This window comes from Carcharhinus amblyrhynchos, chromosome 12, assembly GCF_965287045.1.
Source record: "Carcharhinus amblyrhynchos chromosome 12, sCarAmb.v2.hapA, whole genome shotgun sequence".
Lineage (NCBI taxonomy): Eukaryota > Metazoa > Chordata > Chondrichthyes > Carcharhiniformes > Carcharhinidae > Carcharhinus > Carcharhinus amblyrhynchos.
In genome coordinates, this window is record NC_137335.1 from 28851333 (window position 1) to 28995511 (window position 144179).

The 144179-nt window shown below is 43.7% G+C and overlaps 1 protein-coding gene, 1 long non-coding RNA gene and 2 other non-coding genes across 5 annotated transcripts; 1 reads left to right on the plus strand and 3 right to left on the minus strand.

Moving 5' to 3' along the window:
• Positions 1-17538: 17538 nt before the first annotated feature.
• Positions 17539-23614, minus strand: LOC145350879 (uncharacterized). Of its 2 annotated transcripts, none has more exons than XR_013888257.1 (5): positions 23551-23614; positions 21772-21865; positions 20038-20101; positions 19364-19442; positions 17539-17660 (listed from the first exon to the last, which is right to left on the minus strand). It is a non-coding gene; the product is annotated as an uncharacterized LOC145350879 (long non-coding RNA). The 2 variants fall into 2 exon arrangements; XR_013888256.1 differs by lacking the exon at positions 23551-23614 and adding an exon at positions 23093-23540.
• Positions 19034-19101, minus strand: LOC145351244 (small nucleolar RNA SNORD50). The gene has a single exon (XR_013888361.1). It is a non-coding gene; the product is annotated as a small nucleolar RNA SNORD50 (small nucleolar RNA).
• On the minus strand, positions 20306-20371 carry LOC145351243 (small nucleolar RNA SNORD50). The gene has a single exon (XR_013888360.1). It is a non-coding gene; the product is annotated as a small nucleolar RNA SNORD50 (small nucleolar RNA).
• An 11071-nt stretch (positions 23615-34685) lies between the features above and the next one.
• LOC145350571 (cobalamin binding intrinsic factor-like) lies at positions 34686-62663 on the plus strand. Its single transcript, XM_080199770.1, has 8 exons — positions 34686-34772; positions 38231-38336; positions 40527-40712; positions 41473-41622; positions 47050-47205; positions 52272-52444; positions 59078-59261; positions 61752-62663. Exons 2-8 carry the CDS (start codon positions 38270-38272, stop codon positions 61763-61765), a joined length of 930 nt encoding a protein of 309 aa, XP_080055896.1. The 5' UTR covers positions 34686-34772; positions 38231-38269; the 3' UTR covers positions 61766-62663.
• Positions 62664-144179: the final 81516 nt, after the last annotated feature.

A 144179-nucleotide genomic window follows, 5' to 3' on the forward strand; every position in this document is an offset into this window, starting at 1 on the left:
GAATGAAAATGGTAAAATCAGGCCCCAAGTGCTGACTCTGGGCGCAATTCAGATCCGACTTGGAAATCTGCTTTCAGGCGCCCCCATACACACTTAACCTAAAAAGAAACGTGAGTCTGAATCATGCTGTGAGCAGGGCTCAGCACGCCTGAAATGACTGGAGCTCAAACGCACATGCGCAGTTAGAAAAAAATTTGAAAAAGCGCACCGGTGTCAAATTGTTCCTGAGCTGTAGAAAGCAGAGAAAGTGACCTAGGAGCAAAAAGCAGAAGTGATGACCCCCACAGACATCACTGTTCCCCTTATCCACCCCCACCCCGCTACCCATACCGATCGCGACCCCTTGCCCCCTTCCCCCACCACTGATCACCCGCAGAATGGCAGTGGACCCCCCTGCCCTGCCCCCACAGAGATACATCTTACCCGCCTCCCCCTTCTCCCCAGAGAATGATCTGGCCTCACAGCCTCCCAACCACCCCCCCAGGTACATCTCACCTGCCTCTTTCTCCCTCACCCCCCCAACCAGACAACGATCTGCCCTCCCCCCACCCCCACCCTCCTCCCCGCCCCCATGCACCCACCCCGCCACCCTCCCCACCTCCCCTCGTCCTCTGGATGAAAAACCTTTTCCTCAGATCCCCACTAAGCCACTTACTTCTCACCTTAAACCTATGTCCTCTAGTCTTAGACATCTCTGCCATGGGGAAAAGATCTAATCTATCTGTGCCTTTCATAATATTGTATACCTCTATCAGATTCCCCTATCAGCTTCCAGTGCTCCAAGGAAAATAAATCCAGCCTATCCAGTCTCTCCTCATAGCTGAAACTTGCCATCCCAGGCAATATACTGGTGAATTGCCTCTGCATCTTCTTCAGTGGAATCATATCCTTCCAATATTGTGGTAACCAAAACTCACACAATATTCTGTGACCTAACCAGTGTTTTATAAAGTTGTATCAAGACATCCCTGCTTCTATTTTCTATGCCTTAGCTAATGAAGGCAAGCATTCCTATCTACTTGTGCTGCCGCCTTTAGTATCTATGGACTTGTACACCAAGGTCCTTTTGTTCTTCCATACTCCCTAGGAAGCTATTGTTCATTGTGCATATCCTATCCCTACTCAAACTCCCATAATGCATCACCTTACACTTATCAGGATTAAATTCCATCTGCCATTGTTCTGCCCAATTTATCAGCGAATCAATGTCAGTCTGTAGCCTAAGGCCAACCACCTATCAACAACACCACCATTTTTTATATCATCTGCAGACTTACTAATTATACCTTTTATATTCACACCCAAGTCATTTATCCACATTATATTGCATTTTCCAAGTATTTGCCCACTCAGTCAGCCTGTCCAAGTCACTCTACATCCTCCTAGCATCCTCCTCACAGCACACACCCAACCAGCCTACTGTCTTCTGCAAATTTGGAGATATTGCATTCATTAATCATCCAAATCATTAGTGTATTGTGAAAGCTGGGGTCCCAGCACTGAATCCTGCACTACCCGCCTCTCTGAAAAGCAGTGGTTTATTCCCACTCTCTGCTTCCTTTCCAAGGAGTTGGAATCCCTGAAAGATGAAAAAGTTCCCACCTGGCAGACAGATCAAAAAAAAAGTAAAAGCCCATGGATTACAAGATAATGCAGCAAACTGGATCCAAAGTTGGCTTAGTATCAGAAAACAAAGGGGAATGGTCAATGGCTGCCCTTGCGAATGGAAATCTATTTCGAGTGGTGTTCTACAGGGCTCACTGCCAACCATTTCTCCCCTCACTCGCACCCTTTCTCTCCTCTCCATTTCCTTCCCTCTGCAGCAAGTCTTCCATACTTCTTCCCTCTAAATCCTCCCTCATTATCCCATTCTTCCCCGTCTTACTCCTCTGCCACCTACGTTCTTTCTCTTCCTTCGTGTGGCATTATTCCCTCTGTAATTGCCTCCCTCACCCTCCACTTTATTAAATTTCAGTTAATGTTGTCCATTCCAACAGCCTGTCTATATTCTGTTGGAGACTATCACTACCATAGAATCATAGGATCCCTACTGTGCAGAAAGTTGCCTTTCAGCCCATTGAGTTTACACCGACTACCAGAGTATCTTATCCAAACCCACCCCCAACTCTATTCCTGTAACCCTGTACATATCAGCACCCCTTTCATATACTAGTCCTTCTTTTCTATAGCAACTCTCAGTTCTCATCCTCAGTATCAGTTCTTCTTTTTCCTCTGCTTCCACTCCTCTCCTCTAATTGGCCCACTTATCCGATATCAACCTTCATCTCTTATACTTGCCCTCCTCTCCCATTCTGGACCTTCTCTCCTGTATATGTCCACCTCCTGTATCAGTCACCCTTTGTGTTCCAAGAATGGCCCTAGAAACTAATTATAATTCTTGTTCTAATTTAATTGACCTGCCTGCCCTATGCAAAGCTGCTTAATATCAGTATTCATATTGAGAGACAAGTGTGTAGAGCTCATTCTGAATGAGACAATGCTGCATCTAGTTGAAAATATAAAACTATGTTTTATATGCTGTCTATAATCTGGAAAAACACAACCAACTCCAGTGGGACATAATGGTTCAGGTGCTTGGATTGTTTATTAACCAGAATATAAAGTGAGACAGTATTCACCCCAGGGAATTAGAGCATTTTAGGTGATGAAAAGCTCATGCTTGATGAGGAAGAATAACAAGGCTCAGAAAAGCATTACCTCATTTAAGATCTTCTCAAACTTTGTGTTAGGTGTCCCAAGAGGGTGAGATCCAAAGGAAGAACTATCACCTCACTGTGACTCTTTTCCCTCTTTACCTTGTTTCTGTAGATATTCCAAATCAATGCAGAGATCCATGAGCAGAAAACAATACAAAATCCAATACCATAATTTTCGATTTCAACACAATCCTACAGCGAGAGCCACAAAAATGGATCTCTAGTCATCCCTGGTGTTTGAGAGTGGTGTCAATGGTGGGTGCTCTGGTCAACTTCAATGAAAACTGCCTTTACACGGAGTTGGAATTACAACAATTAAAAGACATTTGGACAGGTACATGGATGGGAAAGGTTTACAGGGATCTGGACCAAATGCAGACAAATGTTTAGTTTAGGAAAGCCAATTTATATGGACGATTTGGGCCATAGGGCCTGTTTCCGTGCTGTATATTTCTATGACTCTACGACGACAATTCACAACCCACTAATTTGGCCATTGGAAACCTGACTGAATGAACATAATTATGCAAATTCCTGGAGCCTGCCTATTAAATGGTCTCCATTGTCTGATTTGAGACACCATCGTCGGAACTCTATGGTCCTGCCTGCCACAGGAATTGGAGCAGGCAAGGGGTGGAAAATGGAAAGGTCCATTGGCCTCAGGCTGGATTTTCCATTCTCAGATTGAACGAGGCCATAAAATCCCACCCCACGGTTTGCAAAATGAGCTTCTGTACTAACCTTTATTGTCAGATTTTCTACTTCAAAGGAATTATAATTATAACAGGAAATATTCTCCGTTCACTTCAATCAGATTAACTTCCTTTTCTTCAGAGGCCTGCACCACATTTTGTGCTTCTTTGCTGGAAGAATTTTGCCGTATCACTTGGAGATTAATACATTTTAATGTTTAATTCATCAGCAACCAATCAGTGCCTTCATTGTCTTAACATTTCAGAGGGCCTGCTTCATGTATTCTTCTAATAGCAATATAATAATTCAGATCATATTGTATATCAATCAATCCTGTATGCTGGCCTATCTTTTATAAATCTAGGATAGCACTTTCCCACTCGTCTCAAGTTAACCTTTGCTCAGATTTCCAGGCAATCTAGTAGCTGAATTATGATCATTCTGTGATCAGCATAACTTCCTTGTCAAATTCTTTCAGGAAGGTGGATTACCTCAATGTCTAACATAAGCTTTGACATCTCATCACTAAAAGCCAGGGCTGGGATTCTCCCAAAACAAAACTAAGTGTCCAACGAGTGGGAAAACAGAAATATTTTCTATCCATTTTTTTGAACATACTTACCAGAACAAATCTCCAACACGCTGTGCAGTGCACAGAATCCTCAGCGTGATTCCCTCTGGTAAGAAGGGAGTGGAACCTATTCCTGTCCGAGAGGCCAGCAGCATAGTGCTGAGCGAGCCACTGCACATGCGCCAAGCTGTCAGTGCAGAGATTGGTGCATACACACTGGCCCCCACATCGCCGACCTCCCATTGATGGCCAGCCCCCAAAACCCCCTAATCACCTGCCTTTCCGACCGCAGTTCCCCCCCCCCACCCAAATTGCTGGCCTACCGGACCTCCCCAGGCCAGCTCCCATGTCCACCCCTACCAGCCCTGATCTCCCCCCACCACCTGCAGCCAGCTCTGATAAGGACATAAGAACAGGAGTAGGCCATCTGGCCCCTTGAGCTTGCACCACCATTCAATAAGATCATGGTTGATCTTTTCATGGACTCAGCTCCACTTACCTGCCTGCTCACATCACCCCTAATTCCTTTACTGTTCAAAAATTTATCTATCCTTGCCTTAAAAACATTCAATGAGGTAGCATCAACTGCTTCACTGGGCAGGGAATTCCAGATTCAAACCCTTTGAAGAAGTTCCTCCTCAACTCAGTCCTAAATCTGCTTCTCCTTATTTTGAGGCCATATCCCCTAGTTCTAGTTTCACCTGCCATTGGAAACAACTTCTTTGCTTCTATCTTATCTATTCCCTTCATAATCTTGTTTCTATAAGATCTCCCCTCATTCTTCTGAATTCCAGTGAGTATAGCCCCAGTCTACTCAGTCTCTCCTCATAAGCCAACCCTTGCAACTGCGGAATCAACCTAGTGAATTTCCTCTGCACCTCATCCAGTGCCAGTATATCCCTTCTCAAGTAAGGAGACCAAAACTGTACACAGTACTCCAGACATGATTTTACCAGCACCTTATACAGCTGCTACATAACCTTACTGTTTTTAAACTCCATCCCTCTAGCAATGAAGGACAAAATTCCATTGCCTTCTTAATGACCTGCTGCATCTGCAAACCAACTCCTTGTGATTCTTGCACAGACACCCAGGTCTCTCTACACAACAGCATGCTGCAATTTTTTCCATTTAAATAATAGTCTATTTTGCTGTTATTCCTACCAAAACGGATGACCTCACATTTACCAACATTGTACTCCATCTGCCAGACCCTCATCCACTCACTTAGACTATCTATATTCCTTTGCAGACTTTCAGCATCCTCTACACTTTGCTCTGCCACCTATCTTAGTGTCATCCGCAAATTTTGACACACATTTGGTCCCCAACTCCAAATCACCTATGTAAATCATAAAAAATTGCAGTCCCAACACTGATCCCTGAGGCACACTACTAGTCACTGATTGTTTTTCTGGTTGACACTCATTTACCTCCACTCTGCTTTCTATTAGTTAACCAATCCTCTATCCATGCTAATACATAATCGTGGAACTGAACCAGTATCAGATCAGCCACGATCACATTGAATGGCAGGGCAGGCTCGAGGGGCGAGATGGCCCACTCCTGCTCCTATTTCTTAAGTTCTTATTAGCATGGATAGAGGCTAATACATTAACCATAACACCTTTATCGTATGTAGCAGTCTTTGGTGCGACAACTTGTCAAATGCCTTCTGAAAATCCAGATCTACAGCTTCCCCATTGTCCACTGCACATGTAATGTTCTGAAAAGAATTCCATCAACTTAGTCAAACATGAGCTTCCCTTCATGAACCCATGCTGCATCTTACCAATGGGACAATTTATATCCAGATGTCTCGCTATTTCTTCCTTGATGATAGATTCAAGCCTTTTCCCTACTACAGGAGTTAAGCTAACCAGCCTATAGTTACCCACCTTTTGTCTACTTCCTTTTTTAAACAGTGGCTTCACATTTGCTGTTTTCCAATCTGCGGGAATCATCCCAGAATCCAGCAAATTTTGGTAAATTACCATAAATGCATCTCCACCCACCCCCCCCCCCCACCTTCCCGATGGCCAGCCCTGATCCACCCCTACCCAAATAGCCAGCCTCGATCCACCCCTACTCCGATGGCCAGCCCCGATTCACTCCTACCCCGATTCACCCCTACCCCAATGGCTAGCCCCAATTCCCCCCATCCTGATGACCAGGCTGATCGCCCTCCCTCTCTCTCACGATGCTCCAGGTGCAGCATGGTAGTGGGTCCTCCCCAATAGTGGAACTACTTCTGACAGAGGTGGGGGAGGCACTAGTGGGCCCAGAGAATACCATCCAAAGGGCCCTTGCTGGTGTCTCCCAGTCCAGGCGTTAAGTACCTTTTCCTTTGAGATGCTCTTTAAAACTTACCTCTGTGACCAAATGTGTAGTGATCTATATATATAACATGTGACTGTATATAGCTCAATGTCAAATTTTGTCCAGCTACATTCTTGAGAAGCATATTGTGATATTATGTTAAAGTTGCTATATAAATGCAAGTTACTGCATCAGGAAGGAACAGCTTACTTTTTATAGGCTTCAAATTGCTAATTTTGTGGATGTAACATCTTTTTGTTCAATTGCACACTGTTTATTTAGCTGCAGTGACACAAAGGTGGTGAGCTGGAGGTGGGACGTGGTAAGCAGCACTGAGGAGCTGGGTGTATGAGACACTTCTGATTTATAGGGCTGCCACTAGGCTCTACCCCTGCTCGGAACTGGGCAAAATAAGTTATATAAAAAAAATGCATGCAATCCATGTTTATACGCTGACAGGTCCCAGTGGGACTATGATCAGGGTTCCCACAGAGTGGATTCTTGTGAACTGGGAGTTTGGGGTTCTAGCACAAGTTTGTTCTTCAGAATTTCCAATTCTATTGCAAATCACAATAGCACTGAATGTTTAAATCACTCACTGCCAGCGGGATTAGAAGATCTGGGCCACTATTTGACAATCCAAGGAACCTTTCCGAACTACCCAACACAATCAGCTATATCTGCTCTTCTCCAATAAGAACTCACCAAGCGCTGTTCCACCATCTTCAAATGGTAATCTGTTTACAGTTCTTATCATCCTATTACCAAAGAACTGGAGACTAAATGCAATAGTTTCCATGCCATCTTTAACTTTAGCCAGAGTCTCATGAACCTTAAAGTTCTGTGTACCATTCTAAAATCATGTTTTGTGAATTTGGAACTTCTAACTGGCAGGAAGTTATGATATCACTCTCCCTAAACTTATATTGTTACTCCTTTCAGTGTAATTTTTAACTTATGAAAAGCTCACACCATAGAATCCCTACAGTGCAGAAGGGGGCTATTCGGCTCAGCAGGTCTGCATTGACTCAGAGAATCAATCCCAAACCCGTAACCTTTTGCATTTACATGGCTAATCCGTCTAACCTACACATCTTGGGACACTAAGAAACAATTCAAAATGGCCAATCTACCTAACCTACACATCTTTGCTCTGTGGGGGAAAACTGGAGCATCCAGGGTAAACCCATGCAGACACAGGAAGAACACGTAAACTCCACACAGACAGCCACCCAAGGCCAGAATTGAACCCGAGTCCCTGGCCTCGTGAAGCAGCAGCGTTAACCACTGTACCACCAATGTTGATTTCTAGATTTTTGAGATCCTGCATTCTCTGCTTTTCCGCTGAGCCAGACCTATTTAAAATTTTCAGGACATTTTCAACTCATGTTACTCTGGCTACTAATGCTAAATCAGAAATTCCCTAGCCTATCAAGGTACTTTCTCTGCAGCAAGGCCTTTGAACATGATCAATACATTAAATCAAAGTGTTTTATTGTTATCTATGATTCAAATACAGTTTAACAGAAAGAATGTGTTTATAAATGATGTTAATGGAATGACTATAGACATTGAGCACTGCTGTATGATTGTTCCTGTCACTGAGGTGAATGTGACTTGGCAAATGACCAAAACGAAAATGTTCTGGCAATAGCTGAAGAAAACATCCATGAAAATCAAAGGCAGGCAATTACCCCCAGAGCCCAAAACACATGTCCGTGTACCCCTTTCTCCATCTCCACATGGTGTTTGATACAGCCAGCTAGGACAGCTCAAGTAGGGGTGCCTTCCAAGCTTCATCTTTCTCCAGTGCACAAAAGCCAGGAAGATCAAGTCAAACAGACTGGAGCTCTCATGTAGCTTCCCCATCTCCAATGATGTTAAGTAAGGGTGTGTTCTGGCACTGATTCTTTTCTCTATTTTCTTTAGTACGATGCTTCATGAGGCAAAAGCAGTCTTGACAAAGGGCTGGTACATCAGTTTCCTAACAGATAGCAGTCTCTTCAAAATGTGACAGCTATTGGCACATAAAACCACAGAACGGCTCGTTGTGGAGTTTCTGATTGCTGTTGATTGCTCTTTCATTGTAAATATGGAAGCGACAGTGCAGCTCATTGTAAGCTGTTTCCCTTTAGTCTTGCTAATAGTTTGAAGAGAGCTGAAGTGTAGTACCAAGCACGACCATGAGGAAATGACAATCCATTACACATCAACATTGACAGCAGCATTATAAGAACTATAGAATCCCTACAGTGCAGAAAGAGGCCACTTTATCCATCAAGCCTGCACTGACAATCCCACCCAAGCTCTAACTCTAACCCCACATATTTACCCCATTAATCCCCCTGACACTAACAGGCAATTTAACATGGCTAATCAATCTAACCCACAGATCTTTGAAACTAAAAACAGTAAACTGTTCTCCTAGCTGGGTAGCATTATCTCAAATGATGCCATTCTCATCAAGGACATGGATAATTGACTGTCCAAAAACTCCTTTGATCACTTCTGGAAGTGTACCTGGTGAAACCATTCACAACACACTTTTACCAAAACTCAAGCCTACAGAATGGTTATCATTTTCCTGTATATATCAGAATCATGGGTTCTGTGCAGAAAACAAATGAGCTAGCTGAAGCATCTCCATTAGTGCTGTCTTTTAATTAATCATGAACATTAGCGAGCAGGTCTGTATCATAGTAAAGTCCTCAAGAGTTGATCTGCCCAACATTGAATGTCTTCTCTTGCAATGTCAGTTACACTGGGCACATGTATCATTAATGGAGGATTCCAGAAAGCTAAAAGCTTTATGGTGATCTGTGCTCTAGCAAGTGACATCAAGGTGAACCTTGCAAATAACAACTGGAAAGACAGCTTTTGGCTAATATTGATCAATGCGTTTGCGAGCATGAGGCAACTGGCACAACTAGGAAAGCAACCTACAAGTTTGAAGATGCAAGCTGGTGAAAAAAGGCAGAGAACAGGAGCTATTTATACCAGAGCCATTCCAAACCAGAAGTTCCTATGATTCAACTGCTGAAGAGTTTGCAGATTGCTCACCATCAGGCCAATTATCACACAGGCAAACCTTCCCACCATCTTCACCTGTGAAGAGTGCAACATCATCATCAATACTAAAAAGTCAATCTTTCCTCAAATGTACATGTAGTCTTATCAGAAATTGAAAATCTATGAGGAATATTGTGTCAAATCTTGCTGCAGTGTACACCATTAAATTTTTTTGTACCCTTTGAATATATGATCATTTATGACAACTTGCTAGGGTACTGGAATGAATGGCATCTTGGAATAAAAATGGAATCAAAAAATCTATTTCCTCAATCAATGCAATTTGAAGATTGAGAAATATAAAAGACAACAGAGACTGAATATGAATTAAGAGTTGGTGAATCAAAGGTTAAAAGAGAAAAGATCATATTGAGAGAAGAAACAAAAAAATTACTACGTGCTTAAATAGTTTAAGAATGGTTCTGATGAAAACATCATGGTCTGAAATGTTAACATTCCACAAACGTGACTAAACTTGAATATTTCCAACATGTTGTAATTATTTCACCAGTTTAATTGATCCTTTTCCAGACTGGAGGTTGATTGGCTTTGCATTAACAATGATTGTATCATAAGTAAGTACTTTGCAAAGTTAGTATGAGAGGATTAGGTCCATGTTATTCATATGTAATTTGTGGAAGGTTTATGGATTAAAAATATTAACAGGGGGAGAGGGCGGGAATGTGGAACTGAGCCACGACAGATCAGCCATGATCTTATTGAATGGCGGGGCAGGCTTGAAGGGCCAGATGGCCTACTCCTGCTCCTATTTCTTATGTTCTTATGAATCAAAAATAATGAAAATACCCATCGAATTCTGGCCTCTATATCGAGGACAAAAATCCAAGAGGGTGGAAGTCATGGTTCAGCAATACAAAGTGCTGATTTGATCACACCTGTGTTTTCACTGTGGTCTTTCAAAGATCTTGCAATTTTTTGTACTTCTGCACACTCATCTCATTCAGATGTCTTACTATTTTCCTTCTTGGGAATATGTCTCTTGTTAGAATTAAACTACTTTTTAATCTTTCACCCATTGGGATAGAGTTTGATTCATTGTTTAATACAGAACAAACAGTACAGCACAGGCCCTTCAGCTTTGTCCAAAACCAAGATCAAGCTATCCCACTCCTAATCATTCTGGTGTGCTCCATGTGCCAATAACTGCTTGGAAGTTCCTAAAGCAGGCAGTCCATTCCACACCCCAACCAGAGTAAAGAGCCTAACTTGGACATCCCTCCTGTATCTCCCACCATGAACCTTATAGTTATGCCCCCTAATAAAGCGAGGAAAGTCGCAAACATTTAAAATGCCACTTTTAAAACTACCTCTAATCACCACTGTTGATTACCATGGTACTGTTATTGGTCATTATTACTGATACCAACACTGCATCATGTTGTCTTTATTTTAGAAGATCCACATATACCAACCATCTTGAAATTATGGTGCATGGTGATATCTCAACGATGAGCATATTAAGACTACGTTCAAATATGAACCATTTATGGCTAGTTTCCAACTATTCACACATCCAAGGTACGGTCATGCATGGTGCTATTTCCATGAATGGATTGTTGACAGTGTCTTAACATATGACTCTACACCTCATACAGCGGGCAGTGCTGTTCTCCAGTCTCACATTAATCCTTACCCTGCTCAGCACTTTCACATTACATGACATATAGGTACAAAGGGGTGCTAAGGGACAGGATTTTCTGGCTGCACTCACTCCAACACTGGAAAACCCCACTTGAGGTCAATGGCCCTTTTCATGGTCCTATCCACTACAGTTCCCATGGTTAGTAGGACAGGAAAATTACACCAAAGAATCTAGTGTTACTGGAAAAGAGACCTCCAAGAATGCAAAACTTACAATCAGCTGTCCTCCTTTTCTGGTATAGTTGTAGGAGCAATAACTTATTTTGAATGTCAATTACTTCCATCTTCCACTAAACATTGAGGTACTTCACTCAAAAACATCCTCTCAGTGACTAGTAATCCCCATGCTGACAATTGTAGATAGAATCTGGTGTGAGAAGTTTTTTGGGGATGGAAAGTCTGCCAAAATCCATGTTGGAGTCTTTGGGTCTGAACACTATTAGCAAAGAAGCACTTGAGGAAATAGGATATCTGCCTTGACATTAGCATTTCATACTTCTCATCATTCCCATCAATTTCCATTTTACGTTCAAGCTTCATAATCTGGACCTTCATCAGACCCACCGAATTTGCTTCTTAAAAACAGTGCAGCAAAGAAGGAATATTTTCAAAGGTCTGCCTGCCTTCTCAGGGGACATAAAAGCCAACAGCACTATTTGGCAGGGTAGCCCAGTTTCCTGCTCATTTAGATACCAAAGATTTTTCCGGCCATTCATTTTCCATGGTACTGTGTGCACATTAGTTGCTGTACGTTCCTTCAAATTAATGCTTCAAGTGCATGTTCAAAATGCAAGTTACTTCTTTCTTGATTCTGATCTCTCCCAGTGAGAAGTCTCTACCCACCACATCCATGCTTAACATCCAGATTCCATTTCTTCTTATTCATGGAATGAGGGTATCAGTGGCAAGGTCAGCACATTAACAGGGCACATTCAAATCCCATACCAGTGGAGGTTATTTATAAAGACCCACCTCAAATCTCCCCCCACTTGCCTGAAAAGCAGTGATTCTCAGGTTAATCACATCAGCTATCTCCCTCAAAAGGAGAAAGCAGTCTATGGTCATCTGGGTCTATGCAACTTTACCTTTATTCCATTTACAATTTCCTTTGCTCATCTTACCCGTTCACAGCTTCTCCCACCTCACTATGCCTTCACAGATCAGTGTGCACCATCTACGAGACAAACTACAGCAGTTCAATTCACAATTTCAGATGTGAAAGCTACCCATAACAAGATATAAACAGACTTGGGCTTAGATAGACAGATAATATTTGCATTGAGTGCCAGGTACTGACCATCTTCCACAAATCTCAATACTGCTGCTTGATATTCGATATGAACGTTTGAAGTCCCCACTGTCAATGGTCAGAGGATTCCCACAGACTGGCAAAGACAAATAGTGACAACAAAAGCTGGTGACTCATCTGACTCCATTTTCCACTACCTCCAGGGCACATGAAAGAACATGCTCCAGTTGCTTGTACAAGTGCCACTCCAAGGCAACATACCTGTTTTATCCTATATCTAGAGTGCTTTTATATATTAATACGAAAAAGGATAAGGGGAACAGGTAGGGAAGTGAATTTGAGACTAGGGAGAAATCAGCCATGATCTGATTGAATGGTTAATTTGCCCATGTCAGCTCCCAATTCCAATGTAAATAAAGAATACTCAGGTAAGGACCCATTTCTAGTTACCATTTTAGGGCAATTACCTGAAATACTTGTTAGGCAACAGCTGCAGTGGTGTATAGAATTTACTTATTCTATTATGGGAAGCAGCTGTATTAGAATGGGTACAGGTTACCAGGATTATATAGCATCAAGGAAACATTAGGTAAGCTAGGACCATTTTCTTCAGGAAGAATTGCTGTGTGAATATCTAGGTAGCTTTACCATTCCAGACAGAAGGGAACTTCAAATCATTTTTCAATAGGTACAGAAGCACACAACACCTGGGCATGTTCTTCAGTCATAACCCAACAAGAATAAGTCTTGCTGCTCTCAGCTAGCATTTCCATCATGGATCTCCACAAAGTTACTCCTCAATTCTCCAGAAGAGGAATTTTAGTCAGTATATCCCTAGATGTGCTTTTAAAAAATTGCCTCAATAACCTTTGAAAGATACATCCAAATAACATGGTCCCCAAAAGCAAAATACTAGGTTTGGAAAATACTCAACCAAATCTGTAAAGACAGATGAACTTTCATCAGACCCCTTTCTACTGTCATCCTGTTTCCTCAAAGGTGTACCAGCCAGGAGGACAGAATTGGCCAAGGCTAAATTATGAATTATACTAGCCATAAATAAAGTGGAGAACATTTGAAAGGAACAATTCAACAGTGGTTAGCACTGCTGCCTCACAGTACCAAGGACCCAGGTTCAATTACAGTCAGTGTAGAGTTTGCACATTGTGTCTGCATGGGTTTCCTCTGGGTGCTCCAGTTTCCTGGAGGAGTTCTTGGAATGCTGCCAGGATAGTTTCCTTGAACAGCGTGTGTTGGAACCGACGAGGGAGCGAGCAATATTGGATCTGGTGTTATGTAATGAGGCGGGTAGAACTAAGGACCTTGTGGTGAAGGATCCTCTTGGGGAGAGTGATCATTGTATGGTGGAGTTTCTGGTGCAGATGGAGGAGAAAGTGGGTTCCCGGACACACGTCCTTTGTTTGAACAGAGGGGAGTACGCTAGGATGAGAGAAGAATTGGCGAATGTTGACTGGGGGAGCGCATTGGAAGGTAGGTCTGCTGAGGAGCAGTGGAGGATCTTTAAGGAGATCTTTCTTGGTGCTCAGCAGAAATTTATTCCGATGGTTAAAAAGGACCGTAGGAGGAGAGGTATTAAGCCGTGGATAACGAAGGAGGTGAAGGAAAGTGTTAAATTAAAAGCGTTTAGAGTAGCTAAGAGTAGTGGGCGAGAAGAAGATTGGGAGAGGTTTAAATGTCAACAAAGATTGACAAAGAAGTTGATAAAGAAGGGTAGGAGAAACTATGAAGCTGGGCTAGCGCTTAATATAAAAAATAGCAAGAGTTTTTATAAATATAAATAAAAAGGAAGAGGCTGGCTAGGGTGAACGTTGGACCCTTAGAGGATGAGAGGGGGGACTTAGTGGTAGGGGTTGGGGAAATGGCTGAGGTCTTGAATAACTTTTTTGTTTCGGTCTTCATGGAGGACGTGAATAATTTGCCAGGTGTTAGCGATGGAAAGGTGGTAGGACTGGAGGGTCTCAATGACATTATTGTTACTAGAGAGGCAGTGCTCGACAGACTGGAGGGACTGATTGTGGACAAGTCCCCAGGACCAGATGGAATGCATCCGAGGGTTCTGAAAGAAATGGCGGAGGTGATAGTGGATGCCTTGGTGATTATTTTCCAAATGTCGCTGGATTCCAGGGAAGTGCCAGAAGATTGGAAAACAGCTAATGTTACGCCGTTGTTTAAGAAGGGTGGCAGGCAAAAGGCGGGGAATTATAGGCTGGTTAGTTTAACGTCTGTTGTAGGTAAAATGTTAGAATCTGTCATCAAGGAGGAAATAGCGAGGCATCTTGAGGAGAATTGCCTGATAGAGCAGACGCAGCACGGTTTTGTTAAGAACATAAGAAATAGGAGCAGGAGTAGGCCATCTGGCCCTTCGAGCCTGCCCCGCCATTCAATAAGATCATGGCTGATCTGTCGTGGCTCAGTTCCACTTTCCCGCCCTCTCCCCATAACCCTTAATCCCCTCTCTTATCAAAAACCCATCAACCCGCTTCTTAAAAATATTTAGCGAGGCAGCCTCCACCACTTCAACGGGCAGAGAATTCCAGAGATTCACCACCCTTTGAGTGAAGAAGTTCCTCCTCAACTCCGTTCTGAACCGCCCCCCCTTTATCTTGAGGCTGTGCCCCCTAGTCCTACTGTCTTTTTTGAGCGGGAAGAGTCTTTCCACCTCTATCCTATCCATCCCATTCATCATCTTATACGTCTCAATGAGATCTCCCCTCATTCTTCTAAACTCTAACGAGTACAAGCCTAGTTTATTCAGCCTCTCCTCATAGCTCAACCCCCTCAACTCCGGTATCAGCCTAGTAAACCTCCTCTGCACTCCCTCCAAGGCCAAAATATCCTTGCGCAGGTGCGGCGCCCAAAACTGCACACAGTACTCCAGCTGCGGCCTCACCAGTGCCCTATACAGCTGCAGCAAGACCTCCCTACTTTTATATTCAATCCCCCTCGCTATGAAGGCCAGCATCCCATTCGCCTTCCTGACCACCTGCTGCACCTGCAGGCTGGGTTTTTGCGACTCATGCACAAGGACCCCGAGGAAGTCGTGTCTGACAAATTTATTGGAGTTCTATGAGGATGTGTCTAGGGCGGTGGATAGAGGAGAGCCAGTGGATGTGGTCTTTCTTGATTTTCAGAAGGTGTTTGATAAGGTACCTCACAAGAGGTTATTGCAGAAGGTAAGGGGGCATGGAGTTGGGGGTAGGGTGTTAGCGTGGATAGAGGACTGGTTGTCAAATAGGAGGCAGAGAGTGGGGGTTAATGGGTGCTATTCGGATTGGCAGATGGTGACTAGTGGAGTGCCCCAGGGGTCGGTGCTGGGGCCTCAGCTATTCACCATTTATATAGATGATCTGGAGGAGGGAACCAAGTATATGGTGTCAAAATTTGCTGATGACACTAAGATTGGTGGAATGGCAAATTGCGCAGAGAGTGTGGAGAGTCTGCAGAAGGATCTAGATAGGCTGGGCAAGTGGGCCAGGAAATGGCAAATGGAATTTAATGTTGGCAAGTGCAAGGTGGTCCACTTTGGTAGGAATAATGGTAGGAAGGACTATTACTTACGTGGCGAAAAACTGCAGCAGGCGACGGTGCAGAGGGACCTTGGGGTCCTTGTGCATGAGTCACAAAAACCCAGCCTGCAGGTACAGCAGGTGGTCAGGAAGGCTAATGGGATGCTGGCCTTCATAGCGAGGGGGATTGAATATAAAAGTAGGGAGGTCTTGCTCCAGCTGTATCAGGCATTGGTGAGGCCGCAGCCGGAGTACTGTGTGCAGTTTTGGTCGCTGCACTTATGCAAGGATATTTTGGCCTTGGAGGGAGTGCAGAGGAGGTTTACTAGGCTGATGCCGGAGTTGAGCTATGAGGAGAGGCTGAATAAACTAGGCTTGTACTCGTTAGAGTTTAGAAGATTGAGGGGAGATCTCATTGAGACATACAAGATGATGAATGGGATGGATAGAATAGAGGTGGAGAGACTCTTCCCGCTCAGGAAGGACAGTAGGACTAGGGGGCACAGCCTCAAGGGGGGGGGTTTAGAATGGAGTTGAGGAGGAACTTCTTCACTCAAAGGGTGGTGAATCTCTGGAATTCTCTGCCCATTGAAGTGGTGGAGGCTGCCTCGCTAAATATTTTTAAGACGTGGGTTGATGGGTTTTTGATAAGCAAGGGGATTAAAGGTTATGGGGAGAGGGCGGGAATGTGGAACTGAGCCACGACAGATCAGCCATGATCTTACTGAATGGTGGGGCAGGCTCGAAGGGCTAGATGGCCTACTCCTGCTCCTATTTCTTATGTTCCTCCCACACTCCAAAAATGTGCAGGTGAGCTTGATTGACTATGCTGTACTGTCCATTGGTGTCAGGCTGACTAGCAGAGCAAATACATGGGAGCTACTGGGATCAGGCCTGGATGGGATTATGGTCCCTGTAGACTTAATAGGTCCAATTCTATGAACCCCACAAGGTGAATCTGTGCCCTTTGTAAAGTTTAAGGAAATAGCAGCAAATTTGAGGATTGGGAGTGTTACAACTGAACAAGATGCAAACCAACTAAGCCAAAAACAGAAAAGCAGATTACAAGAGCTTTTACAAATCTGTAAAGATCATAAATTACCATGGTACCAAACACTGCTGCCTTGGCTCCAGAGACTTGGGTTCAACACCAGACCCTATTCCCATGCATTCACCCCAAACAGTTCTTCAACACTAAGGGGCAATTTAGCATTACCAATCCATCTAACCTGCACATCTTTGGACTGGGAGGAAGTCCAGTCAAACATGGAGAACATGCAAACCACAGTGACCCATGATGGGAACTGAACCCAGATCTCCAGTGCTGTGAGGCAGCAATGCTAACCACTGTGCCACCATACCATCCCAAACTTTGGTTATTACCATATGACTTTGGCTGCACAAAGCAGAATATTTTAAAGGTGTGAAACCTATTAATGTTGACATTTAAAAGGAACTTGAATGTGCATACACCAGAAAGTTACACTAGCATACGAGCAATTAGGAAAGCAATGGCATGTTGGCCTCAATGGGAAAAACCACAGCAAAGGTGTACTAGATTAGAGCCCAAGATTGTCTCACTTATCTAATTGCAACTATTCTAAATGTCATCTCAATAACCACCCACCCCCCAATGTGTTATCCAATCTAGACAGTCCAAATCATTTACAAACTGCAGATCCCTCTGGAACATCAGTTCCCACAGTTTGCCAGTTGAAAATGAAAGCAATGTAACTTTTTAAACTCTTTATTAACTTCTTGTAAACAGGCTACACATTAGTTCAAGAACATGGACAAGGACAGCAAGATGAAACTACATATTTGTTGGGGATGCCTTCAGAACATGATGACACCTGCAAAACAAAACAAGGGAACTTAGTACAGAAGCTACAGCAAGGACTTGAACACTGCTAGCATTACATGGCACACTATAAAGCCCCAAGCAGGCTTCAAATACTGTCAATGCAGCCTTTGAAACCATTTATACCCAATACCATTTTCTCAAGCTATTCTGCATCCCAACTACAAATAGCAAGAAGCATTAAAATTATGACAACTGTCAACTTCATTTTAACATTCAATTTTGTGGGATGTGAGCATCGTTAACAAGACCAGCATTTACTCAAGTAAAACTCAAGGAGTTTCTTCCCTGCTGTTGTCAAACTTTTGACTGGACTTACCTTGCATTAAGTTGATCTTTCTCTACACCCTAACTATGACTGTAATACCACATTCTGCATTCTTATTTTCTCTATGAACGAGACGTTTTGTCCATGTAGTACACAAGAAACAATACTTCTTGCTGTATGCTGATACATGTGACAATAAATTAAATTTAAAAAGTGCTGTGTCTGTGTGGGTTTCCTCCAGGTGCTCCAGTTTCTTTCCACTCTCCAAAGATATGGATGTTAGGTTGACTGGTCATGCTAAATTGCCCTGTCAGGGAGATTATTATGGTAAATATGCAGGGTTACAGGGCTAGGGCCTGGGTGGATTGTGGTCAGTGCAGACTTGATGGGCCCAAATGGAGTCCCTACAGTGCAGAAGGAGGCCATGATTCTCTATGGGCAAAGCCCTTTTGTACATCTTGTATATTACACACTTCAGTATTAAGATAGAGCAAATGCTTAAAGAATGAACAGGGCACCAATGAGATAATGTGCTTTGCCATTGGTGTTGAGCTTCAGCAATTTCAGAGCCACATACCTGGGAAAACAATTTGTGCTTTGTAGAGGGTAAGACAGGCACTTGCATTCCAAAGTTTTGTTTCATGCAGTTAAGATTACATCAGTATTTAAAGAATTGCAAACAGTATTGAACACTGCAGCCATTAGCAACATTTTCACATCTTGCCTTTGGATGGAGGGAATGTCATTGATGAAGTAACTTAAGTTCAATGCAGCTTAGGACACTACCTTGGAGGAACTCCAGTCTTGGGGCATTGCTGAAGATCAGTTTCCAGCCAGCATTTTTTGTTGTGCTGGTCATGACTCAAACCAACAAACAGCTTTCCCCTTGATGCCATACTATAAAAGCTCCGTGATCAATGGCAGTATCCTAATGGTTTAGCAAGCCAGCCACTCAAGTTGTATCCAACTGCTATTGACTTAATCTATTTAAAAAAGGATGATTTATATGGATATGCTAGTGGGCTTCACAACTGAATAACCAGAGCATAAATGCACAGAAATGTCGTAAAAACAAACCAACAGAAATGAAATGTCTAATCTCAGCAGTCAGATCCGTTTGAGTTTCATCAGGGGTGTCAGGGTTGGGATAGTGACATCACTGATTAGACCATTTTGGGAAGTGATATTGAATGGAAGGGTATTTTCACTTATCCTTGATCCATGGCAGAATACTTCTATTACCTCAGCACTGTGGCGAAAATGAAAAACCCTTACAGGATTACAATGCAAATCAAAACCCTCGAGGCACTGATCAAATTTCAACAAGTAGTTCGATAAGGGCACACTTGTGTAACAAAAGATCAAATCTATTCCAAAGTGTTGGAATTTCCACAATTAAGTATTTCAATTGATAATACTCAACTTACTTTCAGCGACTGCAGTAAATATCAGATTTGGTCAATTTAGAGCTTCTCTTCATCATAACTCATGCATAGTTGAGGACACCTAAAAAGTAGCATCAGCAGACTGTCACATTTCAAAGATGATATGACACATCAAGACAATTGGAAGCTATTGCCACAATTGTACCCTTGTCAATTAGAATTTCAGCTTTGGAAACTTTTGCCAACAACCAAGATAGGAACAGATTATGCTAAAAAGACCCTTGGAATGGCCTAACTGGCAACAGGGTTGTTAGCTTGGACAATCATTCCAAAGTGAGTCAGGAATTGGGAAATCATACTGAGTTTTGAAAGAAAATCTTAACCTCTTGGGCTGATTTACAGTCATTGAAGTTCAAGTTGCAATCTCTTGCTGCAATAATCGCTCAGCACGTGTATGGCCTTGAGGTGCTTTTAATTACAGACAAGGGTTGCAATGTTGCCCAGAAGCGGTAAAAGGCTACTGCAGACCAGTAATTAAGTAAAGCCAGGCATGTAATTAAGCTTTGCAGAAAAGATTCTCAGCACGACCTCTCGTTACCAACAAACAGCAAAGGCACACTACATCCATCCCCACATGCACTAAAAAGATAAATCTCACTTCAGACAAAATTACATTCCCAGAAATTATACATGAGCAAAACATTAAAACCAGTTACCTGCGACCATCACTAAAAGGATCAAACTTCTGGAAGGTCATCCATTATGTGGGGATGACTGTACCTTTAGATACATAAAGACAGAGAGGAGAGCATGGTTAGACCATTTCGCAATAGATATAATAACTCATGAGCAGATCTGGAAATATCCAAGGTGAGAAACAAAACTACAAATCAATGCCTTTCTCCTCCTGCAATCTCAAGTTTCTCCACAGATGCATTTTCAGCACCTAGTGCATTTCATTTCTGTATTAAGCAAGTTGGTCAAATCTCAGGAGTCAGATCCGCATTTTTTCATCAGAAACATCAGGTTCTGGATTTTTCATCATTGATAAGACCAAGAATCAAATGAAAATAAGCATGCACAATAGCTGCACCACAAGCCCACCCTTACTTGCTAAGTCTAACTCACATTTCATAAAAAACATAGTACACAAGCATTAAAGCTGACAGAGGGATAAAGGGGACCAAAAAGACAGGCCAAGAACTAATTGGAATTGGAGTAACGCAGCAGCACAGCCTCTCAAGCAATCAATGTGAAGTACTGAGGGGATTGTCCAAAATACAATTATTAAAGTGCAAGAACACCATGCCACAACTTGGTCAAGATAGAATTATGCCCTGATACAGTGGCAGGAATAGTTTTAACTTTGCAGATAAAAGGGAACAAGGAAAGTTTGAGTGAAACGTAACTCCAGAGCAGGGGCTTTCCATGCATCCTCAAATGAACATACTGTTGTTGAGTGACCAAAAAATTTCGTAAAAATCACTATAATGCAGGTCATGTGACCCGAGTCTGCACTGACTAATTGGACACAATTCATTTAAATTGGGACTTGGCTGTACAGTTGGCTGGAGCATGTGCAAGAGGGTGGTGAGTGAGTGGAATCAGCTGCCATCGGTGGAGGTGGAGATGTGTTAGGGTTTAAGAGACTTCTGGACAAGTACGTGGGGCTCAATAGGATTGAGTGTTATAGGTAAGCCTAGTAGGTAGAGTTACGATCGGTGCAACTTGTGGACCAAAGGGCCCGTTTGTGCTGTAGTTTTTCTATGATTCTAAGTAACTACTATAGTTACAGTGGACATACACGGGACAAGAATTTAGGAAAGATGGCAACACAGTAATGCCACTGGACTTGTAACCCAGATGCCTGGATTCTGGGACAAGGGTGCATATCCAACATCAAACTGGTCTGATTTTATCTGGTCTGTAATAGTGACCAGGAGACTTGTCAATTATATCAAACCCATCTGGTTAACTAATGACCTTGAGGGGAAGGAATCTTCCAACCATAGTTTGACCTACATACAACTGCAGACCTATAGCAGTGTGGTTGACTCTTAAATGACTTCTGAAATTGTCTTGCAAGCCATTCAGCTCAAGGGCAACTATGGGTGGGTATTATACACCACACTCACCACTAATATCCAAACCTCATGAAACCAAGATAAAAAGGACAATTAATGTCACTCTGCATCAGCTAGGACACACTGAAGTTACTAAAAATGATTTTCCTCCTACAGACGGCAGGAATACCTGCAATTACGTGCATCTACCACTGGACACGCTGACTTGCTTTGCAGCTACTTCATACATTCTAACTGAGCTACGGCCAACAGGGATAGGAAAATGCCAACAATTAACTACTATAAAAACATCAAGTTTCATCTATCCCAAATAGTTCAGCAATTATTTGAGGAAATAAAAAGAAATCAAGAATAATTCCCACATACCTACATTTAAAGGACTTGACTCTGAAGAAGTCATACATGAACTAATTCTTTCCACGAGATGCTTCTGAACATGGAGTTTTAAGCATTTTCCATCCTACAAAAAAGTCAAATTTCACAAATCTGAACCACAAGTTTTTGCATTAGACTACTATGTTAAGGATATTTTGATGATTAATATTCCACATTGTTATAACAAAGGAGCAGTCCCTACAGCCTAGTCCACCGTTCCATACAATCACAGCTAACCTTGTCTCAACCTCAACTACTCTTTCCTGCTCATTCTCAATCCTTCAAACCATTACTACCACCTCCTTAAATTTACACAATGTCCTGACATCCACCACTCGGGGTAGCAAATTCCAGATTCACCACTGAGAAGTAGTCTCTCCATACCGCTCATTTTAAACCTGCTATCCCTTGTTCAGATTTAAAACACGACCTCTTGTTCTACTGGAAAAAACACCCGCAATATGTCTACTCTACCAATACCTGCAAATAATACAAGCCTCTTTCAGATCTCCCCTCCTTTTAAACGCCAGAGAACATAGCTTAAACAGCTCAAATTCTTGAACCCCTCATCTCTCTGGCTTCTTAATCATCTCTAACCCCACTAGATCTGTGCTCAAATAAGGGGTCCAAAAATTTATATTTTATTCCATTTGCTTTCGTTGTTACCTGGTGCACCCACATTAAACTCCATTTACTACATTTTGGCCAATTCACCTATCTACATTAATCCCTATTTTTATTTCCTCATTACTATTCCACCCATTAGTATTTATAAGTTTTTAAAAATATTCTAAACCTTCTGTCCCTGTCTCCAAGTCATTTAGAGATGACAAATAGTTGGTGTCCCAAACCTTGTGGCATCACACTAGTTACATTTTGCCAACCAGAAAAAGATCTATTTATCCCAACATTCTGCTTTCTGTTGTTTAGTCAGTCTTCAACCAAAGTTAATAAATTAGTCCTAATACCAAGCAATCTTAATCTTCTATGCAATATCTCAACTACAGAATCCCCATTATGCACTTGGCTTGTTATATTTTATACAAAGAACTTTCATTAAACTATGCCAACTCTAATAGGCATCGCTTTTCAGCTTTTGGAAAGCTGAAACAGAATTCATTACTTGCTTAGTAATGGATTCTAACTTCACAATAAGACATTAAACTGGTTTTAGCTGACAAAAAGACGATCTAGACTCAAAGCGTTGGCTGTTTTCTCTCCACTGATATCACATCTACTCAGATCTTGTTTTTGTTTCAGATTACAACATTCTCAGCATTTTACTTTTACATTATGACCAATAGGTTCCTACCTTCTGCCTCTTCTCTTGAAAAGGGCATTGCAATAGCATTTTCCAAATTCATTAAAATCTTTCCCACATGTAAGGAATTTTGGAATACAAGTGGATCCACCTCTCTACTACCACTTCTCTGTTCAATACTCTTATTGATATTTAATAACTTAACAGTCCGAGAAGTGAATTTCCCAGCACAGATCTCCCACATCCCTCTCTCCATTCTCGAGGGTGGAAGCCTGTGAGGAACTAGGCGTCGCCACGTGGCGGCCATCGTAGCTCAGGGCTATAAATTCGCTCATTTTTATTACAACTGAACGACAGCGTCTATCCACGGACTATAAACATTATAAGCAGACGGAATTCCGGGGAAGGGCGAGAACAATTTGAGGCACGGTCCTACAGCCACCCACTCATCCGAACTTTTCAACACGCCTGTCCCGAGCACAAAGAGAGCAGGCGTAATGGCCGCTCACCTTATAAAGGCCAACTCCGCGGCGCTCCATGTGACGTCATCAATATGCGCGCGCAGGAATTCCGCATTCACTCTGGATGGGGAGGTCGTCCACACGGCAGACGTGCACGCGCATGCTCCGTGCTTCTGCCCTGGAGCAAGGCCCAGAGAGAATCAGCAAATCTAGCTGGGAGTTTGACTCTGCAGGAGATTCAGTTGGTGCTTTCCACATCCTAACAACTCACTGTTTGGACATATTTTTCATCTCTGTGCCAATCGGCTTAAATTTGACTGTTTGGGAGAGTAAATACATAAATGTTCTAAATAATCTTTTTATTGTTCCAACGAAACTCTCATCATTTATAACATCTTTTCGGCTTGCCCTTAGTCTCTGCAAGGAGAACTAAGACTGTCTCATTTTTTCCAATCTCCTCACATATCTGAATTCTCTCATTCCTGGTATCATCCTGGTGAACATAACTCTCAAATTTGAAATCATGCAGGAGGGGGCCATTTGGCCCATCGCATCTGCACCAGCTCAATGCAAAAACAGAAAATGATGGTAAAACTCAGCAGGCGTGGCAGCATCTGCATTGAGAGGGAGAGAGAGAACCAGAGTTAACATTTCAAGTCTGTAACAGGGAATTACAGACTGGTCAGAGGGAACCACACCATGCCTAGGCACTGGGTTCCAACCAGTGGGGAGGCTCTATGCTGGCTGGTGTCTGTGGGAATTAAATCCAGTTTACTTAGTGGCAACATTCAGGACAGAGGCAACACAGAGAAATGAAACAAAAACAGAAAATGTTGGAAAATCTCAGCAGGCCTGACAGCATCTGTGGAGAGACAATAGAACCAACCTTTTGAGTCTGGATGACCCTTCATCACAGAGAACTGGTCTATCTGACTGGGGCCTTTTCCTGACATTGGGAACTTGTGCAGAGTTTGAGTTCATCTTAGAGCCTGATCTCCTGTCCAGATAAACCCTTCAAACCATATCGCTGAATAAAATAAAGTTGGTTATTTTCGAAGGCTGTTTGTGAGAACTTGTGTAAATTGCTTGCAGCATTTCAAATACAGTAATGAATGTGTTTGTAAAACCGCTCGGAGGTAAAGCTATTCCTGGACATAGTGATATATGAGTTGATTAAATGGGTCACACATTTCCATGTAACTGCAACATTATGAAGTTCAGAGTTGAATTTCCTGGAAATAGCTCCCTCCCTCTCTCTTTGACAGTTTCCCCTAACACTTTTCCTTGCTCTCACTTTCTCTATGTTTCTCATTATCCAGTGTGCCCATTATCCACCACATTTTAACTCAGTCCGTTTTGACCAATTGATTTACTATCAACTTAATCGGAGTTAAATTCCTTCTTCAGATTAATTTGGGTGGGGATAATTGACAAATCTTCCCCAGCAATCAGCTGGAGCTGCAATTTGTTTTTATCTGGTCTAGAATTAGCGGAGGTGCAGTTTAATGTTCCATTGGCCTGCAGCCTTATAAACCACAACAAACAATATATGCCGAATCTTACAACACATCAGGACTTTCAGGTTGTGATCTTGTGGTATTTGTCCCCTTTATTGGGTGATATGTTGAGAGGATCACATTACCTGGGCAACCAATCAGGGATCAAGGTGGGAACAACCTGAACAAGCATGGACTTCAGTATCAGTTTAATCCTGGAAGTTGATTGACTATGAGGCTGCAAGCCTCTATTATATTTATATGGAAATAGACATTGCAGTTGTTATTCACCTAGTAATAGGAATCATTACATTGGCGATGAAGATAAAAGAAAAAAAAAGCAGCCCCCAGATCATGAGTATAAAGTCACATTAAAATTCAGTTCAAGTTCAGAAACAGAAGAGTGCTTGCCTCATTCAGATGGATAAATCCTTTTGATGCTGATGTGGAGGATTGGACACTTTCCCAAAAGACTTACCTGCTGCACCACAACCCCCCTGCCCGATCCGCCTTCCCCAAACAGTATCTCCCCTTTCCCCCAGACACTACCGTCCTTTCTCTGGAAACTCTCTCCCACCACTTTACCAGGGCAATCTCCCTGCTTCTCCAGAATAAAATTCCCCCCTTTCCCCAGACAACTTCCCCCATCCCCAGACTCTCCCCCCACTTTCCCCAGACACTCTGCCCTCACTTTCCCCGACACTCTCCCCTCACTTTTCCCAGACACTATCTCCCCCACTTTCCCCAGACACTCTCCCTCTACTTTATTCAGACACTTTCCCCCCACTTTCCCCAGACAGTTTTGAACAGCTTTCCCCTAATACCCTACACCCTCTTTCCCCTGACACACTCCCCCATTTTCCTGAGACACTTTCACCTAATTTCCCCAGATGTTCTTCCATCCCCGTACCTTTCCCAGTCACTCTCCTCTCCGGCTTTCCCCAGACACTCCCGCCACTTTCTCTAGACACTTTCCCATCATTTTTGCCAGTCACACTCTCTCTACTTTCACTACTCTCAACTTTACCCAGACACTCTCCCACCATTTTCCTTAGACTCTCCCCTCCACTTTCACCAGACACTCCTCCCCCCGCTTTCCCCAAGGACTCGCCCCCACTTTCTCCAGACACTTCCCCTCCACTGTGCCCAGACACTCTCCCTCCACTTTCCCCATTATGCCCCATATTCCTGAACAATCTCTCCACACTTCCCCCACGAGCCTGCCTCTCCCGTCCAGTGTCTGTTCCACCCAACCTCCTTCCCGCCTTCAGCTTTCCCCGCAGTCCAGCTTTAGTGCAACCATTGCTAATGGCGCTCGAATTAGCTGAGATCCCCAAGAGGAGGAAGCAGCATTTACTGATCTCAAAGTCCTGGGGGCGGTGAAGCTTGCCAGATGCACGTCACTGGTATATAATTGTAAAACTGAATGCTCTAAATTCTCGCTGGTGGGGAATTTAATTTGGCGTATGAACTTAATTTCAATGAGGTCATCTGTTTATAAGTGTTATCAGACAACAAATTTTATGAAATTGGGTACACAATATGGAAGCAGACTAAAGCTGCACTCAGAGCCTCCCCACTAAAGGTCACAAGGGAACAGACACAGACTAGCAGGCAAGGACATGCTTTTAGAATGCAAATGAGGGCTAGCACACAAAGGGAACCAGACAGGATGGCACCTACAGGAAGTAAATTAAAAAGTACACCCCCATCCAACCAAATCAGCACCTCTGATCTAATCAAGCAACCATCTATGGATGGTTAGCATAACCAAGATTAACGTAACCAAGGAAGCATCCCTGGCCCCACAAACTAGTCAAACACCCATTGTTCAAACCCTGGAGATTCTAGACCATTAATAAACCCATCAGACAGAAACGATTAACACACACTTAAAAACGTCGTTACAATACTTGAAGACATCGAAACAGGATGGTCAGAGTCGAATACTGTAAACAAAACATTAGCATCCAAATTGAACAATGTATCGAAGTTCAGGTATAACTGTAACCCATTGCGGTGGGTCTTTAGAGTGCTTTCGGGACAGTTCGGTTTGTATGTTCTGACTGCACCTCCGTCGACGAAAAAATAAAGCTGTACCACTGTTGAACCTGACCCTGAGTCCGTAGTGGTTGTGTTCGCCCACTCGCGCTAACATTAAGCAAGCCTGAGATGCGAATGCACGCAAATGGGGTTGCTGACATTGTTTGTCAGGAAGCTTGACCTGCCTTAATGCCGCCTCAAAAGTTGGGGTAACAAAATCCTTTTCTTTAAATCATTCATAGGAGGGAGTGGGGGTGGGGGGGCATCACTGATTAAGCCAGCATTTATTGCCCATCACTAATCTTTTAAAAATTCATTGATAGGGCGTGGGTGTCGCTTGTTGGGCCAGTATTTATTGTCCATCCCTGAAAGCATTTAACAGTCAACCACATTGCTCTACGTCTGGGGTCACACGGAGGGCGGACCAGGTAAGAGCGACAGATTTCCTTCCCTAAAGGACATTAGTGATCCAGATGGGTTTTTCCAACAGTTTCACAATCTGTCATGGTGGGGTTTTGAACCTGGGTCCCCAGAGCATTACCCAGGGACTCTGAATTGCTACTCCAGCCATACTGCAACTCCACTGCATTTGGGAAGGTGATTTCCTTGGTAGTTTCGGAGGACATTTAGGACTCAAACGCACTGTTGTGGATTTGGTGATGCATGTAACCCGACACTGTTAACGATAGCAGATTTCCTTCCCTAAAGAACATCAATGAACCAGGTGGGTTTCTGTGACAATTGACAATAGTTTCATGTTCATCATTAGACATTTAATTCCAGACTTTTGTTGATTGAATTCAAATCCCACCATCTGCCAACAGTTTATTCCACTGATGGGAGAGGGATATTTTGTCTCCTGCCAAATTTGTTCTCTTGCTTGCCATGATTCCTACTGACAGTGGAAAATTCTGCCCAAATTCAATTTTATTCCTCTTGACTCCCTCTAGTGGCATACATGTGTATGGTAACTTTAAGTGAATTCATTGCACAATGCAATTTTCAATACACCGCAGGAATTCTCCAGCTGGGACCAGAGAATCCCAGTAAGAAGTCCCACAACACCAGGTTTAAGTCCAACCAGTTTATTTGATAGTAATCCCACAAGCTTTCGGAAATGGTGTTCCTTCGTCACGTGCGTGGAAGGTTCTGATCAGGGAAAGGCATATAAAGACACACACAGTTTACAGAATACTGATTAGAATGCAAGTCTTTGCAGCTCCGGAGTCTTCAACACATCATTGACGAAGACGAACATTTCGCCAGGGCTATCCCTACACCCCCACTTCTTGCCTTCAAACAACCGCACAACTTCAAACAGACCGTTGTTCGCAGCAAACTACCCAGCCCTCGGGAGAACAGTGACCACAACACCACACAACCCTGCCACAGCAACCTCTGTAAGACATGCCGGATCATCGACATGGATGACGTCATTTCCCGTGAGAACACCATCCACTAGGTACACGGGACACACTATTGCAACTCGGCCAACGTTGCCTACCTAATACGTTGCAGGAAAGGATGTCCCGAAGCATGGTACATTGGGGAGACCACGCAGACGCTACGACAACGGATGAATGAACATCACTCGACAATCACCAGGCAAGACTGTTCCCTTCCTGTTGGCGAACACTTCAGCGGTCACGGGCATTCAGCCTCTGACCTTCGGGTAAGCATTCTTCAAGGCGGTCTTCACGACACACGACAGCACAGGGTCGCTGAGCAGAGACTGATAGACAAGCTCCGCACACATGAGGATGGCCTCAACCAGGATCTTGGGTTCATGTCGCATTATCTGTAACCCCCGTGACTTGCCTGGGTTTGTAAAATCTCACTTACTGTACTGTCTGGAGACAATACACGTCTCTTTAACCTATAGTAATACTATCTCCACTCACATTGTCTGCATCTTTAAGACTTGAATATCAGGTTAGCTGTAAAGACTTGCATTCTAATCAGTATTCTGTAAACTGTGTGTGACTTTATGTGCCCTTCTCTGATCAGAACCTTCACCTGACGAAGGGACTAACCCCGAAAGCTAGTCAGTTTACTATCAAATAAATCGGTTGTACTTAAACCTGGTGTTGTCAGACTTTTTACTGTCAGAACCTTCCACACATCATTAATCTATTAATCCAGAAACTTGGCTGATGTTCTGGGGACTAGGCTCAAATACCACCATGGCAGATGATGGAATTTGAATTCAAAAAAAGAAAATAAAATCTGGAATTAAGAATCTACTGATGGTCGTGAAACCATTGTTGATTGTCGGAAACGCTCATTGGTTCGCTAGTGTCCTTTAAGGAGGGAAATCTGCTGTCCTTACCTGGCCTGGTCTAGATATGACACAAGAGACACAGCAATGTGGTTGACTCTCAATTGCCCTCTGAAATGGCCCAGCAAGCTATTTAGTTTCAAGGGCATCTAGGAATGGGCAATAAATGCTGGCCAGTCAGCAATGCCCATGTTCCACAAATGAATAATAAAAAGAACAATAATAATCAGGCTCCTGTTCCATTCGTCATTGGATCCTAACACAATAACGTCCAGGATGCGCCCACCATCAGCCTAAAGTACATTAATATTCTGGTGCCTGTTGTATCATCAATTCAAATATCATTGTATAAATAATCACCATCCTAACATTAGTTACACAGTTCATATTATTGCCTATTCCTTCAATAATCAGGAAATTATTGTGTCAATAGTCAGGATGCTTATACATTATCCCAATTAATGAGTCAAATAATAAAAAAGCTGAAGTCTCCCTGACCCTCACGCACACTGACAGCTCTCATACTTCATTGACATCACACCAGGGAGATGGACCTGGATTGGCAGTGAGAGTGACTCACTGGACAGGCAGGAGGGTGAGAGAAGCTTTGATGCTCCTCATGATCTGCTTATGTCCGGCCCCCCCATCTGTCATTTGACTGCACACTGACTCTAATAGAACATAGAACATTACAGCGCAGTACAGGCCCTTTGGCCCTTGATGTTGCGCCGACCAGTGGAACCAATCTAATGACCCTCTAACCTAAACTATTCCAATGTTATCCATATGCCTATCCACTGACCATTTGAACGCCCTTAAAGTTGGCAAGTCCACAACTGCTGCAGGCAGGGCATTCCACGCCCTTTGAGTAAAGAACCTACCTCCGATATCCGTCCTATAATTACCACCCCTTAATTTAGAGCTATGTCCCCTCATGTTAGCCATCACCATCGGAGGAAAAAGGCTCTCACTATCCACCCTATCTAACCCTCTGATCACCTTGTACGTCTCAACTAAGTCACCTCTCAACCTTCTTCTTTCTAATGAAAACAACCTCAAGTCCCTCAGCCTTTCCTCATAAGACCTTCCCACCATACCAGGCAACATCCTGGTAAACCTCCTCTGCACCCTTTCCAATGCCTCCACATCCTTCTTATAATGTGGCGATCAGAACTGTACACAATACTCCAAGTGCGGCTGCACCAGAGTTTTGTACAGTTGCAACATGACCTCATGGCTCCAAAATTCAATCCCTCTACCAATAAAAGCTAACACACCGTACACCTTCTTAACAACCTTATCAACCCGGGTGCCAACTTTCAGGGATCTATGCACATGCACACCGAGATCTCTCTGCTCGTCGACACTACCAAGAGTCCTTCCATTAGCCCTATATTCTGTACTCCTGTTACTCTTACCAAAGTGAATCACCTCACACTTTTTCACATTGAACTCCATTTGCCATCTCTCAGCCCAGCTCTGCAGCTTATCTATGTCCCTCTGCAAACTGTAACATCCACCCTCACTGTCTACAACTCTTCCGACTTTAGTGTCGTCAGCAAATTTACCAACCCCTCCTTCTACACCCTCATCTGGGTCATTTATAAAAATGACAAACAGCAGTGGCCCCAAAACAGATCCCTGACGTACACCACTTGTAACTGAACTCCAGGTTGAATATTTCCCATCAACCACCACCCTCTGTCTTCTATCAGCTAGCCAATTCCTGATCCAAACTGCTAAATCACCCTCAATCCCATGCACCTGTATTTTCTGCAGTAGCCTACCATGGGAACCTTATCAAACGCTTTGCTAAAATCCATATACACCACATCAACTGCCTTACCCTTATCCATCTCTTTGGTCACCTTTTCAAAAAACTCGATAAGGTTTGTGAGGCACGACCTACCCTTCACAAAACCATGTTGACTATCCCTAATCAATTTATTTCTCTCTAGATGATTATAAATCCTATCCCTTATAATTCTTTCCAAAACTTTGCCCACAACAGAAGTGAGGCTCACTGGTCTATAATTCCCAGGATGGTCTCTACTCCCCTTCTTGAACAAGGGGACAACATTTGCTATCCTCCAGTCTTCCGGCACTATACCCGTAGCCAGGTATATATCCTCATTCTAAGGCTCTCGTCCGAGTGAGGATCGTGGGCTGTATGATTTGTCCTATTGATTTAAAGGTCAAAAAGGAACAAGGCTGAAGGTTCAGTCAGTGATGACGTAGTGATTCCAGGCTGCCTGTCACTGTGCGCCTCATGGGGTCTATCTGCTGGGATTGTTTGGGAACCCAGTAGGAGGAGCTGAGTTCGGATGAGGAGATAAACCTTTCCAGTAGAATAAGGGTCAAAGACAGAATTGTTGCAGCTTGGAGGTGAAAAATTATTTAAAATGGTAATCCTTCAGCGTGAGTGTATAATAGCTACTCCTTAACCTAAAGTGCCTGACTTCACCCATGTCCACTCTGTGATCCTACCTTTTACAATGCAGTTTTCAATACACCATAGCCGGAATTCTCTGGCCCTTCATGCCAGCAGGACCAGAGAAACCCGATGGCAGTCCATTCCCTGGTAGGGTTTTCCAGTGGTGCGGGGTGGTTTCAATTGAAATTCTATTGGCAGCACTGGGACCAGAAGATCCCGCTGTCAGCGAACAGTATGCTGGCTCCCAACACCAAGAAAAATGCTGACGGGAAAGTCAGGGAATCTTGCCCCACAATCTGTATGTATCTTTTTCAGTTTTTAATCTTCCTTTTGGCCACATATTTTTACCACTTTATATTTTGAGTCACTCTGTACAGTTTATATTTTTCCCAATGAGAAATAAAAATGTCCCAGTGAGGTGGCACTACAATGGTTTCACTGGGCCTAATACAAAATGGCTGTCAAACAACTCACTCAAAATTGCTGCCTTAGCATTTGATAGAGAGGGTCTAAGCTTGAAACAGATACAGAAAGGAATAAGGCTAATGAGATGAAAAATAGCATTTCAAACAGTACTGCAAACTGGCCCAAGCAGGAAATTAATCAGGAAATTATTGTGTCAATAGTCAGGATGCTAATACATTTTCCCAATTAATGAGTCAAATAATCAAAAAGCTGAAGCCTCCCTGACCCTCACACACACTGACAATTCTCATACTTCACTGACACCACGCCAGGGTGATGGACCTGGGTTAGTGAGAGTGAATCGCTAGACCGGTAGGAGGGTGCAAGAAACTTTGATGCTCCTCAGGATCTGCTTCTGTCCAGCTCCGATCTGTTTGCTGACTGCACACTGTCTGGCAGGCTCATGTCTGAGCGAGGGCCGGGAGCTGTATGATTTGTCCCACTGATTTAAAGATCAAGAAGACCAAGGCTAAGTGTTCAGTCAGGGATGAAGTAGTGATTCCAGGATTCTCACCTGTGCATTACCTGGCACTGCCAGTCTTGGAAGCCTGTCATTGTCTCCATCAAGGTTTGCGAGTCTCAGCCAAAGCCCTTGGTGTTTGGATGATGCTCTTTTGGCCCTCAGCAATGTTCCATCACCCATGGCACAGGCATCCTGCCCAGGCGGTCGCCACCCTTGCAATGTTGACCTGGTTTCAAGCTATGCTGGCACTATCTCCTGTGATTAAAGGTTCTGTTCTGGAGAGGTGTTTCCAGTGGCCCAGCATCTGATTGGGAGCCAGCTGTTTCCAGACCTCTTCCTACCCAATCCTTTGGACAATCCTGCCTCCACCCGATGTGCATCAGCAGCTGTGTGGTACTCACCAGAAAGTGACCCCAAAACCTGTCTACTAATTCTGTCCACCCAGGTGTGTGTCTCTGTGCTGGTGGACAGCGTGAGTGATATCTGTGACCACTGGTCAGTGGTTTCCTTGGAGCTTTCCTCTGAGTTGCTGGTGGGGGCTCCAGCGGGTGGGGATGAGGAGGAAGGGGTGTAGGTGGGTGCCGAATCCTGAGAGCCAGGCCTTTTCAGGTGATGATCCTGCAAGACAAGACACATGGTTCAGTGCCAAGGAGGGACAAGTTTCTGGGCAACTTGGAACTCACTTGAGAGAAGTGATATGGATGAAGGTTCTGTGGATGCTCACTTCTGTTGCACATGGCAGCCTCACAGGGACTCACAGCTCACCGGGTGTGCCTCACCTGAGATCTCCATCACTCGTTCCTCAGAGGGGTAAGGAGAGCTCAGGCAACCCCGCCTATTTTCTCCCTCTCCTTTTTATTATGGGCTATCTTCTTCTATGGGGACACAAAGAGGAAGCCAGATGGGGATTAAGGAAGATGCTAGGGCGTTGGATGTTGGGAGATCACGGGTCATGGAGTGGTGGATTGTTTTGGACATTGCAGGTGTGACAGATGGGACTGATGCCAGGATGGGACAGATGGACATTCCTCCTTACCAGCCCGAATGAGATCATTCACTTTTTTGCAATATTGGACATTGGTCCTCGGGACAGGCCGTGGGCACTGACTGCCTCAGCAACCCCATCTTAAACGGGTTTAGCTTCACTACTTCTGGGTTGTCTACTCACTCAGGGATGCAGGTGCCCACCCTCTCCTCCACTGCGAATAGAAATCTGGTCAAGTTGTCCTTCAAGAATCGAGGAGGTGGTCTCTGAGCTGCCATTCTCCTGATGTGACTGGCTGTGTGTGCAGAGGGAATGTTTAAGCACAGCTTCCCTTTGTGCACAGTTGAGGCCCAGTTGAGATTAATCAGATCCCTGAGGGCTCCATACCAGCGTGATTCACATGGGAATCAACTTATTGCACTCAGTGTGGGAGGTTTATGATCAGCTTTGCGTCTTCGTACCGGGTTTCGTGCCTAAGACGACACTTTGTCAGTTTTTGGGAAAATTCCATTCATGGTGTCCAGAACTGATACAATCTCTTAGCGGAGGATGAGCCAGTGTTTTACATAAGTTTATTATTCCTGCCTTTTGTACTCTATGTCCCTAGCTGTAAAGCCCAGGTTTGTGTTTTTTTTAATCTTGCTCTCAACCTGTGCTGCCTCCTTCAATGATTTCTGCACATATACACCCAGGTCCCGGTGCCTTGCGTTCCTTTAGAATTGATTCCAGAGGATTAATCTATAATGCCAGTACCTTTAGAACAACCTTAGAGAGTTGCTAACTCTACTGTATTAAAATCAGGAAATACTGGAAGTGCTCAGTGGGTTTCACAGCATTTGTGGAGTGAAGAATGTTTCAGCTTGATGACTTTCCCATTACGTTTGATTGATCCAGTTCCACAGGATACAGGGATAAGCCTGAGGGAAATTCTAACTGACACTGAGCAAATACAGGTACGTCTGCGAAACTGGGAGTATCGGATTCCAGAATCATTTAAATAACCTTCGTCAAGCCTTCAAGTCACAACGAGGAAGTACCTGCCAAGACAAGAAGCAGCGAAAGCCTGTTCGATTCACTTCAATCGTGAGTTTGACAATTTGACAAAAGTAAGTGACTTGTGAGAGAAATACCTTCATGTAACCGTAATCAAAATATGCTGTAATCAATATCTCAATTTGATTACAATCTGATGGTGTTATTGCCAAGCCAAGGAGCGGAGAGGCTGACAAGGCAGGATTTCATGGCCTTGCTTGAACGAGACTGGAAAATCCCACTGGAGGTCAATGGACCTTCCCATTGCCCTCCCCTCACCCACTCCGATTCCATGGCAGGCAGGGCGGTACAATTCCGGTGACAGTCTTATCATCAATTAGTCAAGGATAAGGTCGTCAGGGAAGAGATACAAGGAGAGAAGGTATCATAAAGGATAGAGGGAGAGATCGGGGTGGAAGGAGGCAGTAAAGGGTGTAGAGAGGCGGGGGGGGTGTGTAGGGAGGCAGAGGAGGGCACGTAGAGAGACAAAGAGGGATGTGTAGAGAGGCAGAGGGGGGTGTGGAGGGGCAGAGAGGGGTGTAGAGAGAGGCAGAGGGGGTGTGTAGAGAGACAAAGAGGGATGTGTAGAGAGGCAGAGAGGGGTGTAGAGAGAGGCAGAGGGGACGTGTAGAGAGACAGAGATGGGTATAGAGAGGCGAAGAGGGATGTGTAGAGAGGCAGAGGCGGGTGTAGAGGGGCAGAGAGGGGTTTAGAGAAGCAAAGGGAGGTGTGTAGAGAGACAGAGGGGAAGTATAGAGAGGCAGAGGGGAGGTGTAGAGAGACAGAGGCAGGTGTAGAGAGGCAGAGGGAGGTGTAGAGGGGCAAGGGGGGTTTGGGAGGACAACTCTGGGCGACACTCCTGAGTTGTCCTCCTTCGATAAGCATGTGAAAATTCCAATGCAGCATTATTTGACAAATCAGCAGACCAAAACAGGGAAGCAAGAAGCACTGACGAAAAGAAAGTGGGCAATGACAATATAACATAGTGACAGAGTCACACAATTTCAAAAATAGTATCCAATTGCAGAATATCCAGAGAGGCAGCAGTTAATGGAAAGGTGTCTTGATAAGGAGTGATCTGACTAGATACTGACAGGCCCAGCCTGCATTGTGTCAAATTTTAACTTTGGTGATATATAGAATGAAATAATATTCAGAAGAAGGACATTTGATCCATCATACCTGTGCTGGCTCTCTTGTAGAGCTATCTAGCTAGACTTGTATCTTATTCTTATCCCAAAAACTGTCACTCTCCCCATCACTCCTCACAGAATATTCATCTAATTCCCTTTTGAAAGGTGTCATTTATCATAACCACTCACTGTGTAAAAAATATTTTCTCATGTTACATTTGGTTCTTTTCCCAATCATCTTAAATTTCAATGCTCTGCTCACCAACGCTTCTGCCAGGAGAAAATTTTCCATAATTGCCATATCAAAACTGTTTATGCTTTTGATAATAGTATTTGCCAAATGGCGAGGGGGGTAGGGGATGGATATTATGGTTATTTATTTATTTATTAATTAGCGTCAGAATTATAAAGAGTTATAGAATCCCTATAGTACAGAAGAATGTTATTCAGCCATTCGGGTCTGCACTGACCACAACCCCACCAAGGCCCTATCCCCATAACCCATGCATTTACCCTAACTAGTCCCCCTGACACTAAGGAGCAATTTGTCATGACTATTTTTATATATATATATATAAAGAAAAGTATATATATAAAAAAAGTAAGGTCTGAGATACCTGAAGTTATAATCCAATGGAAAATAATGGCCAATCCACTTAACCCACGCATCTTTGGACTGTGGGAGGAAACTGGAGCACCTGAAGGAAACCCACGCAAATACGGGAGGAATGTGCAACCTCCACACAGTGACCCAAGCTGGGAATCGAACCTGGGTCCCTGGCGCAGTGAGGCAGCGGTGCTAACAACTGTGCCACCCTCCCTATTTCTACCCAGTCTAGTGCATGTCACTGGAGTAATCCTGGGATGACTAGCTTTGAGGTCTTTTAACTTCTCCCTAGCTTCTAAAAACCTTGACCTTAGGACCTCAGTACCTGCTCTCTGTGTTTCATTGGTTTCAATCTGTACCACATCTTCCCATTCACTAACATTCTCCTCAAAAATTGTCTCCACCCTCTCTATGAAGTCCTTTATTCTGGCACCAAGGAGGCAACATATCTTGTGGAACTCATGGTGACTGCACTCCTTCAGGTTATTGTCAATGCCGGTATTCTCCAATACAGGGTACCTGTTTAAGAGTGAAGGTTTAACTGACAGATCTGCATTAACCCTATCACCACCTCAACTAGAGTACTGCATTCACTTTTGGGCATCACGCTATTGGAAGGAGCTATTGACCTTGGAAGGGTGCACTGTTCACCAGACGGCACCGCTCCCCACCACCCCCCCGCCCCCCAACCCCATAACCCAGCCCTGCACTGTTCACCAGACACCTTCCCACTGCACTGTCCTTCCAACACCCCCCCAACCGTTCGTCCAATCCCTGCACAATTCACCTGAAACCCCCCCTGCACTGTTCACCGCCCCCTCTGCACTGTCCACTCCATGCCCGCACTGATAATTCGACCCTCTATCATTGTCCACCCAACCCCTTGCCACTATTCATGTGACCAGCCCCCACTGAACATCCAAACTCCTGCTACTGTTCATGTGATGTAGAGATGCTGGCACTGGACTGGGGTAAGCACAGTAAGAAATCTCACAACACCAGGTTAAAGTCCAAGAGATTTGTTTGGCACTAGCTTTCGGAATCTCAGGCTCCTTCATCAGGTGAGTGAGGACTTGCATTCACAAATAGATCATATACAGACACAATCTCAATTTACAAGATAATGGTTGGAATGTGAGTCACTGTCAGTGTGGAGGTTGAATGTTCTCTGGTGTCTGCGTGGGTTTCCTTCGGGTGCTCCAGCTTCCTCCCACAGTCTAAAAGATGTGCTGGTTAGATGCATTGACCTGAACAGGTGCTGGAACGTGGCAATAGGGAAATTTCACAGTAAATTCATTGCAGTATTAATATAAGCCTTACTTGTGACTAATAAGTAAACTTTAAAGTTCTACGGGGAATTGAACCTGTTGTCCAAACCCAGGCTGACCCTGAATATAACTCCAGTTCCAAACCAAATTGTCTTTAAAAAGCTTAGCCAGCCATTCATTTGTATCAAAGCTGCTTTCTAATGGTTCAAGCTGAAGGCACACCACCAACTAGTGGTGGTTAAAAATTGCCAACATTGTCCACACACTGGGAATGAAAAATAAATGGGAGGGACATAGGCATTTTGTGCCATTACTCAGAGTTAAGTTATCTTCATTGGGAATCTTTCGAAAACAGACTAAGTACTAACACAGTTTCCAAAACTGAGCTGCCTACACCCAACAAACAGTGGGCATATTCAGGCCAACACCCAGTAAATGTGCATAATCTGAAAATCAGTTTGTTGATGACTCCAATCTAAAGGAAGATGTTGTAAAATTCACCTTGTGACTGTTTTTCTGTTCAGCAGCATATAGATTACAGAACAAGAAGCTTCTGTCTGACAATGTCTATTTGTAGAGTAATTGTCTTCCAATTTCTCATTACCATTGGACATTCCACTAAAGAATGCTGTAAGTAATTGAATTCTATTGGATCTGTCTTTGTTGATTTATGTGAGAGTTTCTCCTTCTTTCTTTCTTGCACAAGGTGCAGAACGTAAATATAATGAACTTAACGAAGCCCTTGTGGTTGTCTCCTTGGCGTATGAGCTCCCTGAATGAGATAATGATTGCCTGCCCGAACAGGGAGTCTCAACTGTATTTATATTGAGTGGTGTCAAGCCTACTGATATTCCAGATTCTGCCCTTGTACCTGAAGCACCCTTAGGAGTGGAATTGAATTTGTAAATAAACAAAATCTAGTGAAGGGACACTGGCCTCTGAGGAGTTATTTCAATAAACATGGAAAACTTGTATTTCAGTTGGTGATCCTCCTTTCACCCTCTACTCCCACTTCTCTCTGCCCTGGTGCCTTTTCCCTGTACTGTTATGTTGGCAAGGAGGCTAATATTGGGAGTGGGGTATAAAACTGGCACTTCCACAAATTGCATGGGATCCTACCTGGCAATTTTGGTTAAACTGACTGTAGTAATCAGCTCCACAGGCAGTCCAGTCCCCAAATTTATCCCATTGTGATGTGTAGATATATGGACAGACAGTGCAACAGAGGTTGTGTAACTTCCCAAGTGACCTACGCAAGGGGTAATAAACACTAAACAAAACATCGTAAATGATGAATAAACCTTGTATAATGACTGCTAATTGCATTCCCTGTTGAAATTTTTATTTATTTTAAACTGAGAAGTATTGATGTACAGGAACACACAGCAGCCTGGTTCATTCCCTCCATCTTTGAGTTGTAAAGCAATGCTTCCGATAACACTGGGCACAGATTGTTTTGTTGGTGTCGGGGAGGGGTAGGGTGTGTTGGTTAAAGTGTTTGGGGATGGGCGTTCACTGGGATGGTACTGGAGCTAAAGTGTTAAACTGTGAGGTTAGGTTCTTTGAATATACATTGTATATATCTAAATGATATGCTTAAGATGATGAAAGAATTCAATGGGGTAAATGGAATCCATTTTATTCTGGTAGGAATAAACAAACATCCATGAAATTAAAGCTAGGCTGTTCAGGGATGATATGAGGAATCACTTCTTCACATTATTGGGGAGGCAGTGGTATAGTGGCATTGTTACTGGACTAGCAATCGTGAGAGCCAGTGTAATACCCTGGAGACCTGGTTTGAATCTCATCACGGGCAGCTGGTGAAATTAGAATTCATTTTTAAGAATCTGGTATTAAAAGTCTGATGATTACCATGAAGTAAGTGTCGTAAAAAGGCATCTGGTTCACGAGTATCCTTTAGGGAAGGAGTCCTTACCTCGCCTGGCCAACATGCGATCCCAGGTCCACAGCAATGTGGTTGCCTCTGAAATGGCCTATCAAGCCTCTCAGCAATGGGAATAAGTGCTGGCCCAGCCAGCGATGCCCATATCCACTGAATGAAATAAAAAAAACAAATGGTAATGGAAATTTGGAACTCTCCTCTCCAAAGCATTGTTGAAACTCGGTCAATTTAATATTTCCAAACAGACTTTTATTAGTCAAAGGGATTAAGTGTCATTGAACCAAGGTGGGGTGCCTGGGGTTAAAATACAGAGTGACCACGAACGGTGAAGCAATATCAAAGGGTTGATTGGTCCTTTCTTCTTAAGTGTATTTTACTTTTCTGTCATCACATTCAAAACGATTTCAAACCTTTTCTCTTCTGCGACCGTATATGTCTTTTCAATGCCAGTTGTTTTATTTCTCTCAACATTTGTAAGCTACAGATCTGTTTGAACTGTGAAGTAAAATTAGAGGTAGAATGGGAAAGGCCAAAGATGGTTTCATTAGAGCAAGATCCCTGTGGCACACTATTGGTCACAGGCCTCCTGTCTGAAAAACAACCCTCTACCACTACCCTCTGTCTCCTACCAGCCTGAGGATTTGAATGGTCAATATTTGTTCCTCTGTTTGCGGATTATCCAGGGTGGTTACTGAAATGTCAGCAAAGTGTGCAACATAAATAGCTTCCAGGGACAGTTGGAAACATTTCTCTGGAGAACATCCTTGAAATGATAGTCTGAGAAGCTAACCAGACTAATTCATTAGGAGACCTTGAATATGTTGCCTAATGGCCATGAGCCATTAGCCCAAATTCTTGTGGTGAATGTTCACAGCTAAAGAAAGTAATCATTAAGTATGTCTTGTGTTTGGCAGACCTTGCTGAGAACGAAAGGCATCTGGTTAACTCACTCCTCAGCACATTGCTGCAGAGTGCAAAGAATAGCGACCCTGATCCCGCTGCCTTCCTCACTCTGCGGCTGGCCAACCAACACAACCTGAAAGAGGAGAGGTGGATTCGACAACATCTGGCTGAGGCTGCTGTCAAAAAAATGAAGGAAGGTAAATGTTTGTCATTTGAAGAGACTGCTGGGAGTGAAATTTGACACAAGACGTGTTGAATTGCAACAACTGATTGTAATATGACTGCTCCATATTCGACATTATTAAAGCATGGAACTGAATATTGGGTGGGATGTATTACAGATGTCTGATGTATTACCGTCTGCTTTATCTCCAAACCCAATTCAAACTCCAACCCTGACAGCGCTGATTGTATTTGATATCATTTACATGATCATGACTAGCATATTGCTATTGATTATTGATTTGTTGATTGGTAGTAAATGGAATGATAAATGGAATAGTATCCCTATGGTGCAGAAAGAAGCCATTTGATCCATCGAGTCTACACCAACTCCCCGAAAAAGCATCTTATCCAGGTCCACCTGTCCTCCCTGCACTATCCCCACATAACCCCGTGCATTTATTATGGCCAACCCACCTAACTAACACATCTTTGAATACTAAGGGACAATGTAACAGTAATAGTAACAAAATGGAGGGTGGGATTTTCCAACCGCGCTCACCACAAGACCACAAAATTCCAGCCGAGGTCAATGGACATTTGCATGGACTTGTCCTGCCTGCTACCAATCTTGTGATGGGTGGGATGGGAAAATTCTGCCCAGAGACTGTGAAAGCCTTTAAAAGACTCACACAGGAGAATCTGAACAAAATAAGCTATTACAAGTTGTAATAAAGTTTGCTGTTGTAGATGTGGATGATATTCCTGATTGTGCTTCTCCTCCTTTTCCTGAAGGTGAAGATCTCTCCAGTGGCCTTACTGCACTCTACACGTTAGCTTTCAGATCTGCCTGCCTGGACCCAGCTGATATATCAGATGGACACAGCCGGATTGACCTAGTGAAACATCTCAATGACCGGTTAAAGCAGGAGACCCAAAGCCTAGGCATGTAGTGGAAACATAAGAGGGTTCAGTTGCAATTTTGACTGATGGAAGAAGACATTACATGAGAGAGTTGGCTCTAACCACAATGGGATTTAAGTATTTTTCAGAAATTTCTATAATGAAGCATAAGATTTTTGTAACCAAATAATTCCCTTCTCCATCAAGAGAGCCTCTTCAGTCTAAGTTTTAAAACACTGGCCCAGATTTTTCATCCTTGAGGCAGGAATTATAAAAATTCCTGGCTTGGCCCAACAGCCTCATGATCCTGCAAAGGTGGGATCTTCATGGCTGTTGGGGGATAGGCAGTGGGGGTTGGGGGGAGTGAGTTTGGGGTGGGATGGGCTGGTCAAGGATAGGATACATGCTGGAGTTGGGCTAGTCGACCCAGGAAAAGATTTGGAAGTAGCCAGCTGCAGAGGTGGTCTGTTCAAAAGGCACACCTCAATGCTGCAGCATTTTGTCCCAGTTAAAATAACAACACAAATGCCCGCCAGTCCTCAATCATCATACCCTCTCAAATTCCAAACCTTTCATATGCCCATGAATGCCACCTCATGCCCTCTACTTATCCTCTTTGTCTCCTCAAGCCCTCTATGCCCAAGTTCTATCCTTCCATCCACCCTCATAGTCTATCATGTCCTCAACATTGAAACATCATTCCTCCCACCTATTATGTTCTTTCGTGTTCCCCATGCCAAGTTATGGTACCTCTATGCCCACTCACCCACTATACACTGAGCAGAATGAGTGAACCTTATAGTGACAATGGGTTGGAAAAAAGTAGCTTTAAAAAATAATTCATTCATATCATTGTCTGAAATTGAAGAGGTCATTTTACTAGAAGCTATTCGGATTGGCGGGTAGTGACTAGTGGAGTGCCCCAGGAGTCGGTGCTGGGGCCTCAGCTTTTTACCATTTATGTAGATGATCTGGAGGAGGGAACCGAGTGTAGGGTGTCGAAATTTGCTGATGACACCAAGATTGGGGGAATGGCAAATTGTGCGGAGGGTGTGGAGAGTCTGCAGAAGGATCTAGATAGGCTGGGCGAATGGGCCAGGAAATGGCAAATGGAATTTAATGTTGGCAAGTGTGAGGTGGTCCACTTTGGTAGGAATAATGGTAGGAAGGACTATTACTTACGTGGCGAAAAACTGCAGCAGGCGACGGTGCAGAGGGACCTCGGGGTCCTTATGCATGAGTCGCAAAAACCCAGCTTGCAGGTGCAGCATGTGGTCAGGAAGGCGAATGGGATGCTGGCCTTCATAGCGAGGGGGATTGAATATAAAAGTAGGGAGGTCTTGCTGCAGCTGTATAGGGCATTGGTGAGGCCGCAGCTGGAGTGCTGTGTGCAGTTTTGGGCGCCGCACCTGCGCAAAGATATTTTGGCCTTGGAGGGAGTGCAGAGGAGGTTTCCTAGGCTGATACCGGAGTTGAGGGGGTTGAGCAATGAGGAGAGGCTGAATAAACTAGGCTTGTACTTGTTAGAGTTTAGAAGAATGAGGGGAGATCTCATTGAGACGTATAAGATGATGAATGGGATGGATAGGATAGAGGTGGAGAGACTCTTCCCGCTCAAAGAAGACAGTAGGACTAGGGGGCACAGCCTCAAGATAAAGGCGGGGCGGTTTAGAACAGAGTTGAGGAGGAACTTCTTCACTCAAAGGGTGGTGAATCTCTGGAATTCTCTGCCCGTTGAAGTGGTGGAGGCTGCCTCGCTAAATATTTTTAAGACGCGGGTTGATGGGTTTTTGATAAGAGAGGGGATTAAGGGTTATGGGGAGAGGGCGGGAAAGTGGAACTGAGCCACGACAGATCAGCCATGATCTTATTGAATGGCGGGGCAGGCTCGAAGGGCTAGATGGCCTACTCCTGCTCCTATTTCTTATGTTCTAATCAAAATGATAATTATCCAGCACCTTTAAAGTGCCAATAACAAAACCACAAACCCTGAAACCTTACCCTTGTGTAAACAAACATTGTGGGCAGATTTAATGTCCAAAGTTCGGATGCATGCCGGATCTGGAAGTGTACAAAATGGAATGAGAAGATATCAGACACGCATCCTGATGTCAATGCAGAGTTACATGATATTTCAGTTGGCAGATACGAGCATGAGTTGGACACGCACCTGCTGACAATTATGAAGTGATTTAAATGATTTAAACACCAGTTAACCTGGATTTTACATTGCCTAAGCAATTTTTATGTTGACGCGTGAGCAGCACTGCCTGGCAGCCAACCCGTTTTTGCCATTTTGTCATCCAAGAGTGGGATGAAAGGAGGCAGGAACAAAGGCAGGCTGAGTTGGGAGGGGTTGGCCTCTGTCAAAGCCTTCTTGGTGAGGTGGCACGGCCTCCTTTTGTTGTTCCTTGGCATGAATGAGAGTGTCCCCCCTGCTGTCACTGCCTCCACAAGAATGCAGGGCAGTCATCTGAGAAATTGGAGGCTTTTTTTTGATACTTTCATGGGATGTGGGTATCACTAGCTGGCCAGCATTTATTGCCCATTCCTAATTGCCCTTGAAGGGGTATTTTAAGAGTCAACCACATTGGTTTGAAGTCACATATAGGGCAGGCTAGATAAGGACAGCAGATTTCCTTTCCCAAAAGGTATTAGTGAACCAGATGGGTGTTTACAACAATTGACAATGGTTTCATGGTCATCATTAAACTTTTAATTCCAGATTGTTATTCGACTCAAATTTTACCATCTGCCACGGCAGTGTTTGAGACCAGGTCCCACAGCTTTACCCTTTGTCTCAGGAATACTAGTCTAAGGACGATATCACTAGGCTACTGCCCTCCTGATTTGATTTATTATTGAGACAAGTATTAACATACAGTGAAAAATATTATTTCTTGTGGGCTATACAGATAAAACATACCGTTCATAGAGAAGGAAACAAGAGAGTGCAGAATGTAGTGTTACAGTCATAGATAGGGTGCAGAAGTAAAGATCAACTTAATGCAAGGTAGGTCCATTCAAAAGTCTGAAGGCAGCAGGGAAGAACTTGTTCTTGGGTCATCGGTATGTGACCTCAGACTTTTGTATCTTTTTCCTGACAGAAGAAGATGGAAGAGAGAATGGCTGGAGTGCGTGGGGTCCTTAATTATGCTGGTAACTTTGCTGAGGCAGCAGGAAGTGTAGACAGTGTCAATGGATGGGAGACTGGTTTGCGTAATGGATTGGGCTACATTCATGACCTTTTGTAGTTTTTTGCGCTCCTGGGCAGAGCAGGAGTTATACCAAGCTGTGATACAACCAGGAAGAATGCTTTCTATGGTGCATCTGTAAAAGTTGGTGAGAGTTGTAGCTGACATGCCAAATTTCCTTAGCCTTCTGAGAAAGTAGAGGCGTTAATGAGCTTTCTTAACTATAGTGTTGGCATGGGGGTACCAAGACAGGTTGTTGGTGATCTGGTCACCTAAAATGTTGAAGCTCTCGACCCTTTCTACTTCATCCCTGATGATGTAGACAGGAGCATGATCTCCTCTATGCTTCCTGAAGTTGATGACAATCTCCTCATTTTGTTGACATTGAGAGAGAGATTATTGTCATGGCACCAGTTGACCAGATTCTCTATCTCATTCCTGTACTCTGACTCATTGTTTCATCATAGCCAGGGACTTCAATGGCCAGGGACTCCTGATGTGCCGTCTTGCCTGGAATGTCTGCCAGGTGCTATTGCCATGATGCAGATCTCCCTCTGCCTCCTCAGATGCCTTCAAAGGTTGCGGGCAGCCACCTTTAAAGTCCTGCCAGGTCACCATTGAACCTGGCGCCTGCCACAGTCTTACCACTGTCAGCCTCACAGACTACCCAGACACATTTCACACTGGCAGGCAGTTAATTGGCCAGCCAGTGTAATATTACGTTATTTCCAGTAATGTGGCCACTTTCCTCTCCTGTCCCCCATGTGTGTAGTCATACCTAAAATTCTTTGAAATTGATAGCAGTCATTGGAGTGACTGAGCAGTTAATCAGGCAACCTTTCCCTGGGGTGCAGCTGTTCAACAAGCCTGCTGGATGTTTGGCCTAACAGCCAAGCCTTGGCTGAAAGTCCAGACAATTATTACTCTACTAGCTAAGTATTAAAGAGTGTTTCAAAGGGTTGCAGGACTGTAGGAGCTTACAAAGATAATATGATACAAGGCTACAAAGGGACTTGTAAACAAGGCTGAGAGTTGTAAAATTGTTTCCGGGGGTTTGCTGTGAGTAAGGACATGGCAATTATTTTAGATACCTTCACATTTAAATTAGATTCTCCTTCGATCAAGAAGGTGCACAATCTGCTTTATGGTAAGGAAAACAGTATAATGCACCAGGAGCTAATAATTATGTTGGATTGATTGTCTTTTTTTTTATTTCGTTCTTTGCTTTTAACATTTTCTTTTCCCACCTTTTCTTTACTTTTTTTCCATTTCTTTCTGTTCTTCATCTTTATATCTTTCTTTCTCTATCATTTTTCTTCTTTCCTTCCTTCTCTCTTTCATCTCTTTAGCCCTCGCCTTTCTCATTTATGTGCTCCGCATTAGTTTCTTTTTCTCTCATACACTGGGTGGGACTTTATGGCCTCACTTGTCCCGAAACTGTAAAATTCTGTCCGGGGTTAATGGACATGGTCTGCACCTTGCCTGCTTTGATTCCCATAGTGGGCAAGATGGTAAAATTCTGGCCACTATCTCTCTAGCATCGGAATAGCTCTGTTTCAGTCTGTTATTTCTATCTACATTCTCACATCGCATGTCTTGTTGATTCCAGAGATGAGGCGGTTAGCTTATGAGGAGAGGTTGAGTAGATTGGGTCTGTACTCATTGAAGTTTAGAAGGCTGAGGGGAGATCTTATGGAGACATATAAGATAATGAAGGGGCTAGACAGGGTAGAAGTAGAGAGATTATTTCCACTTAGAAAGGAAAAAAGAACTAGAGGGCACAGCCTCAAAACAAAGGGGGATCAATTTAGAACAGAGTTGAGGAGGAACTTCTTCTCCCAGAGAGTAGTGAATTTTTGGAATTCTCTGCCCATTGAAGCAATGGAGGCTACCTCATAAATGTGTTTAAGTCACAGGTAGATAGATTTCTGATCAATAAGTGAATTATGGGTTGTGGGGAGCAGGCGGGTAAGTGGAACTGAATCAGCCACGATCTTATTGAATGGCGGGGCAGACTCAAGGGGCTAGATGGCCTAGTCCTGCTCCTATTTCTTATGTTCTTATGTTCTGTCTTGAGTTTTGTTTTGTAACTTTATTAGTTTAATTTCAACATTTCAAAAATATCTTTCACAAACTGCAGCAATTATATGTTTATATTGTTTACTTTTTCCTTTCAAATGTACTTTTAATATTGTTGAAAGCTCATTCTGCTCAATGATTATTAGCTTGACTTGACTGTTATGCTGCAATTAAACATCTTGCTTCAATCTTACAGAATTGAATCAACAGCCTCAGACAAATTACTACCAACTTACCTTAGCAATTCTAGCACTCTGCATAGAAAAACAGCCTGTCTCTGATTACGTTGTGGATGATCTCATTAAAAGAATTATGAATTTCAAAGCTCCGTTTATAAAGGTTTATTCTGTTGGTAAGTATGATTCACTGTAACTGTCATATAATAATATCTGATAGGTACTTTAAAATTTAATCATGGCCGTTTCTCAGATGTTGATGGACTTGTTCCTGTTCTTAATCCCAGTGACCAGTAATCTCTCTTCAATGTTATTTGATTCCTGTGGTATCTTCCATTTTTTAGATTTAGCTAGCTTCACCCCACATACTATTCTTGGGATACAAAGGGGAAGGAATGAAGCCTCCATTGTACAGAACTTTGGTTAGTTAAATTCATGCTCTTTTCCCTTGTCCACAAAGAAAGTTTTCTAACAATCACCCGCTATAAACAAGCTGTACTCCCAAAATTAACATCTGTAGAATTCAAGGGAACTGAATATCAAGCAGGGCATGTAATGGGCAACTAAAGTGATATTGTGGTTTTGCACCCAGTGCATGTCCAATTTTACCCTACTGTATGTGCAGTCAGCTCCCAATCTTTAGGCTTCAACATCATCACGCTTTATATAAAGCACGCTTTATATGCTCTGTCTGAGGCCAGAACTCTCCATTCACCTGACGAAGAGGGTAACCCCTCGAAAGCTTGTGAGAATATTATCAAATAAATAGGTTGGACTAAAACCTGGTGTTGTCAGACTTTTTACTGTGTTTACGCCAGTCCAACGCCGGCATACCCACATCAGTGGAAGAAGCCAGAGAGTGGTTGTGGAGGATTGCTTCTCTGAGTGGAGGTCTGTGACGAGTGGTATGCCGCAGGGGTTGATGTTGGGTCCATTGTTGTTTGTCATCTATATCAATGATCTGGATGATAATGTGGTAAATTGGATCAGCAAATTTGCTGATGATATAAAGATTGGAGGTGTAGTGGACAGTGAGGAAGGTTTTCAAAGCTTGCAGAGGGATTTGGACCAACTAGAAAAATGGCAAATGGAATTTAACGCAGACAAGTGTAAGGTATTGCACTTTGGAAGGACAAATCAAAGTAGAACGTACAGGCTAAATGGTAGGACTCTGAAGAGTGCAATTGAACAGAGGGATCTGGGAATACAGGTACAGAATTCCCTAAAAGTGACGTCACAGGTGGATAAGGCTCGTAAAGAGTGCTTTTGGTACATTGGCCTTTATAAATCGGAGTATCGAGTATAAAAGTTGGAGTGTTATGGTAAGGTTGTATAAGGCATTGGTGAGGCCGAATTTAGAGTATTGTGTACAGTTTTGGTCACCTAGTTACAGGAAAGATGTAAATAAGGTTGAAAGAGTGCAGAGAAGGTTCACAAGGATGTTGCCGGGACTTGAGAAGCTGAGTTACAGAGAGAGATTGAATAGGTTAGGACTTTATTCCCTGGAGTGTAGAAGAATGAGGGGAGATTTGATAGAGGTGTATAAGATTTTGATGGGTATAGATAGAGTGAATGCAAGCAGGCTTTTTCCACTGAGACTAGGGAAGAAAAAAACTAGAGGAGATGGGTTAAGGGTGAAAGGAGAAAAGTTTAAAGGGAATATTAAAGGGGGGGTTTCTTCACACAGAGAGTGGTGAGAGTTGAATGAGCTGCCGGATAAAGTGGTAAATGTGGGGTCATTTTTAACATTTAAGAAAAACTTGGATGGGTTCATGGATGAGAGGGGTGTGGAGGGATATGGTCCAAGTGCAGATCAGTGGGACTAGGCAAACAATGGTTCAGCACAGACAAGAAGGACCAAAAGGCCTGTTTCTGTGCCGTAATTTTCTATGGTTTTCTATGGTTCATGGTTAATGACTTGTACATAAAATCATAAAAAATGTGTAATTGTAAAATGTAAAACATAATTTTTTTATTATAAGTTATATTACCAGCCCTACTAATATATGTGTTGATTATTTGCTTCTTCCTTCATTGTCTCACTATTAAAGGTCTTTATTTGACCAATCTGGCTGATTTCCAATAATGCAGTAATTGATTTAGCTCTTGAAATAGCTTCTTATCTATCAGCTTCTTATCAGTGTTAACATAAGATGGCTTCATTACAATGACTACAACTTAAAATAAGCTGAAAGGTGAAATTACACTAAAACTATTGATTTTGAAACTGCCAACACCAGAGCTATTTGGTTTCCCACGACACAATCTGTTATTGATGTGATTCTGACCCCCCAGGCAGTATCCATTATTGGGATGCAGTGACATTGTGATGTTAGAAGGTGGGCCTCTGACCATCCAACATCCACCTACTTTCTTACTCAAACAGTTCGCAATGTTCACCTTGCAATGTTGAGGGGTATTTCTATAGCTTATGGTGTCAAACATACATAAGTAGCTCAACGGGAATAAAATGTTGGGCGTGGTTTATATTGGGCAGAGAATCCAGCACTCAGCTACTTCAACCTCTTCCATCATTCAGTTAAATAACCGTTCATCTATACCTCAACACTGTTTTAACTGCCTTAGCGTCATATCTCTTTGAGAGCTTCACCAGCAAAAATCCATTGATTCTTTGAAGTTTTAATTGAGTCAGAATTCCTAGATTCCTCATTTACTTCCAAGAGACTACAGGCAGAATTCTCCCATCCTGATCACCTTGGGTTTGGTGGTGGTGGGAACAAAGAATCTAGTGGGAGCCAAAAAGTCGGAAACATGAAATCGCGTTGCAGTTCTCCCAATGGTGGGTTGGTCTTCCCGCTTGTTTATTGGGTGATCAGCATTTGCATTAACTTGCATTTCAGAATCACAGAATCCTACAGTGCAGAAAAGGCCCTTCGGCCCATTGAGTCTGCACTAATGCATGAAAGGTCCTGACATGCATACCTAATCCAGCTTGCAAGCACTTGGCCCATAACCTTGAATGTTATGTCGTGTCAACTACTCATCCAGGTACTTTTTAAACGATGTGAGGCATCCTGGCTCCATCCTTTCCCAGGCAGTGCATTCCAGATCATCACCACCATCTCAGTAAAAATGTTTTTCCTCAAATCCCCCAGCCAAACCTCCCACCCCTCACTTTCAACTTGTGTCCCCTCATAACTGACTCTTCAACTAAGGGGATCAGCTGCTCCCTATCCACCCTGTCCATGCCCTTCACAATTTTGAACACCTCAAGCAGGTTGCCACGTCTGGGGTTGGAAAACTATTGGAGAAGATTTTGAAGCAGAGAATCTGTGCCCCTGACTATGGAGTTCCCTATGACTATTGCTGTTCTACACTTTAATCCTCCTTGCTGAAAAAGAGAGCCAGTCATGGTACCACTGCACTAGCCGCTGTTGTGTTTTCCTGCCGTAGAGGGCATTTTCTCCCAACAGTATCCAAAGCAATATACCTATTAGAGAGGGGGACAGCCATCTCATGAATGCTCATTAAAACATCTGGCATCCCATCAAGCCTTTCAATCTTGCCAGGCTAGTCGGTGTCAAACCTGATTGTTAATGAGTGGCGAATACAAGGTTCTCAGTTCATTACAGACGTTGGAGTGAGTGCAACAACTTTCTGACACTGTGCTACGCTGCTTCTGATGTGCTATTTAGCACTCTGCTGGGGCTGACTGGTTCCTGCCTCCATCTGCATGCCAAGCTGGTCTTCATAGACAGCATTATACTGCTGGACCCAAGAACCCTCATGTGTTACTGAGTCCGGAGTTGGGGAATACAGGGGTTTCCTTGCCCCTGGTACCACAGCAGTGTTTATCTGGACTGCGCTGTGGGACTCATGATGTTAATGCAACAATAGTGTGAGGTTTAACTGGGATGGAATGTGAGGTGGGGCTAGGTGTGTTGGCCTGATGAAAACAAGGAGGCTGTAGAAGAAGGGGGGAAGGGCAAGGGCTCATGATGGCACACAGAGAAGCAAGGAGGTGGAAGAAGATGAATAATGGGATACAGAGGGAAGATTGAGGAGAGAGAAACTGGACCCTGACATGGCTGCATGAAAAACGCACAAACACGGGGATCAAAGGGATAACGCATTCTTTACTGGAAGGGGGTAGGTGAAGACTCCAGATACAGTGAGTAGAGATGCAAGTGGAGCATAGGTACCAGGCAAGCGATGGGCATGAGGGAGGGTATTTGAATTGAGCACCAGACTTTGTAAGGCTGATGGCCTTTTCCCTCTGGGTTGCTGGCATGGTTTTGTGAAGACAGGTGGGCTGGAGTGGGTGATATAAATGTGCTGGACTGGTGTTTAAATGTGGCGTTGGAATTTCAAACATGTCAGCTGATGGCAGCTGCACAAATCAGCTTCTGGCCCACTGGGAGAGGCGGAGAGGAACTTGCCTCTGTTTAATGAATGAGGTTCCAAGCACAGAATCTGGTGTGAGTTGTTGAGTTTCTGGCCAGTGGGATTAGCGCTGCCACAGCTGTCCACCACTGCACTTAGTCTCAAAAATGGAGAATTCCACCTACACCTTTGGGCCTGAGAGATACTTAAGCGCAGGTTTGGGTTCATACTTGTCGAAAACATCATGAACAGCCACAACTACCTGCACATGCATTGTATTTGAAGGCACTGGTTAATCAATATAAATATTATTGTAACTCCTGTTGCTGGCGTCAACCTCAGCTCATCAAAGTCTGGGACTGTTTAAAGTAATGAGGATGTAAGCTCTGCTTACTGTTGCTGAATGATTTCTTCACTATAAGGATTCTATGATTTTACGACTATGATACAGTTTTTGCAAGCTGGTGTCTTACAACTCTGTTGTTTACATTTCTAATTCATTGACATAAAGCATTTTAAAGCATCTCACTTTGAGCAGTCACTGGTCTGACAAACTGAGATTGACACTGCATTTACCCATGCTCAGCAAGTCCTTCCCCTGGTGTTGTGGCACTAATGGTACAGCCTTTAAATCTGTAGGGCGGGACTTTAACTTTGAGCGATACTATAAAATGCACCATCTTTTATACGCCCCATCCAATTGTGCTATCCTTTGAAGTAATTGGAAGAGGATATGGGATGTGATGTACAATGGATGGCTAATTCAGTTCCACCTGCTTTATACCATTGAAGTTATTTCCATTGGATCTGACAACTTTTGAAATGCATCTTCAAAACAAAAAGATGTAATAAGAACTGTTTGAGATTAGTAAGTGAGTTAATTCTTTATATGTTGTAGACACAGCCTCCATGTCTGTACTTGCTCTAAGCTGTTTACATCGCTCCCTGATCAATAAAATCGCAAAACTTGAAATTGAGAAACCCATCGTGCAACTTCTGAGGGAACTCCTTGGGAATAAGCAAGATGATGGTACCATTGGAAATATCTACAGTACAGGCCTCGCTGTTCAGGTTAGTTCAAGTGGAAAAATATATCTAAAACATAATTAACCATGAAAGTTTATTTGAATGGCAGTAATATGCAGCCATTGTTTGGAACAGGAGAACACGCGGCACAAACTTGGCTATATTTAGGATCCGTGGACCAGGGTGAGAGAGTGGGTAGTTCTGACAGGCAATGATAAAATGGGCAGCGTAAATTAGCTGTTCATCATACACCCTGCTCAATTTCCCCTTCCATTGACTTTAATAAATGGAGCTGGCTATATAACGGAGGGCTAATTCCACATCTCTCATTCCTCACCAATAATTGGGGTTAAAGTTAATTATCTGAAGTCTAATTGCTTCAAATGACCCATCTTTCAGTAATCTCTCGACAGTTCTTTCAGAGTACAAGGCAACTATCATGACTATATGATATAAACAAGTACATGAAACTTAGAAGGATACTTGCGCAACAGATTACGTTAAGCATTGAAGAGATCTTGGCCTAGTGATGTCCTTTTTAATTGGTTGTCTCTGTCTTGCTATCCTCGCAGATTATTTATTCCCATTTTCTCTCCAAGGCTCGTATAGTGCATATTTCAGCTGATGTACCCCAATTTCCTCAGTTACCTTCCCACGTACTATATTCTGCATCTGTACTGTTTACTATGTGAAGCAGTTGACTACAAGTGGGTCATTTGAGCAATCAGCAATGTCACTTCATTAAACATTCCAAAAAAATTGATCTTACTGTCTCACTGTAGGCACACATTTTCTGTTGTATTAAATATTTTTACAATTTTCTTATAAAATGCAACTGCTCATTGTGCTAAAACACTGTGGGAAGTTAAACTGGCCAAAGGTTGAAAACAGGTACCAAATGGCTGCAGTGGATTTCTTACAGTTTTTGTCCTCACTGCCGATTTACCAGAATTTTAACTTTTCTTGAGCAGCTCAGAAAACAGGCACCTTGAGGATTAGCAGTGCTGATTAGATGCAGTTTTGTGGATCATTACATGTAGATTTCATACACTCACTTTCCGCAGGGTGGGGAGTATGTTGGTTGGTACATTGCAGCACATTGTACGGCAGCTCAGGGACTGAGGTAGAGCACTGGAAATCCTGGTGGAGGGGATTTTGAGAAGGAGGGAAGTGCTGTATGTTTAGGGAGATGGATGCCTGCTTGCCATCCATGTCCACTCTCTCTCTCTCCTGCAGTAGCTGGTTTTACCCTGCTTGATCTCACGTCCTCTTTCACTATTTGTCCAGACCAATGGGATCTCCTAACATGATGCCCATGTCCACACATTTGTTTTCCTCTAATGATTCCTATAAGGTGCTTGGTAAGTAAAATCCTCAGAGAATTTCCAAAGTAAATGTTCCAAAATACTGATAAATTTTGATAAAGTGTCTAAGAAAATCTCCAGATTTGTTTCAGAGAATCTTTTCATATCTGGGAATTTGGCCAGAGGCCTTAAAATCAATTTTACTGTCACGCATTTCCACCAGAGCTTCCGGCGGTGACTGCCATGGTGAATCATGGCGTAAAAATGATTTGCATCCTGCTAATTAGATGCAGATAAAAATTTGACCGCGTTCTTCCTCCCAAGCCCGATTCTCCGTTACACCAGCAGGAAAACACACCGGTGCAAAACATTTCCGGAACAATGTGGTTGCAAAAGTCTGGACCCTGCTTTATAGGCCCTGCTCAGATCATGGGACATCCCAAGAGAGGTTTTTTTGGAGGCCTACAGCTCCAGACCCTGGAGAAACACATCATGCAGCGAAGAATGGGCTCTTCATGATTTTGGTGTCAACACGAAGCAGCCCTCGGGATGTGGGGGATGGGGGCGTTCCCCATGTAGCAAGCTCCTCTTTCCATGATGTCAGAGTGGCTTTGAAACAGCTGCACTTCCAACACCTGCCATGATCTTTGCCACCTTCGCTAACATCAGTTAGAAAATCAGTGCTCGCCAATCTCAGGTAAGTTAGTGTTGAATATGGGGGCGGATGAGGCAGGGAAGGATTGGGTGGGGACAGAAGGTCTTAGAGTGGAGAACAAACAAGGGGCTGGAAGCTGTGGAAATTAAGGGGAGCTGAAGGTGGGGGTGGGATGGGGTGGGCTGAAGATGTTAGTGACGGTGAAGCTGCCAGGGTGATGAAGATGTTAGTGAGGATGAGGATAGGGTGATGAAGATGTTAGTGAGTGTGAGGCTGAATGATGAAGATGTAATAAGGATGCGAATTGGGGTGATGAAGGTGTTAGTGAGGATGAGGATGGAATGACAAAGATGTTAGTGAGGGTGAGGATGATGAAGATGTGAGGTTTTTTTAAGTTTATTAGTGTTACAAATAAGCTTACATTAACGCTGCAATGAAGGTATTGTGAAAATCCGTTAATCGCTACACTCCTGTGCAGGTACACTAAGGGGTAATTTCAGCTTCCCATCCATTAATTCTGTTTACACCTCAGACATTCTCGCTTCCACCTTCTTCTGTTAGGAAAAAGATACAAAAGTCCACAGTCACGTACCAACTGACTCAAGAAAAACTTCTCCCCTAGACCTACCTTGCATTAAGTTGACCTTTCTCTACATCCTAGCTATGAATGTAACACCACATTCTGCACTTTCTCATTTCCTTCTCTATGAAAGGTATGCTCTGTCTGTATAGCGTGCAAGAAACAATACTTTTCACTGTATGCTAATACATGTGACAATAATAAATCAAATCAAATAATTTAGCATGGCCAATACACCTAACGACTTCAGACTGGGAGGAAACTGGAGTACCTGGGGGAATACCACACAGACACTTGGGGAATGTGCATAGTCCACACAGACAGTGACCCAAGTCGGGATTTGAATCTGGTCTCTGATGCTGTGGCGTTAACCATATGCGGATGAGAATGTGGTTAATAAAGATGTTACAGTCATAGAATCCCTGTGTGCAGATGGAGACCATTCACCTCATCAAGTCTACACTGACAGAGTTGCTTACTCAGGCCCTCTTCCCCCCACTGGCCTCCCAGCCCTGCAACCCTGCATTTTCACCATGGCTGGTTCATCTAACCATATCTTTGGACTATGGGAGGAAAGTGGAGCATCCAGAGGAAAGCCACACAGACATGGAGAGGACATGCAAACTCCACACAGTCATGCAAGATCAGAATCAAATGTGGGTCCCTGGCACTGTGAGACAGCAGTGCTAATAACTGTGCCATTGTGCCACCCATGCGTTAGTGAGGGTAAGGCTGGGAGGGTGATGAAGATATTAGTGATGGTGGTGAAGATATTAGTGAGGGTGACCTTGATGCACGCACATGTTTTGAACATAACATCGGAGAGCAGGCAGATGAACTGTTCCAACTCGCATGCCACTTTGTGATGGCATCTAACAGCTCTTCCTGAGGCTCCGCTGCCTTCTGTTGATGCTCCGCATATGTTGGAAGGTTGATTCCAGAGACTCATCATCCAACTGCGACCTCACAGATGCTTCTTCCCTAGATGTCCTCTGAGAACCGGGAAGCTCGGTTGAAACTGCCCCCTCATGATGCTGACAGGGTGACCACCAGATTGTGAGGCTCCTCTCGAACTAGCTTTAAAACCTACTGAAGTGTGTGTACTTAGCTGGTGGAGAGTGCGAGTAAGCACTGTGATGCCTGTAACATGTAGAGTTTTTCTCTTCCACACCCTCTATGCTCCTTTCCTGGGTGGACTGGGAATGGAGACCTCTTCCTTTGAACTTAGTGTCTTCCTGGAGGTGCCTACATGCAATAAAGGAAAGTGCAAGTCACAGCGTTAGTTGGAGGCACATTTGACCCTCAGGTTTCAATTGAATGGAGGAATCCTTACTAGGTGGATGACTAAGGCCAATCTCCCCATTGCCAATGGCTCTGTCCTGCTCAATGCCTGGAATCTTCAAGGCTCTTTCCTCAAATTCAGTGAGGGACTTGAGGCTTGATAGACAGCCTCGGGCCTTCCCTCACTTGCTACAATTGTCTCTCTTAATCAAAGAAAATGCTGTTGCATGCTACATAGGTTGGACAATTGCATTTCTCAACAGTCCTAAGATAGCCCACCTTCCGTGTCGCAAGTCATCACTTGTGCGAAATGGGCAGAGATTGTGGACCAGTTTCCTCCATGGAGACTTTGAGGTTGTCTCTACAATGTTTCCTTTGGCCCTAAAATGAATCGGCTCTTGGGCATTACTCTGAGAAGAGCACCTGTTTGGATCAGTTTTGAATCATGCATTCTGACTACATGCCCCATTCATTTCAGCTGACGTGAGGTTATCATTATCTCTATACCTGGCAGCTCTGTGTCTTGTAGAGCTTGTTCTTGTACCTCCATTTGATTCACAAGATCCTTCTAAGAGAGCACTGATCATCTTCTTCCAGTACCTTTGCTTTGGCATCCATAAGTTGTCCTTTGACAGGTCAGAAACCTGAAATTTTCTGTGTATGTGTTGTGACTGTTGTTTCGTTTCTGGAGCTGTCACAAACAAATCCAACATCCAACATCCACCTGACTTAACTATAGAATATGTACTGTGCACATCTTTCCAACCCCTATTCCTAACTATCATGAGCCTATCAGGGACAAGTACTTTGATCTTGCATGGTACCAGGTTGCCTTGAAATGTGATTTTGATGGGGAGGCGTATTAGTTAGCACATGATCATTTTCAGTGCACAGGATGAGGAAGTGTATGTTTTCAGGATCAAACTTTCCAACTCTATGCTTTTCAATGATATTTGGCCAAAATCATTAAGAAGTATCATCTTTGTTGGAACAGCTACCAGAGTTGTACCTAGATTGGAATAGGTTTCTTCACATGGACCCTTCATCTCCATGTCACTGTGTTATGAAGGTTTATGGAGGCACCACCTGTAATTTGGATCCATGCCGATTGGAGAAGTTAAAACCAAGATACATCTGCTTCCTTTGCTGGAGAGTTTCCTGACTTAGTTCAGACTCAACATTACTCGAATGCCCCCAGTGTCCCAGCCATCCTCATTTACACATGTACAAATATGTGTAACAATGTAACTGCCATTAAACCTTAACAATGTAATTAAAAAGGCATTGACACCAACCTCAACTTCATCCCACACAAAACATCTTAACACTGTGTTGCCTGACTGCTTCTTTGTCAGGTGTTATGCCTGTATGGGCATGAGGATTACAAATTTTTAAAAACTATATTTGAAGGTTGCATTTAAAAACATTGAACCGATTTGAAAAAGACTGAATGTCAAAATGACTCCAAACTACCAGACAGGTTTGTGGATTAGAATAGGCTTATCTTTCAGCAGGGTACAGACAATCTTGAATTTAATTATGGCTCATTGTGGCCTTATCCAGGAGAAAACAAAGCTCTTTATCATCTCATTGTAAAACCACAAATGAAAAAGATGTCAGCATGCTAATTTAAATAATTGCAATGTCTTATTTGAAAGATGACTTGGCACTTAGAACATAGAACGTTAGAACATTATAGCGCAGTACAGGCCCTTCGGCCCTCGATGTTGTGCCGACCTGTGAAACTAATCAAAAGCCCATCTAACCTACACTATTCCAATATCATCCATATGTTTATCCAATGACCATTTAAACGCTCTTAATGTTGGCGAGTCCACTACTGTTGCAGGCAGGGCATTCCACGCCCTTACTACTCTCTGAGTAAAGAAATTTGTACAGGATCACATGAGACAATGGCCATCTTTACTCCTGTTAAGACATAGCAAACTGCTCCAAACTAAGTCAGATCTTCTGTATAGGACCCCAACTCAAAACTTCATCAAGTCTGGGAATGAAGGGCCAACAAGCACAGTTATCAAACTGCTGTAATCTCCCAGGCTAAAGAAAGGGCAACCTACCATTCCATAAAGATAAAATCGTCTCTCCTAGTTACCTGGTTCCATCTTCAAGCTTACTTGTGAAACCAGTCTCTGGCAGGACAACTAAAGGAGTCAGCATAACTGCTGAGACATCTCTGCAGTTTCAAAGCCTTCATTTCCAACAACATAAAAATACAACTATGAAATAACAGCTTACATCAAAACAGATTGAAATCCATTAAGTTTTTATAAGTATTATTTGTATGTCTTTACTTGTACATAATTTTGTGGTGTGTGTGTGTGTGTGTGTGTGTGTGTGTGTGTGTGTGTGTGTGTGTGTGTGTGTGTGTGTGTGTGATATGGGCAAGAGAGTGAGTGATAGCTGCTTTGTTTAATAGCATATAGTGCAAGTGGGCTTGAAATATAAACTAATCTTTTCCTTTTTAAAGACAAAATGTTTATTGTGGGGTTATTTGAATTGATTCACTTACATCAAGGTTAAGAAATGCACATGTATCACATACAAAATAAATGATCGCAGGCAATAAAAGATAGCACCTTAAAATTGTCCATGGTGATCTGCTTATTTTGTAGATAGCCTCCACATCTGGAGGTTGTTGCCACTATTTGTAACCTGTCGATGCAATTGATAACTGTAGCTCACCCAAACCCAGCTCTATTTAAAGACTGTGGGAATTTTATCCCCTGTCAAATTCATTCACATTGGGTCTTTGACTTACTGAATTATTTTGAGTGTCTTATCATATTTTAATGTTATGATGGTTTGTTATTTTCAGTGTTGTTTGTTTTATATTTCAGGCTTTGATTGCAAACCCGGAATTGACATTTCTGCAATTCAAATGTTCAGATTATTTGGAAAGATTGATCAGTGAAATTCCTAAGGGAACATTTGATAATGTGCAGAGAATTTCCCATGTCGTACCAGCTTTGGAAGGCCACACATATTTGGATGTCCAAAGCCTTGATTGTGCATCTGATCGTGGTGAGTTTGCAAAATCATAACTTAAAACTACAGAAAGCAGCTATGAAAATGATTTTCAGAAATTCAGAAATGGCTGAAGACAATGGACACAGCAAAATCCATGTAGCTCATAGCACCCCTGCTGTAGCACTGAATACTTAGAACATAGAAAAACTACAGCACAAACAGGCCCTTCGGCCCACAAGTTGCGCAGATGATATCTCTACCTACTAGGCTTACCTATAACCCTCAATTCTGTTAAGTTCCATGTACTCATTCAGGAGTCTCTTGAAAGACCCTATCGAATTTGCCTCCACCACCACCGATGGTAGCCGACTCCACTCACCCACCACCCTCTAAGTGAAAAACTCATCCCTGATATCTCCTCTGCACCTACTCCCCAGCACCTTAAACTTGTGTCCTCTCATAGCAACCATTCCAGCCCTTGGAAAAAGCCGAGAATCCACCTGATCTATACCTCTCAACGTCTTATACACTTCTATCAGGTCACCTCTCATCCTTTGTCTCTCTAAGGAGAAAAGATGGAGCTTCCTCAACCTATCCTCATAAGGACTGGCAACCAATCCAGGCAACATCCTTGTAAATCTCCTCTGCACCCTTTCAATAGCTTCCACATCCTTCCTGTAATGAGGCGACCAGAACTGAGAACAGTATTCCAAGAGAGGTCTGACTAGGGTCTTATAAAGCTGCAACATTACCTCCCGACTCCTAAACTCAATCCCTCGGTTGATGAAGGCCAGTACACCATACGCCTTATATTTATATTTATTTATGTCTTATACTTATATTTCAGAATTAGTTATGCCCTTAGGCAAAACTGCTCCAGTAGAGCTCTGACAATTTGACAATGTGGAAAATTGCCCAGATCTGTTTTGTGCACAATAAAACCCCAAGAAATAAGATAAGACATTATGGACGGTACTATTAAGTGGTATTTATTCGGCAATAACCTGCTGACTAATGCTCAGTTTGGGGTCCTCTTGGGCCACTTGGTTCCAGATCTTTTTCCAGCCTTGTTCAAAATGGACAAAAGATTTGCATTTAAGAGGCAAGGTGCAAGTGACTGTTCTTGACCTCAAGGCAGCATTTGATTGAATTCGGCATTAAGAAATCCCAGCAAAGAGGCATCTCTTTTGGTCAGCAGTAAGTGGCAGCAGGATGTGACTGTGAATGAGGCAGGTAAAGGGACCAAGTGGTGGTCCACAGACTTTGCAATTTTCAAACAGGTTTAGGTGCTCACACCTTATGTGGACGAAGGTCTGCAGTGTGGATGAGCAAACTGGTCATAGCACCTTGGTAAAGGAAGCGGTTCATGCATGAGGGGAACAAATGGGAATGTAGGGGTAGTTGGGACACAATCATGAGGGGGATTGACACTGTTCTCTGCAGCAAAAAAAACAACCACTAGCTTTCAGAGCACTGCTCCAAAAGCTAGTAGCTTGTGCTACCAAATAAACCTGTTAGGCTTTAACCTGGTGTTGTGAGACTTCTTACTGTATTTACCCCAGTCCAACACTGGCATCTCTGCATCATGGCAAAAAAACAAGACAGCTATGTTGCCTGCTTGGTGCCATCAGATTGGAAAAGAGCAAAAAATATCCTCAATTCAAGTTGGAAATGAGTCAAAAAACAGGAAAGTATAAGGCAATTAGCTTGATGACTGTCATGGGAAATCATAGAATCCCTACAGTGCAGAGGGATCTGCAACAATCACTTTATCAAATTTGCCTTCTGCAAATTCAAGTGCAGCATGTCCACAGGCTCTCCTTTATCACATTAATCCTTCAAATTAATTCCCCTCCAAGCTACACATCATCCTGATTTGGAACTATATCACCAATACTTCACTGTCATTGGGTCAAATATTTAGAATTCCCTTCCGAAAGGCACTGTGGTTGAAGTGATGGTCACATCCCATGAATGCAAAAAAGGAAAAGAACCTAGGTGTCAGGTGCCAGTTCTCTCACATCTGAGTCAAAAAGTTCTGGGTTCATAGTCTACCTTGAACATAAAATCTGAAGTGATATTTCAATGTAGTACTGACAGAGCACTGTGCTATTGGAGGTGCTGTTTTTTGAAAGAAACATCACTCAGTGGTGGGTATAACAAATGCCATACCACTATTTTAATGAAGGGCAGGACTCATCCCTCAACCAGCACCAAAAACATGTGATCAATTTATCATCTCATTGCTGCTTTTGGGAGTTAGCTGTGTGAAAATTGGTTATTATATTTCCTACATTGCAATAGTGACTATACTTCAAAAGTACTTCAGAAATTGTAAAGTGTTTTGAGATGTCCTTAGAGCTTTAAAGCCGCTTTATAAATGAAAATCTTTCTTTTCTTTCTTTTATCCATAGTAGATTGTGATTATGCTTTAAAATAACTCACTGCAGTTAATTAAGTTTTCATTACCTAAGGCCTGACATATTGGAAGCTTATTAACATATAAATTATGAATTGAAAACAATATTTTTTTTCCTCTCTCAGATAATCTGCTTTAGGAAAATAAAGGCTAAATGGACATAGCCCAGGAGCTGGAAAACTGATCAACGTTATCACAAAATGTGTAATTGTGCTTTCTAATCCAATTAAATACTTCCTTAGAAAAATACTTCACAGGCCAGGCTCACAAAATCTCTTCTATATGTTATTAAATCTCCGTCTTGATTTGCAGTAACTTCACTATTAATTTAAGTATTGAAGAGTCTCTGCAGTGATGGTTAGGAATTTGGGGAGCTACTGAGATTAACAGTTAAATGAAAACAAAATAACAAACAAATAACAAGATTAGCTGGCGTCTAGAGGAATAATGAGATGTGATTTGCCCAATAACAAGATTAGCGGGCATCTGGAGAAATTGAGGTGTGAATTTCCATACCAGAAAAACTGTCTACCAAAGATCAATGGGGCTATACAAACGATAACTTCTAAAGGCAAGGAGTTTGAGAAATGTAGACAGCCAAATCCACAGTGTCAAATATCAAAGAAACTGAGCAATATAACTCCTAGCATCCTCACTGTGGAAGTGCCCGTTTTCTAGCCAACAGACAGAGACCTGTTCCATCTCACATTTAGACACCCCGGCAAATTGCAGATCTTCTCCTCCAAAAGACGCAGTCTTGTGCCTTTGCTCAACCAAGAAAAGACGTTTGTCCAGACGTGGTCATCTAAGCTGTGTTGTGTGATAACTATTAGCTGGATTTGACTAAACTGGATGCTGTTTGGGAGAAGTGGTGTCTCAGTGAGTTCAGGGAAAGTGAGTTTATTTTGAGAACAAGAGGGAATTTCAGATAAAATGGTGTGTTTAGTTATTAATATACTTAGGCATCACCATGTATTTTACTCTTTTTTGTCATGTGTTTTTCTTTTTTGTTACGTTAATAAATATTCTTTATGAAGCATAAACACAGCACGAATATGGCCTATTTTTATGTTGTATATTCAATGTAATTCTATGGCACACCACAGCGTATGGAATACCACTCGTAAAGAGAACAACAATTGATATCGCAAAAGGGCTGATTGATTGGCAAGTGAACTCTGATTTGTAAATATATTGCCATGGAGAATGCACTAGGGAGCAGTTAACTGCCAAGCCTTTATTTAAATTCAAACCCGGAATTTTTGGTCAAGGCATTACCATGGTTCATTCCCTGTTTTGCCCCCTTTGGTAAAGCCCTTCGGATAATTCTCAACTTTTGTTGGTGTAGATTTAATTTGTGAGGCTACAATTGTTGTCTAAATATCAGGCACCGGCCTGAGTAAAAACTTTCCTAGGGTTGGTTTCCATTCAGAAGTAAAACGTGACAGGAAGCTTGTAAAATGCAAGCAGGTAAGAAATAGTCATGGGCAGTCTTGCTAAATGGGTGATATCACATTGTTACGTACCTTGTCCAATACTCAATTCTGTATGATAACAGTCTGTGAGTTCGAAGCACTAAGTGAAGTGAATATTATACTCAGCACATAACAAATAGGAATCTGCTTTGATGTCAGTCAGTTAGAATGACCAACAGGACTGTCAAAGCAACCAGGTAGTGAATGGAGAAATTGAATTTCTACTGAACCAGACTCCCAATTATCGTTATCACAACTGGAAAGAAAGAGGAATCACAGACATCAAAGAGGCTGAGAACAAAATTAACAGATTAAAGCACTTCTCAATGAAACTGTCATCCTATACTGGGAGCTAATAATGTTACCTTTAATGGGAGTGATGCCAAGTGACTAGATTAACATTAAAAGTAATCAGCGATAGTTTGAGAAATAATAAATGAATGGGATAAAATAGAGTGTTGCAGATAGTAAAGAAGAAAATTATTAATAATAAAATCAGAATTATGCCCAGGCAACAAAAGCAATTTCCAAAGCTGTGTAAAGTGTCTACAATGAAATGGAATGTCTCAGATCCAGTTCTTAGTTGTACCTGGCTCAGAATGGCCTTGGTGTTAGTATGGAATTAAACAAAATATCACAGCCAAGGCTCCTGCTGCTGATTATTGTAGAGTGAGCCCTGCAGGATTATATTAATGCAAATAAGATTCAAAAATGGTTGGTCCAATAAAATGCCTCACACAATGTAAGATTCACTTGGTAATACATGGTCATGGGTTTAAGCCTCAACTCCAGAGAATACAATGCATAATCTAATTGACATTCACCAACACCAACAATTTTCTCTCATGTCAATAATGTTGGAAAATATGCCAATGTGTTTCACAGGAGCATTATCAGGCAAGCTTTGACATTGAGGCGGATAAATAGATATTACTGCTCTTGACCAAAAATTAAATTAAAGCGTGTTAAGGACATTCTTGAAGGAGGAATCAAAGACAGAGAGACAGAAAGGCTTAGAGAGGGAATTCCAATGCATAGGGTCGAGGCAGCTGAGGGCACAGTTACCAATAATGGAAGAATTAAAATTAAGGATGTACAAGGGACTAGAATTAGAGCAGTGCAAAGTTATGGAGGGATACAAGAGATGGAGGATGTTGCGTAGACAGAGAAGGTCAATAGAAAAATTTGTAAGCAAGGATGACAGTTTTAGAATTGAAGTAATGCGGGACCTGGAGCCAGTTTGGTGAACAAACACAGGAATGGTGGGTGAATGGGGCTTGATATAAGTTATGATAAGGGCAGTAGAGTTTAGGATGAACTCATGGACTTTATGCAAGGCCTTTGACAAGATACTGCATAGTAGGTTGTTGCATAGGAATAAATCTCACGGAATCCAGGGTGAGGTATCTAAATGCTTACAAAATTGGCTTTTTGACAGATGCCAGAGGGTGGTTGTAGAGAGTTGTTTTTCAAACTGGAGGCCTGTAACCAGCCATGTGCCTCAGGGATCAGTGCTGGGTCCACTGTTATTTGTCATTTATATTAATGATTTGGATAAGAATATAGTTGGCATGGTTAGTAAGTTTGCAGATGACATTAAGATTGGTAGCATAGTGGATAGTGAATACAGTTATCTCCAATTGCAACAGGGCTGACGAATGGCAGATGGAGTTTAATTTAGACAAATGCGAGGTAATGCATTTTGGTAGATTGAACCAGGGTAGGATTTATTCAATTCATGGTAGGGCATTAGGGAGAATTACAGAACAAAGAGATCTAGGGGTACATATTCATAGCTCCTTGAAATTGGGGTCACAGAATGGTGAAGAAGTCATTCAGTTTGCTTGGTTTCATCCGTCAGAACATTGAATACAGGAGTTGGAATGTCTTGTTGAAGTTATACAAGACATTGGTAAGGCCACACTTGGAATACTGTGTGCAATGCTGGTCACCCTATTATGGAAAGAATATTATTTCACTAGAAAGAGTGCATTTACTGGGATGTACCAGGACTTGATGGATTAAGTTATAAGGAGAGGTTGGATGGACTGGCACTACTTTCTCTGAGCGTGGGAGGCTGAGGGGTGATCTTATAGAGGTGTATAAAATAATGAGGGGCACAGATCAGCTAGATTGTCAATATCTTTTCCCAAAGGTAGGGGAGTCTAAAACTAGATGGCATAGGTTTAAGGTGAGAGGGGAGAGATACAGAAGTGTCCACAAGGGCAATTTTTTCATGCAAAGTGGTGAGTGTCTGGAACAAGCTGCCAGAGGTAGTAGTAGAGGCGGTACAATTTTGTCTTTTAAAAAGCATTTAGATAGTTACACGGGTAATATGGGTATAGAGGGAAATGGGCCAAATGCAGGCAACTGGGATTAGCTCAGCGGTTTAAAAAAAAGGGCGGCATGGACAAATTTGACCCAAGGGCCCGTTTCCATGCTGTAAACCTCTATGACTCTATAATTCAAGCTCAAGTAAGGTGGAGGATGACCAGAACAGCATTTGACTAGTCAAGTCTAGAGGAATAATTAAATGGATGACGGTTTTAGCAGCAGACGAGTTGAAATGGGGCAGATTTGAGCAAAGTTATGAAGATGGAGGGAACTGGTCTTGGTGTGGATGGATATGCAATGAGAAACCCAGCTGAGTCAAGTATGAATGTGAATGTAATGATAAAGCCTAAGGCAGTTGCCACAGAGCGAAATCGACTTGGTAGCTAGGGGATGAAATTAGTGGTGGGATTGAAGGCAATGGTTTCAGCTTTCGGAAGATTTATTAAGAGGAAATTTCTGCTTACTTGGTATTGGATGCTGGCTAAGCAGTCTGTCAAAGATTGGAGGAGATAAGAGAAATAGTGGTGAGACAGAGCTGGGTCCTGTCTGTGTACCTGTGGAACCTGGCTCTGTTTCTTTCAGATGATATTTGTGGAGGGGCAACATGCAGGTGAGAAATCGGAAGGGACCAAGAAAAGATCCTTGAGGTAACAGTACTAGGACTGGAAGGAGATTATTTTCTAACTCCAACTGGGTAAATAAGAATGGAGATGGGTGAGTGTAGTCCCACCCAGCCAGATGACAGAATTGAAGCATTGTATCAACTCAGTCAAAGGCTCGTGGCGGGAGAGAGGAGATAAGTGGAATTAAAAATGTTATAAATGGGTAAGCAAGATGCAAAAACATTCTGCCTCTCCTGACTGGACAAAAATAAATGTGATAGTGCTTGGGTTATGTTTAAGGGATCTCCAGGACTGCTAGAAACTATATAAGGCTGATACAAATATCATATCCCAAAATTACAATCAAGGTCCTAAGTTCAGAATATGCTGGAAAATCTCAGCAGATCTGACAGCATCGGTGGAGAGAGAATAGAGTCAACATTTTGAGTCTGGATGATCTTTCATCAGAGTCTGGGAAAAGGTCTAATTTAGATCTGGAAAAATTTATCAATTTTGCTTCCAATTTTATCCCTCTAAAAACTCCACACGGTCCATCTCTACACTTCTCCGCCCTTCCTTGACCTCTCCATTTCTGGTGATAAACTGTCCACCACACAAAAATGCCTCTGATGAAGGGTCATTTAAACTTGAAACATTGGCTCTATTCTCTCTCCACAGGTGCTGGTCAGGCCTGCTGAGATTTTCCAGCATTTTCTGTTTTTTGTTTCAGATTTCGGCATCTGCGGTATTTTACTTGTATTAAGATTTTAAGTGCGTTGTATTATTCTGAAGCCCTGACACCACAGATGTGGCCTTTCTCTTGAAACAAGTAGGCTCTCTAGTTGCCTGCCCGACAGAAGACGGCAGCAGTTGGAGACCATTGTTACTAGGGAGATAGGTGATCTCATCCCATGTTCAGCTTTCTCTAACTTTACTTACACTGGGCAGGGGTAGCTGACAATGACCCCTTTGTTATGATTATTCCATGTTAATATCCATTTTGTGTGGACTTGGGACACTATTACGAATCAATTAGCTCTGCTGAGAAAATGTGAACATGTTACCTTTAATTTCTGGTATAAATAATTCTACTGCAGTATATTCTGGTTTTCTGCTTCTGTTAAAAAGAAATAAAGAGCTGTCCTTACAATGCTGAATCAATAGATGGCAATCTTACACACATTAACTCCAAATATAAGTGTAAAGGACAGGCTTTCTTTGATGTTGACTCTGAGTGAAATTAAGACTATAAGACCTAACACATCGGAGCAGAATTAGGCCACTCAGCATATCAAATCTGCTCCGCCATGGCTGATATTTGTCTATCCCCATTCTCCGGCCTTTTCCCATTATTACTATATTACTGACACAATGTACAGGACTACAGCTGCTTAGCAGCTTTCAAATGGTTGCTTTTATTTTAATCCTATTGCCAGAATTTCTGGAGGGAGGAATATAAGCAGTCGAGCTGTCTGACTAGCATTAATATTAGGTTTGTTTCCAGCATTGTTCACGCTTTGAAACTCTGCTTTCATTCTCAGTCACTGTAAGTGAAAACCTCAATGAAAACAGCTCTACTAGGATTTGAATGATCACTGTAATGGTTTATGTACTTCTTGTAAAAATCCTGATGCTCTGTAAAGCGGGTCTTGGTCATAAGCGGAATATTTGTACAGTCTTCTCATGGGAGGTGATTGAAGTTAAATCTCAGCAGATCTGACAGCATCTGTGGAGAGAATAGAGTCAACATTTCGATTCTGGATGAGCTTTCCTCACAGCCTGGGAGAAGGTTTAATTTGGATCTGGAAAAATTTATCAATTTTGCTTCCAATTTCCTCTTCAGCCGATCACTCTGCCATCTCTGCATTCATCTTCTTGTGCATCCCCGATTTTAATCTCTCTACTGTTACCAGCTATGCCTTTAGCTGCCAAGTCCCTGAGCTAGAGCCTTCTTAAATCTCTGTACCCTTCTCTTCCTTTAAAATGCTCCTTAAGGCATACTTTTTTGATACAAGTGTCAAGTAACATTTGTGCACACTTGCCTTCATTGGTCAGAGCATTGAGTACAGGAGTGGGACGTTATGTTACTACTGCACAAGTCATTGGTCACATTTGGAGTACTGCATACAATTCTGGTTGCCCTGCTGTGGAAGGTTGCTAGTAAACTGGAAAGCATGAAAAAAAGATTTACTAGGATGTTACTGGGACTGGAAGGTTTGAATTATAAGGAGACGCTGAATAGGCTGGGACTTTTTCGCTGGAGCGTTGGAGGATGAAGCGTGACCTTATAGAGGTTTATTAAATCACGAGGGGCATAGATGAGGTGAATAGCCAAGGTATTTTCCTCAGGATAGAGGGGTCCAAAACTAGAGGGCATAGGTTTAAATTGAGAGGGGTAAGATTTGAAAGGAACCTGAGGGACAGCTTTTTAACACAGAGATGATGACTATAAATGGAATGAGCTGCCAAAGGGGGTGGTAGAGGCGGGTACAACTACAACATTCAAAATACATTTGGACAGGTACATGGATTGGAAACGTTTACAGGGAAATGGGCCAAATGGGACTAGTTCAGTTTAGGAAATGTAGTTGGCATAGATAAGTTGGGCCAAAGGGCCTGTTTCCATTGTCTATGCCTCAATGACTTTATGACACGCAAGTGCCAGGCAATGACCACCTCCAACAAAGGAACAATCCAAACATCTACCCTTAACATTCAATGGCATTATCATTGCTGAATCCCCACTATCAACAACCTGCAGGTTACAATTGACCAGAAACTGATCTTGACTAGTCATATAAATACTGTCACTAGAAGATCAGGTCAGAAACTAGGAATCCTGTGGAGAGTAATTCACTTCATGTTTTGTCCATGACACCTGAACGAACAAAACCCTCAGCTCCACGGTTCAGCAAGGTGTCTCTGAAGATTGGTCCACCATCTACAAGACACAAGTCAAGAGTGTGATGGAATATTCACCATTTGCCTGAATGAGTCTAGCTGCAATAATATTCAAGAAGCTCAACGCCATCCAGGACAAAGAAACCCACTTCATTGACACCCCTTTCATAAACATTTACTTCTTCCACCGCTGATGAACAGTAGCAGTTGTGAGTATCTTCTACACTGCACTGTCACACCTTCCAAAACCCTACTAGCAAGGACAAGGGCAGCATTACATGGGAACACCACCATTTGGAAGTCCCCTTTCAAGTCTCTCATAATCCTGACTTGGAAATATATCACTGTTCCTTCACTGTCGCTGGGTCAAAATCCTGGAACTCCCATTCTAACAGTACTGTGCGTGTACCTACACCATATGGACTTCAGCAGTTCTGAAGGCAGCTCACCCTCATCTTTTCAAGGGCAATTAGGAATGGGCAATAAATGCTGGCCTCGCCAGTGAAACCCACATCCCATGAATAAATTTTAAAAATTAAGTTAACAATTGCAGAGTCAGATATTTAGATGTTACCGTTGCCATAGTAGCCACTCATTTCCAGTCAAAAGGCTTGCCTGTGGAAAATTCAGTTATATCCAAGTGGCAAGCAGGAATAGAGGAAACAGTAATCTTTCAGGTCACAGTTAGGCTGCAGTCAAGGATCAGTCGAGGTCCTGGTGTGAGTTGGAATTGACCTGAAACACTGGCTCCACTTCTCACTCCATAGATGCTGCCAGACCTGCTGAGTCATTCTGGCAATTTCTGTTTTGAGTTCAGATTTCCAGCATCTGTAGTATTTTACCATTATTTGTGCTAATGAAGTTGGTTAACTGAATTGGCTGGACAGTTGCTTTGTGATGCAGAACAATACCAACAGTGCAGGTTCAATTCCTGTAGATTTTCAGTTTGTGTTTTCATAGAAAAATAATTGGCTTGGTTTCCTCGAGTATTTGCAACCTTTCATGATAATAAAGAAACGGCTACTAATTAGAAAGGAAACAATTATTCAATGAGATATTTTGTCCAGCACTCAAAACAACTGGCATAGCTACAGTTCATTTCACATTGATTTAATGCTGCATGTTTAGTACCTCCTGAGAATATATGTTTTTCACAACAGTGAGATTTACAGCTCAACTAGCAATACTACCTTACAATTAATCTTTGTAACTTTCTGTTCTCCCTCAACTACCAGTTAGTGTATTGGGGATTTAGCGATAAAAATGTAAATCTCTGAATGATAAATAGCTGGTGGGACTCCATGAATAATGTTCAGTGTAGACCAAAATGACAAAAACTGAATGGAAATAAGAAACTCTATTGTGACAAGAATGCAAAGAGATTTTGGGTGGGATATTCAATTTTGGAAGCTAAGTGCAGCCGTACATGAGAAATCGGCCTGATTCAACCCAACTTTCCAATTTTCAACTCACTAATCATACATCAAGGAGGAGCTCGTCAAACCTCATGGCGAGGCAGGCAGGATTCATCTGCCCCACCGTTATCTTTGGGGTTGAAGGTCCTGGGTGCCATATTTAAACGGCACCCACACAGACATTCACTAACTGGAGGCCAGGGATGGTGTAAAGTTCTGCTGCCCATGACACCTGAACGAACAAAACCCTCAGCTCCACGGTTCAGCAAGGTGTCTCTGAAGATTTGTCTCTAGGCCATCAGGAAAGATTGGAGGTCCTCTTTCCAAGGGATAGGCGCAGGATGTCCTCCCTCTTTATACAGTAAATGACAGAACCCTTAAGAGTATTGATAGGCAGATGGATACACAGGTTGCTGAAAGTGGCAACATAGCTGGAGAAGTTAGTCAAGAAGGCATACAGCATGCTTGCCTTCATTGGCCGGGGCACCGAGTTTAAAAACTGGCATTCACGTTGCAGTTTTATAGAACCTTAGTTAGGCCGCACTTGGAATACAGTGTTCAATTCTGGTTGCCACACTACCAGAAGGATGTGGAGGTTTTGGAGAGGGTACAGAAAATATTTACTGGAACAACAGAGGTTGAACGGCAATCTGATAGAAATCTACAAGATTATGAGGGGAATGGACAAAGTGGGTAGTCAGAAGCTTTTTCCCAGGGTTGAAGAGTCAATTACTAGAGGACATAGGTTTAAGGTGCGGGGGGCAAGATTTAAAGGAGAAGTACGAGGCAAATTTTTTACCCAGAGGGTGGTGGGTGCCTGGAACTCACCTTTGGGGGAGATAGTGGAAGAAAATATGGTAGTGACATTTAAGGGGCATCTTGACAAATATATTAATAGGATGGGAATGGTGGGATATGGTCCCCGGAAGGGTAGGGGGTTTTAGTTCAGTCAGGCAGCATGGTTGGTGTAGGGTTGGAGGGCTGAAGGGCCTGTCCCTGTGCTGTAATTTTTTTGGTTCTTTGCTCCTGACCATAGCAGCCTGGGAGGAGGTTGCCAGGGAGGTCAGTGTCCATGGCCAATGGAAAAGGACTGCACCATAGTGGGAGAGAAGAATGAATGACCTGATGCACTCTGCCAGGGTAAGTGAAACATGTACTTACTCCAAACTCTCAGTTTTACAAAAGCATCAGACAGTTTGAGGATTAGAGTCCTAAGGGAGGTCACACTTGACCAACAGACGGAACAATAACACTGCATGTCTGCCAGCCACTTAAATCTCATCATCTCATGTAGGACATAATCCCTTACTGCGGAGGGCTCAGCACGCAGAGGCATGCATACATCTGAACTGTTTTTTCACCCATAGTGCGCACAGTCAATCTATCTGTGATGCAGAATAAGATCCTCCAAAACAAACAGAAGTACACGAAGACTGGATGTTAGATCCCAGAGCTGAGGACACTCTCCTCCCACAGGGGAACTTGCCAGAGAAGACAGAGATCATTCCGTCATAGAGGGTGAGACCGATCTCCCCCAACAATCTAGTGAGGGTCCATCCAGTATACATCGAGACATGGGGACAATGACTGTGAGTGGCCATAATGTTAGTGCCTCTCTAGTCAGTTGTTGATTATTTATTCTGTCTATTGCAGGCACCAGCAAGAAAAGGTGGACAAAGACAACATGCAAGCACCTTAGCCCCTGACCGCAAAGATCCTCAGATGAGATGGCAGAGGAAACATGCAATCAAGATCAAAATCTGAAGATGCAAGGTTGTGGGATAAAGTGGGAGAGTAGGACTAGATAGAATGCTCTTTCAGGGAGCAAGTTGTGATTCAATGGGCTGGATGGCCTATTTCTGCACTGTAAAGATTCTGTGAAGAGCCATCACTGCATTCACCTGCACTGTCCATCACTCACAACTTCTAGAATAGACTTGGGTCCACAATCCAGCCTCACAGAGGCAGTGACAGCTGAGGACTGTAATATTTGGAGGATTGCTGGAGACCAGGTCCCTGCAAAGTCTGAGTCTGATGATGAGCCTTTGAAATTGGCCATGAGAAATGTTGGAAAAGCAGAGGCAGACAGGGGAAGAGCAGACAGAATTGTCAGTGGTGTCACCAGACTGGAATGAAGAATGGAGGCGTCCATCCCCCTGGGTCTCATGTCAAGGTTCTGGAGGACGTCAAAGCCCTATTTATTTACTTTTTTTATTAGTCACAAGTAGACTTACGTTAGCACTGCCATCAAGTCACTGTGAAAATCCCCTAGTCTCCACACTCCAGCACCTGTTTGGGTACATTGAGGGAGAATTTAGTATGGCCAATGCACCGAACCACCACATCTTTTGAACAGTGGGAGGAAACCGGAGCACCTGGAGGAAACCCGTGCAGACATGGGGTGAACATACAGACTCCGTACAGACAGTGCCCCGAGCCAGGAATCAAATCCGGGTCCCTGGCACTGTGAGGCAGCACTATGCCACCATGCCACCCCATTGGAAGGATGGCGGCTGCTTTGGAGACCTTGGTGCAGCAGTTTCTGCCGGATTTGGGTTTGGACCTGCACACAATCGCTTGAGCCTTGGGTGCATTCCAGCAGTGGCTACATGCGAAAGGGATGGGGTGCCTTGACTTCCTGCCAGGTATTCCTTATCCTCAAAGTGCTAGGTAGGGCCTTCAGGCACCCAAAGGGAGGAGGGAACTTTGGCCAGACGTCCCAGGATCATCCACCCAGAACATTCCAAATGTGCCCATCTGTTCCAAATTCACTCTGCCTGTGACCCCCCATCAGGTCAGGCCAAGGAGGGAGCAGGAGACCCTCAGCTCACCAGGGCTATCCAGGCCTCGGGCCTCCAGTGAACACCCAAAAAAAGTATCTCAGACAACAGAGCAGAGCAGTCAGCAAACTGGCTCTATTCTACTGCAAATGGCTAGGCTGCACCTAGGCATTGTGGTAGGGTTAAAAAAATTAAGAAGTTTTGAATGCATAATTGTCACATGGGTGTTCATTCATTATATATACAACTGCACTATTGTAAATATGTTTCACATTTACCCTCTCCAGGTTTCAGGTTTTGAATGGTAATTGGTGCAATAAAAAGCCCCACATTCCTTCAAAGAGACAAAATGACCCCTCTCCTAAACTACCTCCCATCTGGTCTATCAGTTCCGTTAAGTCTCACTCAATCTCATCACAGTGAATCTCCTTTATTTCCGTAACAATGACTTGATCACAGGCTCTTCATGTGTGAAAGTGATGGCTGGACAACACGCCCGTCAGCCTTGGGTCTTGGGTAGGTATTATTTGGCCTCCTGAGAATTGGTCATCGAGGTTAGTGATTGTCCTGATGAGGTTGCACTGAAGTCTGGGGTTTGTGGATGTTCACATGGAATTGTCATGACAAACATTAGAATCTTTTATCCCAACTGGACTTTGCAATGGTGTTTATTTTACTACTGTGACTTTCTGGGAAAAGTAGTGTTCAGCCTTGAGTACTATGGCCTTTCATGTTTCCATGCAGTCTGCTTTTCTCTCTGAACGTTATTCCATTCTTAATTCCCACTCTACCCATGCATGATGGAAGTTGATTCTGCTCGGTGACCTTGGAGTTGTCTGCTACAGAGAATGAGTGTGTGATATCAGAGGTACGTCCTCATCCTGACGATGAGGATTTTATTTTGATCCTGAATGGCTGCCTTGCGGTGCTTTACAGAATCTCTCTGTGAAGTCACAGTACGCAAATTGACATGGAATTCATTCCATGACCCTGCATACATTGACTTAGGGTGGATAGGAAGGATTGGCCTTTGTAGGATGAACAGTGTTGAGGACTATAATGCTATGAAAGCAATATTCTGGTACATTCCCAGCAGGATCTGAAAAAGGAAAAATTATCATTGAGTGCTGTGCCACATCTTTCCCAAGTACCAAGGCAATTCAGGAGATAGGCTGGGCAGGCTTCCCATGAGTGTAGGGTAATGAGTGCTTACGGATAATCAAATCGTGGTCCTGCTGAACCATTCTCTGTGAGAACAATGTAAATATAACTCACAGCTTTGAGTATTTGCTGTCGAGTAACAGATCACTGCTTTCTCATATCCATTGGTTCAGTAGCAAAATGTGGCCTCTGCATTGTTCTAGCATGAAAACTGATGGTTAGAGATGGTGCTATCTAAATGTTGCTCCCTCTTGGGATGGTCAAACACTAATTATTGACAAATGTTTTTTCAGTTGGCACAGTTTTGCTAAGCTGCTGTTGTCCTGCTGAACACATCTATATGGGCAATGGCATTTCAGCACTTAGAACATAGAACATAGAACACTACAGCACAAACAGACCCTTCGCCCACAAGTTGCGCCGATCACATCCCTACCTACCGGGCCTATCTATAACCCTCAATCCCATTAAATCCCATGTATTCATCCAGAAGTCTCTTAAAAGACCCCAGCGAGTTCGCCTCCACCACCACCAACGGCAGCCGATTCCACCAGAAACTCAGCTAATATTCTGGGGACCCAGGTTCGAATTCCACCACGGCAGATGGTGGAATTTGAATTCAATGAAAAATATCTGGAATTAAGAATCTACAGTGACCACGAAACCATTATCGATTGTCGTAAAAACCCACCTGGTTCATTAATGTCCTTTAGGGAAGGAAATCTACCATCCTCACCTGGTCTGGTCTACATGTGACACCAGAGCCACAGCTATGTGGTTGACTCTCAACTGCCCTGTGAAATGGCCTAGCCACAGGCAATCAGGGATGAGAAATAAATGCTTGCCAGCCAGAGACACCCTTGTTCCACGAATGAATACAAAAAAACTCCCAAATACTTCTGATGATATCACTGCTTAATCATGTGACACACTGCACAGAGGTACATCGGTTTACAATATATCACATCCCTCCTCCTTTACTCCAGTTGGATGACAACAAACATAAACTATTACTCACAATGAACAATCATTATTTTGCCAGTGTCTTTATATACAGTTTTATGTAAACATAATCAGTACAAAAATCTTTTAGGTGGCCCTCGCTTCAGTTTAGGCTGAATCAGTTGTTTAGAAGACGCTCAGGATGTATACCATGGCTTCTAAGGTAATCCGTGAATTCCCTCAATGTGAACTGAGTTCCATTATTGCTAACTAATTGCTCTGGTTTGCCAAACCATGCAAATACTGCGCCTAGTTATTTGATTGTCTTCTGAGTAGCTATCAACCTCCATCATGATTTCGAGCCATTTGGAATCTACATTCAGTAGAATGAGAAACATAAACGGGTGGCACGGTAGCACAGTGGTTAGCACTGTTGCTTCACAGCTCCAGGGGTCCTGGGTTCAATTCCCGGCTCAGGTCACCGTCTGTATGGAGTTTGCACATTCTCCTCGTGTCTGCATGGGTTTCCTCTGGGTACTCTGGTCTCCCCCCACAGTCCAAAGATGTGCGGGTTAGGTTGATTGGCCATGCTAAGAAATTGCCCCTTAGAGTTCAGAGATGCATAGGCTAGAGGAATTAGTGGGTATAATATATGGGGGTAGGGGCTGGGTGGGATTGTGTTTGGTGCAGGCTTGATGGGCCGAGGGGCCTCTTTCTGCACTGTGGGGTTCTATGATTTTATGATAAATCTCTCAAGTGGTCCCAAAAAGTGAAAATGAACTCTTTGCCACGGTTGTCTCAGCCAATCCCATGGGAGAAGTGGTTGAAGAGATGGAGTATTTTGTATCCTAGCACAAGACTAACCACTATCCTACTCTTTCTTCAATCTGTAAGTCTAGTCCCAGTCACTAGGAATAAATCTTTGTGAATTCTTTCATAGATATGACTCCTGGACATCCTTCATGAAGTTGGTCCATTATATGACTTCTCAAACATGGAAGAATGATTACATTAATTCCCCACAGAGTAATACATTTTGTACCATTAACTCAAGTTCTCATGTTTATTTCGGCTTGAACTCTGGATTCATCTTCTCTTTATCCAATGATATTCTTTTCCAAATCATGTCAATGACCTTTCCCATCACTGGATCTGACCTGGTGCGTCTTTGCACTTGAGATGCTGTAATAGATACATTAGCAGCTTGGGAGAAGTACAAAATGTTCACATAGTTCTCCTGTGGTTCAGCTTTGTCCTGAATTGGCAGATGTGATAAAATATCGGTCTTCACATGTTGCTCAGATCTTCTGTATTTAATCTTATAATTATGCGCTGATAAAATGAGGGACAATCTCTTGCAGCTAGAGATGGTATTCATTTGTTAGGACCAAAGATTGCTGTTGAAGACCTGTGATCTGTTAATGAGGTAAAATGTCTTCCATATAGATAGTGATGTTCTTTCTTGATTCCAAAAACTATACTCAGGGCTTCCTATCCAATTGAGCATCATTTTGTTCAGCACTTGTTAATGGTCTCAAAGTGAAAGCTAGTCTTTCAACTCCATTTGGCATTATAAATGAGAGACAACTGCACCCACCCCATTAGGCGGTGTCACATGTGAGTTAGATTTTTAAATGAGGGTACAAATGAACAAAGTCTTTCGATTTTGTGAGCATATTTTTGACTTCAATATATGTCTTTTTGCAGTTTTTTTTTCCAAATCCATTATTGGTTCATACATAATAATGTAGTTTTAATTTGGTAGCAAGATTTGGAATAAATTTTCCATCATAATTGATGAATTCTAAAATAGATCTCAGTTGTGATATATTCTGCAGTCTAGGTGCATCTAAAATCACAGTCACCTGCTTAGCTTCCTTGTGAATCTATTCTCATCAATTACACGGCAAACATAGCTTATTGCTGATTTGAGACATTTGTCTTTTCTTTCTTCACTTGAAGATTGTACTTCTCTACACGCTCCTGTGTTTCTTCTAAATTCTGTAAATGTTCCTGTTCATCTTTCCCTGTGATTAAAATGTTGTCCAAATAACACTGGACAATGTTAAAGTCACTTAGGATTTGATCCATTGATTTTTGGAATAAGGCAGGCACCAATGTTATTCCGAACTGTGAACATTTATACTAAAACAACCCTCTGTGAGCAATGTCGGATTACCACCCGGACTCCTAGGCTGAGCTTTAGTAAGGCCCCCAACCTTGCCCCCTGTCCCACCCTTCGTTGAATAGAATAAAGTGACATTAAGTGACGTTAGATAACTTATATCATTGTACTATGTATACTGTATTACATGTATAATACCATAAAGTTATATGAATCAATTACAGCCCTTTTATTCATTTGTTTCACATCTTCTTTACATTTGTACTTTAAAAAGCTTCCGTGTTTTTCGGTTTACAGAAGTGTTGATAATAGTATGTAAATCAACAGATTGAAGCATGTCTGATTCAATGTGCAAGAGTGCCAGATGACTAAGTTTCTCATCGCTCATTGTTGAGTGCAGACAGATTTTGATCCTCTTCAGTGCCAAAAATGAACACTCACCTGAACAGTTAGCGATCATTAATCATAGAGTCATAGAACCCTACAGAGTAGAAAGAGGCCCTTTTGGCCCATCCAGTCTGCACTGAACACAATCCCAACCAGGCCCTACCCCCATAGCCCTACATATTATACCCTCTAATCCCTCTAACCTAAGCATCCCTGGGTACTAAACGGCAATTTCTTAGCATGACCAATCAACCTAACATTTTTGGACTGTGGGAGGAAACCGGAGTGCCTGGAGGAAACCCACACAGACACGAGGAGAATGTGCAAACTCCACACAGACAGTGACCCAAGCCAAGAATCGAACCCAGGACCCTGGAGCTGTGAAGCAGCAGTGCTAACCAGACAGATAAATTCTAAAGCAAATGTATGTATTTGGATACACCTCGTGCAGTCGATCTCTTCCGGAGCTCGATACATCCCAGTGACAGTGACATCATCATTGGATTGTCCTTGAAAGTATTTCTGAAAGTGGATGAGCTCTTCCTCAGAGGCCAAGTCAAAGTCATCCGGATAAACTTGTATGAGGGTATTCACTGCCTTTTTAAGTGCGTTGACATCAATATTGCAAATACAAGAAAGAAATCCAGATCAGTTGGACTCAGATCTGTATGCTTTTTAAGCTCTGCTGATAATTTATCTAAGATTGGTAAGTACACATTAATCTTGAAACTCTGGCGAGGTGAAAAATCCACTGCCTGTGCTTTGCAGTCATATCTTGTTATCCTGTTAACTTTTTGGTTGTTAACTTTTTATCTTGTTAACTTTTTGCTTCCTTTGCACATAGTACAAGTCTGGGGGTGAAGCTCCCCTATTTATAGGTATTTGTTATATTAATTCACCCACAGGGTATAGTTATGAAAATTTGTTCACCCTTAAAAGGGTTAAACCAATTTTTTTTTGCTCTTGGGCCCCCCCTCCCTTCTGGGCCCCTCGGCTTAAGCCTACTCAGCCTAATGGTTAATCTGCTACTGTCTGTGAGTAACAATCATTAGCATTGGTTGTGACCCATTTCCACCTGCATTTGGAGTACGTTTGGGAAAAATCTGTATTACTGAACTGCAGATTCCCAGACAATCCAGTGAATTAGCCCTCAATTAGTGGTGAGGGACACTGATCGACACACAGCATTGGATTTAATTTCGTTTTGAAATTCTAATAGAATTGCCTGATTTAATGACATGGATGATTGGAGTTTCCCAATCACTTGTGGTTACAAACTTGATCACTTCATCTTTTCAAGTTCCATTTCAACTTTGGGCTTGTTAGTGTAAGGCATAGTTCTTTCGGCATTTTGGGTTGCTCTTAGGTTTAATCTTAAATTGTGACACTACTCTTGTCATTTCCCCTAAAGCATCTTTCAAATACCTTCTTGTATTTTTCTAAGACTTTCTGTAATCAGTTCTTTCCATCAACGAATTGGTTAAATGCTTGCCAATTTAGTTTGATTTTGTTTAACCACGATCTTCTGTAAAGTGCAGGAAAATTTCCTTTCACAACATGTAATGGCCATTTTTCAGGTTGACCATTTTTTTCAACCTGCACCATGGTATAACTCATCACTGGAACCACTTTTTCCATGTAAGTTCTCAGGGTTGTATTAGACAGCTTTAATGGCACGATTGGTATTAATTGCATCACGGTGACTCAGTGATTGATATATTACTGAAGTCCTTCAGAGGGATGAGACAGCCATATTTCCTTTTCAATTTCAATCTGTCTATTTTCAGCTCACTGAGCTCTTAGCTTCTTCAGAGGTGCCAGCCTGTCTGCAACCTGAGACACTACCCTCCCTGCTCGCACTCGAGCTCCGGGGCTCCCAGCTCATAGCTGCTGAGGATTGCTAGGTTCACCACCCCACCATCAATGGCAAATTGCTCTGCAAATTTCCTCCTGTAAGTGTAGAGCTCCATTATATACTCAACTCTCCATCTCCAGCACCATACCATGCTACCTACATTAACCCCCATGAGGCATGTGGGTGTTTCCAAAGTCTTTGCACTCCTGACCCTTTGATGGACTCAGGGCTTCAGATCTTCTCTACAGCCTTAACACAAATGGGCAGAGGTGTGTTCTGAGACTCTGATTCCTACACCTACAATGCAACTAAGAATAGACACCCTTCCACCCTTCTCTATACTGGACAAGGCCAACTCAGAACTCCTCCTGCTGAGCATAGAAGATTAATTAAACTTTTATGACACTGGATCCATGTGTAGTGGACTAAGTCATGCCCACTAACTTCGACTGCTACCTCTGTTCAGGCCTTCTAGGTTAGGTGGGTGGCCTTTTCTTGGCATCCCGCAGCATCAGGATGTCCCTCCTGGTAGTCTTTGCTTCCTCAGATATCTTCAGTGGTCTCAAGCCTTTAATTGTCCCATCAGAAGTCCAGTGAACCCAGTACCCGCCACCCTATTGCCCCCGCCAGCCTCACAGACTCTATCTGGACACATTTCATGCTGCCCGGCACTTAATTGGCCATCCATGGTAATATTGTGTTCTTTCCAGGATGTCAGTACCAACCAGGAAACACGCCAACTTCCTGTCCCGCTGGCTGTGGATGTACATTGCATGTTAAGTTCTTGCGCATAGCTCAAGAATTATATGTTTATTTAAAAATTGGAAAGACGTATTACTTGGACGCTCTCCTGGGTTCCCTTTTAAAAGTTACAAGTTCACTTTGGTCTGTGAGCAATCTGCTTTTTCTAAGAAATCACATGACTCCAGCTAAATAGGGATTTAACAAGACACCTGGGGGGGATAAGAGTTATTTTGTTTAATTGAGTTAAAATGTAAAAAAAACTGCTGTTGCCAGCTTAAAACTACCAGGCCCTGGGAGAAGTTCTGGCTGTACATTTTTTTGAACTCAGTGTGTGTCTTGGGTGCAAACTGTGAAAGAAGATTGTTTCTCTCTCTAACTGCATTGCCTGCAATCCAGAAAATTCTCATCTCAATAGAAGTCATTTATTCAAACGCTAGCAGAAATGAAGGTAAACAATTGGCTACTTTGGTGAGTGAATTAAACAATTACACTAATAGTCCTGTGGAGTTGTGGGGCTAGTGATACTGCCATCCTGGTTGTAACACTGTACAGAAGGTCTTTAGGTATACGGCTGTCACCTATCCAGTGCAGATGTTGTTGGTTTATGAATGAGCGTGCACTGATGGAATTAACACGCTAGAAGTTTGATCCATGTATTTGCAAAGCATTGTTGTCATTTGAGAGTTGACTGTGAGTAGAGCCATAGAGGTTTACAGCACGGAAACAGGCCCTTTTGGCCCAACTTGTCCACGCCACCCTTTTTTTAAAGCCCCTAAGCTAATCCCAATTGCCTGCATTTGCCTCTATACCCATCGTACCCATGTAACTATCTGAATGCTTCTTAAAAGATAAAATTGTACCCGCTCTGGCAGCTTGTTCCAGACACTCACCATCTTCCGTGTGAAAAAATTGCTCCTCTGGACACTTCTGTATCTCTCCGCGCTCACCTTAAACCTATACCCTCTAGTTTTAGACTCCCCTACCTTTGGGAAAAGATATTGACAATCTACCTTGTCTATGCCCGTATTATTTTACAGACCTCTATAAGGCCACCCCTCAGCCTCCTACGCTTCAGAGAAAAAAGTCCCAGTCTATTCAGTCTCTCCTTATAACTCAATCCATCAAGTCTTGGTAGCATCCTAATAAATCTTTTCTGCACTCTTTCTAGTTTAATAATATCCTTTTTATAATAGGGTGACTAGAATTGCACACAGTATTCCAAGTGTGGCCTTACCAATGTCTTGTACAACTTTAACAAGACATCCCAACTCCTGTATTCAATGTTCTGACCAATGAAACCAAGCATGCCAAATGCCTTCTTCACCATCTGTCCACCTGTGCCTCCACTTTCAAAGAGCTGTGAACATGTACCCCTAGATCTCTTTGTTCTGTAACTCTTGCCTACGCCTTACCATTAACTAAGTAAGTCCTGCCTGGTTCAATCTACCAAAATGCATCACCTTGCACTTGATGATTAAACTCCATCTGCCATTCATCAGCCCACTGGCCCATTTGATCAAGATCCCATTGCAATTGGAGATAAATTTCTTCACTACCCACTGTGTCACCAATCTTGGTGTCATCTGCAAACTTACTAACCATGCCCCCTATATTCTCATCCAAATCATTAATATAAATGACAAGTAACAGAATGCCCAGCACTGATCCCTGAAGCGCACCGCTGGTCACAGGCCTCCAGTTTGAAAAACATCTCTCTACAACCACCCTCTTGTTCTGTATATCTTTGGACTGTGGGAGGAAAGTGGAACACCTGGAGGAAACCCATATAAACATCGGCAGAACATGCCAACTCCAACAGTCACCTGAGGCCGGTATTGTACCCTGGCACTGTGAGGCAGCAGTGCTAAGCACTGTGCCGCAATGGAACTAAATGGGATAGAAAGTCAGCAGGTGATCAGATTTACAGAATCACAGAAAGCCCACAGTTCAGAAGGAGGCCATTCAGCCCATCAAGTCCACACTGACCACAATCCCACTCAGACCCTATTTCCATAGCACCATATATTTACCCTGCTAAACCCCCTGACACTAGGGTCAACTTAGCACGGCCAATCAATCTAACCTGCACATCTTTGGACATTTCTTTGAGAGGAAGAGGGAAATACATACTCCTCCCATGACTGGAAAAGTCAGTGCTATACCATGGCTGTCTTTGTGTTCGGGATAGCCTGAAATGACTTCTTAAAGGATAGCATTCCCACTGCTTACACCATCCTTATTTCTCCTGGACGTAATTGAAATTGAGGAAGATCCACTAAACATTTGACATCACCACAGGCCTCAATTATAAGGTTCTGCTTCAGATATATTAAACATGTTGAATATTTCATCCTGTTCAATAATTGACCAGATTCAAGCTGTCCATATTGGAGCCTATTTTCAGACTGGGCTTCCCTGCTGTGTCCTCATTTTTTTTATTACCCAAATACAATCTGTAGCTGACAATCTACACAAACTGAACCGCTGAGGAACCAAAATAACTGCATGGAACTGATTGGCCGGCAGCTTCGGCAGGCGGGGCTTCTTGCCTCCACTGTCCTGATCCTGTAGAAGGCCCATTGGTTGACTGCCTCATAAGTCAGAGGGCCTTCCCCAAAGGAGGGTCTCTCATCAGCTGTCCAGCCAGTGAGTTAGTCTGCTAAATGAGGGGCTCACCAATGACTATAATTGGAGAAAGACTTCTTTACTCTGACACGCTACTCCAGGCTTGTCCAATGTACAATCCAGCCACCCTGCATCTTTAGCTGGCCTGTGGACTAGCCATTCAAAATACAAGTACATTCAAGTGAAAGATCAGCAAGAACCTTGCACACACCTGACGAAGGAACACCGTTTCCAAAAGCTTGTGGGATTACTATCAAATCTTAAACCTGGTGTTGTCAGGCTTCTTACTTCTAATCATAGGCCATTTCTCTCCTGCATTTGCTGCTGATTGGCTCACCAGAGCCTATAATGGTCCATAATTGGAGGAGTGGCATGAAAGTGAGTGGCTAAGGTGCATTTCCTCTCTTGCCCTCCTACCCAGGTGCCAGTCCCTACAGGAGCACTGTCAAAATGATAGAGTGGGTTAGAGGGACTATGAGGAACAGCAGTCACTGAAGATCATGTTACCCATTCAGCCAGTTTCCTTTTATATTAGTGGCTGGCCACCATTTATTGTCCATCTCTAGTTTCCCTTGAAACTGAGTGGCTTGCTCAGTTACTTCAGAGGGCAGTGAGAGTCAACCACATTGCTGTCTGGAGTCACATGTAGGCCAGGTAAGGACAGCAGATTTCCTCCCCTAAGGGGCCAGATTTTTTTTCAGGTAACCGACAATGGTTTCATGGTCATCAATAGATTCTTAATTCCAGACTTTTTTTATTGAATTCAAATTCCATCATCTGCCATGGTGGGATTTGAATCCGGGTCCCCAGAACATTAGCTGAGTTTCTGGATTAATAGTCTAGCAATAATACCAGTAGGCCATTGCCTCCCCATAATTGGGCCAGAGCATGTGAATTCTGGAGCTGAGCGTGGGTTTTCCTCGCCAGTTAGGAGCCTGGAGTTGTGGAGCACGGTAGTCATTATATCACTCTTTGTACATCCAGTAAGTAGACTCACAACACGTGTATCAAGTCCAACAAGTTTATTCAGTAGCATGTGCTTTTGGAGTGTTGCCCCTTCATCAGGTGAGTGAAGAGTTCAGTTCACAAAGAGGGCATATATAGACACAAACTCAATTTCAAGGTAATGGTTGGAATGCGAGTCTTTACATGTAATCTAAACTTTACAGACGCAGACAATGTGAGTGGAGAGAGGGTTAAGCACAGGTTAAAGAGGTGGGAATTGTCTCCAGCCAGGACAGTTAGCGAGATTTTGTAAACCCAGGCAAGTTGTGGGGGTTACAGATGGTGTGACATGAACCCAAGATCCCAGCTGAAGCCGTCCTCATGTGTGCGGAACTTGGCTATCAGTCTCTGCTCAGCGATTCCACGTTGACGTGTATCATGAAGGCTGCCTTGGAGAACGCTTACCTGAAGATCAGAGGCTGAATGCCCTTGACAGCTGAACTGTTCCCCGACAGGAAGAGAACATTCCTGCCTGGTGATTGTCGAGTGGTGTCCATTCATCTGTTGTCATAGCGTCTGCATGGTCTCACCAACGTACCATGCCTCGGAGCATCCTTTCCTGCAATGTATCAGGTAGACAATGTTGGCTGAATCACAAGAGTATGTACTGTGTAGATGGTGTTCTCACGTGAGATGATGGCATCCATGTCGATGATCCAGCACAGATAAACCTGGAATAAATCTGTTGGACTTTAACCTGGTGTTGTAAGATTACTTATTCTGCCTACCCCAATCCAACACCGGCAATTCCACATCATGCCTATCACCGTCACCGCAAACTGTCAGCTCAAAATGGAGCAGATCTCCGAACAGATCGCGTATATTGACACAGACATCAAGTTTCTACAAAGATGCAAGAAAGCAGACAAGATACCGAAAGGACCCAGATCACGAACCCACTCAGGGCAACCTATAACACAGACTACGCTGAGAGACTTTGCCGTCGCACCTCTCTCACACTCTTCAATCACCTCATACATCAGCTCCACAGCAAACTGGAAACCAAGATAGAGTCCATATTTTCAACTTGCGCTCAGGACCCAGACCAGTTGTGAAACTCTGCCAAGCAGATGAGACAATGGAACTACACCATCTAAATGCACACTAAAAACAGGAAACTTGAGAAATTTGGCACCATCACCAGCAGCAACCAAGCCTCCCTCAGTACCACAGTAGAAACATTACCACCACAGGGAAGTCCTTTGTCGACTTGTCAGACTACACACTTCAACCAGACGAAATCGAAGTTCTGAGCCGATGACTCAATTTCTGCCCCACCACCAAAATGGACCCCATTAGTCTTGCAGGGACAGAGAGGAATTCATCAAGCTAATGAGATTCTGGGAGATTTTCCTCAAAGCCCAAGAGGCCAGCAGTTAACCCAATGAAATAGCCAATGAACCAGAACAGCTGACACAGAGATGCGGTGCAGCAACCAAAGAGGAAAGAATCAAATTGGACTCCTCTGGATGGCCACTGCCCTCGACTTGACATGTATGCCCAAGCCGTCAAGAGATGCGTCAAAACCAGATTCATCAGCACCCACAGGACAGCCCCAAACGTCACCCAAGCACAACGCAATGCCATCTGCGCTGTCAAGACCAACCGCAACACTGTCATCAAACCAGCAAAGGAGGGACCATCATCATATTGAACAGAATGGATTACTGCAAAGAAGTGTACCCACAACTGAACAACGAGAACACTGCAGACAGTTACCCATTGATCCGACCAAAGAACACATCCTTCAACTCAAAAGATTGATCAAGACCTTTGATTCAGGCCGTCAGAGCACCCTCTGTGCTCTCATCCCATGTATTCCTCATGTTGGAGATCTTTACACAAGGCCAATGTATCTGACTGTCCCATTGTATCAGGTAATGGGAGCCTGTGTGAGAACCTCTCTGGCTACATCAAGGGCATCCTGAAACCCATCGTACAGAGTACCCCCAGTTTCTATCACAACATTATGGACTGCGTACAGAAACTCAGCACCCATGAAGCCGTTAAACCAGGAACATTCGTTGTCACAATGGATGTTTTGGCACTCTACGCCAGCGTTACCCACCGCAACGGCATTGCTGCAACTACCTCAGTACTCAATACTGACAACTGCCAATCTCCAGATGCGACTCTACAATGCATTCACTTCATCCTGGATCACAACGTCTTCACCTTCAACAACCAGTTCTTCATCCAGACACACGGAACAGCCATGGGGACCAAATTTGCACCTTAATATGCCGACATCTTCATGCACAGGTTCAAACAAGACTTCTTCACTGTACAAGACCTTCAACTGATGCTATACACTAGATGGATCGATGACATTTTCTTCCTTTTAGACGCATGGCAAACAACCACTGAAACAACTATATGAAGACATTAACAAGTTCCATCCCACCATCAGACTCACCTTGGACTATTCTCCGGAATCGGTTGCATTCTTGGACACACACATCTCCAGCAAGGGCAGTCAGCTCAGCACCTCACTGTACTGCAAGCCCACGGATAACCTCACGATGCTCCACTTCTCCAGCTTCCATCCTAAACATGTTAAAGAAGCCATCCCCTACGGACAAGCCCTCCGTATACACAGGATCTGCTCAGATGAGGAGGATCACAACAGACACCTCCAGACGCTGAAAGATGCCCTCATAAGAACAGGATATGGCGCTTGACTTATCATTTGACAGTTCCGATGCGCCACAGTGAAAAACTGCACCAACCTCCTTGGAAGATAAACATGGGACACGGTGGACAGAGCACTCTTCGTCGTCCAGTACTTCCCTGGAGCAAAGAAGCTACAACATCTTCTTTGGAGCCTTCAACATATCATCGGTGAAGACAAACATCTAGCCAAGGCCATCCCCACACCCCCATTTCTTGCCTTCAAACAACCACACAATCTCAAACAGACCATTGTACGCAGCAAACTACCCAGCTTTCAGGAGAATGGTCACCACAGCACCACACAACCCTGCCACAGCAATCTCTGCAAGACGTGCCAGATCATAGACATGGATGACATCATCTCATGTGAGAACACCATCCACCAGGTACACAGTACATACTCTTATGACTCAGCCAACGTTGTCTACCTGATATGCTGCAGGAAAGGATTTCCTGAGGTACGGTACACTGGGGAGACCATGTAGACGCTATGACAACGGATGAATGAACACCGCTCAACAATCACCAGGTAGGACTGTTCCCTTCCTGTTGGGGAACACTTCAGCAGTCACGGGCATTCAGCCTCTGATCTTCGGGTAAATGTTCTCCAAGGCGGCCTTCACGACACACGACAACGTAGAATCACTGAGCAGAAACTGATAGCCAAGTTCCGCACACATGAGGATGGCCTCAACCGGGATCTTGGGTTCATGTCACACTATCTGTAACTCCCACAACTTGCCTGGGTTTATAAAATCTCACTAACTGTCCTGGCTGGAGACAATTCACACCTCTTTAACTTGTACTTAACCCTCTCTCCACTCACATTGGCTGCATCTGTAAAGACTTGACTCCTGTTAAGTCTCATATTCCAACCATTATCTTGTAATTGGGTTTGTGTCTATATATGCCCTGTTTGTGAACTGAACTCTTAACTCACCTGATGAATGGACAATGCTCCTAAAGCTCATGCTATCAAATAAACCTGTTGGACTTTAATCTGATGTTGTGAGACTATTTACTGTGCCTACCACAGTCCAATGCCAGCAACTCCACATCATCTCTGTACATAGTTACTTACTCCAATAAACCTGCTGGTCATCCACCTTTGAAAGATATTATCGGGAGTAGGCATGATACACACAACATTCCCCTCTGCCTCATCCTCCCTCCCCAAAGACAGGACACGCCCCTGTCTACATCAATGGGAATGAACTGGAAAAGGTTCAAGTTTCTGGGTGTCTAAATCACCAATAATCAGTCCTGGTCCCTGCATGCTGACGCTATATTTAAGAAAGTCCACCAATGGCTCTATTTTCTTAGGAGGCTAAGAAAATTTGGCATGTCTGCTATGATTCTCACCAAGCTTTAGAGATACAAGATAGAAAGCATCCTTTCTGGTTGTATCACAGCTTGGTATGGGGTCCAAGACTGCAAAATAATTCCAAAGGGTTGTGAGCGAAGCCCAGGCCTTCATGTAAACTAGCCCCCTATCCATTAACTCTACACTCCTCACTACCTTGGAAAAGCAGCCATTATAATCAAGGACCACGAGCCCTGGACATACTCTTTTCCACTTTCTTCCGATGGGAAAAAGATACAAAAGTCTGAGGTCAGGTATCAGCTGACTCAAGAACAGTTTCTTCCCTGCTGCCATCAGATTTTTGAATGGACTGATCTCACATTAAGCTTTCTCTACACCCTAGCTATGACTGTAACACTATATTCTGCACTCTCTCGATTCCTTCTCTATGAATGCATGCTTTGTCTGTAAAGCATGCCAGAAACAATTCTTTTCACTGTATACTACTACGTGTGACAATGATAAATCAAATCAAATCAAAAAATTGATACACAATACCTGCAAGAGTGGTAGAAAACCAGATTGAAAGTCAATACGCTTCCGACTACCACATTGGTATGAATTCAGCCGAGGCCAGTTGAGTGTGTGACAGCAGAGGCAAATTGCAAGGTCAGTGTTTGTTGAATCGAACTCCATAGCTCGGCCTGGTCATCACCCTTCCCTGCTGACCCGGACCCTGGTCCTTCTCTCTAACTCTGCTTCTTAAGCAAAAAGGCAAAAAATATTTAATTGGTTAACTCTGTTGCTTGGCAGTCATTAAAAAAATCAGTTAGGAATTCCTTCAGGTGTACAATTAAACCCAGAAGATGTGAGGAGGCAATTCTCCCACCTCACCATGCTAGTTTTCTAGTGCAGCGTGATGGGGGAATCTTGCATCGGGGCATGTGCAGGATTCACATATGTGTTCCTGCCACGCGTGCATCTCCCAGCACCAGATTTCTGGCATCATCAGATCTGTGCTGGAAACCGGTGGGAACACCAGGTAAGTTATTCCATCTAATTTTAATGTTATTTCAATGTGATTAGTGGGCCCAGGACTGAATTCTCCAGGCCTGCTAGCCTCTCCCACCCCACCAGAATGTTCCACTCTACCAGGGTTTACAATAGGTCCCCAATTTTGGGGAGCTTTTGAGACGACCCTGCTGGAGTGAAGTGGGGGGCGGGTGCAATCTGGATTCTCCAGGGTGTCAGGCAGTGGGGAATGGTGCTCCCTGGGCATGGGCACTCTGGCAGTGCCAGCCTGTGCCCCCTTTACCCAAGGGGCAAAGTGCCCATGTCTAGGGGCACCTTGGGCTGGGCTTGATGGAGGGGGTGGCAGGGCCCTAAGGAGCGATTGGTAGGGCTGGAGGATCCCACTGCTACTCTGCATAGAGGCAGGAGGGAGGGCAGCAATCAGTGGGGTGAGTCAGCCAGGGAGAGGGGGGCAGCTGAGGGTGGGGTGGGACTGGAGGAGGAGGGGTTTGGGGCTGGGGCCAAGCCTGGGAATGGTCCAGGGTCTGTGAGCATGCAGTGAGAGAGGGGTTGGAGGGGCAGCACTGAGGAGGTCCCAGGTTGGTGACCGGTCGGGCAAGCCAGCAAACCAGAGACTGACAGTGTGGGGCCACTGCGCATGCGCAGAGACCCGCTGGTTTCAGCGTCCCGGGAGGGAAAACATCTCACCCCCTGAGATCTAATGATATTCATGCTGGTGGCCTCTGCAGTGCACAGAATGTAGGAGATTCTAGTCTGAACTCCCGCTGAAAAAAACCAGCATGAATTCCTCCAGTTTTCCCGCAAACTCACTGTTGGGGAGGGGGAGGGGTAGAGGCAATGATGTGGAATCCAATTTAATCTCCTCAGTGATGATACTCAGATTTTATTTCTGTTTCCTATTTATTAAAGGTGGTGGTGTTGTGATTTTTGCCCAGTAAATATCAATAAAGAAATCAACCAAAAATTTGGTGAGTGAATTTTCTCTGGTATATTTTGTCGATTATTTAAATAATTGACTAATTTTATTTTATTGTGACAAATTAATTATCTAGAGATGTAAAATGGAGATGTAGCCTAACATTTGTTGTCAGGTTTAGTCTACAAATAGAATTTTAAGTTGCCTTAAAATGTATGAATTAATCAAATGTTTCTAAGCTGTACTTTCCATCCTCAATGGCTCCAGCAATGCCTTTCATTTAAAGCTTCCTCTTATACTTTGATGTTCCATTTTTCTTTTTTGATCACTATCTATTTATTCTCTCCAGCCATTTGCCATTAGTTACCTCTTGTTGTCTGTCACTGAAAACACACATTAAAGCTGGAGAACTGAATTGTATGTAGGCAGCACTTTGGTTCAGGTTTGAGTTGACTGAACTGATTTAGAAAGCTGGTTAGTCACAGTGGAAGATCATTTTCAGAAATAGACTTCAACACTTGAACTTTGATTGCTGAAAATGGAACAGGTCCAACCTGGCTGACTGTGATAGTAAATTGCTGCCCTGTACCTAGTTGTGTAGACTGGACTCTGGTTATGTCATCATAATAGGCCAGATTTCCTATTTTAGCTTGAGCTCAGGGTGAGGGAACAGTGATGATTTCCTCACGAGTTGGCTAGACCTGATGGACACAGTAGGGTCGCAGAGGTACCAGCATGGTAAATTTTAAAGCTTACCCATGTCCTGTCCTCCAGTCCCCATCCGACCTTCCCAGGATTGTGATTCCCCCTCACACCCACCATCCCAGCACTGAGATTCCCTCCCATGTCCACTATCCCAGGATTGTGATTTCCCCCCCATGTCCACCATCCCCCCATCCCCATGATACCAGGATTGTGATTCCCCCCATGCCAACCATCCCAGGACAATGATTCCCTTCCATGTAACTCAATAGGAAGATACCATAAATAGTTAAATAAGCCAGTTCTTAAGTAAATAGCCTGTTAAGCCGCTTGTGATATAGATGATCCCAATCCTGGTGAAGCACAAGGTGATAGCAGCAATGGTGGCACCAATTTAGTAGATCATTGGTGCCATATGATAAATTTCTAAGGTCCAGGATGACGTAATCCTGGCTTGACACAATACCTCGTCGAGCATCTTGGTGACACTCACATTGAAAACAAGTAGCGACGGCAGCATTGAAGGAACAGTTACTGCCCATACTTCATCCATTTCCAAGCCTGGAAAATCCATATAGATATCCTTGCTGGAAGATGTGCTGTGAACATTTCCTACAATTGCGAGCAGTCTGGTCACTTCACTCACACACAACCAATCCAGCTTGGTTTATTCTCGCCCTCTGCAGGGCCAATGGACCAATGATAACCATGTATTTTCAGCCTGCAATGGGGCCATCCACTTGCTCCTAACCATTCCAGGCCCAATGACTAGTTCATACTAACAACAGTACTTGACACAGTATTGTCTTGGCCAGCCCATCCCAACCAAGCAACTTTTGGTCCAGCACCTCACTATATGCTGAGTTGTCAAGGAAATTCACTTGTCTGGCAGGACCAAACTCAGTAAGTTCACCCACACTGAAGCCTGCCAAAAGGGTACAAGAGGTGGGAAAGTGGTCTGCCACCATTTTGAAATGTCTGTGTTGTGACGTCAAGTGACAGCATGCATAGCTGGATGGCCCAGCAGGGAATGTTGTGTTTCACATGTGGGCAGTGTGGGACATTCTCAATGCTTCTGTTCAATTAGAGTCTCCAACAAGTGAAGCAATTTTTTCTTGCAATATTTGCTTAGAGAGGACAGTCAATCCTCATTGACTGTGTCTCTCTCCTGATGATACAAATAAGCAAATAAATTCCTTTTCGTTTTTTAACTATATACCGTCTATCGCAGTCTATGAATTGGTTAAGTGATACAGAGCACCCCAGGGGGAAGTTGAGAAAATTCCTCTTACATGTAGTAACACTGGGTTGATGGTCATCTTAAAATCCCCACAAATGCACACTGCATTATACTGTTTCATAGCTGGCACTATTAGTGTGGCCCAGTCATTCATAGTAATAGGTTCCAAAACAGCAGCGTCAAAAAGTCACTCTAATTTCAATAAAACTTTGGAAAAATTGAATATGGCACTAATCTCACCTTGAGATGTTTTGGTTGGCTGTTTGGCTTTGAGTTTCATTTGAACTCTTTCTATTAAGCCAAGTTTATCTTTGAATACACTCTTATATAGTTTCAGGATGTGCTGTAGGTTCGCTTCAGTTTTCAGCATTCCAATCCAGCTTGATCATCTCCTATCAAGACCATCCAATGGGAGTTGGGAAGTTTCCTCGGACCACATGGAGAGGCAACTCCACTGTATGTCCACTCAGCTCCACCTTGATGATAATGTAACCGCTTAAAGGCACAATTTCTTCCATAAAGGTTCTTAAGATCACATTTGCTGACATTAAGGGAAGAAGCTTTAGCTTCTGTTGATATATGAGGGATGATCTTACTAAAAAAATTCCAAGTTCCAAATGAGCATGAAAACATAAGAACATAAGAAATAGGAGCAGGAGTAGGCCATCTGGCCCTTCGAGCCTGCCCCGCCATTCAATAAGATCATGGCTGATCTGTCGTGGCTCAGTTCCACTTTCCCGCCCTCTCCCCATAACCCTTAATCCCCTCTCTTATCAAAAACCCATCAACCCGCTTCTTAAAAATATTTAGCGAGGCAGCCTCCACCACTTCAACGGGCAGAGAATTCCAGAGATTCACCACCCTTTGAGTGAAGAAGTTCCTCCTCAACTCCGTTCTGAACTGCCCCCCCTTTATCTTGAGGCTGTGCCCCCTAGTCCTACTGTCTTTTTTGAGCGGGAAGAGTCTTTCCACCTCTATCCTATCCATCCCATTCATCATCTTATACGTCTCAATGAGATCTCCCCTCATTCTTCTAAACTCTAACGAGTACAAGCCTAGTTTATTCAGCCTCTCCTCATAGCTCAACCCCCTCAACTCCGGTATCAGCCTAGTAAACCTCCTCTGCACTCCCTCCAAGGCCAAAATATCCTTGCGCAGGTGCGGCGCCCAAAACTGCACACAGTACTCCAGCTGCGGCCTCACCAATGCCCTATACAGCTGCAGCAAGACCTCCCTACTTTTATATTCAATCCCCCTCGCTATGAAGGCCAGCATCCCATTCGCCTTCCTGACCACCTGCTGCACCTGCAGGCTGGGTTTTTGCGACTCATGCACAAGGACCCCGAGGTCCCTCTGCACCGTCGCCTGCTGCAGTTTTTCGCCACGTAAGTAATAGTCCTTCCTACCATTCTTCCTACCAAAGTGGACCACCTCACACTTGCCAACATTAAATTCCATTTGCCATTTCCTGGCCCATTCGCCCAGCCTATCTAGATCCTTCTGCAGACTCTCCACACCCTCCGCACAATTTGCCTTTCCCCCAATCTTGGTGTCATCAGCAAATTTCGACACCCTACACTCGGTTCCCTCCTCCAGATCATCTATATAAATGGTAAATAGCTGAGGCCCCAGCACCGACCCCTGGGGCACTCCACTAGTCACCAACCGCCAATCCGAATAGCACCCATTGACCCCCACTCTCTGCCTCCTATTTGACAACCAATCCTCTATCCACGCTAACACCCTACCCCCAACTCCATGTCCTCTGACCTTCTGCAGTAACCTCTTGTGAGGTACCTTATCAAACGCCTTCTGAAAATCCAGAAAGACCACATCCACCGGCTCTCCTCTATCCACCGCCCTAGACACATCCTCATAGAACTCCAGTAAATTTGTCAGACACGACTTCCCTTTAATGAAACCGTGTTGCGTCTGCTCTATCAAGCAATTCCCTTCAAGATGCCTCGCAATTTCCTCCTTAATGACGGATTCTAACATTTTACCTACCACAGACGTTAAACTAACCGGCCTGTAATTCCCCGCCTTTTGCCTGGCACCCTTCTTAAACAACGGCGTAACATTAGCCGTTTTCCAATCCTCCGGCACTTCCCCGGAATCCAGCGACGTCTGGAAAATAACCACCAAGGCATCCACTATCACCTCCGCCATTTCTTTCAGAACCCTCGGATGCATTCCATCCGGTCCTGGGGACTTGTCCACAATCAGCCCCTCCAGTCTGTCGCGCACCACCTCTCTAGTAACAGTAATGTCATTAAGACCCTCCAGTCCTACCACCTTTCCATCGCTAACACCTGGCAAATTATTCACGTCCTCCTCCGTGAAGACAGAAACAAAAAAGTTATTCAAGACCTTAGCCATATCCCCATCCCCTACCACTAGGTCCCCTTTCTCATCCGCTAAGGGACCAACGTTCACCCTAGCCAGCCTCTTCCTTTTTATATATTTATAAAAACTCTTGCTATCCTTTTTTATATTAAGTGCTAGCCCAGCTTCATAGCTTCTTCTACCCTCCTTTATCAACTTTTTTGTCAATCTTTGTTGACATTTAAACCTTTCCCAATCCTCTTCTCGCCCACTGCTCTTAGCTACTCTAAATTCCTCCGCTTTTAATTTAACACTTTCCTTCACCTCCTTCGTTATCCACGGCTTATTACCTCTCTTCCTACTGTCCTTTTTGACCATCGGAATAAATTTCTGCTGAGCACCAAGAAAGATCTCCTTAAAGATCCTCCACTGCTCCTCAGCAGACCTACCTTCCAACGCACTCCCCCAGTCCACATTCGCCAATTCTTCTCTCATCCTACCATACTCCCCTCTATTCAAACAAAGGACACGTGTCCGGGAACCCACTTTCTCCTCCTCCATCTGCAACAGAAACTCCACCATACAATGATCACTCTCTCCAAGAGGATCCTTCACCTCAAGGTCCCTAATTCTACCCGCCTCATTACATAGCACCAGATCCAAGATAGCTCGCTCCCTCGTCGGCTCCAACACACACTGTTCCAGGAAACTATCCCGGCAGCATTCCAAGAACTCCTCCTCGAGCCCACCTCGTCCAACATGGGTCGACCAATCAATATGCAGATTGAAATCCCCCATAACTACGGCCGTCCCATTCTTGCACGCCGCACTTATTTGCGCGTTAACAGCCCGCCCCACCTCCAGATCATTATTCGGGGGCCTATAGACGACACCCACCAGCGTCTTCCTCCCTTTGCTGTTCCTAATCTCCACCCACAACGATTCCACTTTCTGCTCTTTGGCTCCGATATCATCCCTTGCTACCACCTTGATGCTGTCCTTAATCAGCAGAGCTACGCCACCCCCTCTTTCCTCCTGCCTATCCTTCCTAAACACTTGATAGCCCTGTACATTCATCTCCCAGTCCCTGACACCTTGCAGCCACGTCTCTGTAATGGCCACCAGATCGTATCCATTTGTGTCGATCTGCGCCACCAGCTCATCCACTTTATTCCGAATGCTTCGTGCATTCAGATAAAGCGCTTTCAACCCAGCCTTCTTCTGGACCCTATTTGCCGTAACGCCACCACTTGGGACATCCTCAGCCTCTTCCCTTACCTGTACCCTATCCTTAACTGTAGACCTCCTAACATCACCTACCCTCGCACCCTCCCCCCCCCTAATTAGTTTAAAGCCCTGTCTACAGTTCTCTTTACTCGATTCGCCAGCACTCTGGTCCCAGCACGATTCAGACCAACCCCATCCTGCCCGAACAAGTCCCACCTACCCCAATACTGGTGCCAATGCCCCATAAATTCGATCCCATTCCTCCCACACCAATCTCTGAGCCACCCATTCACTTCCTTTATCCTGTCAACCCTACGCCCGTCTGCACTCGGTTCAGGCAGTAGCCCAGAGAAGACCACCTTGTCGGTTCTACTTTTTAATTCCATTCCCAGCTTCTCATACTCCCTCCCCAGATCCTCAGTCCGCACTTTGCCTACGTCGCTGGCACCCACATGTACCACCACAACTGGGTTCTCACCCTCCCACTCCAGATTCCTCTGCAGCCCAGCTGCGACATCCTGTACCCGAGCACCAGGCAGACAACACACCCTTCTGTGCACTTTGTCATTGTGACAAAGGACAGTGTCAATACCCTTCACCCCACTATCTCCAATCACTACTACGTTCCTTTTCCCCCTCTCTTTGCCTATGTCCTGCTGCATCACTGTACCGTGTGCAGTTTGCTCACCAACCTCACCTGCCTCGTCCTCTTCCAGACTGGAAGCAAGAACCTCAAACCTGTTATGCAGATTAAGAGGCTGAGGCCTCCGCTCCTCACCCCCCTTCCTCCTCCCAGCAGCCCCCTTTTGTTCCTGACCCTTAGATTTAGACAGTCTAGGGGGGGTGGATGTCACTTGCACCCCATTGACAATGACACCCTCTCTCCCCCTGATGAGCCTCAGTGTCTGTAGCTCAGAGGCCAGCTCATCCACCTTGAGCTGGAGCTCCTCCAGCAACCTGCACTTACTGCAGACATGGCCACTGGGAAGGACCCTGGGGTCCACCAGTTCCCACATCATACAGGAACCGCACATCACATGCCCCTCCATTATTCAATATAATTTGTTGTGGGAAAAAATATTTTCCTTGTTTTTTGCTGTAGTAGTTTTGAAAAAAAAATTTTTTTTTTTTTCCTTGTTCTTTCTACCTGGCCTTTTTACCTTCAAGCCCTTTTTGATATTAAGCCCTAATAGCTCACTCTGCTTCCCTCTCACTCCGCTGCCCGCTCCGACGCTGCCCGCTATCTACACCAGGCCTCCTTTTAAACTTGGCGCTGATTTAAAGCTGATGGGCCACAACTGCCTGATAATCACTCCCTCACAATTCTTAAAGCAGTAAATACAATAAGTAAATGCTTTAAACAGTTCTACAAAGAACAAAGTGCTTTAAACTTATTTTAAACAGGTTTTTAACAGGTAAAGTCTTAGCTTTCTCTCTGATGCTCCTTCCTCGTCTGCTCCAGCAAACAATGTAAGGCTTCACCGTGTGGACACTTGATAATTAAAGCTGATGGGCCACAACTGCCTGATAATCACTCCCTCACAATTCTTAAAGCAGTAAATACAATAAGTAAATGCTTTAAACAGTTCTACAAAGAACAAAGTGCTTTAAACTTATTTTAAACAGGTTTTTAACAGGTAAAGTCTTAGCTTTCTCTCTGATGCTTCTTCCTCGTCTGCTCCAGCAAACAATGTGACAGGAGAGAATGGTGCCCGTTATTTTGATGAGAAAAAAAATTCGAATTTTATGCCCTTCGAGAAAAAACTGAGAAAAAATGTGATTCACGCCAGGAAGGGGAGTGAATAAAATCTATTCATGTTGGGAAGCCGGCTGATGACTACAAGAAGGTGCCATTATACATATGCGGCACGGTGGCACAGTTCTTAGCACTGCAGCTTCACAGCACCCATGTCCACCCATGCAGACATGAAGAGAATGTGCAAACTCCACACAGACAGTGACCCAAGCCAGGAATCTAACCAAGGTTTCAGGGTCACTGTCTGTGTGGAGTTTGTACAGTCTCTTCGTGTCTGCATCGGTTTTCTCTGGGTGCTCCAGCTTCCTCCCACAGTCTAAAATGATGTGCTGATTAGGTGAATTGACCCGAACAGGCACTTGAATGTGGCGACTAGGGGAATTTCAAGAGACTTCATTGCAATGTTAATGTAAGCCTTATTAGTGACTAATAAATAAATATTAACAGTAAGATTTTCCAGTGCACTGTGTAAAGTGTACACAACTTGGACACTGTGAATCTGACAAAACTCCCTGCACCCCACCAATCACTGTCCCTGTTCACCCGCCCTCGCAGGCCAATCATTACCCTCCCCTCTGGTTGCTTGCCCTGGCGATCCCCGATTGCAGAGAGTGCAACTTCCTGCTCACAGCTTCCCCTTAGGGCCTGTCCCTTTACACTGCCTAGTCCTTGGTGGGCAGTGCCAGGGTGCAGGCTGGTTGTGCCAGAGTGCCCAGTGGACAGCGCCAGGATGCCAGGCTGGCAATGTCCAGATCCCAATGCCCCCCACCCCTAACCACATGTTGCTGGGGACCGTATGTGAGAACTTACACGGCAAGGCCATTGGGGTAAATGAGACTGGACAATTCCATACTGGGTTCACCAGCAATATTAAAATTTAGGCTTAAATATTTAAATCAGCAAGACTGATCATGCTGACAATCCAGTGCTGGTATCATGGGAGAGGCAAGAATCTGGACGCGATCCCAGTTTTTTGCTTACTGGCTCACCACACTGATCTTGACGAGCTGGAAAGATTACTGCCCCGTGTTCTTGGGGCTCAACTTCCATTTTTACTGGTTGTTGACTCAGCGTAGGGACTACCCAAACTCAGTGTGATTCCTCTTGGCCCAATAACACGTTCAATCTTAGCTCATCATCAGGTCCTCAAAATGTCTCATCCTGACTGCTGTCATTCTCATCAACCATGTTACAAACTCTTTTAGTAGAATCTGGCTTAGTCTTCTTTTTAGGTACGTCTAGATTCTTTCTCTGCCTGTTCTGTTCAGAGAACCTTGATTCCTTCTAATAAGCTTTTGCAATGTGGCCAACCTTGCCACAATTCTTGCACTGACTGTCCTTGCTCCAACAGTCAGCTGGTGATTGGCCTATTCTGGTACATCAACAGGAGGCCTGTGGTTGGGTATACCTCCTCTAGGTGGAACCCATCCCGATTGGCTCAGCTTTTCATCTCGACACTGCATAGGATGCAGCCCAATGACGTAGCCTTGTGGCTAAGCTGCCACTGTTGTGAAAAACCATCTGGTTCACTAATGTCATTCAAGGAAGGAAGACTGCCATCTTCACCAAGTCTGGCCTACTGTAACTCCAGGTCCACAGTGATGTGGTCTCTGGAGTGGCTGAGCAAGTCACTTAGTTCAGGGACAATTAGGGATGAACAACAAATGATGGTCTTATCAGTGATGCTCACATCCCACGAATGAATGAATAAGAAAAGGGACTCCAGTGGATATTATTGCTCACAATGGAATTTAAGGCACTCTGTATGAAGAGCAAGGTCCTTGCTTGCTCTTTAGCTACATGGATGTTCTTTAGCTACATGGCACCTCATTGATGGATATTGGAAAGAATTGCAGGTTTCAGGAAGTGAGATGATGGAAAGCAGCTCCCTTTGGCACTGAGTGTCACAGGATAACTGCTGCAACAATGCAGCAGATGACTGACAGAGCATACGGAGGTGGGAGGCATGTGGTGTTGGCAACATCTCTAAATGTAAGATAGCAGTAAACCTGCAGACTGCTACCAAAGGTAAGGCAGCTGGACTGTTTGCATACTAAGCAGCTGCTTTATGTACTCAGGCTGTAAAGCATGTCAATCTTGCACTGATTGTCCTTGCTCTAACAGTCAGCTGGTAAATGCCTGTTCAGGCCAAAGCTGTTAATCTTTTACTGCTGCCCCATTTAAAACATTTAAAACAATCTCACAGCTCTTCAAATGATTGGCCATGTTACGGCAATCACACAAAATACATTCTAAACTGTCAGGCTGAAATTTTAAAGGGATTCAAACAGCAAATCCTTCCAATACACTTAGCATGTTGTGTGACAAGTTACAGGTGCATACATAAAATCTCCAGCACCTAGAAAAACAAGAGCAGCAGATGTAAGCAAACACCAGCACCTCCAATCTCCCTGGAAGTCACGCACTACACTGGGTTAGAAATACATTGCTGATCACTCATCATCACTGAGTCAAAATCTTGGAACACCCTCCCTAACATCACTTTGGGAGCACCTTGTTCACTTGCACTGCAGCGGTGGGGATCTCCCCACCCATGGTCTCGGGGATCAACTTCCATTTTTCTGCTTGTCCACTCAGCATAAAGGCAACCCAAAATTGGTGTGATTCCTCTTGGACCAATAACACAATCTATCTTTGCTTCTTGTAGATTCTTGAAGCGTCTTGTCCTGACTACTCTCGTTCTCATCAGCCACGTTAAAAACTCTTCTAGCTGAATTTGGCTGAGTCCTCTTTTTACGTGTGCCCAGGTTCTCTTTCTGCTTGCTCTGTTCAGGGAACTCTCATCCCTTCCAACAAGCATTTGCAATGTGTGGCCAACCTTGCCACAATGCACTGGCTGTCCTTGCTCCAACAGGCAGCTGGTGAATGGCCCATTCTGTACATTGACAGCACGCCTCCCTTTGGGTATGCTTCTTCTGGGTGGAACACATCCTATGTGCTGATTGGCTCAGCTTCCCGCTTCAACACTGCATAAGATGCAGCACGGTGGCACAGCGGTTAACACTGCTGCCTCACAGCGCCAGGGACCCGGGTTCGATTCCTGACTTGGGTCACTGTCTGTGTGGAGGTTGCACTTTCTCTCTGTGACTGCGTGGGTTTGCCCCGGGTACTCCGGTTTCCTCCCACAGTCCAAAGATGTGTGGATTAAGTGGATTGGCCATGGTAAATTGTCCCTTTGTGTCGCAGGGAATAAGCAGGGCAAATGCGTGAAGTTATGGGGATAAGGCCTGGGTGGAATTGTGGTCGGTGCAGACTTGATGGACCAAATGGCCTCCTTCTGCACTGTATGGATTCTAAGATTCTATGCTCCAGCATACCACCATCTCAAGGGTAATCAATGCAAACAATCATGTAGGCTTTGCCTGCATCACACATCTCCAGAAAATTAATTTAAATATTAAATTCATTTGTGGATGGATGTTGCAAACCATTATTTAGCAATTTGATTTTAGCCGAAGGAAAAATATTGAAGATATTGAATGTTCAGTTTAGCTGGAGAAGGACATGGGACAAGATTTTACAGTATCAAATTACGAAACAAAAAGAACACTTAATTAGACATAATGTTCCCTTTCTTCGTGGACAACTTATGATTTAAACTACTGAACAGAATTTGCTCCTTTCTGCTTTTAGTGATAATCAAAACACCAAGAATGTTGGGTTTTTTGCTCACATACATTGATACTGAATTCTTCTGGAACCAATCCAAGGTGATTAGCAGCTCCTAAGTGTTTCTCTTTTGTCCTTTTCCTTTCCCAAGACTATCTTCCCAGTGAAGATGCACTGCAGTGTTCCAGTGTTCTTGGAAACTCCCCCTGTGTGGGGTATCAGAGTCCTAGTGGCTGGCAGAGGGTTTAAAACCTGAGACTGCGGGGATTTTCTGCAGGAGGATGGCGGCTGACGCAGAGGCCAAGAAAGAGCATTAGAGGCCAGTTTCAGACAGTTGGTCACTTGGTGGGGTGGTATAAGAGGCTTGGTGTAGTTGGTCAGTGACAATTCAGGAGGGGGTGAGGTCACAGCCTCATGAGGAACGTCAGAAAGGTAAACTCAGGATTATCCAGGCACACTCACTGAATCTAGCAGTTATATCTAGGCACCTGAAATGCATCTTCAGAAGGCCTGTTTGATATTTGCCCGGATTGTCCATGGCAGGTGTGGTATCTCTGCTCTGGTGTGTACGATCATGTGTTAGTAGGTAGGCCATATATCCCAGCATCTATCCTTGAAGGCATGTGGTGTCAGCAAAGCTGTGGCACCTGGAACTGTCAAGGTACGCAGGCAGCATGACTGCTTCCGAGGAACTGTACCCACACATGAAGGAGTTTTCTGTGGAGGCCAGTTGAACATTGATGGAATCCTGTTGATGAAGGCTGTTGGCTGGTCTGAGGAAGCCTTAATGGCCATGGCCTTGTAGTTGATCACAGCTTGCATGTAGGGGCAATGCAGCAATGTCCCTGAGCCTCAACTGACCTTCTCACCTGGCTATATGGATCAGCGTGGTAATGCACAGTTACCAACTCTCTTGAACATGCCATTGGCCGTATTGTAGAACAATTCAATCACCACCAGAAGAGACTGAGAACAGGTTTCAAACTAAAAGAGAAAACACTGGAAAATCTCAGCAGGTCTGGCAGCATCCATAAGGAAAGAGAAAAGCTGATATTTCGAGTCCAGGTGACCCTTTGTCAAAGCTTGCCAGAGCTTTGAGCTTTGACAAAGGATCATCTGGACTCAACATCAGCTCTTTCCTCTCCTTACAGATGTAATCTGACCTGCTAAGATTTTCCAGCGTTTTCTCTTTTGGTTTCAGATTCCAGCATCTGTAGTAATTTGCTTTTAACAGGTTTCAAAGCCTGTTTCTAAAGTAGGAAGGAAGGGACGATTTTAGGTAATGGCTCTGAACTTTTTGTACACAGTCACATCCACGCACCATTATCCACTTCTAATCTTGTCACTAACAGTCTTGTGTGAAACATATATCTCAGAGTTTAGTTTCTCATTCCTCTAAGTATGTGCATTAGGCATAGTTCACACAAATGGAGGATCCATATCTCACTTTGACATTGTGCTTCTGTCCCATTCCTTATCATGATTGGCGCATGTCTGCTACTCATCAATCCCACTTTCCCCAGATCGGAGTTTTATTATCCCACTTTTCCCTGCTTGGTTTTTAACTTTGCTAAAGGCTACTTTTCAGCTGAAGTCACTTCAGTCACTCTCTTGATGCACCAATGTGCTGGAATCTGGGCCATTCTATGCACGTCCTCGGTGTATTCCTGGAAAGATCCAGGGGTAAAGAAATTCACCAGCTCAGTGACCTTCAGCTCCATTGGCACTGGATGGCCATCAACCTCCACAGGTCTCAGCTTTTTCTATGGAACCGTGCACAGAATTGTCACAGCCTCCCTGAACAGACAGTCTCGTAGATGCTGTCACATGGACATTTGGAGATTGTTGATCTTGGGCAATCCTATGGATGGCCTCTGTTGGGCCCAGGTACATATTGGCACCCCAGTGATCTTCTCCACCATGTCCACCTATAAACTAACCCTCTTGTTGGCCCTGGTGTTGGTGATGCCCTGCTGTCAATGCCTGGAACTTCCTCTCTCTCTACTTCTCCTCCTCCTCAATGCGAGAGGGTGGGTAGGCTGAAGCCTGAAGTCCTCTCTCCTAGTCCTAGGCCTTCTATTTAACCTGCTCCCTCCCTATTTTTCTGGTATGTTTCTTTTGCAGGAATGCTGCTGCTGCAATCACACCCTGGTGGCATGTTCCCAAAGTGTTGGTATCTTCCCATTCTTCTGTCATTGTCAGGAAATGCCCTGCCTACACAACCTCCCTAGTTGCTGGAGTGAGCCAGCACTATACTGTGTAGTTCCCTGTTGTCTCCATGTACCATCAGTGAAATCTGAAATGCACTGTAAAATTCCAGTTAACTGACCTTTTTAAATACCTGAATTATTATCCTACTGTGTTGTTGTGTGAAGTCTGTCCTCCATCTCGGCTGTTGCCAATAAACTCTGAAAGTGACAGGAACTTATTGGATTTCCAGCCCAATGCCTTCCATTCCGATTTGACACCCTCACAGCCACCCCAGCACTGCCTCCAAACCTGTTCCAAAAAGACAAGTAACATTGTGGCTAGAAAAATGACAGAAATGAAGAAAGTTAGTTTGAAGAATTTTAGTTTGAGGCATCACAGAAGCTGCTTATTTCTCACACTTTAGTATCCAACTCCATAGGATTTACAGGATGAAAAGTTTTTTTTTCCTTGTTTTAGATTGTTTTGCTGGACAGGATCTCTGAATATTCTTGAATGCCTCAGAACTGATTGGAGAGTTCTACCTGCTCCTGACTGAAGCCTATTTTACTGAAGAGAATTGCCTTAAGCAGGGAAAGTGGGCACTGCCTTGATCTTCTGCCAATGCATCCTTCCAATCAGATGTAGGGGAACTTTGTCACATTGAGTCAGGCACCAGTTCATCACTAAAATAAATTCATCAGTAGTCTATACAGACTAAGAGTTTATTACCTGGAGAGCAAAGAAATAGATGTTCAATTTTATTGACAGATAGGTGTGACAAGCAATTGGGTCAAACAAACAGCTTTGAACACTTCAAATTGCAATAATAAAATAATGTTTCATTTACTTCATGTCTAGTTTGTGTATAATGATCTCGCTATCCTATACATTAATGCCAGGAAACATGAGGTTTTAATGAGTGGTAATCATGTACAAGCCTTGATAGCCCAGAACTGCCTGAATGGTTGATTTGCTTATCAGAGGTAACCCTCACAGTTATAGGTTATGATTCTGATAATATATTGGTGGACAGAGAAGGGAGAAACAGGTATACTGAGGCCCTCTGAACTAGAAGGTGCAGACTATTGACATATTTAGGGAGTCTAGCATGATATGCCAAATTTCTGGTAAGGTTTCACAGATGTGTACAGCAACACGTCCAATTTTGCCATCATTTATACTGTATCTGTGGAAGCTGCCTACACATGAGATCTTTGGTCCCCAGTATGTTAAATATCGTGTCCCTGTTGACACCTTAGGCTGTTCAACCAAGGATAGCTGTTTCTCCAGCCACTGCGGAGGAGTGACTTCCATTGTCTTTCTCACCTAGACAAAGTTGATTGGCGCTCAGTGTATCAATGATCTGAGTTGCTTACTAATTCAATAGGTTAATACAAGATATTGATCAACAGTCAATCCCTAGAAGTGGAGGCAGAGAAGTCAAAAAAAGGAAGGCACGAATCACAGGTGAATCATATGAAGATGAAGGAGATTTAGATATTGGAAACAAAGTTGATGCAATTTTCCAGTTTGGAGCAAGAGAAGGGAACCGAACTGATAGAATCATCAATGTTTTGGGAAAATAGGTGAAAGGAAATACCAGAGAGGGGCTAGACCAGGGAATTTTGCACATATTCAACAAAATGGCCATTTGGAAAACAGACTTGAAGCACCAGGTCAGTCATGATAAAGTTGAATTGTGGAGCAGGTTTGAGGAGTGGTATGGTTTGCCCCGTTCTTACGTTATATACTCTATGAACCATCTTATTTATGTCTTTGGCAGGTACTTTCTGCATCAACCTTCTCTGAATCAACTTGTTTCTAGTTAATCAAGTATCATAGCGGATGTAATAGAAGATTCATTATTTTGCTGCAATAAGTCATCGATTACATAATGTTACGTATGTTCCCTGTTGATCACACGTGTAACTTATTCCTGAGTCCATTGAGGCCTTTGTGATTGAAGCTGCAGCATGTAAATGACTTAAATCCTCTGACAAAATTGCATTAATCTGACCTAACAAGAGAATAAATGAGGGTTCCAAACTAGTTTGATGACGTTTTATTATTTTGTAAAATCACTCACAGCAAAGTAGTGACTATTGAATGAGCTCAAATATCACTTACAATCCATTCACACGGAGGGTGGAGTTTTCTCACCCTAGTCCCTGACAAAAGAACCTTTGTTACAAGCCCACAGTATTTATTGGTTTATACGGTATGCCACTGTGGAACTACTGTTTGGGGACTGATAGATTACTCCACCTAGGACTTCTTTCCCTGCTATTTCATCTTTCTACCCAGACTAATTCTATATCCAGTGCCTATATCATTGCTCACTACAGCACTGATCCCTCCCTTCACTAACAACGCTACACCACCTCCTTTTCCTTCCTACTATCCTTCTGAAATATTGAGTATCCTTGAACATTCAATTCGCAAATCTGGTTTCCCTGCAACCAAATCTCAGTAATTGCCACTAAATCACATCCATTTGTCTCAATTTACATTGTTAACTCATTAATTCTATTTTAAATGTTTTGTGCATTCAGTTATAAAGCATTTAAGCTCATTTTATTCTTCTAGAATGTCTCAACTCTGAGCTAAGTTTATGAAAAATCAAATTGGGATGAGGCAAATGGCAAACTCATATACCCAGGGTCTAGATCATCCTTGGTAAATGCTGTACTCTCCGATACAAAAACAACTGAGTGCTCTGGTTCCATATTTAAAACTGGGATTCCCACTCCCAATCCTGGTATATCTACATGGAATCACCTACTGACTCTTTGTATCAGACACTTCTCTCCTCCTTAGAGAGTCTATCTGATTCTCGATGCAACATCCTTGTATCTCCTGTGCTTTCCACTATCTTACCAGCCATCCATGCCAATCCTGCTGTGAAATTTCTGATCATGACTAAATCCTCAATCTGAACACTCTGTCATTCTTCCCTGAGTCGTGATTTTCTTTCTGAAAGGCTTGCCTACCCTCCACCCTCCCCAAATATATCCAGCCGTGTCCTCAAACAACGTCCCTTTAGCAACTCAGCTGAACTGACCCCTGTGGTCACATTTGGTCTTATGTTGTAAAACAGCAAGAAGCTGTAAGGCCATAGGTCTATTGATTCATTGAAACTTTGAAAGTTTACACAGCACATTCCACTAACCCATTTGATGCTATGTGGTAAGGTGTAACCTAACATGGTGAATGTCATTTGATTTTACAAATTTCTGACATTTGCCTGCTGTGAAAATTGCCCCATTGTCTGATATTAAGACCTTTGGGATACCATGAATGGCAAAGATTTTACTCAATTTAGATGGCAGGGGCCATTGTGGACTTAATCAACTGGATATCCAGCCACTTCAGGTGTACATCCACTAAAATCAGAAACTCGTGGCCCATAAAGGATCCCGCAAAGTGTATTCCTGCCCAGTATCTGCCTGGCCACTTCCAAGGATGTATATTAACTGACGGGAGCAAAGCCTGTTGAGCTTGACAACTGGGGCATTGACTAACATCCTCTTTATTTTTGTATCAAGGTCAGCCACCACATATAAGTTCTGGTTATTGCTTTCATCTGCTTTGTAACCTACATGTGAGTCGTGTAGCTCTTGCAACAATAGCTATCTTCATTGGGTTGGGACTATGACGCTAGCCCCCACAACGAGACCCTGCCTTCACAGGTTATCTGCACCCTCCCTTGTTGATAAAGCTTTAACAGTTCTGACTTATCTCTACCCTTGCATCACTATCTTTTTAACCCTTAATAATACTGGGTCTCTTTTTGCCCATATTCTTATTAACTTCGCTAAGGCTGGCAAGGACTCCATCATACTCAGTACCAGCAGGACTGGCGGTGTTGCCACTGTCTGTGGCAGATGTTGAATGCTTTAAATATCTGTGTTCCTGGATGATACTGAAAAGTATCATTGTATGTAGCCAATAAGTAGCCCTTCTGCATTCTTACTGAAGCTATTGGTGGCACTGGTTTACCTTTTCTGAATAAGCTCAGCAATGGCTTGTGTTCTGAAACTATTGTAAAATACCTACCATAAATGTTCTGGTGGGATTTTTTGACTGCGTGTATGTCCACCAAGCTTTGCTTATCCATTTTGGATTTTTAAAATTCCTCATCTTGACAACATCCTTGAGGCAAAGATAATTGGCCTTTTTGCCCCATCAGGCATTCTGTGGGACAAAACTGCTCCCACTCCATATGATGAAGCATCGCAATAAGGGCTTGGGTGGGCCTTGGTGCAGCAATAATGCTGATGACCGCAGAGCCTGTTTAATTTTTATAAATGTCTCTTTCTGGTTTTCTCCCCACGTTCATCTTTGATGTTTCTTTAACAATTGGTGGACTGGGGCTAAGATGGTAGATATGTTTAATAGAAACTTCCCATAATAGTTCACCATCCCAAGAAATGATTTTAATTCAGAGACGTTTGTTGGCAGTGGAACCTATTTTTGTGGATTTTACTTTATCTTCCAAAGGGTACAAACCTTTGGCAACCTCCCTAAAATCTAAATAGGTAACCTTGTCTGCTTTAAAGGCACATTTTTCCTTTTTAAGTTTCTTTAAACCTCATCCTTTTCGCCAGTATAATAAATTGAGGGCAACTCAATGAGGCTCAGAACAAAAAACACTTCATTGCCAAAGCAACGTTTAACTGTATGTACAAAATTGGGTCTGACAGAATAATTGTGCATCTGTACACTACTCCTCCCTGGCTCCAACTGGTGATCCTTCCTCATCCAGGATACACACCCTTGCATTTGATTGACTCAGTTTCCCATCTTGACACTCCAGAGGGTCTTGCCCAAACATGTGGCCCTCAGGGAATGTCCCTCAATGACCACAGACATTGAAATTTATTTTGAGTTACTTGTTGGGAGTTAGCAGTGCCAACAATGAACTGAAAAGCCTGCTTCTAAGTATTCTCTTAGTAAGAGCTACTCAATGTGATGAATTTTCTTAATGGTGATGAATATGCCTTTGTATCCTTATCACTTTGAGGAGCTGCAATCTGTTGAAGCGATCCACTTCTAGAGACATATTGCTGATGAATAAATGATGATGTTGACCGTATCCTTTTTGCTGGCATTTTGACTGGTTATCAAAGGCTTAAAAATAGCTAATGGATGGCAATGAGTCCATTAATATAAATGGAACAGAACTAGAGAGTTGTTGATGAGTATGATATCATTAAGCTTTGTCAGGAAATTGAATCACTGACAATACTAGACCCTTATCGATAGAGGAAATGAAGTGGGGGAAGGCTCTCTATATTCTCGTCCTACCAGATCATTTTATTCCATCAGTTATAATGTTGGGTCTGGTAAGAGCAGCTGAACCTCTCAATGTAATTTCTGGTGTCTTTATTAACCGAGGATTCTGGCTTTAACAAGCTGTGAGCCAATTATCTGAACTGTTAGCAAGTTGCCGGTTGTCAAGCGCTGTCTGGGAAATGAGTCCTGTGAGTAGTAGCCTCTCAGCTGGGTAGGATTGGAGAGTGAAGCCGATGGGCTAGGAAGTCATTGAATGGTGAAATTGAAGTCTCCAGCCCAGTGCAGGTGAGTGGCTGCTGCTCATAGAACATAGAACATAGAACATAGAACATTACAGCGCAGAACAGGCCCTTCGGCCCACGATGTTGCGCCGACCAGTTAAAAAAAAAGAGTGCTTGACTGGTGATTCCAACTCCTTGGAAGTCCTTCAACCTGTCTGCTGTCAGCCTTCAGCATGGTGCAAAAGCAGCACAGGTACCTGCACCTCTGGCAAAGAACAAGAGAGGCAAAATCACCAACTGCAGCACCAGCTGCCTCTACACAGAACATGCTGCCCCATTGGGCAGAGGCTGGGCACAAAGACCTAGCTTCAAGGAGGTGATACTTCCTGTTCAGGCTCCACAGAGAGGATCAGATCACTTGGGGGCTCAAGTTTCCTGGTCAATGTTGACATCTGCAGCACCTGGAACAAGACCTGCTTCCCACTGAAGGAGGTGGGCATGCATTACCAGTGGCTGATAAGGTGCTTGGCACTGGAGGATCAGCCCACCTGCCCATTGCAGGTCTTTGCCTCTCCCCAAAGTTGTGTGCTCCCTTTTCCTACAAGGAGGGCATGCAGAAACTGTTACCATTGATTATGTGGGTAACAGGACAGGAGAAATATTTGTGGGGGTCACGGTGAGCCATGAGTGTGAGTTGTCACTAAAATAAGGGTGAATGTGAATGCTGGATGCTTAAACGGGGATGAGAGGTGCCAGGAGAGACAGGGAGGAATGAGTGGAGGAGTTGCAAGGCATGTTGACCTGATACATGCTATGCAGGGGAATGCTGGGAAGGTCAGAGTTCAGGACTTGGCAGGTAAAATTGTTTTATCACCCACCCACCTTCCTGAGGCGCTGAATCCCATTGGTGCACGGTCTCCAATGGAGTTCTGCTGTTGACTTCCTTGGCCACTTCTATCCATGCCTCTTCCTCCCATCCATCCAATTGTTCACGTGATTACAGTACCTCAGATCCCAAAGCAGGATCTCCAGGTGAAAACCTTCCCAGGTCTCCCCTCCATTCCTGCAGTTGCTGCGGTCTCTACAATCCAAGTGTTGGTGAGAGCCATTGTTACCCACACCATGGTCCCTTTCATTAGAAATCCTTCCCTCGACAAATCCAGTATGTCATCCTCCTCGATTGCTCAGACAACATGGTGGCAGGTACAAATGCTGTATGCCATGGGCACTACCTGCCCATGCTACTGATTACTAGGAGATTCAATGGTCTCCAACCACCCCGGTGAGGCCATCTCGCCAGGTCTCCACTGATGGCAGCCAACTGTGATTCCCGCTGGTGTGACGTCCGACTGGTGAGGCGTAAGTACAAGTGAGCCAGATGATGCTGGAGACTTGCTAATGACACAGTAATCATGTCATTAATACTAAATCAGCATCGTGCCCTTTATTGGAAGCCAACGTTGCTGGCAAAGCAGGGCCGGTAAGATTGAATGAGGTGAGAAACTGGCTGCGAACCCAGGATGTGGTTGCATTGGAAATGGTTCAGAGGAGCTTCACTAGATTGATTCCAGAGATGAGGGGTGCAATCTTATGAAAAACATTCCAAGTCTAGAATAAGTGTGAAAACAGAAGAGTTTCTGATCTGTTTTTTGGGCGAGTCCAAATCTGCAATCTTATGCACTTAGAAGAAAAAGCCCATCAAAAACCATTTCTTGCCTGTGGGGGAGGGCAGGGGCTTTAATTGCCTGAATGCTGGCTGACAGCAGCAGAGGACACCACCGAGCGTGCACAGGTCAATCTGCCCTGAGCAGCAGAGAGACCAGTCACTAAGCATGCCTCTCTCAGCCAGTTTCCATGGTCTAAAGCAGGCCTCCTCACAGCTACCACAAGAACCCATGGCCTATGGCAAACCCCGCCCCCCCCCAGACTGATCTACACTAAAACCTCCCCATCCTGTCTGGGCCAATTCCCCCCATTGATCACAATGCAGAATGGCAGCGGCCTTCCCCCCCCACCCCCCCCCTCACTGATGGCGAATGCAGAGTTGTCTAGTGAGTAGTTCCAGGGAACTAGGCTGGCACTGCCCAAAGGGGATTACCCCCCATCCCTTTCCCCCAACTTCCCGGGGAAGCTCGATGGCCTCCGGTTCTATTGATGAGGCCATCATGTCTGGTCCCCATGCTGGGGACCAGCCGTGAATCTTGTCAGAGAGAATCTCTCCTGGCAAGGCCGCAGTAAGCACAGATGGTTGAGTCCCAGGCTTGCTAATCACATTAAAATCAGATTTAAATTTCAGTTAAATAATTTCTTCATCTCTGTGCCAGAAAGAGGCGTTGAGGCTGATCGGGCTACGTATCTGGTGTCAGTAAAATCGCAAGAGGTGAGAAATCGGGCACGAACCTGATCTCTTGGCTCTTGCAGGATCTTATCAGCTCTCCCCATACATTATTTATAATTTATAATTCTTTATTGCTCTTTATTCTTTATTTATCAGCCAGCGGAATGCGGTGGTAAGATCATCTCTGAGGAATTTGTCTTATGAAGAGACATTGGGCAGTTTAGGCCTACATTCCCTGGAGTTTAGAAGGATGAGAGGAGATCAAATTGAGGTGTACAAGTTGATATGGAGGATTGACAAAGTAGACATGGAGAGGATGTTTCCTCTTGTGGGGCAATCTAGAGCAGGTTAAAGAAATGTGTATTGTCTACCTATGCTTAACCCTCTCTCCACTCACATTGCCTGTGCTTTTAAGAGTTGATTACCTGTAAAGACTCGCATTCCAACCATTACTTTGTAAAATGAGTTTGTATCTTTATATGCCCTGTTTGTGAACAGAACTCCCACTCACCTGATGAAGGAGCAGCGCTCTGAAAGCTAGTGTCTTGTGCTACCAAATAAAGCTTTTGGATTTTAACCTGGTGTTGTGAGATTTCTTACTGCGCTTACCCCAGTCCAATGCCAGCATCTCCACATCGTCACTTCATTATTACATAAAATACTGGTCTGTGAATTGACTGGATACGAGTTTTCTCCAGTATTCCTCCTTTGATTCCAGTTTGTAACCAGTCTGTTAGCAAAATAATATTCCCAGAGGGAAGATAAAATCAGCCTTCTAATGACTGATGCAGATATAGTACGAACGGAGATTGGAAAGCAGGTTTTCTGCCTATCCTCTCACTCTGTGAGATACGGTAGAGATAATTGTATTTATGTAACATTTTTCAGAATCCCACGACTCAGTGTTTGAGACGGAAACCTTAGTCAGGCACTCCCACCTCTCCCTCAGTACTGAAGTGGCAACCTAAATATCCAGCTCCAATCTTCCCCAGTCTCTGTCCCACAAGTGTGTCATTACCGAGCAACGGCTGACATCCTATGATAGGCATAAAGGCAGCAAAATGTGTAGATAAAATAAAAACCATTTGTAATAGCCACATAAATGATTGAACACCTACTAATGCAATAATGGGGGACGATTCTCCCAAAAGTGCTGAATTGGTGGGAAAACCATTCTAGATCACGACTGTTTTCTCAGTACAGCTTCAAACCTGAATCTCCTCACTTTGTGCAATGCAGGGGGCACAATCAGGAATATCATTAAAAATCTGGGGGAGTGGGGTCTATTTGTGGTGGAATTCTACGCACACGATCTGTCAGTCTCCCCATTTGCTGGCCATATTAATCACTGGGACCACCGTAGTGCTGCCCCTCCAGCACCCCCCCCCCCCCCCCCCCCATGGCCCGATTGCGGCTCCCACAACAATTCCCGGGCCAGCCCTCACCCACCCCCCTCCCTGGAGCATCCCAATAGCCAGTCCACCCCTCCCCCCAACAGTGGCGATCCTCCAACCTTCCTCAACCCGGCAGAGCCCCTCCGCTGACCCCACATGGGGTCAGACTCCCCCTAGGAGACAACTTCCCACCCCCAGCACACCACCCCCCCCCCCCAACACGCCCTGATCGCTGGCCTCCCTCCAGCCCAGACTGATCTCCACGCAGAACAGCAATGGGGCCCCCCACCCCCCATCAATCATCCCTGCCCACAATAGGCTCCACCCACTGGGCACTTTGGGTATGGGCACTTTGCCCCTTGGGCAGTGTTCATGGGGCACCACCCGCCCCTGCCATCCAAGCCCCTGGGAGACCAGGATTGTCTTCCCTTCACTTTGGCAGGGTCTTCCACTAGTTCCCCAAATGTGGGGAGCTACTCTAAACCCAGAATGAGGTACTCCTGGCGGTGTGGGAGATGCTATCAGGGCCGGCACGGGACGGATAATCTCATTGAAATGACATTTAAATTACATTTAAAACATTTGCAAATTACTTATCTCACTTCCCGCTGGACTTCTACGTGTTCCCACCAGCGCCACTTTTTTCCGATTGGGAGATGTGCGCGGATCGTAAATACTCGTGGGGAATCCGTGAAATGGCTGACATACGCATCTCCCAACCCAACCTGCCAGTAAAGTTGTGGGTCACAATGGGAGAATCAGGCCCAATGTTACTAAAGCACCTCCTGTTCAAAACTGTTGGAGCAACATAGTACGCTTTTACTTGATCATTAGTCATATGGAATTCCAGTATTACTCTCTTCTTCGTATATCACTACATAAACAAGGAACCTTACAGCATGGAATCCCATTTGGCTCTTTGCTGGTGCGGTAGAGGAATCTCTTTAAGGGGCCTACCCATGGTTGGTTTGGACTCTTTGGAGTGCTGAGCTGGGAAGCTGAGCCAATCAACTGCAAAGATGTGTATCCTGAGTCGGACAGGATTGCCAGTTGAAGATAGGAGAGAATAGAATACAGTTTGCATAGTCTGTGCATATATTTATTTGTTCATTGGCAATTAAGCCTTTTATTACTTTAAGCCTCATCGAGTCACCCTCCATTTATTACACTGGCGATGAAAAATTTCGATGAAATTTATTACATTTATTACTCTGGCGATGAAAAAAGTCCTTGAAGATTGCAGGGCACAGCTAGACAGACAGGAGATTCAGAAATAAGAGGAAGCAAAGTACAGGTCCATGTTAAAATGCCTTTAATTGGGAAATGAGAGCAATTCAACAGAATATATTGTCCCCAGTTGTCTACTTTGGGGTCAAATGGCTTGACTTTTCTGATTATAGGCATTGTACTAATGAATTGTACCTTACTTCTTGCTTCTTCATATTCTCAATGCTGAAGTCTTCTACCCCTCTAGCTGGACACTGTGATCTACAGCAGTTTTGAAATTTTGCCTTGTCACCAATATAATAGATTGAGGGTGATTTGATGTGGTTTGAATCAAAATGGGCTTTATTGCCAAACAATAAAAAAAACAAGGTCAGACTAAATTACAGTGCAACTGCTTTATTTGAATCCTGGATCAAACTGTGAGTCTCTCCTTGACCCATGGTGCACACTATCCTGCTGATTAACTCAACTTACCACCATGACAATCCATAGGGTCTGGACAAATCATGTGACCCTTGGGAAATGTGTCCCCCTTAAACAACCATGCTACTACAGTAGATTAATGTGCAATCCTCATCAGCTTTACTAGTTACATAAAAAACCTTATCAAGTAATTACTTCTGTAGGGTGGAATGGTGGCACTGCTGCCTCACAGCGCTAGGGATCCGGATTCGACTTCTGGCTTGGGTCACTGTCTGTGAGGAGTCTGCATGTTCTCCCCATGCCTGCGTGGGTTTTCTCTGGGTGCTCCAGTTTCCTCCCATAGTCTGAAAGACATGCTGGTTAGTGCACTGACCATGCTAAAATTCTCCTTCAGTGTACCCAACAGGTACCAGAGTGTGGCAACTATGAGATTTTCACAGTAAGTTCTTTGCAGTGTTGATGAAAGCCTACTTGGGACACTAATAAATAATTTAAAAACAACTTAAAACTTAAACTTAATTAACCTCTGCCTTTCTTAGATTTTCTGCTTCAATGGAAATGTGTCAAGACATTTTCATAACTTCAATTTCCTATCTCTGGTATCACGGTAAGTTTATGCTATGTGCAATTACATTTTTAATTCAGAGAAATAATCATCCATCTCATTACTTCCCTTTTCCATGAGCCAATGAATTGATTTGTCTAATCTAACATTTCAGAACTTATGCATGAATCTAAATGTCTACCATCAGCTCATTTATCACTTGGCTGGATTTTTTAATAGGATATTTATTACGATTCTATTCCATTGACCTGATTTCTTTGTGAAATGGATCTTTCCGAAATCTCATCTCATTCTTTTCAGAACGCTCAAAACATTTTTACTTCTTTCTGTTTTAAAAGCAGTTCCAAATCATTAGAACACAATATTCACTGCAGTTGGCAGAAAGCACATTGAAACTACAAATATTAGGAGTGAAAAGTGACTTGCCAACTGGATTGGCTATATGTTGACAATTATTAGCAAGTTCAAACTGTGTAGACCCTCAAATGTATTGAACCAGTATATTGCAGAAAGAGCGAATGCAGGATAATAACTTTGGGAATATAATGGAGCATTAATCAGGGTAACTGCAGGACTTCACCTGCTAACTGCAGTAAGCTGATACATACTGCTGGTCTCATATTATTCTGGTTTTAACATTGAATGATATTTACAGCAGAGGAATAGGTTATTTAGTCCAATCTCCCATTCCTCCAAATCTAACCTGTATAAAATATTGCTGAATATATTGTTGTAGGAAACTTGTCTTTTTGTTCAGCATGATAGGTCTGAATTTGCTGAAAATGTGTGGAATAGCAGTGGTATAGTCTGGTGGAAAAATTCCAGGAAATTATAAAATCAAACAATTATTTGCTGTCATTGCTATATTAATGGGGTGAATGACCTATACAATTACTCATATCCTGCCATAATTTGCTAAAACTTTTGGGTCATTAAACTATTATCGCTTTCCACAAACAACTAGCAAAAACTATAATAGCTGCAATCCCATTAAAATCAATGGCCTTTACTGTACTTAACCATTTGTCAAGCCATTGCCACTTAGACGAAGAATGATAAATAAATCAGGCAGCAGTCTGAGTTAATGGCTTGTATTTCAAGGAGAAAGTTGTTTATATCCAAGGTTTTGGGAATCTTTATTTAACTTGGCACAGATCCCAGCTCTGAACACATTGAATTCACTGCCACATGCACTGCAGCGCATTCCAGTCAGTCATTCACAAACTGTGGATGGGATGTTCTGCTGGAGAGCTGGGAAGCACAATGGTCCAACATCAAATTCACCATTGTCACTAATCCTGGATAACTGACGTTAAACTACAAATGTCTTGAAATAATTAATCTGTGTCTAGTAACTGTAGACAGATTACATTTATCGACCCCTACAAAACTAGGCGCACGATTTTATGACCTTGTTCCACCCAATTTTCAGTGAGGTGAAGTGATAAGATTGGGCAGGAGATGAAAAATCTTGTCTGGTTTTTCGCCTCTCCTGATCATAGCAACCCTGTTTTGTTGGCAAAATCAGCTTTGCGCCCAGAAAGAGCCATATTAATGACATGGTTTACATGTCATTGTGTTCTGGATGCTATTGTTGAGGTTAACTTACCTTAACCACCTCGCTGGCTGAGGTTCTCTGTATCATGGAGGTTCTCCACCAGTGGAGACCAGATGTGATGGCCTTGCCGAGGGGGAATCGAAGGCCATTGAAGCCCGCCAGCTGGTTAGGGGCAGCGCTGGGAAGTGCCCCTGGGGTATTACCAGCTGCACCTTAGCAGTGCCCACCAGGCATCCTGGCAGTGCTGGCGATAGTGCCAATGGGGTGGACCTGAGTGGGTAAAGCTTGTGGGATGGAGCTATGCCGGGAGAAGGGAATGGAAAATCTGCCAGGGTGGGAGGGAGGAAACTGTCGGGGTGGTGATCGGTGTGTGCAAGAGGAGAGGGGACTTTGACAGTGGGGGTGATGTCAATGGGGCAGATGGAGGTGGAAGACTGGCACAAGGTCTAGTAGTATTGGGGGGGGGTTCCTGAAGTCCATGGTGTAGATGGCAGGAGGGATCCGCACAATGGTGCCCCTGGAGGTCAGAAACCAGCTTTACTGATGAGATCAGACTCTGCCCACCACCCCCTCCCACCATCCCCTGACCCCCCCCCCCCAAACCCCCATCCCTTGCTAGCAAGAATCACGTCCTGGCTCTTTTTTGCACTAAGCACCATAAGATTGCACTCACCCAAAGAACGAGTCTAAAACTCTCCTGTTTTCTCACTTGTTTGGCACTTAGAATTTTTTTGTTTTATTTCGGTTGCTTATTGAGAATGTGCCAAGGGTTGTAGGTTTCAGAATGTTTAATTGAGATTGTGCTGGTGTGAAATAAATGCATTGTTTTGATGGAACTGATCCACTGAAGTAGAAAATGAGAAACACACATATGGTAGGCAGTTTCACATGACTTACCAACAATTAATACAGCAAAAAAGCGATAAGATAGAAATAGGCATTTGTTCTGATCTTGTCAAGGACTATGGAAAGAAAAATATATGCTTGTATATTAGTTCGGAATTGATTTCACTGAAGTAATTCTCAGCAGGAGTATGTTTGCTCGATGGTTAGGAATCAGTTTATTAAGGCTTATCAAAAAGAAGAAAAAGAAGAACACATGAAATAGGAGCAGCCACATGGCTCATTGAGTCTGCTTTCAATAAAAGCTAACACTGGGTTTCAACTCCACTTTCCTGCCCACTCCTTATATTCCTTAATTCTCTGAGGGACCAAAAATCTGTCTGGCCCAGCCTTAAGTATTTTCAACAATGAAGCATCCACACCCCTCTGGAATAGAGAATTTCTAAGATTCACATTCCTTGAGTGAAGGAATTTCTCCTCGCCTCAGTCCTCAATGATTGGTCCCTTATTCTGAGACAGTGCCCCACCTTGTGTTTTAGATTCCCCAATTTACTGAAACAACCCTTTCAAACGCCTTCAGAATTTTGAGGGTTTCAATGAGATTGTCTTTGATTCTTCTAAACTTCAGAAAATATAAGCCTAATTCACCCAGCCTCTCCTCATAGGACAACCCCCTGGCTCAGAGATCAACTTAGTGAATCTTTGCTATTACACCTCCAATTCAAGCATATCCTCTTAAATCTTAAACATGGAGACCAAAAGTGCACACAATGTTACAGATGTCGGGCCATAAATTCCATCAGAATCTTGATTCATGGAGGTTGTACGCTGCACATGCGTGTTGGGACAATAGCAAAGTCCCAATGCATGGACATACGTGGTAAAAGTGCACCGAGTTGAAATCTCTAGTAAGGTTGTAAGGATTGAAGCGCTGTGCTGGAGTCCCTCAAAGGAAAGTGACAGAACAGCACTAACTTCCCATACTTGCCCCAGTGATAAGTAAGTATTTACACTTACTTATTAGTACGCTCTTTTCTGCTCAAGCTGCATTTTGTAAATATGTTTAGTGAAAGATTTATTTTTGCTTTACAACTTTGTCATGACCTACTGTTAATTCTAGTAAAAAGTATGCTCAAAATGGATCTGCAGTGTCTGTAATAAATTTCCGCTAAATTCATTTGGATTTTGTTATGTATTTTAAACAGTGTTAGGATTTATCCCAATTTTAAGACTCTCCCTGATGCAATGTTGATGCTTAGAATCCTCTTAAGATATCGGATGAAGTGAGTTCTACATTTACAGTGGGAAGTATGTAACTTGGCTGTCTCAAAATTTATTTTGTCTCAAATGCTTTAGGGAAGTTTATTCCTTAATTTAGAGCAGATTGAAAATCTGGAGTCATGTTCCACTACTGCTGGTACATCACACTTTTAGCCTGACTGCTTAAAATCACTGAAGTTCTTCTGAGGATTCAATGTAGGTGCGGAGATCATGTGAGAAGAGTCAGGCTTTGTGTAAAATGTACAATTAATGGGGGGATTCGCGTGATCTGCGCACGCATTCCGATGGACATGCATCTCCGAGCACTGGATATCTGGTCGGGACCACTTGGAAACCAGTGGGTAAGTTATTTCATTCTTATTTTAATGTAAGATAAATGTCATTATCGAGACGGGACTGAATTCTCTGGGCCTGACTGCATCTCCCACCTCATCAGTACAATTTCACTCCTGTAGGGTTTAGGGTAGCTTCTCACTTTTGGGGAACTAGTGGGATGCCCCGTTGAAATGAAGAGGGACAATCAGGGCCCCCCAGAAGGTGGTGCCTCTGGGCATGGACACCCTGGCAGTGTCAGCCTGTGCCCCCGGCACTGCCCAAGCAGCAAAGTGCCCATTCCCAGGGAGCACTTTGGCACTGCCCACCTGGCACTAGGCAGTGCCAAGGAGTCTGGGGGTGGGGCCTAGGAGTGATCAGTGGGGACGGGGTTTTCTGCCGCCACTCTACATGGGGATCGGTCGGGGCAGGAGGGAGGCCAGCGATTGGGGTGGCTGGGGGTGGGGGGGCGGTCTGCTGGGGGGTCTGCCTCCCCCGTGGGGAAGATCTGCCAGGGTGTGGTGGTCATCCGGAGAGGGGTCTGCTTCCCGAGGGGTGGGGGTCTGCCAGGATGGGCGGCTTGTCACTGCTGGGGGGAGGGCTGGAGATCAGGGCTGGATGGGAAGGCGTTGGGGTTGGCCAGGAATACTCATGGAGACTGCAATCGGGCCAAGCAGAGAGGGGAGAATGGAGGGGCAGCTCTATGGGTGTCCCGGGCTGGCCTGCGATCGAGCTGGTCAGCAAACTGCAGGCTGATAGTTCAGGGTCATTGCGCATGCACAGAGCCTTGGAACTGTCAGACTCTGGTGTGAATACGCCCCACCCCCTGAGCTTTTAACGATATTCATGATTGTGACCCCTGAATTGCACAGAGTGTGGGAGATTCAAGTGTGAACTCCCACTGAAAAAACAATCATGATTTACACCAGTTTTCCCACGAATTCAGCACTTAGAGCTTTTTTGGAGAATCGCCCCAGTAGATCCAAAACAACTCCTTCCCCTCCCAAACTTTCCCCCCTCCACTCCTCTCCTCTCCTTTCCCCTCCTTACATCCCTCCCTCCCTTATTCCTTGTTTAAACAGACAACAGAATCATTGTGTTAAATATAAGAAATATTGATTGTTTTGTTAAAGCGAAAAAATATATTTTAATTGCAAAAATTTGGAAAAGACGAGGCAATGAACTGAAATGTCACTCTGCAGCTGTTAAAGTGAAATATTTAGTTAAACATTAATTTGGTATCAAAGTTTTGTGTTTATAACATTATTTTTATTAATAAATGTTTTCCCTTAAACTCTACAAAATTCTACAAATGCTTTATTGAAATATCAAAACACAACATTTAAATATGAAATTATACAAATGCTTTATTGAGACATCAAAAAACAAAATTTAAATATGAGATCATTATAAATTAACTAAACAAGGCAGAAGAATACTAATGATAAACACATGGTGGGTTGTACTCGTTAGAGTTTAGAAGAATGAGGGGAGATCTCATTGAGACGTATAAGATGATGAATGGGATGGATAGGATAGAGGTGGAGAGACTCTTCCCGCTCAAAAAAGACAGTAGGACTAGGGGGCACAGCCTCAAGATAAAGGGGAGGCGGTTTAGAACGGAGTTGAGGAGGAACTTCTTCACTCAAAGGGTGGTGAATCTCTGGAATTCTCTGCCCGTTGAAGTGGTGGAGGCTGCCTCGCTAAATATTTTTAAGAAGAGGGTTGATGGGTTCTTGATAAGAGAGGGGATTAAGGGTTATGGGGAGAGGGCGGGAAAGTGGAACTGAGCCACGACAGATCAGCCATGATCTTATTGAATGGCGGGGCAGGCTCGAAGGGCTAGATGGCCTACTCCTGCTCCTATTTCTTATGTTCTTATGTTCAGATTTTTCATGGTGCAAAATGTGAACTCTTCTTTGCTCAACCTCATGCAGGTATCATAGCATTCTGCAGTGCAGAAGAGTCTGCACCAACCACAATCCACCCAGGTGCTATCCCCATAACCCCATACATTTACCCTAGCTAGCCCCCTTGACACTAAGGTGCAATTTGGCTTGGCCAATCCACCTAACCTGCACATCTTTAGGAGGAAAGCAGAGTGCATGAAGAAAACCCACACAGATTTGGGGAGAGTGTGCAAACTCTACACAGACAGTGACTCAAGACAGGATTTGAACTCAGGACCCTGACGCTGTGAGTCAGCAGTGCTGACCACTATGCCATCGTGCCGCCAACATCATCCAAATCACTGGCTGAGAAGTTCTGACCTCTCTTCGCAATTATATTTTCAGTTTCCATTTTCTAAATGAAAACGTAAGAACACTTATAAGCATGCCAGGAAGTTATATGATATAATGCAGATTTAAATAACAGTTTCACAGGTATAAAACAAATAACAAAACATATGTTAGTTTATACATATTAAATAATACTCATCTTCAATCATAAAAATAGAATTAAAAATTACACTTTAAATGAACCAATAATAGGATTAATAGCATAAAGAAATAACAGAATAAAATAGCTTATTAACGCCAGGAACCTTCTTGATCACTATGTTCAAAGCAAAACAGTTGTTTCAAAGTTAGACCTCAATGTGCATCCCAGCCTGGCCCCATCATAAGGGGATGTGGTTAGAGTTTTCCTGTACTGTGCTGGGGCCTGCGGAGATTGTTCTGACTCAGGCTGAAGGCTGCTGCTCCCGTTAGCACTTTTGAAAGTGTGCAAAAAATTCTCCTATATTTGGCAGTCCATGGTTTTCTGCTGCTCGGCAGACATTACGGCCATGGTTTCACCAAAACCCCAGAGAACTGTAGCAAGGCTTCTTTATTCTTGTAGAGTAACTCCTCATTTTAAGCTATCTTGCTTTAAGTTGTTTCAGTCTAATGTTCTATTTGTTTCAGGTGTGTTTTCCCCAATTTAAGTCAGATTTTCACTTTAGTGCCATTGCCCTCTGCATTGTCAGCACGTGTTTGTGAGTCCTTGTCACCCTCCTTGCCGTCCATTGCCTTCACAGTGCCTTGGGATCTAGTGTCATCGACTCAGCTCCCTTTATGCAATGTCAGCCTCTGTAATCCCATCATAACTGATATTGTTAGGGAGGCTACTTGTCCTGTAATATTCAAAGCAACATTGATTCTTTTTCTAAAATGCCCTGAAGCATCCAGAGGCAAAGTTGTTGTTTGATTTAAATTTTGGAGTTTCATAAGTGCCTGCTGTGAAGCCAGAAACTTGTGAATCTCCAATTTTACTAGGAACCGGAGTAAAATTGATATCAGTTGGGAATCATGATGAAAACACTGGCTGGAGACATGCGTAGCACAAAGGTAGATTCTTGAAGGCCTATCATTTACATAAGAACATAAGAAATAGGAGCAGGAGTAGGCCATCTGGCCCTTCGAGCCTGCCCCGCCATTCAATAAGATCATGGCTGATCTGTCGTGGCTCAGTTCCACATTCCCGCCCTCTCCCCATAACCCTTAATCCCCTCTCTTATCAAAAACCCATCAACCCTCTTCTTAAAAATATTTAGCGAGGCAGCCTCCACCACTTCAACAGGCAGAGAATTCCAGAGATTCACCACCCTTTGAGTGAAGAAGTTCCTCCTCAACTCTGTTCTAAACCACCCCCCCTTTATCTTGAGGCTGTGCCCCCTAGTCCTACTGTCCTTTCTGAGCGGGAAGAGTCTCTCCACCTCTATCCTATCCATCCCATTCATCATCTTATACGTCTCAATGAGATCTCCCCTCATTCTTCTAAACTCTAACGAGTACAAGCCTAGTTTATTCAGCCTCTCCTCATAGCTCAACCCTCTCAACTCCGGCATCAGCCTAGTAAACCTCCTCTGCACTCCCTCCAAGGCCAAAATATCCTTGCGTAAGTACGGCGCCCAAAACTGCACACAGTACTCCAGCTGCAGCCTCACCAATGCCCTATACAGCCGCAGCAAGACCTCCCTACTTTTATATTCAATCCCCCTCGCTATGAAGGCCAGCATCCCATTTGCCTTCCTGACCACCTGCTGCACCTGCAAGCTGGGTTTTTGCAACTCATGCACAAGGACCCCGAGGTCCCTCTGCACCGTCGCCTGCTGCAGTTTTTCGCCCCGTAAGTAATAGTCCTTCCTACCATTATTCCTACCAAAGTGGACCACCTCACACTTGCCAACATTAAATTCCATTTGCCAGTTCCTGGCCCATTCGCCCAGCCTATCTAGATCCTTCTGCAGATTCTCCACACCCTCCGCACAATTTGCCTTTCCACCAATCTTGTCATCAGCAAATTCCGACACAATACACTCGGTTCCCTCCTCCATATCATCTATATAAATGGTAAATAGCTGAGGCCCCAGCACCGACCCCTGGGGCACTCCACTAGTCACCAACCGCCAATCCGAATAGCACCCATTGACCCCCACTCTCTGCCTCCTATTTGACAACCAATCCTCTATCCACGCTAACACCCTACCCCCAACTCCATGTCCCCTGACCTTCTGCAATAACCTCTTGTGAGGTACCTTGTCAAATGCCTTCTGAAAATCAAGAAAGACCACATCCACCGGCTCTCCTCTATCCACCGCCCTAGACACATCCTCATAGAACTCAAGTAAATTTGTCAGACACGACTTCCCCTTAACGAAACCGTGCTGCGTCTGCTCTATCAAGCAATTCCCCTCAAGATGCCTCGCTATTTCCTCCTCGATGACGGATTCTAACATTTTACCTACAACAGACGTTAAACTAACCGGCCTATAACTCCCCGCCTTTTGCCTGGCACCCTTCTTAAACAATGGCGTAACATTAGCCGCTTTCCAATCTTCCGGCACTTCCCCGGAATCCAGCGACGTCTGGAAAATAACCACCAAGGCATCCACTATCACCTCCGCCATTTCTTTCAGGACCCTCGGATGCATTCCATCCGGTCCTGGGGACTTGTCCACAATCAGTCCCTCCAGTCTGTCGAGCACCACCTCTCTAGTAACAGTAATGTCATCGAGACCCTCCAGTCCTACCACCGTTCCATCTCTAACACCCGGCAAATTATTCACGTCCTCCTCTGTGAAGACCGAAACAAAAAAGTTATTCAAGACCTCAGCCATTTCCCCATCCCCTACCACTAAGTCCCCCTTCTCATCCTCTAAGGGTCCAACGTTCACCCTAGCCAGCCTCTTCCTTTTTATACACTTATAAAAAGAAACTATTTCCCAGTGTAGTGTCTTGATCCAACCATCTTCAGCTCTTCATCACTTTCCCTCCATTATAAGGCCAGACGTAGGGATGTTCACTAAATTCCTTTTGCAATTCATCAGATAATGAAGCAATTTGTGTCCTTATGCAGCAACATCTGGACAACATCCAATCTTCACTAATCGGTGGAAGTAACCTTTGCACTACACTAGTGCTGTGCCATTGAATGGCAAAGGTTAGACCTTCTTCTCCCCAGCCCCCCTCTCCTTAACCTCTCTCTATTATTTTCACTCACCTTTTTTAGAGGTGATCATTGTCTGGAACACTATAATTGAAATAAAAAGCTAGCACCATGGTGACTGTGATTGTTGTAAAATCAACAAAGTGATGATAGTGCGATCAAGTGACTGATGAGTTGAAGACCAAAGGTGAGACGACGCTACCATTGTTGTTGACTCTACCCTGGGGTCCAATATTGACTAAAAACTTTACTGGAGTAGCCATTTAAATGACTCATCTCCTTACTCTTAAAAAACTTTCCAACACCTACAAGGCAAAAATCAGGAAGGTGATGGATACACTATTTGTCTGGATGAGTACAGTTCCAGCAATACTCAAAAACTTGACACAACCCAGGACAAAGCAATCCTCTTGATTGGCACCCCATCCCCTACACAGATGATTAAACAAGATGTTATTTTCATATTGATTTGTTAGCAGATATTATTACCATATTACAAAGTTCCTTATATTGCTTTGATGCGACATTAAAGGGGCAATGCCATATCTGGGGTGAAGAATTGCTTTGGTTGTGTTCAAAGAGCATGTTTGTGTTTCATGAGGAATACTGAACAGAGAGAATCTGCTTGAAAGTACTTAAGATTCTGGTACACACACAGTAATGTGTTCTTCCTCCTTGCTGTGATTTTAACATCCACTTAATGCCAAGTGATTGTCCGTTCAGGAATAATAATAGTTATGTGGCAATAATTGCAGATTTATGTTTTATGCCATAGGTTTAAGTGAATTCTGATTGACTATCTGGTTTTAGCACTGAGATTAAGTTACAATAATATTTAACAATGTAAATGAGCTATAATAATGAATCCCCTGAAATAACCTGTGGTCTATTTGTGTCCCTGGTTTCTGGTTGTCACTTTGATTTTCCTTGTGTAAACGACCTGTTCAAAGAGAATGTCTTGAGCCAGAAAGGCTTTAACAAAACTTGCTCAAGGATTGGCGCATGAGAAGGAATTTTCAGACACGGTGACTCAGAATAAGACAGGCCAATGTGAAAAGGAATTGAAGATGTGCCTTTCTTGTATTGATGTTGTAGCAGCATTGAAAAATCATTAGCAAGTCTGTTGACACAATCAATTGTTGTCTATCCACCCCAGAGATCAGACTGACGAAATGACACTTTTCTCTGTTTTATTTGTTTGCAGTGATCACCTCGTGGTTAACAGGATTTTGGGAGCCAAGGCTTCAAGAAAAATAAATGGAATGTTCTGTGCGCCATTTTCTGAGTGGCCTCCAGCAGTGCCTCTGAGTACTGCTGGTTAGGCTGCTCACTGGCACATTCAAATGGGCATTCTACCTTTTTCTACCTTGGAATTACAACCGGAGCCCTAAGTAATAAGTTATGAGAGAGGGAATGTTTTATGACAGGTGCTGTCTTCAGAGAAGTCACCACATTTAGGACCAGATAGGAATTATCTAAATTCAACTAGTATACGGCAAATATACCTGGGGTGATTTTTGGCCTTGCTGTGCCTGGGCCAGATTGCGCCGATCTCGGAAAATAGCACACAGGCCTAAAAATCGGTTTCGCGTCCAGCACCAAGCAGTTTTCAATCATCCCAGCCATTTTCTACTGGCGCAAACCGGATAGTGCCCAGAAAAGGCACAAAGACAATTATTGTATTTAAAGTAACATTAAAATAGAACGCCAAATTCTCCCAACTCCTGGGATCTTCTGACCCTCAGGCGTGGCATGAGGTAGTGAGAATCATTACTGGTCTCCACTTGCAGGGGCTTGGACTGAATCGGAGCCCCTGGGTGGTCCAGGACATGGCTGGGCGGTGTCCACTGGGCAGTGCCAGTTGGGGCTGGGTGGGGGTGGGACCTAACGGGGAGGGTGGATGGGAGTGGTATAGTGAGGGTGCTGAGATAGGGGGTCGTAAAGAGGGGGGCATGTCGGGGGTCATGGGGAGGCATGTCAGGGTCATGAGGGGAAACTCATTGAATCCAGTGATCAGTGTCAGGGAGGGGGAGGGGAAAATTCCACTGATGTGGGGGGGTGGTGGGGGGTCCTGATGTCCATCGGGATGGGAGGGGATCTCCTTGTGCACTGAAATTTGGATGCCCTTCCAAAACTGCACCTGGTTGCTTTGTAGCTCATTGGTGTGGTGGGCTCCACCCCTCCCAGAGCCAGCAAGCAACTCACTGCTCGCCCAAAAAAATTACTCGAGTGTGAGATGATTGCAGTTGAACCATGTTGGACAGACAAGCATGGATTGCTCCAGCTTTCTCACTGTTATAACACTTTCAGTTTTTGGGTAAATCTCCTCTATGCGTCATTTATGGGAACAAATGAGAAATAATGACTTGTGGAGTAAGGAATATTCGTTAGTCAACAACTCAATTTCTCATTATAGAGACAATGAATTGTTATGTAGTAAATTATGAGGGGATTCACACATACATTAAGTACTGTTGCCCTTAAGTCTGTTGGGACATCTACAATGCAGGCTACAAACACACAGTTCTTAAATTCCACCTTCACCAAGACCAAGTAGAAGCAAATATTAACAACACGTGTGCCACCTGCCCCAAGCATCAGGGCAGATCCGAACATAACTGGGATTCTCCCAAAACAAAACTAAGTGTCCAACGGGCAGGAAAATGAAAGTATTTCTCGCTTTTTTTTGGGGGTGCTTACCAGAACGTATCTCCAACAATGCAGAGTGCCTCAGCATGATTCACCCTGGAAAGTGGTGAGAAGGGCCTATTCCCCCCCATAGGCCAGCAGCAGAGTGCTGAGTGAGCCACTCATTGTTCATTGGAGAAGCAGAGAGAGGATTGATTTGTGGCAGGTAAGCCATTAACTGTTTTTTAAGTTTTCTCGCGGGGTTTCTATTTCTTAAAAAAAAAGTCATTTTAAAAGTTAAGCAGAAGTGGGCTGTGGGGTGAGCTGGGAAGGTTTTTTTTCTCTAGCGTGCGAGGTATAAAAGGGTGACCACACTAACCAGCGGGCAGCGGAGTGAGTGGGGAGTAGAGTGAGAGATTAGGGGCTTTGGCTCATCGGGCTTAGGCGAAAGGGCGAGGCAAGGTTGGTTAAATTCTTAGTTTTCACTATCTTAAACTAGGTAATTGAGATGGAGGGACGTGTGATGTGCTCTTTCTGCATGATGTAGGAGCTAGTGGACCCCAAGGTCATTCCCAGTGAACATGCCTGCAGTAAGTGCTGGTTGCTTGAGGAGCTCCAGCTCAAAGTAGGCGAGGTGAACTCCGAGCTTCAGACACTGTGACACATCAAGGAGGGGGGGGTGTTACCTGGATAATGTGTTTAAAGAGAAAGTCACACCCCTTAGACTAACTCACTCAGCCGGGGGTCAGGGACAAGAGGGGATGGCTGTGGGTGAGGCAGAGAGTGGGGGGAAGAAGGCAGGGAGTTGGGGGAAGAAGGCAGGGAGTGGGATGCAGGAAGTAGAGTCCCAAGAGCCTCAGCCCCTGAAGCTGTACAACAGTTTGAGATTCTTTCTCCCAGTGTGGACAAGAATGAGGACTGCAGGATGGACAAGCAAACTGCCCACAGTACCATGGCGCAGGGAGCCGTTGACACAGAGGAAGTTAAGAGAAAGGTAGTGGTATTGAGGATAGTGTAGTTAGGGGCATAGACATGGTTCTTTGTGACCAAGATAGAGAATCCAGAAGGTTGTGTTGCCTGCCTGGTGCTCGGGTCCTGCCTCGTGTCTCAACTGGGCTGCAGAGGAACTTGGAGGGTAAGAATCCAGTCGTTGTGATCCATATAGGTGCCAATGACATAGGCAAAACAGGACCAAAGGACCTGCAGAGAGAGTATGAAAAGCTAGGAACCAAATTAAAAAGCAGAACCAACAAGGTGGTTATCTCTGGATTACTACCTGACCCATGCGCAAATTGGATTAAGGAGATGAATGGGTGGCTCAGGGATTGGTGTGGGAGAAATGGGTTTGAATTCATGGGGCATTGGCACCAATATTGGGGCAGATGGGACCTGTTCAGATGGGATGGTCTTCGTCTGAATCGTGCTGGGACCAGAGTCCTGGCGAATTGTATAACTAGGACAGTAGATAGGGCTTTAAACTAATTAGTGGGGGGGAGGGTGCAGGGGTAGGGGGAATTACAAAATCAAAGGTAAAGGAGAGGGTACGAGTGCAGGTTAATGTTGAGGACATTCAACTAGTTAAAGGAGAAGAGGGCACAGGGGAGGTTAGTAGCATTTCAACAAATCGGGTCCAGATAAAGGCTGGTATAAAGACACTTTACCTGAATGCACAAAACATTTGAAACAAAGTGAATGAGTTGATGGCACAAATCAGCACAAATGGGAATGATCTAGTGGCCATTACAGAAACGTGGTTGCAGGGTGAGCGGGACTGGGAACTGAATATCCAGGGGTATCAGACATTTAGGAAGGATAGACAGGAAGAAAAAGGAGGTGGGGTAGCACTGTTAATGAAGGATAATATCAGGGCGGTAGCGAAAGAAGATATAGGCTCTAAGGAGTAAAACGTGGAATCATTGTAGGTGGACATAAGGAATAATAAGGAAAGAAAGTCACTCGTGGGCATGGTCTATAGGCCCCTAAATAATAATTTTGAGGTGGGGAGGGCTATAAATAAGCAAATAATGGATGTGTGCAAAAACAGAATGGAATGGCAATAATCATGGGGGATTTTAACCTGCATATTGATTGGTTGACACAAGTCGGACACAGTGGGCTTGAAGAAGAGTTCCTGGGATGCTGTCGGGATAATTTCCTTGAACAGGATGTTACAGAACCTACGAGGGAGCAAGTTATCTTAGATCTGGTCGTGTGTAACGAGACAGGTAGAATTAAGGATCTTCTTGTGAAGGACCCTCTTGGGATGAGTGATCACAATATGACCCCGTCATGAGCTCAAGACCTTCCTCCTCCCTAGCTGCTGTCATGTATATCACACTCATCTGTTTCACACCTTCATCACGCATCCACTGTAACTCATCTGCAATTGCTCTGTGACATCCCTCCACCAACTCTGCCTTGATCAATCTCTCATTTCTGCTGCTCTCCACCTCACCCTCACAGGGTCTCTCTCATTAGCTTTTCAGACATAAGGCCAATGGAAATGCTTTTAAAGAACAAAAAACAAAGAAATTTACAGCACAGGAACAGGCCCTTCGGCCCTCCAAGCCCGCACCCACCATGCTGCCTGACTTAACCAAAACCCCCACTGCTTCCGGGGACTTTTTCCCTCTGTTCCCATCCTATTCATGTATCTGTCAAGATGCCCCTTAAAAGTCACTACTGTACCCGCTTCCACTACCTCCCCCAGCAGCGAGTTCCAGGCACCACCACCCTCTGTGTAAAAAATTTGCCTCATACATCTCCTTTAAACCTTGCCTCTTGCCTTATCCTCCCTTGTAATTGATTCTTCCACCCTGGGAAAAAGCTTCTGACTATCAACTCTGTCCACGCCCCTCATAATCTTATAGATTTCTATCAGGTCACCCCTCAACCTCTGTCGTCCCAGTGAGAACAAACCAAGTTTCTCCAACCTTTCCTCATAGCTAATGCTCTCCAAACCAGGCAACATTTGGTAAATCTTTTCTATACCCTCTCCAAAGCTTCCACATCTTTGTGGTAGTGTGGCAACCAGATATTCCAAGTGAGGCCTAACTTTTACTGGAATATATTCTCTGTCTCCATGATGGGATGTTAAAGATCTCAATGCTAGTTTAAATCTGGAGCTATGGATAGTGATGATACAGACTTCAATGTTCTTTCCATCACACAGCTGACAAGGAATCTCTCTCACACTACCATTGCTATGCGTTGGAAAATTTTTACAAACACCTTCACTGGCCATCAAGAACTGGGCTAGGACTTGAACCTAAAGCTTCTGGTTCAGAGGCAGGGACACTCCCCGCTGCACCACCAGACAGTGCTATAGCATGAAGCTATGGATAGTGATGGTAGAGGAGCCTCATAGTAGATATAACTCATTTGGGTAATCTTGCTATTTTCACTTCTATTGCCTTACGTGTTACAATGCTGTTAACATTCCTTTGGACCAATTTAGCATTTTCACATCTATGTCACAGAGCTCACGGAAACAGTGGATCTGAGATAGGGCAAAAGTATTATAGTCAAAGCCAGGAGCTTAGGGTGAATAAATGGACAGCAAACTGCTTGGGGGTTCCATTCGTTTTCAGAAAATGGGCAAACTAAAGGAACCAACAATTCTACTGGTTCTTTGAATTTTTCATTAAGTGAAGTTTTGTGTGCGGTTTTCTGCCTGTGCTCGCTCCAAAACCAAAAATCCCGCCTGAGGTCAACAACCTTTCCATGGTCCGCCCTGTTCCGCCCGTCCGCTACGATTCCGTGGCAGGCGGGATGGGAAAATTCAGACTATAGGCATTGTGTACTTTCTATAACTTGTTAAAATTTCAGAAGTATACAACGTGATTGGTTCTGAAGCTGATTTGAGACTCCTGAACCAACCTGTTTCTCCCAAACGAGGGTTACCTATTAGGTTTTTTTAAGTTTAAAGATTATTGTCACAAGTACATTAACACTGCAATGAAGTTACAGTGAAAATTAGACCTTCTGATAACTTTGCAGGTCAGAAAGAAAACTGCACAGCACATGGAGTTCAGAAGTACCTGAATGATCCTGGTTTTAACTATATATACGTACATACATACATATAGACATGGCCAAGGAAGTTACTTTACACTTTCCCTCCTGAAAGAAAATGTTACACAAAAGTTTAAGACCGGAATTTCCTGGCTGTTCATGCCTCACTGCCGCTGCCAGTGAGAACGGAGAGTTTGACACTCAGCCAAATTTGTTTACTGCAGAGGGACAAGAGAATCCCAGCTGCAGGCAAGGTTGAAGAATCCTGCCCCAAATTCCATGCAATCTGTATATATTTATTGTTTTTCATTTATTTACAAATCCAATTTAATCATCATTCAAAAAGAGAAAAATCTGACAGTATCTGTGGAGAGAGAATAGAACCAATGTTTCAAGCCTGGATGATTCTTTGTCAGAGCTAAAGAGAACTAGAAATAGAATGAGATTTATATGTTGTAGGGCATGGATGGAGAGGGGGTGATTGGCAGGTGGGGGGGGGTGGAGAAATAGGGGTTAGAGAGAGAGCCAGCGATAGGTGAAGGCTAGGGAGAGAACGGCAGAACAACGCTAATCAGTGTGTCAAAAGACAATGTGGAACTGATAACAGATGGCCTAGTGGGGTGGGTGGGGTGGGGAGAGACTGTGGTAAAGCAGATGAAAAACAGAATTAAAAAGGAAATGGAAAAGCTATTTTCTGACTGGACTTCACCCTGAGTTCAATAACTTCAAACTGTGAACATTCTCCTCCACTTTCACCACATTTTTTTTTATGTCTGTCAATTTATTTTAATTTCTTCCATTGATTCATTTTCTCATTCATTTTTTCTCTCTTCACAGGTACCAACAGACTTTGATGCTTTGATTTTTCAGCATTTCTGTCTTTGTTTTAGATTCCAGTATCCCCTGAAATTTGTTTTTATCTTCCTATCCATGAACCTCATAATTTTGTACACCTCAATCAGGCCCCTTCCTCAGTCTTCCCTGCTCCGAGGAAACAGCCCCAGCCTAACCAGCCTCTCTTCATCACTCATTTGATTCTCCCCTTCTTTTCCTTCATGGACTGCTGAAGGTAAAGCATTCTGCAAAACCTTTTAGGCCTGAAAAAACCATTAATATATTCTCCCTCTAAATGCTAACCTGTTCAATTATATCACAGTCCCCCTCTCTGCTTCGATACCAACACTGAGCCCCCTCAATCGTTCAAAAGCCTCCCTGTTTTTTCCCTATCCAATGCTGTGTATCTCTTGAAATCCAGGGGTTATCTGGACTTTGATCCTATCTGTGTGGTAAAAATTTGCAGCATGCTGCTGTGCACAGGTATCCTTGTGCATGAATCACAAGGAGTTGGTTTACAAGTCCAGCAGGTAATTAAGAAGGCAAAAGGAATTTTGTCCCTCATTGCTAGAGGGATGGAGTTTAAAAACAGTGAGGTTATGTTGCAGATGTATAAGGTGCTGGTGATGCCACACCTGGAGTACTGTGTACAGTTTTGGTCTCCTTACTTGAGAAAGGATGTACTGGCACTGGAGGGGGTGCAGAGGAAATTCACTCGGTTGATTCGAGAGTTGAGGGAGTTGGCTTCTGAGGAGAGACTGAGTAGATTGGAACTATGCTCATTGGAATTCGGAAGAATGAGGGGAGATCTTATAGAAACATATAAGATTATGAAGGGAATAGATAAGATAGAAGCAGGGAAGTTGTTTCCACTGGTGGGTGAAACTAGAACTAGGGAGCATAGCCTCAAAATAGGACTGAGTTGAGGAGGAACTTCTTCAACCAAAGAGTTGTGAATCTGTAGAATTGAAGCAGTTGAGGCTACCTGGCTGAATGTTTTTAAGGTAAAGATAGATAGATTTTTGAATAATAAAGGAATTAAGGATTATGGTGGGAGGGCAGGTAAGTGGAACTGAGTCCATGAAAAGATCAGTCATGATCTTATTGAATGGTGGAGCAGGCTCGAGGGGCTAGATGGCCTACTCCTAGTTATTACGTTCTTGTGTTTACCTTTATGGGAACATATGGCATTGTACTCTACTTCCTTTTTAAATGAATCTCTGCTGTGATGCAAATCTTCTTACAAGTAGCTGGTCTGTGTTCACTTTGGCCAAATCCTGTCTTACCCTATTAAAATCGGCCTTCCCTCAATTCAGAAACTTTGGGAGAGATTCTCCCAAAAGTGCTGAAGTGGTGGGAAAACTGTTCTAGATCACAACTGTTTTTTCATTGCTGCTTCACACTCGAATCTCCCCACTGTGTGCAATGCAGAGATCACAATCGGAAATCTCATTAAAAATCTAGGGGGGCCTATACGTGTCAGAGTCTGACAGCTCCAGAACTCTGCGCATGCACAGCGGTCTTGATATGTCAGTCTCTCCGTTTGTTGGCCAACTCAATCGCTGGTCAGTCCCCGCAGTGCTGCCCTTTCAGCACCCCCCCCCCCACCGGGGTCAGACCACCCCTCCCGGGAGGCAGGCCCCCCCCTCTCCGCCAGACCACCATCATCCCTAGCCCATCCCAATCACTGCCCTCCCTCCAGCCCAGATCGATCCCTATGTAGAGTGGCAGCAGGACCCCACCAATCCCCCCTAGGCCCCACTCACAATAGGCCCCTCTCCCTTGTCAAGATGCCCCCTGTGTATGGGCACTTTGCCACTTGGGCAGTGCCAGGGACACAGAATCTTTCTGATCTGTGAGCTCAGCTTCTACGTTAAGCAGTTTTAAAAAGAATAATGTCATGATATCAGTTACACTGATTAGACCCAGCATTTGTTTTTCACCCTTATTACAGTTGAGAATGTGATGGTGAACTGCCTTCTAAAATGTAACTAAATATCCTACTTGGCCACTTCAGAGAGCAGTTGATTGGTCACCTTGCTGTGCATCAGGAGTCACACATCAGCCAAAGTAGGCAAAGAAAACAGATTTCCTTCCCTAATGTACATTAATAAACAAATTGGGTTCTTATACTGCAATCCAGTAGTTTCATGATCATTACTACTGATGGTATATTTTCATTCTGGATTTATTTAAGTAGTCTGCCATGGTGGAATTTGAATTTGTGTCTCCAGAGCTTTGGGTTTCTAGGCCAGTAACATAACCACTTGTCTATTTTACCTGCCACATTATATATTTAAATACAAAGCCGATAGAACTACAATAACAGAACAGAGGGCACTTAGAGGACACTGCCATTTGTGTTAACTCAACATGATTACAATGACACAACTCTTCACTGAATGTTTTCTCTGTCTGGTTGATGGTCTTAACCACAGAGCTGAGAAATAAACATTACTATCAAGAGATTCTATCTCACTGAGGAGACTTCAGGCCCATCCACATCCAACAAAGTGCTCTGAAAACTCTGCGCACACTTTGACAGCTGTTACAAATTGCAGCAGCTGATCTGAACAACAACATTTGAAATAAAAGAACCATAACATTCTTAACCAAAAGTCTATTCACCCTGTCTCCCAAATGTAAGATCTTGGTTTGAACTAATATTTTAGGATTTTACCTTAGAATATTTTTTTTAAATAGGCTAGTTCAGATTCCTGACTGCTGAGTGAGACAATTAAACAGTTAAAACAGCCCAAACACAACTCACAGCAACTATTTCTGTAAATAACTGCTTTTTCTGACAAGCAAAGTTATCAACTTGTCTGACTCAAATAGTCATATTTGGTTTAATTACACAGGAACAATTTGAGGCCTCTCTGTCAGTCTTAAAACAATAAGCATGTTTTGGTCAACAGCTTCTTTTTCTTGCTACTTGTTAGACAAAATGCAGTATTCCATTTAGAATTACATTTGCTAATATCTTGATCCATACCTAAAGCATAAGGATACCTATATTTCATGCATTCAATCTGCATGTGAGGCTTAATCTGTTTATATGAAATCTTTGTAACAGCTTGTACCTCTGATAAGGGAATATAATACTATTTGGATAACCACAATCTGTAACTGCAAGGGTGTATTATTTGTTCACAATAGAATGTAACCTCTGGACCCAGTGGAACAAGAGGTGATTCTCCCAGCCCATCACACAGCAGGCCAGGGGACATCAGCAGAGGCTTCCCGCTGGGTGCCACAGAAATTGGCGTGGAGCTGATTACAATATGGAAATCTCCATTACAGGGCTGGCCCTGAATTCTCCAGGCCTGCTAGTATCTCGCCCTCCATTCTCCTCCCCAATGGACGCCCACTGGAGGGAAGAGAGGCCATTGAGGACCCCCCTACCCCCCGGGAGGTAGGGAGTTAGGGGGTTACCTCGGCACCAGCACTGCCTAAGGGGCAAACTGGCACTGCTCAAGGGGGTGGGGCCAGACGGGGCAGGGCCTATTGGGGAAGGATTGGTGGGGGGCGGGGGGACCCACTGCCACTCTGCACTGGGATTGGTGGGAGGAGGGCGATCAGATAATGGGGGAGTGGGGGAGAGTGGTCAGGGTGTCAGAACTGTCCGGGAGCAAGAGAATCAGGAGATCGAGACTGCCCAGGAGGGTATTGGTAGATTGTGGCTGGACAGCTCGGGAAAGGAGGGGGGGCTTGGAGAGATCGGGATTGGCCAGAGGTGGAGGACACATTGGGGCTGCAAAAAAAACTGGCGGGATTTACTCCCACTTTCCCGCATGTTGGGGACTTAGAATTTTTCTGGGAGAATTCCGTGTCAGTCTATGTAACCTACATGTCTCCAGTTACAGAAGGTGGGTGACAACAAATAGCCCTCACCCTTAGCCAATGAAGAGGGTGAATTCAGGCTATTTCTTAATAGGGAACCAGAGACTATCAAAAATAATGATAAAGTTTGTGAATTCAGGAGTTGTCATTGGCACAGTTCCACCACCATTTCAGTGTTGTAGTTCTCCTAAAACATAATTTAACAACACATCAGAGACAGAAGAAGAAAGATTTCACTGTGCTGTGCTGAAGGACCCTGGGCTCTTAAGGGATAAGAAGCTTTCACTGCTTTTTGTTAAGTATCTATAACATCTCGCTTAATAAACTCTACTTGATTCCTAAGTGCTGGTCATTCGCACATTGTCAGCTCATTGCACAATAGAAAACCTCATTGTTGTAAATTAAGAACTTAGAACTGAATTATTTTTACAGGGTTTTATGCCTCAAAACCCCTCAAAGCCACACTGGACCCTTTAAATAATTCCAGAATCTGGATCCACACCAAAAATTAATCAGTTCTTTCTTGGGCCACACCCTCAGTACCGAGTTCCACTGAAAACCACCTAATTTTTGAGAAATACTGTTTACAAGCAGACAAACAAGGATGAAAACATGACCTCCATACACTTTCAATGACAAAAGTAATAAGGGAACAGCACTGAAATATTAATTATTGGGGGAAAGTGCCAAAAATCCACCAACTCAGAACCTGCATCAGTTAAACAAAAAGAGGTAAATATTTTTTCAAGTGAAATATAATTAGAAGAATAAGTGAAGAAGGATCTCAGTGGATGTTGATCATGGCCCAGATCTTCTGAACAGTGGCAATGATAATCAGATTGCCACTGCACTCGAAAATTCCATCATCTCGACATTGCTGTTCTTTTCTTCCAGGACATTCCAATCCTGGCTTTTGCAGAAATGCGCAGTGCAATGTTCCTCGGGGAATTCTGCCAGAGTGGAGTTGCCCTTTCTTAAGGCAGTGATATATTAAGTTTAAAAGTTCAGACCGAAGATTAGTAAAGGGATTATAAAAGTGCCCAACTAGCGCTTCCAGGTGAAGTAACAACTTACTCTGCTTTCAATTTAGAATACTGTATTCACTCCTGTGATCTCCTTTGCACTGGGTGAACTGCTTTACAGAACACTTCTCCTCAGTCAAAAACGTGACCCAGAATTTCAGGGTATCTGTCCACTCTCACTCTGATCTGTGCTAGATTTCCTACATTGGTCCAGTGAAATTCAATGCAAGCTTAAGGGACAGCATCTCACCTTCCACTTGCTATTTTACAGCCTTCCAGACTCATCAGTTTCAGACCATAAGCTCTGTCCTTGTATTTGGAACGTGATTCTGCTTTTATAATTTAAGCCTCCTCTGACCTATCATCTATTGCTTTACTTGTCCCATTATTATCTTAATTTGTCTTGCTCCATCATCCCTTTTGTCATTTAATTCTTCCTGGCTTCTACGCTATCACAGATCCCCTTTCCTTGCTTTATCCCCTTTCCCCACTTCCCTGCCTCTTACTGTTGTTACTTGTTACATCTCTGATGTTTTCCAGTGTTGATGCAAGATCATTGACTTGATATGTTAAAACTGTTCTCTCTGCACAGTGCCAAACATGTTTAATATTTTCAGTAATTTGTATTTTGAATTGAGATTTCTTATATTCACAATGTTTTGCCTTTGATTTTGATTCATCTGGCTACATCTTTCATGGAGATCCATGCATGAAAAACACTTTAATATTCTACATAGAAGATCATGTGCTGAATATATGAATATCAAATTCTCCCCCAGGCAAAACCATAATACTGACAGTGTGATACGAAGAAAATTGGCACCATCGTGACATCTATACAAATTGCATGGCTTTGAAATCACTGAATATATAGAAGGTAGTATATCAAAATGAATCAGTCTCAAGCCAGTGAGAGGTAACATTTTGGAATGTTTCATAATATCTTACAATGGAGTTTTTAAAACAAACTGGATGCCCTCGTAGCCACTAGATTCATGGAGGAGTATGATTTCATACAGTCAGGACACTCCACATATATCCTCACATTACATGTGTGAGTGTTTAGCTCACGCCTGACTAGTAGGAGTGCACATATCCTCTGTAACAAAGCTCCTGTCATGGAGATACAGCAGATGCCCATTGACCCAACATTCCAGAATGATGCCAATGCGCAGAGGGGACATTCCAGAGATCCTCACTGAGCTAATGTGAATGCCTAACTCCTGCCTGGCTGATAGCAACTCACTTGTTCTCAATAAATGGGATGGCAGTAGTTAACATTGCTGCCTCACCACACCATGGACCTAGGTTCGATTCCAGGCTTGAATCACTGTCTTCATGGAGCCTGCATGTTCTCCCTGTATCTGCATGGGTTTCCTCTGGGTGTTCCGGTTTCCCTCCCCCAGTCCAAAAGACTTGCTGGTTAGGTGCATTGGCAGTGCTAAATTCTCCCCCAATGTACCTGAACAGGCACCTGAGTATGGTGACTAACTTAGCTTCATTGTCATGTTAATGTAAGCCTACTTGTAACATGAATAAATAAACTTTTAACTTTAAACTTTAAAAACTAAGTAGGGTCAAATCAGCTGCGAAGGTTTAACTTCTTCCAATCGTATGGTATTCCTCATGAGCTGAACCCTCAGGACGACAGTGTCACCGGGCACAGATGCTGATGAGATGGAGGGCCCATCCGCACCTCAAATGGGCTGACAGCGCACAGGGAGGATGACGGAGCTCTGTGATGCTAGCCCAGGATGTTTTGTTAAGTCTCATTAATATGCAGGCATGTGAAGGCACATCCTCAGTGTACTGGGAATGTTACATACAGCACAGGGAGGAGGTGAAAGACCTGGTCAACATTGAAAAAGTGAAGGGAAACCCAGCTATTCCCTGTGCCAGGCCTCTGGCTGTCATGACTCATATCACCTCTCTCTGGTGCTGTGGCATAATCAGCAGATTTTACCCTCAAGATAGCCAGGAGCCTCAGCTATGGCAGCCACGACGAATCCCATATGCTTCATTCGATTCACCTCTATTCCTGTCCCCACTGAACAAGACACCAACCTCTGTGTCAATTACGGGCCTACCCCTGAAAAGCTTAACTTTAGTTTCCTACCGGAGGTGGGTTTCAGACTTGAAAAACCCAGCTCCTGTTACCCATTTCTGTGGAAAAAATTCAGATCATGATTGTTGCAAAAAAATGTCACTGATTTGTGTGAGTAACACAGTGTAATCACAGAACTGAGTGCACTATAAACTGACTACAAATGTTGGAAATTAGGTGACATTGGGCTTTTGATGTAGAGAAGGAAGGGGGTGCTGAGTTTTACTTTTTTCATCCTTAGTAGCTAATGGATGTTTTTCTTAAGTTTTAATTTTACGTGTTATGTCCACATACAGGCACATTAGTGCAACTCTGTTCCCATGAAATGCACATCCTGTCCCATGTGGGAACTTTAGAAAACTTCTCATGTCTTGTACTCGTTAGAGTTTAGAAGAATGAGGGGAGATCTCATTGAGACGTATAAGATGATGAATGGGATGGATAGGATAGAGGTGGAGAGACTCTTCCCGCTCAGAAAGGACAGTAGGACTAGGGGGCACAGCCTCAAGATAAAGGGGGGGCGGTTTAGAACGGAGTTGAGGAAGAACTTCTTCACTCAAAGGGTGGTGAATCTCTGGAATTCTCTGCCCGTTGAAGTGGTGGAGGCTGCCTCGCTAAATATTTTTAAGACGCGGGTTGATGGGTTTTTGATAAGAGAGGGGATTAAGGGTTATGGGGAGAGGGTGGGAATGTGGAACTGAGCCACGAAAGATCAGCCATGATCTTATTGAATGGCGGGGTAGGCTTGAAGGGCCAGATGGCCTACTCCTGCTCCTATTTCTTATGTTCTTATGTTCAAACCGCATGGGCAGTAGGTGTTATCAGCTTGAAGAGCCAGACCTCCAGATTCTAGAGTGCGAACAGCAGCTGGTGTCACTGTGATGCATCTATGAGGCTGAGAGCTGTACGGGCAGCATATTTCTAGAGGTAGCCATAGTGCAGCTTAAAAATGTGCAGGGAGAGAGGATATGGTTGACCAGGCAGACAACTAGGACCCCATATGCATCTTATTCCCTAACTGCTTTTCAGTTCTAAATACTAGTGTTGGTGATGGTTTCCCTGGGGAGTGCAACTGGATCTAAGTTCAAGGTAACATGGTGGCTCAGTCATGCAATGGGATGGTGGGGGTTGGAGATAAGAAAGAAGGTTAGTAAAACAATGATGGGGTGTTAACAAGTTAGGAAATAGTTGTTTCTTTGGCTACTGGTATGAATCTAAGACGGTGTGTTGATTCTCTGGTGTCAGAGTCAAGGATATTACTGAGCATTTTGTAGCTGAGCTACAGAACATTTTGAAAGGGGAGGGCGAACAGCCAGAGATCACGGTCCACATTGATACCAATGATATGGGAAGGAACAGAAATGAGGTTCTGCAAGCAGATTCTAGGAAACTTAGAAAGAGATAAATAAGCAAGACCTCAAAGATTATTATATCTGGATTACTTATGGTGCAACTCACTAGTGAGTATAGCAACAGGAGGATAGTGCAGATGAATGTCATAGAGTTAGGAGCCAGGATTTATAGAAACTTAGTTAGGTTGTACTTGGAATTTTGTGTTCAGTTCGGGTCATCACACCACCAGAAAGATTTGGAGGCTTCGAAGAGGTTAGAGAAAAGATTTACCAGGACATTGCCTAGTACGGAGGGCATTAACTAGGAGGAGAGATTTGAGAAACTTGGTTTGTGCTCACTGGAACGATGGAGGTTGAGGGGCAACCTAATAGAAGTCTACAAGGTTATGCGAGGCATGGACAGTGTGGACAGTCAAAAGTTTTTCCCAGGGTGGAAAAGTCAATTACTAGGGGGCTTAGGTTTAAAAGGTGTGAGGGGCAAAGTTTAAAGAGGCAAGCTTTTTTTTTACTCAGAGGGTGGTGGATGCCTGGAACTCACTGCCAGGGGAGGTAGTGGAAGCAAATACAATAGTGACTTTTAAGTAGCATCTGGACAAATACATAAATAGGCGGAATACCTCAGAAGTGTAGGAGGTTTTAGTTCAGTCGGCTAGCATGGTTGGTGCAGGCTTGGAAGGCCAAATGACCTGTTCCTGTGCTGTAATTTTCTTTGTCCTTTCTTTGATTTATTCAAGGGTGGGAGTTTCTTTCCCAGCATTCAAAGAGTCAGCAGATAACACATCCCCACCAATACTGTCTGACCTGCAACCATATCGTTCTCTAACAAGCATTAATTGGTCCCTCATTTGGGAGGTATTCCCATCTCAAGGGAACTGCCAGCCAATCTAATTGGCCAGAAGCTCCCTAATCCCTGCAGTGGACAGAACAGGAACTGCAAGCAGTTTCCAGAGCTGAAGGCCCAGCAGTCCAAGATGAGGTAAATTTTGGTGGTCTCAGGTTGGAGAGGAGGTGAGGCCTGGGGAGGTAGACATCCTACCTCTCAGGGGTTGGAGTGTCTGAGAAGATGGGAGGGGGTAAGAAGCCCCCACAGGGGCCAAACCTTTTGGGGGCAGCTGATGTTAAATGGAGGCTGCCCCTCCCGCCTAAGGTCTGAAGAGAGTTAATATTTGTACCCCTGCCTTGCCCGCTGAATCCCTCCTGCCAGCCTGAAAATTGAGGCTGGGGAAAAAAACCCTAATTGGTGAATAATTGGCCTGTTAAAAGCATCAATTAGGGCAAGGGTTTTGCCTATCCTGGTATAAAATTGCAGAAATGTCGAGTTGAGCCTGAACTCATTGGGATGGCCATCCAACATACTTTACGCTCCATCCCACCCCTTTGCCTGGAAGCCTGCTGGCTGGGGAGCGTACAAATTCTGACCATAGAATCATTTATGTCAACTCAGTCCATCAAACCCATGCCAGCCCCCCTCAGACAACAATCGAGTCATTCTCATTCCTTTGCTCAATCCTGTAGCCCTGCAAGTTTATTTCCTTCAAATTTATTTTTGAAATGATTGATGGTTTCTGTTTGTACCACCCTCATTGGCAACAGGCTCCTACTCCCTAGGAGCATTCTTCACCACATTTCTTGCCCAAAATCTTGAATCTGTGTCCCTCTTGTTCTTGTGCTATCAGCTAAAGGAAGTGTTTTTCCTTGTTTACCTTCTCAAACTAAGCCTGTCATGATCTTCTATAAAATCTCCTTTCAATCCCCTTGTTCCAGGATAAGCAATCCACTAGAATTTCCAACCTAACCTTGCATCATTGTAAACCTTTCATCATTAGAATCATTCTGCTAAATCCCCTTTTAACATTCTGTAGAACATTCAAAATTCAAGCACTCATAGCACCAGGGACCCAGGTTCAATTCCTGGTTTGGGTCACAGTTTGTGCAGAGTCTGCATGTTCTTCCCATGTCTGCATGGGTTTCCTCTGGATACTCCGGTTTCTTCCCACAATCTGAAAGAATTGCTGGTTAGGTGCATTGATCTGAACTGGCGGCAGATTATGGCGACTAGGGAATTTCACAGTAATTTCATTGCAGTGTTAATGTAAGCCTTATTGTGACTACTAAATACATTATTAAAAAAAACTTTACTAAACCGTAGTGATCAGAATCAGACACAACACAATAGTTGTGGTCCAACCAGGACTTTATTAAGGTTCAATACAACTTTCCTGCTTTTATACTCAATACTTCGTTTTTTGAAGTTCATGTCCCATACACTTTGCCAACCACTTTCTCAATATGTCCTGTCACTTTCAAACATCAATGTACATGCACCCTCAGATCTCCCTTTTTCTGCACACTATTTAGCATTATGCCATTAAGTCCATTTTGCCTCTCTCTTTATCTCATTCAATGCTTTAACAATAAACTTTCTCTGTTCCTTTCAGATGTTGAGGAATGCAAGCTCCAATGACTTCCTAATACCATGCCCATTGCGCACCCCTACCTACACTTCCCCTTCCCACTGACCCCATTCTTTCTTCTAATCCTACCCCTTGCCATGTATTCACTATACCCTCTGACCTTCCGCACCCGGAGGCTGGACATTCTATACTCGGCAAAGGACTTAGTTACATCCTTTTACATCCTCAATTCAATAAATGCTGGGTTCAGCACATGCTCCTTTGAGCAGGAGTCTTCCCCCAATTCAATGGATCCTCTCATCTATCTCCAATATTCTCCCTCTACCTGGGCCAAATCCTCGGACATCGTGCTGCGGTCCAATGTATGGGAACGTCGAGGAATCAGCCCAGCAACAAAACTGAAGGTCTACAGCACCGCGGTACTCACTACCCTCCTGTATGCCTGTGAAATGTGGGCTGTGTATCGAAGGCATGCAAGACAGCTCAATCATTTCCACGTGACTTGTCTTCGCAGAATATTACGCATTAGATGGCAAGACAAAGTACCAGACACTGAAGTTCTCTCCAGAGCAAGTCTACCATCAGTCCACACACTGCTGATGAGAGCAGTGGGCAGGTCACGTCATCCGTATGTCAGACGAGCGCATACCCAAGCAGCTCCTTTTTGGGGAACTCTCTGCTGGAAGACGCTCGCATGAAGGGCAGAAGAAACTTTTCAAAGACACACTCAAGGCCTCTCTGAAGTCACTTGACATTGACACGACCACCTGGGAAACGCTGGTACAAAATTGTCCTACCTGGTGCTGCCTCATCCACAAAGGCTGTCAAGCTTACGAAGCAAGGTGTATTGCTGAAGCACAACTTAAGCGCGAGCTGCGCAAGTCCAGAGCCACCAGCACAACAACTACAGTGCCTATACAAGTCTGTCCAATATGTGCCAGGACATTCTGTGCCCGAATTGGCCTGATCAGTCATCTTCAGGCACACCGCAACCAGCCTCAAAATGACTAATGGTGTCGAGGTCCTCATCGATGACGATGGACGAACAACGCAATGCATTTTCCATCCCTGTCACTGTCACGATGGGCTGTAAAATTCCAGTCTTTAGATTTGATGTAGCAGGGTATCTAACAGCATCTACTGGTAGTAAGACTTGCCTTTGCACATTAAAGGTTTACATTTTCTTTGCATGGTAACCTTAGTGAACTGACAAGAGAACAGGACAGCTGAGACTTTAATGAAGGGAGCAATGAATGCTGCACCTCCTTAACCAGATGGTAGGATTCAGAAATAATTAGCGGGAAAAGTGGGGATGATTCAATTTGGGCAAACGGTAGAAACAAGGAGAGGGAAAGAAAGATTAGATTTAGAAACAGAAACTTAGAGGAACAGTAAGCAGCATTTTTGAAGACTCTACTTCACATTACAAATAGGGCAGAGTAAGATGATGGAGCATTTAAGAATTAAAAACTGAGGCTGAGCATTGCAAATCACTGGAATGGAAAGAATAAAGGGATGGATCCATTTGACTCGGTGTGTGACAGTCTGAGTTCTCAAATAGCTTTTTAAATCAGATGCAGCTGAAAAGATCAACAAGAAGAATATTTAATTAATCAATCTTGGAGATAATGAAGGGTCAGAATCAGAGTGGTGGAGCTAGGATCTTCAGCAAGCAATGTTCAGTAGTGGATTGAAGTGGTTTAAGCTATGCCCCAACTCAAGGCTGAGGTACACAACACAGGATTTGGCCTAATAAAAGCAAGATAATGTGGATGCTGGAAATGTGAAATAAAAGTAAAAAATGCTGGATAAACTCAGCAAGTCTGGCAGCATCTGTGGTGAGAGAAACAGAATTAATATTTTGAGTCCATATGACCCTAGTACAGAACTGGATTTAGCCTATTTGAGTAGCTGGATGCAAGAGGATCAGTTGAAGAGGCAGATTCAATAATGCTGCAAGAAGCAAATGGGGGATTAAATAATTGCTTAGATATAGTCTCAAAATTTGATAAGTATTACATTTATTACATATTACGCTTGTTCTGTCAAACATTGTTGATCAGACAGAATCGAATATTACTTGTTACAGAATCACAGTATTCTCATAGGT

What these genes read in the sequence shown, in the direction of transcription:
- LOC145350571 (XM_080199770.1), top strand. Translation starts at nt 38,270, where the DNA reads ATGTCTATTTGTAGAGTAATTGTCTTCCAATTTCTCATTACCATTGGA. An exon ending in TATAAAGGTTTATTCTGTTG is followed by an intron (nt 47,206 to 52,271) that starts GTAAGTATGATT and finishes TATATGTTGTAG; the next exon opens with ACACAGCCTCCATGTCTGTA. An exon ending in GTACAGGCCTCGCTGTTCAG is followed by an intron (nt 52,445 to 59,077) that starts GTTAGTTCAAGT and finishes TTTATATTTCAG; the next exon opens with GCTTTGATTGCAAACCCGGA.